The 122,211-nt window shown below is 45.5% G+C and overlaps 3 protein-coding genes across 5 annotated transcripts; 1 reads left to right on the top strand and 2 right to left on the bottom strand.

The window, feature by feature from the left end:
* Positions 1-19,707: 19,707 nt before the first annotated feature.
* Gsr (glutathione-disulfide reductase) lies at positions 19,708-61,539 on the bottom strand. The gene is made up of 13 exons (XM_052162217.1): positions 61,269-61,539; positions 47,886-47,912; positions 47,283-47,371; positions 45,288-45,357; positions 41,972-42,119; positions 35,203-35,257; positions 32,420-32,519; positions 30,147-30,233; positions 26,842-27,000; positions 24,833-24,944; positions 24,008-24,139; positions 22,826-22,959; positions 19,708-20,777 (listed from the first exon to the last, which is right to left on the bottom strand). The coding sequence occupies exons 1-13, from the start codon at positions 61,506-61,508 to the stop codon at positions 20,628-20,630; spliced, it is 1,503 nt and encodes a 500-aa protein (XP_052018177.1). The 5' UTR covers positions 61,509-61,539; the 3' UTR covers positions 19,708-20,627.
* Positions 61,540-73,020: 11,481 nt separating this feature from the next.
* Ubxn8 (UBX domain protein 8) lies at positions 73,021-95,162 on the top strand. 2 transcript variants are annotated; one of them, XM_052161952.1, is made up of 8 exons: positions 73,021-73,443; positions 78,656-78,778; positions 82,233-82,303; positions 84,085-84,177; positions 85,788-85,925; positions 87,750-87,791; positions 91,145-91,219; positions 92,787-95,162. In XM_052161952.1, exons 1-8 carry the CDS (start codon positions 73,356-73,358, stop codon positions 92,952-92,954), a joined length of 798 nt encoding a protein of 265 aa, XP_052017912.1. In that variant the 5' UTR covers positions 73,021-73,355; the 3' UTR covers positions 92,955-95,162. The 2 variants fall into 2 exon arrangements, with proteins under 2 accessions (XP_052017912.1, XP_052017910.1); XM_052161950.1 differs by having other exon boundaries at positions 73,038-73,443; positions 84,055-84,177.
* Positions 94,484-113,985, bottom strand: Ppp2cb (protein phosphatase 2 catalytic subunit beta). Of its 2 annotated transcripts, XM_052161954.1 has the most exons (7): positions 113,767-113,985; positions 103,233-103,442; positions 102,260-102,433; positions 99,104-99,193; positions 98,822-98,983; positions 96,792-96,910; positions 94,484-95,162 (listed from the first exon to the last, which is right to left on the bottom strand). In XM_052161954.1, exons 1-7 carry the CDS (start codon positions 113,866-113,868, stop codon positions 95,090-95,092), a joined length of 930 nt encoding a protein of 309 aa, XP_052017914.1. In that variant the 5' UTR covers positions 113,869-113,985; the 3' UTR covers positions 94,484-95,089. The 2 variants fall into 2 exon arrangements, with proteins under 2 accessions (XP_052017914.1, XP_052017913.1); XM_052161953.1 differs by lacking the exon at positions 96,792-96,910 and having other exon boundaries at positions 113,767-113,927.
* Positions 113,986-122,211: the final 8,226 nt, after the last annotated feature.

Below are 122,211 nucleotides of genomic sequence, written 5' to 3'. Positions count from 1 at the left end.
TTGACAAGCCACACAGGAAACCAACCTCCGAAAGAATAGTACAATGAAACAGCAGAGCTTGGAGCAGCAATGCCGTCTGTGTGTCTGTGTGAAGGCACCGTCCTCCAGGCCTGTGCCCTGGTGAGGAAAAGAAGCCCCTACTCGGTCCAACAGCTCACTTGGGCATTGCACAGGTCCACAGTTGACGCCCCTCACAACCCTGTCTACCCAGGGCTCAGTAATCACATTTACAGGAAAAGTGACTCCGTTTCACCCAGTTCCTAACATTTCCTTCGGCTGCTTCTGACTTCGCCACGGTGACCAGCAAAAGCTCTCCTTCACCGCAAGCTCCCATCCGCGGGTGAGACCAACTGCTTGGCCCAGGCAACGAAGCCAGAACGGAAGCAAGCGGCCCCCAAGTTCTTCCTCTCAGCTCTTTTCAGTCCTACGCACTGATATCTTATTCTCTTAAACCATGGGTTTGTTGGTTTGTGGTGTGTGTGTGTTTGTCTCAATTGCTCAGCCATTAGATGAGTTTGCTAGCAAGATTCCTTCATGTCATTGCTTGATCGCTTGAAATATGTTTGTTATCGCCGGGCAGTGGTGGCGCATGCCTGTGATCCCAGCACCTGGGAGGCAGAGGCAGGCGGATTTCTGAGTTCGAGTCCAGCCTGGTCTACAGAGTGAGTTCCAGGACAGCCAGAGCTATACAGAGAAACCCTGTCTCAAAAAACAAAAAAACAAAACAAAAAAAAGAAACAGTGTAAGCCCAGCACTTGAGATAGACAGAGGTAGAAAGATCCCTGAGCCTTTGGAGCATCTGAAAATAGCAGACCTCGAACAAAGTTAACCACATCACACATGCCTCATCCTTCCTTCAAGACAAGGGTAGACTTGGTCCGTACATTTTGATATGTGTTCAGAGACAGGTTCCTTGGTTTGAAAAAGAATGGCCCCCATAGGTTCATGTCTTCTGTCCCAAGGTCATGGCGGTTCTTCACAGGAAAAGAACAGTAACTAAGACAGAGTGTCTGTCCAGACTGACCTCAAACTATTTATTCTCCTGCTTTAACCCCTCCTCCCATAGGTGTATGCCACCATGTGTGGCTCTACTCACTTTTATACCCAGCAAACTGTTGCTCTAAATGGCCCTCTGCGACAGGACAGCCTGCCTGTGGGAACACCTAGGAACTTCCCCTCACAACAGCAACGATTTATGTCACCCTTGCCTCTTTATAAATCAAGGCATTGAGATATGATTTCAGGGGCCAAGAATCCATCCCTAAATGAGATCATTCATCTTTGCTGGCATCAGTTGTGCTGCCGAGTGCTTCTTGAACCACCAATGCAGGCCAATATTAGAGGATCAGGGGGCAGTGAATCTCCCAGAAATAGAGATTAGGAGAAACAGACCATTGGACCTCTTGGAGAGACTTTCCAGAAAGCCAAAACCTGTCTAGAGGACACCGGATGCTACTACCCAGCCAGCAACATTTCCTCTCTCTCTTCTGGTAACACTCATTGGACAACTGTTTCTCTACTTCCTGTGTCTCTGACGGAGTCCTGTATAGCACTTCATTTCATAAGTACAAACCAATCCCTGAAAACCAGACACCTCCCATAACTGTGAATGTCACACCAGACACTCAGAAACTTTAGGCAGCCATTGAATCCCAAGACTGAGTCTCTTGGCGAGCCAACCTCTGAGTCCCATAGTGAAAACTTCATATACTATCCTCAGTTCCCATCCCTCTTCAAGTTGATCTCCTCCTCTTCTGAGAGCTGCTCCGGATGAGTTGACTTACCCAAAGTTCACATTGTAAGGGTTCAAGGATCGCAGGAGAAGTATAACCCAGACTCAAATAGGATGCAAAAGCAAAGACCGCATATTCAGCAGAGATTCCTTCATGGGGGGAGGAGGGACTCCTCACTTAGGGATGGAGACACCCAGTGGACTGGAAGGTCCAGCTTTTGTTGTCAGTGGAATTCCAGAGAGGGATGTGTGCCCTTTTACCCTGATCGGTTAGCTCTGCCTCTAGGGGTCTGACTGATTCTGTAGTTGGTCAGGCTCTGGAGACTTTCCAGGGGTTGTTACTCATTCTGGCCACCTATTCTTGCTTCAGGTCAGATGACAAGCTGTCCTCGGATTGGCTGCCCGTGCCTGTGGTTGGCTAATCATAGGTTCCTGGATCCAGGTTCTCATTTCTGGGAAACAGAAACTTAGGCCTCGCCTCCCAAACTGCCAGTTTGTAGCCTGTCATGGAATCAGCCTGACTCTGGCTAATTCAGTTCTCTCAGCGTCTGTGACTTGCCACCAGAGATGCCTAGGTAGGATACTTCTGAGACCTACGTGGAGGACACTGTGTCTAGAACACACATATTGCAGGTCTTCCACTTCCGGCCATGTAATGTCCACCCACATAGTTCTGTCCAGCTTCTTTCCCGACATTGTGGCAAATCCAAAGTCTTAATGGGAAGATGATTTCTCTAACCAGGTACTCTTTAAACAGGAAATTACTGTACAGAGCCATATTGGGGCAGTCTTGCACACTTGGTCAGAGTTTGACTTTGGTCAAGGTTAACTTCTCCCAGAAAGCCAGGATCCTGCTCCACCTAGGGTGGAGTGCTCGAAGTAAAGGTTAAGTTCATTGTTCCTCCAGGTCTAGGAATTCCTGAATTAAGCAGGTGACCCACCCAGCTGCCGGAGCAGTCAAGACGAGGACCTCCAAGAGAAGCTAGACAACTTCCACCGGAACTCAGCCTGGAGTCTGGGGGGAAGGGTTTGCCCAAACTGTTAAAAGGTCTGGCGCCATTAAAGTTTCGGGCTTTGATCAGTGAACATTGTCTTAGCCGCACTTTCTTTTCGCCCCTCTTCCCTATAACCCCAAAATTCTCTCAACAGGTAACCCGGTTTACATGTGGCTGCTGGCAGCTACATAATTGGCGCCTGAACGTGGGGCGACCTGGTACGGGAGAATTTCCTGAGGTAACCCTATCCAGCGAAGCTTCGCAAGAAAGGTGATGATGGTATCCGCACGGTAAGCAACATAGAGGTCAAAACTAGCGCTAGTGAATTCGTGTCTATTGTTGCGAGTGCAGGAAGGATACGGTTTTTCAAGCATACTGTGCGGGCCCGGCACAGTGGCTGCTTGGGTTAAAAAGATAGGGAAATATGGGGAAGGAATTTGGTAGGCATTTGCCCAAAGCTCGTAAGAGCTGATTTCGGCGAAAAGAAAAGGGTTTTTAAAAATAGGCATATGTCCACAGCCTCTAAGAGCTGTTTAAAGAGGAAAATGGATGCAATTGCTTAACAAGCACGCTTAACTTTCTGTGTATCTTTCCGTGTTTGTCCCGGTGCACCGACTGTCTATGTGTATGTTTATGTCCTCTCTGTGTCTTTGTGTGAATGACTGTTTCATGTTAAAAAGAAAAATTGGTAAGGATTTCATCTGCTGGCAACCTCTTGAGCCAGCCACAGTTTGTGTGGAGATTGATTTAAAGCCACGCTGCGACAGCGCAGCTCACTCAAGAGGCAAGCATGGCTGGGGAAAAAGCCGCTCTTAAAAGCCCAGAAACCTCAAGATTTGGGAAGACTTTGGTTTGGCTTGTGAAATTCATGTAGTCGCCATTTTTAAACAACACGTGGCATGGTTAAAGCTGGTAGTTTAGGGTAGTCGCCATTTTTAAACAACACGTGGCATGACGCAATCCAGGAAATACAGGCCTTTAAGACGCTCCTAAATTGGCATGGTGTTTCATGTGAATCTTGGCCTGGAGATTGGACTTATAAAGATTAAGATTTAAAATAATGTCTCTTTAATAAGTTACACTGGCAGACAAACCTTGTGCTGTAAAAATGTGTTTGTCATTGATTTTAAAGAAAATAGATTGCTTAAAATTGGGATTTGCTGTAGCTGCCAGCAGCCACATGTAAACCGGGTTACCTGTTGAGAGAATTTTGGGGTTATAGGGAAGAGGGGCGAAAAGAAGTGCGACTAAGACAATGTTCACTGATCAAAGCCCGAAACTTTAATGGCGCCAGACCTTTTAACAGTTTGGGCAAACCCTTCCCCCCAGACTCCAGGCTGAGTTCCGGTGGAAGTTGTCTAGCTTCTCTTGGAGGTCCTCGTCTTGACTGCTCAGGCAGCTGGGTGGGTCACCTGTTTAATTCAGGAATTCCTAGACCTGGAGGAAAAATGAACTTAACCTTTACTTCGAGCACTCCACCCTAGGTGGAGAAGGATCCTGGCTTTCTGGGAGAAGTTAACCTTGACCAAAGTCAAACTCTGACCAAGTGCAAGACTGCCCCAATATGGCTCTGTACAATTTGCTTCCAAAATTACAATTGTGCTCTAATATTACAAGAAAACATTGAGTTACAATAAAAATCAGTGTGTCATTGGCTGCAGTTTTCAGTTTGCAGGCTCATAATTGTTAACATTTTGTAATTAAGATAATTTTGAGAGTGATACAGCTATGGGTTTTAGAGGCCCATTGCCACTTTTCCACAAGTTTATAGGCTACAATGGTAGAAGCAAAATTTAACCCTCCAAGATTAAAAAGGATATCTCTGTGGAAATGTATTTGATATCAAGTAGGTTCCTTTGACCATGGAATTACAGGTTTCTTTTGTTTAATCCTCAAAACACAGGTTTGGGTCTGGTCTTAGATAAAAGGCTCAGATCTAGTCCTTGCCAAGGACTAAAGGTGGATCCTAGGGCAGATAAAAAAATTTACATTTGAGTTAATGCAAAGCTTAGAGCTGCCTCAGGGGAAGCTAGTGAGGAAGTTTTGAGAAATTGTTTCTGCCTTACAGGCCCCACCTAGGGAGTGTTTGGCTTTAAAAAAAAAAAAAGTTTTTGACTTATCCAGGTGTGGGTTAAAATGCAGTTCAAATCTATGAAAGGTCAAGGAGGCTATAAAGGCATTAACATTTGGCCTGTCTACTCCCTACAAAATTATTGTAAATTTAAAGGGTTGGTTTTTTGCTTTACATTCTGATAATTATAAAAGCATTTGCTTCTAATTTTAAAGAGACAACAAAACAATTTCATTAGAAAGTTTTGCCTCAAGGAATGGCAAACAGCCTTACCTCATGTGAGAAAAAAAAAATGTTTGTCTCTGTTTCAATACAAGAGTTAGGATCTTACATTTTTCAGTGTATAATGTTCATAGAATGTTTGTTACAGGCTCTAACTATGGAATTTTAAATTTTTTTAGGTAAATGGCTTTCAAAGGTTGTTAGGATATATTAATTGGCTTTATCTTATATTTACCTCGTTTTAAGCTTGCCACAGAAGGTCTTAAACCTCTGTTTTCAAGGTAGGAAACGTTTGTTCCTTGCTTCAAGTAGCAATCAAATTTATTATCTATTACATGGCAAGCATTTTTAGGCAAAATTAATAATTGTTATCCAAAAGATAATTTGTACTATCAGATCACATGTTTATTCCTTTAAGTTTCTCCCTGCTTCAACACAGATACCTGAATTGGGTGCTATAGCAGCTATTTTTAAGATGTTAAAAGTCAAGCTTTTAATAATAGTAGATATATACATAGCTCATGGTTTATAATTGCTTAAAATTGGTCCATTTTTAATACTGCTAATTCTTAATTTCTACAGTTTATACAAATGTGATTCAAATTTCTAAGAACAAAGGATATGTTCTCTAAATGACTGTCCTTTAGGTATTTGAAATAATTTTATATTTTGTGCACATCAAATTGTAAAGATTTGTTCTTGATGTCCTCAATTTCTACCTCTACCACGTAATGGGGTTAATCCTAGAGGACTTAGTTATTACAGATAAATGATATTCATATTTCTAAATTAGAAGATTAAAAAATATGTACATGTGACTAATGATTCATTTTTAGGCTGTCTAGTTACAACTGCTCTAACAGAAAAAGCAACTAAAAATGCTATGTTTATTTTATATAATTACATAGTTATTGCCTATGTTATGGGTTATACTTTGTGTTCCAACTTAAATTAATAAAACAATATCTTCTTAGAAGAGAGAAGAGAGGGGAAATTGTGTCCCTGTGCATATAATTTAAATTATGCTTACATGTTTTAAAGAAAATTTTAAAATTTGGATGCCAAGAAACTCCTTGCTAAATGTATATGACATCTTGTAATTAGACATATTGATGTCTAGGTGAAATGAAGGAATTCACTTATTAACATATGCCATGATCCTGATTTAATATTGGGGGAGAAGGCATGTCCTCTGTTTTTTCCACAGAATGCTGCAGAAGATATGCTGACTGTGCTTGCTGAATGCCCAGACCATGGTAACATAAGATCTATATTGGGTATATGTTCTTGACTTACCTCAATTGTCAAATGTCCCAGGTTAGATAAATTGCCTAGCTTCAAGCTTTTAGACTTTGTGGGACAGAACATGGAGACTGTTAAGCTAGCTTAGGAAAAATTAATCTAAAGAAGAGTTAAAATGACTCTTCTCCTTACTGTGTTCAGCTGACTCAACCATAGACTGGTCTAGAAATAATACCAATATTGAAGATTCCAATTTTGAAGATGGCTAACAATCTTCAGCCAGCTGTGTTAATTTAACATATAGTCTCCACTTTTCCTGAGAAGTAACAGCTTATTTCTTGATACACTAGGCTACCTCTCCCACCTCAGAGGCCAAGCTTTGGGTCCTTAAAGTTGTTAATTTACAACTGAATTGGATACTTCTGGGACAAGTTAATCCGAGTCCACCTTTAACTCTTGACCTTGTCTGTTAAGCAGACTGGCTGTCTCCACCCAGGCTCACCTGGATGGAGAGATTACATGTCTGTTAAAGACACTTGCAGACCCCCCTGGCTTCAAAACTTACACAAGTGGATCTCCAAAGAGGGAGCCACATAGAACTCAGATCTATGTGTGTTTGTTTATGAACAAACATGGGTACCAGCGAGACGTGCGAGGCAAAGCACTGCATGGGGAGGTGAATTTCTGCTTCTGAGTCCCCAGGAAGTACACCTAATTGCATAGGGGTTAACGTCGAGAGGCTGTCCTTAAAATAATAAGGGAGCCTATTACCCCTCCTCTGAAAAAGACGTTATACAATATTTAAGAGGAATTACGGTCAATGCTTCCCCTCCTGGTTAAGGCCCGCCTTCTTATGAAGGATATTTATCCACTTGTTTTCTACCTCCTCATTTTCAAATTAATAAAAAAAAGGAGGACATGTACTGAGCCATATTGGGGCAGTCTTGCACTTGGTCAGAGTTTGACTTTGGTCAAGGTTAACTTCTCCCAGAAAGCTAGGATCCTGCTCCACCTAGGGTGGAGTGCTCGAAGTAAAGGTTAAGTTCATTGTTCCTCCAGGTCTAGGAATTCCTGAATTAAACAGGTGACCCACCCAGCTGCCTGAGCAGTCAAGACGAGGACCTCCAAGAGAAGCTAGACAACTTCCACCGGAACTCAGCCTGGAGTCTGGGGGGAAGGGTTTGCCCAAACTGTTAAAAGGTCTGGCGCCATTAAAGTTTCGGGCTTTGATCAGTGAACATTGTCTTAGCCGCACTTTCTTTTCGCCCCTCTTCCCTATAACCCCAAAATTCTCTCAACAGGTAACCCGATTTACATGTGGCTGCTGGCAGCTACAAATTACAAACAAACTGAACAGTATTCTACCAGGACTAATAAAAATAAAACAGTAATCAGGGGCTAGAGAGATGGTTGAGCTTACAACTGCCTGTAATTCCAGCTCCAGGGATGCCCAACGACTCTGAGCACTTTCATTCTCATGCACACACATGTATATGCATAGTTGACAATAATACAAATAAATCCCTTTAATCCCAGCACTTGGGAGGCAGAGGCAGGTGGATTTCTGAGTTCCAGGTCAGCCAGGGCTACACAGAGATAACCTGTCTCGAAAAACCAAACCAACAATAAATAAATAAATAAATCTTTAAAAAGATAGAAATCAAAGAGAAATATTAATTTTTGCCATGCTCCTCCCAAAAACCAACCAAACAAGCAAACAAAAAAGCAACAACAACAACAAAGTAGAACGAAAAACTTTTATATCAAGGGATCTAAATATGACTGGCTAGATGGTGAAAACAGCTGAGAGATTTGTAGGTACCTAAATCTGTATTTCCCCGGGAGTGCACAGGGTTGCCCTTACTGGAACTTTATGGAGCAAAACTAGTGTGTTAAAGCAAAGTCTCTGTGTTCAGGGTACAGCAGCACAGACGATGAGGAAAGAGGTGGCGATCACAGAGGAGAAACTCATCTTTACTCCAACCAATTTCATCCTGATTATTCCCAAGATAAGCTTATGTAAGCAATTCTTCTGAACTTCCACGGTTTTAAAAGCATTTAACCAATAGTAATCGATTACAACGATGAATGGCCTCGCCCTTCAGTGTGTAAGGCAGTGAGGAATTTCTAGTCAGACTCTCGGTCTATCCCCAGCATCCTGACATAGGATACTGAGATACTATTCTCAACCGGGTTGGCATTTCTCCTTTGAGACACTGGATAATTAACCTTTGTCCTAGTCAGGGTTTCTATTCTGGGGTAAAAGGATGTTGCAAGAGGGAGATGTAAAAACACCTTAATCTGGACAGGCACACTTGAATTTTAGTGTTTATTTCTGGGTTACTTCCTTGACGGTAATGCCTTCAGAGTTTATCCATGTGTACCATGCTATCAGAATTTCCTTCCTTTATAAGGCGGAATAGTATTTCACATACTACACTTTATGTATTTATCTGTTGAACTTTGGGCTGTTTCTGTGTTTTGCTTTATTTGTTTATTTAAGACAGTTTCTCAGCCGGGCGGTGGTGGCACACACCTGTAATCCCAGCACTCTGGGAGGCAGAGGCAGGTGGATTTCTGAGTTCGAGGCCAGCCTGGTCTACAGAATGAGTTCCAGGACAGTAAGGGCTACACAGAGAAACCCTGTCTTGAAAAAAAGCAAATCCAAAAAACAAAAAAAAGGAAAAAAAAAGACAGTTTCTCTATGTAGCCTTCGTTGTCCTGGAACTCCCTCTGTAGACCAGGCTACCCCTGAACTAACAAATATCTTCTTCCTCTGTGCTAGGATTAAAGGCTTGAGCCACCACCACTGGGATGTTTCTGTTTTTTTGGTGATGGCAAAATGGTGCAATATATGATGATTGCTGTTCCTTCTGTTCTCTTGGGTAAATGCAAATAAGTACATCAATGGGTCACACAGACTCTCCTCTCTCTCTCTCTCTCTCTCTCTCTCTCTCTCTGTCTCTCTCTCTCTCTTCCTGTTCCTCTTTATCTTTCCCTCCCTCTGTCCCCCATCTCTTTATCTCTGTGTGTGTGTGTGTGTGTGCGCGCGCGCGCGGTGCATGTATGTGTGAATCGAACCTAAGGACTCACGCATTCTAGGCAAGTACTTTACCATAGAGCTGCACCTCCAGCCATCTATATTTAGTTTTCTTAAGGAATCATATCAAAGGTGTTGTGGCAACAACTCTTCAGGAGACACACACACACACACACACACACACACAAATATGTGTAATAAAAATTTTTAAAGAGAATTCTTCTACCATGGTGATGAGAAACTTTTGATAAGTAGTAGTGTTATGATGGCTGTTCTTGGCTGTCAACCTGCCTTTATCTGGATTAACTAAAGCCCAAAATGGAAGCCATGCTTATGAGAGATTTTTGCTTAACTTTAAGTATGAAACTCTACTTGTAATTTGGATCTTTGAAGTAGAAAGACATACCTTTAATCCATACCTTTTGAGCTGGGAAAAGCCACCTCTAATCTGGGCCACGCCTTCTGCTGGAAGCCCATATAATGACAGGAAAGACAGAAGTCTTTGCTCCCCTGCCTGCCTGTTTGCTCTCCCCTCTCTAGCAAGTCCATTCCTTCACTGGCATCAGACCCTACTTCTTCAGGAGTCTGGCATAGACGGAAGACCAGCAGAGATATCGCGCCTCATCCATTGAGCAACTACTGGATTTTTGGACTTTCCATTCATAGGCAGCCACTGTTAGATTAGCTGTACCGCAGCCTGTAAGTTATTCTAGTAAGTCCTCCCGACTCTGTCTCCACATATTTATACACATACACACACACACCACACACACACACATGCACACACACGCACACATGCACACACACACACACATATACATATTTCATTCTTTAACTCCTGCTACTCTTTGAGAACTCTGACCAATTAATTAGCTTTCTAACTGATTCTTAAATACAAAGGCTTTCAAAAACTTATTCAAAAGAATGTATCTCCATTAATCAGCCTGGCACACAGACCATGCTCACTAAGTATTAAACCATGAACAGACATGTGTCCAGAAGTGTTGCCTTAGTAAATAGGGAGAATTTAATGTTTTGGGATTCACCCATGAATCTCCAATGGATATTTTTTACTCTAATCGTAGTCATGAATGGTCCATTATGTCTAAGCATGAGGAATAATAAAGAAAAACCATCAGAATTAAAACGTCACACCAAAAAGGTCTAGAGCAGACAGTAGCCTGAGCCACTGAGCGAGCCCTGGAAGTTCAACGGAAATCCTTTGGAGGAACATCAGAGAGTGTGGGTCAGAGCTCACACTGTGCAGAGAGATCAGGCTCTGAGGACAATCAGGTTGCCAAAGGCAGAGAGGCAAGATCTGGAAAACTGGACTACGAATGCCAGAGGCATTAAGATGCTTTAGGTACACAGTGTTTTGTTGCTAAGTATTTGTAGAGTTGTAGCCTGTTTGCAAATGTCCGTGTGTGTCCATAGGGAGACCAAAAGTAAGTAGTGACGCACGTGTGCCAAGACCGGAAGTTGATGTCAGGGGTCTTCCTGATCCTTCCCACCTTACACTGCGGCAGGGTCTCTCGCTGAACCTTGAGCTTGCTAATTCCCCCTAGTCTAGCTAGCCAGCTTCACCCCAGAGATTCTGTCCCTACTTCCAGAATCACAGACATCTGTCATGTCTGCCTCTGTTTATTTTTATGTTGCTGTGACTCCAATCCATGGCCTTGTGCAGGCCAGGCCTGTGCTCTCCCCGTTAACGGTGACATCCCCACCCCCAGCTCCACTTCTCTGTGGGTTGTGGGGATCTGAACTCTGCTCCTCATCTTGCACGGCAAGTGCTAGATCCACTTAGACACCTCACCAGCCTAATCAATGCACACTTACATTTTAAGATTTATTTATTTTAATGTGTGAGTGTTTTACCTGCACATATGTGTGCCCAGTGCTTTTGGAGACCAGATGAGGTACTAAGTCCCCTGGTACTGGTGTGGTAGAAGGTTGTGAGCCGCCATATGGGTGCTGGGGAATTGAAACTAGGTCCTCTGGAAGAGCAGCCAGTGCTTTTAACCTCTCTTCACCCCACCCCACTAATACACACTGAATGAATGGTTTTAAGTTGCTGTCAGTTCTTGCTTATCATACAATGTCTTCTCAATCACGCTTTTGTTTTTTTTTTTACCCCTACCAATTGAAAATGACATCATAAGTCACCAATAAACCAAGAAGAAAACAGACCCTTGAAATCTGGTGATGACCTGACACGCATAAATCATTTTGTTTTCCTACTGGATACAGAAATCTCATAAAACACTCTGGATCTCGGGATGACAATTATCTGCCAAAGGCAAGTGGGTGTGGCTTCTATAAAGGGAAGTAGTTAATCAGGGTAGCCAGTCCTGTGGTGATGGCTGGTTGGTCAATGTGTTCCTATGAGTGAAATAGACCTTCAACCTATAAATATCATAGTCTATGTGTAAGTGGAAGACTCTAGATTGAATCACATAAACAGGGATTATGTTTACGTAGAGCCTCTGTCAATTCTCTGGTTGACTCAAGCCAGGCGGTGGTGGCGCACGCCTGTAATCCCAGCACTCTGGGAGGCAGAGGCAGGCGGATTTCTGAGTTTGAGGCCAGCCTGGTCTACAGAATGAGCTCCAGGACAGCCAGGGCTATACTGAGAAACCCTGTCTTGAAAAAACCAAATCCAAAAATCAGGTTGACCCAGTTTACAAACCCAGAAACCCTAGGATAACAGCAGGATCGCTTCTTTAGGAAAGTCCCTGTCCCACTGCCCCAAATTTACATTTATACCCACCCCCCACACACACACACATTTTCTTGAGAATTCTCTTGTACTAGGGTGCCCTCTCACTGGGAAAGAGGGAACGACTTCAGAAACACTGGTTCTAAGCAGCCACTATTCCAAGGAACACAAAATCTCACTGTGGAGAGCCAGAGGAGGGAGTTGCTGGAGCCTCTCATGGTCCTCAGGGGTCTCTGAACCCATCCCACAGATCAGAGAAGAGATACCTTTCGCAGCTGGCAGAATTTCCATGCATGACTAAAGGTTGTGATGGGAAAGTCTATCTGTGTCTACTTGGTCAAATTATAAACCAAAAACAGGATTACACAGGTAATCCCCATTCCATCCCCATGCAGAAGACAGAGGGATCCTGGGGAAATGACAGTGGTTTGTCATAGTCCTAACCACATGGTAATGCTACTTGCAACTCTTGTATCAGATATGGGGGAGACGAGCATAGGGAATAGTTTAGAAAGCTGGGTCTCCTCTTGGTTTGGGCTCCACACATCCTTCTTCCAATAATGCAATTGGAAGCCCAAGTTCCTCACCATCCATCTCTGGGCTGGTGGTTTTGGGTTCTATAAGAAAGCAAGGTGAGCAAGCCAGGGGAAGCAAGCCAGTAAGGAACATCCCTCCATGGCCTCTGCATCAGCTCCTGCTTCCTGGCCTACTTGAGTTCCAGTCCTGACTTCCTTTGGTGATGAACAGCAGTGTGAAAATGTAAGCTGAATAAACCCTTTCCTCCCCAACTTGCTTCTTGGTCATGTTTGTGCAGGAATAGAAACCCTGACTAAGACACTATTAAAATTAGATACAATATGGCAAGGGACATGTACAGTAATGGTTATGTAATCTGCCAAGCAAAATAGAGAACCATCCAAGCTGTGTCCCTAATAACAGAACTCTGCTGAATTCCATAGAAGAAATCCCCAAGGAATAATGGTGTCATTCCTTCATTCATGTGATTTGCTGTTAATCTTGACTGTATTCCTAACCTGTACTGTCATTTCAGTTTTAAAAAAACATTATTTAGGGAACTGGAGAGATGGCTCAATGGTTAATAGCACTGACTGCTTTTCCAGAGGACCCAAGTTCCTTTCCTAACACCATCTCCAGGTAGCTCACAACTGTAACTCCAGCCCCAGGGAATCCAACACCTTTGGCCTCTGTGATGGTTTAAATAGGAATGGCTCCCACCAGCTCATATTAAAAAATGGGCCACCAAGCAGACTGTTTTCAGCTGGCCAGAACTCATCTCAGGGATGGACCTCCAGTCTGTCACAATGTGATTCACTGCAAATTGTACTGTTTTTCCCTTCCACGAATACCACACTGGTTCATTACATTGAAGACAAAATGCTGTCAAGTCATATTGGGTGAATTTGTTCTTCGAAGATGTAAACAAATATTTACTTACCCAGACAGGGAATCACAGCAGGTCAAAGCAGCGTTCTCTACCGAAGGCCAGCTTGGCCAACCTGAGTTAGGGTTCCTGACAGGTTCCTGGGTAAAGCACAGAGAGCAGCATCATTGTGAAGCTCACACCAGCACTGGAGACTTCCCCAGGGCTGTATAGATGGAGTCCCTCTCTTAACCTTCCATACCTTAGCTCTTCCTGAGACCACATGATTATCTTCAGCTGGGTCAGACTTCCACTCAGCTGTCAGAGAAATGCAGGCAAGAGTGGCTGAGGTTTCAGGCAAAGGCTCATAACCATCCACTCTTGCCTTCTACAAGGAGATGCAAACGGGTTCTCCATCTTTAATATCTAGAGATAGGTCTTAGCTGCTTTGATGAAGATGGTCTATTAGTCAGGGTTCCCTAGAGTCACAGAACATATGGGTAGTTTCTATATAGTTTTTTTGTTTGGCTTTTTTTTTTTTTCGAGACAGGGTTTTGCTGTATAGCCTTGGCTGTCCAGGAACTCACTCTGTAGATGAGGCTGGCCTCGGTCTCAGAAATCCACCTACCTCTGCCTCCCAAGTCCGGGATTAAAAGCGTGCACCACAATTGCCTGGCTAGACTATATATAGTCCAACTCCCCAACAATGATCATCAGCAGCTGTGAATGGAAGTCCAAGGATCTAGCAGTTGCTCAGTCCCACAAGGCAAGCAGGTGAAGAAGAGTCTTCCTTCTTCCAACATCTTTATGTAGGTCTCCAGCAGAAGGTGTGGCCCAGATTGAAGGTGTGTGCCACCACATCTGGATCTGGGACTTGGTTTGTCCCAGGATGACCTTGAACTCAGAGATCTCCTTGCCTTAGTCTCTTGGGATTCAAAGCTACCTATACCTCAAGATCTCCATGCCAAGATCCCAGGTTAGAAACTTGTATCTCCCAACCTCAAGATCTGGATCACAGGTGAGCCTTCTAATTCTGGATTGTAGTTTGTTCCAGATATAGTCAAGTTGTCAACCAGGCATAGCCATTACAGATGGAATTGTGTTAGGCTCTTCAAGTACTAACAACTACTAGTAAGCCATTTACTAGTCAGGAGTGGAAAAAATAAATCCAACAAAAATCCAGTAGCCTATTAACCTTGGCAAAATGTTAGGGGGTCTACTATTGTGAAATACATGGTGACAATTTTTTTCCGGGTTTTTTGTTTGTTTGTTTTGTTTTGGGTTATTTTTTTATTTTTTTATTTTTTTTGGTTTTGTTTTTTCCAGACAAGGTTTCTCTGTGTTGTCCTGGCTGTCCTAGAACTCACTCAGTTGACCGGATGTCTTCAAACTCATAAAGAACCACCTGCCTCTGCCTCCTAAGCGTGTGTGCCAACCACTGGCTCGGCAGAGATAACCTTTTTAGGTGAGCACTTTAACGGTCTAATGTGGTCCTTCTACAACCAGGGGAGAGGCTCAGCCCCCAGCAGGCTTCAGGCATTAGAGCTTGTCCTCTGGACTCCTGTCCATTTCCCAGATGTGCTGAAAACCTCCTAGTCTTGAGAGGTGTGCAGAATGAGCCGGCTCTGCACAGGTGCAGGGTGCCACGCCATACAGGTCAAAAGATCAGATGGTTCATTAAGGGGCAGGCACAGAAGCTCTCTGGAGCCCCCCCTCACTAATCTGTACTGCAAGCTTCTGGTTTAAGATACATCTTGGGGTAGTTTGTTACCCAGCAACGAAACACTCTGGCCATCTCTCCAGCTCTAACCTTCTTTCCCAAAGTCACAGGAATGTCTGTCTAATAATGTGTAATTAGAATGGCAATGTCCCATTTGGTGGACAACCTAGGGCTGTTGTCTCAATTATTAGCTGTGCCTCTTTTATTCTTCAAGGTGTCCCCTTTAATCAACAAACCACATAGTGGCCCTGTGCTTCCTGCCCTGCTATCCGTTTAGAAATATTTTCTCTCCTGCAGGGTATGATGATGAATCCTTATAGTCACAACCTTTGGTAGACTGAGGCAGGAAGATCACAAGTGTGGGCTATCTTAGGCTACACGGCATGACTATCCTGCAAAAATAAAAATTAAAAAAAAAATTGCCAGACTAGAAGGTTACTCAGAAGTGAATGCCCAGTCTTTAATGAATATTAGTAAAATCTAGTGAGCACCTACACTGGGCTATGTACTGTACACAGCACGGTTATTTGTTCCTATTAATATGTGGGTTATGAAGGGCTCTGAAGCCACAGCTCTTCAAGGGCTAGGCTAGTCTGAGGGTGGATGAGAACATAGTCTGTTGGTTTACTGTGGATCCAGTACAGGACCACAAGGACACCAATGGGCTGAGGGATAGGGCTCAGGGTGTGATTCAGTAGCAGAGCCTGTATTCTGCAAACCTAAGGCTCTGGGCCCCATCCCCAGTACTAAAGTACAAGGTAAACATAGCACATACTGTGTTAGAATAGCACTGGCTGGGCTGGAGAGATGGCTCAGTGCTTAAGAGCACTGACTGCTTATAGTGGCTATTCCTGGTTGTCAACTTGACTATATCTGGAATGGAATCTAGAATTGGAAGGTTCACCTATGATCCTAATCTGGAGGCTCAGAGATATAAGTTTCTGACCTGGATATTGGCATGGAGATCTTGAAGCATAGTGGCTATGAATTCAGAAGATTAAGACAAGGAGATCTCTGAGTTCAAGATCATCTGGGATTAAAGGCATGGAGGCACACGCCTTTAATCTGGGCCACACCCTCTGCTGGAGACCCACACGCCAGTAATCTGGGCTATACCCTATGTTGGAGACCTACAGCCTTTAATCTGGGCTACACCCTCTGCTGGAGATCTATATAAGGACATTGGAAGAAGGAAGCCGTCTTTCTTGCCTGCTTGCCTCATGGGACTGAGCAACTGCTAGATCCTTGGACTTCCATCCACGGCTGCTACTGCCACCCATTTTGGGGGAATTGGACTATAGACTGTAAGTCATCGACAAATTCCCTAACTGCCCATACATTCTGTGACTCTAGAGAACCCAAACTAATACACCATGCTACTGAGTTTTTTCATTAAGCTTTTCCTGGGTGACTTTCTGAGTGGCCACAGCTAGTTTTAGCACTGACTTCTGGGTAGCCCCCCATCCTGATTAAGTTAAAGCAAGCACATTAATAACTATATTATATATTTGTGATGGGAATAAAATAGGATCCCCCAAAATTGTGGATTTTTGACTAATACAGGTCAGTATACTCTCAGTAACCTGAAAAATTGTGTGCCAAGGTTCTGGGCTCCACTGGAACTCCAGTCTTACTCCCAAAGTTGAGGTACCCCTCTGCTGAGAGGGGAGGCTCCAAGAGCAAGTGCTATTTTTTTTTTAAGATTTATTTATTTTAAGTATATGAGTATGAGTACACTGTAGCTGTCTTCAGACACACCAGAAGAGGGCATCCCCATTACAGATGGTTGTGAGCTACCATGTGGTTGTTGGGATTTGAACTCAGGACCTCTGAATGAGCAGTGTATTAGTCTACAGATCCGGATCCAGATAGGATCAGAGGTGAGCCTTCCAATTCTAGATTGTAGTTCATTCCAGATATAGTCAAGTTGACAACCAGGAATAGCCACTATACATGGTATTGCTCATGAAACCCAAAGACAAGGAGGAATCTGTTTACCCAGCTGATAAAGACAATAGAAATAGGGTTATAACACTCTGTACTGGCTGGTTTTGTGTGTCAACTTGACACAGGCTAGAGTTATCACAGAGAAAGGAGTTTCAGTTGAGAAAATGCTTCCATGAGATCCAGTGGTGGGGCATTTTCTCAATTAGTGATCGAGGGGGGAGGGCCCCTTGTAGGTGGTACCATCCCTGGGCTGGTAGTCCTGGGTTCTATAAGAAAGCAAGCTGAGTAAGCCAGGGGAAGCAAGCTAGTAAGGAACATCCCTCCATAGCCTCTGCATCAGCTCCTGCTTCCTGACTTGCTTGAGTTCCAGTCCTGACTTCCTTTAGTGATAAACAGCAATGTAGAAGTGTAAGCTGAATAAACCCTTTCCTCCCTAACTTGCTTCATGGTCGTGATGTTTGCGCAGGAATAGAAACCCTGACTAAGACAAATTGGTACCAGCGTAGTGGGGTATTCCTGTGACAACCTAACCATGTTTTGGGGAGGACTGTGGAAAGGCTTTGGAACTTTGGGCTAGACAATTCATTCGGCGTTAAGAGCTCTGTGGAATGTTTATAGGAGCTTGGAAGATAATGTTGAGAACAGTGCAGAAGATGGAGGCCTGGCTTGTGAAATTACAGAAGGAAGATTAAAGACTCTTATCAGGGCCATTGTTATTTGGTTGTGAAGATTCTGTGGTTTTAGTTAGCTGGGGTGAAAGAATCAGTTGTGATTAATAAGATACCAGAACTACTAAAACCAAAACTTTGCATTACTGGGACTATTGATGCTGGTTTGCTGGAGCTAAGAAATTAGTGGTGATTAAGAAGAGACCCGGCCGGCGGTGGCGCATGCCTGTAATCCCAGCACTCTGGGAGGCAGAGGCAGGCGGATTTCTGAGTTTGAGGCCAGCCTGGTCTCCAGAGTGAGTTCCAGGACAGCCAGAACTACACGGAGAAACCCTGTCTCGAAAAATATCAAAAAACCACACACACACACACACACACAGAGAGAGACTGGCATCACTGAGGTGAAATCTTCTGAGAAGTGTTTTCTGATAGTGTTCCCGAGATAGCCAAGGTTGTAACTTGTGGTATGGCTAGACTTGGTAATGTGTAAGAATCACCCAGATGGTACTGGTTTTGAAGGCATGAAGGGGTCATGAAGAGCAGCTGAGGCTCTGCACTGTGAGAGGCTATGGAAGGCCATTGGTGAGGATGCAACCTCAGTTGCAATTGATGAGCCAAGACTGAAGGGGTCATGCGTAGTAATTGAGGCTTGACACCATGAAGAGAGCCTATTGGTGAAGCTAGTTACAGTGGAAGACAGCAGCGTTTTGAAGATGCCAGTACCATGAGAAGATCACCAAGAACAGCAGCAGCAGTGGAGGACAGGCAGCTGGAGCCTAGAACAAGCTGTGTAGGGCAGAGCTGGAGAAGTGACCCAAACTCTTGAAGGAGCCCTGAAGATACAGAGCGGATTCCAGAGATTGGATGGTTGGAGCTTGATTTTGCTTTTGATTGTGACTGCCCTGATATTTTTTCCTCTTGAAGTAAGAAGGTATTTTAGTAGGGCCCACAGTTAAGAGACTTTGAATTTTTAAAAAGACCTTGAATTTTAAAAGATATTGGATATTTTTAAAATATTCAAACTTTAATATGCAAGACTGTGGGGCTTTTAAAGTTATTTAGATCTTGGGAATGAATAAGAAAATAAGGGTTGAGGCTTAATAGTGATGTGTTTGTGTGTCAAGTTGACAAGGGGTCAATTGTACTGGCTAGTTTTGTGTGTCCAACTTGACCCAGGGTGGAATTATCAGAGAAAAGAGTTTCAGTTGGGGAAGTGCCCCCATGTGATCCATCTGTGGGGCATTTTATCAATTAATGATCAAGGAGGGAGGGCCCCTTGTGGGTGGTGCCATCCCTGGGCTGGTAGTCTTGGGTTCTGTAAGAGAGCAGGCTGAGCAAGTCAGGGGAAGCAAGCCAGTAAGAAACATCCCTCCATGGCCTCTATATCAGCTCCTGCTTCCTGACCTGCTTGAGTTCCAATCCTGACTTCCTTTGGTGATAAACAGTAATGTGGACGTGTAAGCTGAATAAACCTTCCCTCCCCAACATGCTTCTTGGTCATGTTTGTCAGGAATAGAAACCCTGACTAAGTCACATACACACACCTCCACCCCCTTTTTTTTTTTTAAATCAGGATCTCCTGTAGCCTAGGCTGTCCTTTACGCACGGCTGCTACCTCTCCAGTGCTGTTGTGCAGCACCGTATCTCAGGCTACCCCTCCACATCCATCTATTCATTGAGACTGTCTTTCATATCCCTGGTACTTCACAGCTTTTCTTTTTTAAAAAGAATTTCATTTGTTTAATGTGCTAGAAGTGTTTTTGCCAGTGTGTTTGTACACCACATGTGGCGTGCCCACAAAGGCCTGATGAGGGAGTCAGGAACTGAACTCAGTCCTTTACAAGAACAAGAATCCCTGAACAGTTCCTTCCCTCCAGTCCCTCTGGCCCTTGTTTTAAAGAGACTTCTTCACCAACAGATGTTGATGTCTGTTCTCCCGGTGTGAAGAATCTTAGAAAATACACTGATAGCAGTACAGTTCATAACAAATTTTATAAGACAATGCAGTGAATTTCCAATTTTTGGAATTGTTTTTCATAAAAAAGTAACAAAAACACAAGAGATATTGAAATGACCGAGTGAACCAGGAATACTCAGAAGGGCAGGCTCCGGGAGCCGCAGCCTCCCCTCACGCATGCGCAGTGGCTCTGGGAGCCTCAGCCTCCCCTCCGCATGCGCAGTGGCTTCTCCAGGATAGCTCTCATTTACCTAGCCAGCCTCAAATCTGACTTCAATGCACTTCATTTCATGAAAATAACACAAGCCATTTTTAAATCACTTAAAACAGAGCAAAGAAGAAAACAAGAACAGAGAGGTAACATCCTCGGGGCAGCTTTCCAATACAGAACAGAAATACCGCACGTATCTTCTGTAGACTAGCATATTTATAGATGGAGACTCACCATCCTACAACACTCACAAGCTAGGCCAGGAGAGGCCATGCATGCCTAGAATCCCAGCACTCATGAGGCTAGAGCTGGAGGAGTCCGAGTTGTTTGAGGCCACCCCAGGATGCATAGAAAAAGAATGAAAAGAAAAGAAAAGGTCAGGCAGCCATTTTCATCTGTCAGGTGCACTAACTTCAGTCTATGTCACATACATTTAAACTTGGAATGGGGCCAAAGCAAGAAATCACAACACAAGGCTGTTAATTAAAAAAAAAATCAAAATATTAATTATTGTAAATATTATCAAATGAAAACCGACCCCAGATTAACAAAACAACCTTATGATTAGATACATAAGTTCTTTTTTTGTTAAACTGGAAATTTACACCACCAGAAGTTCCTGATCAAAATACAGAAATCTATCAAGCTGGAGCAGGACGTAAACTTGATTGGTTCCTCCCAGAGGCCCGCTGGTCGGACCGCTAGCCACACGGGTGCCCGGGGTCTCAGCGCAGGGTGACCAGCTCTTCTGAAGAGGTTGGATGAATGGCGACGGTGTTGTCGAAGTCAGCCTTGGTGGCCCCCATCTTCACTGCGACAGCGAAGCCCTGCAGCATCTCGTCACACCCGATCCCCTGCATGTGGATGCCAACCACCTGTGAGACAACGGAGATGACAGATGTCAGGTCTTTATATCCAACGTCACTGTTAGTAAGCCTGGGCTACAGTGTCCTCTGCAGCCCTGCGACAGTGGTTCCTTCCAGTGCACGCCGCGCCTTTCTTACGCTTGCTTTCTTCCTGTCCCTGGCATTTCTCTTCAAACACGATGTCTCTGGGTCTTGCTGTATAAGTCTAGGCTGGCCTCAAACTTCTGATCCTCCTGCCTCAGCCTCCTCAGTGCTGAGATCATGAGCTACACCACCATGCCTGGCTTTCTTCTTTCCTAAGAGCTAAGCCAGATAGCTACAGACTCATGTCTTCCCGGCCCAGCTGATTCTGTCCCCTGTTCGCTGAACGTCAGTCGTTCTGCTAAGTCACAATGTTATTTATATTTTTGAGACTACACAAGGATAATAATTCAACCTCTGCTATCTGTGGCAAGAACAAGAACTCCTGAATTTTAGTTATAAAAGACCCTGGGAGCCCACACTGACAAAGTGAGACCGTGGCAGAATGTGAAGAGAAGGGCAGGGCCCTGCTCATTCTGGTGTGGCAACTGCAGGCCATGGAGGATGGATCCGGTCAGCAGGCTGCGTTTTATTGCTGAACTAAAAACCATAGACTATGTCTTGGGGCATGAAGCTCATCAAATCAGATATGAAACTTGTAATTATTAAGAACTGAAATTAAAAACGATTACTATAGCTACATTTTCAAAATATATTTTTTTAAAGATTTATTTTATGTATTTGAACCACACTGTTGCTGTCTTTTTTTTTTTTTTTTTTTAAGATTTATTTATTTTATGTATATGAGTACACTTGTAGTTGTTTTCAGACACACCAGAAGAGGGCATTGGATGCCATTACAGATGGTTGGGAGCCACCATGTGGCTGCTGGGAATTGAACTCAGGACCTCTGGAAGAGCAGTCAGTGCTCTTAACCGCTGAACCATGTTCATTTATTTCACTGTGTGTGCTGGGGGGGAGGGGGTAGAGACAGCACGAACAGGTTCAGGGGAGGGAGTCGTCAGGCAGGCCGGCTATTTTCTATATCAGTAAAGGTCAAGGAAAAACTGGGAGTCAGTTCTCGCTGCCAACCTATGAAATCAGCTCAGCGTTAGGTCATCAGGTCTTCAAGCACCTCTACCGTTGGATCATCTCACAAGACAATGTCACAGCTAGGTATTGTCGGCATGTGGTATGGACCTTACAACCGGGGAGACTGAGGCACAAAGATTGAGATAGACCAGGCTATGTGGTAAGAGCTGATTTCAAAAATCCAAACAAAAGGAAATACTTCACATAAGCCATATCGCCATATCTTTTACACAACCAACATTCCTCCTTAAGATTTAATTCAACTAGAAGAAATTGCTTAATTAGCTCGAGAATCCAAACTAAACCTAATTTTTAAGTTATACAATAAAACCCATTCAAATACTGCTCAAAACTCTAAGAGATCACATGACACCCACTGACATGGCTACATTGAAAAAGACACTGGGGAAGATGTGGGGGAAAGTAGCTGGGGAGACAGAAAATCCTTCCAAACACCAAAACCTGTTTGGCAGAACCTCAGAAAGTTAAACCAAGAGTCAGTAACTTTCAAAAAAAAAAAAAGATTGACTACATTTTTACTTATTGTTTAATTACTTTAAGCTTTGTCTTATATTTGAAACACATTTCCCATTACGTTTTTAAAGGATTTATTTTGCCACTTATTTATGCGTTTGTCTGCGTCTCTGTAACTCTGTGTATGTGTGCAGGTGGCCCTAAAAGGCCAGAAGGTTCCAGATCCCCTTAGAACTACAGTGGCAGGTGGCTGGGAACCACCTGTCTGAGGTGGGTGCTTGCCACAGGGTCACCTTCCCAGGTTTCCTTTTCCGGTATTTCCGAGCTCCAGTCTCTTTTGGACCCGTGGACAGTCAGTCCTCATTATCTTTAAAATAGTAACTACGTCTGCAATGCCGAGACTGAAACCTCACTTTTAAAAAGGGACAGAATCTCTTTTCAAACATGAAGAGACCCCATTTCCCCGGTACCTTTTCCTCTTTGTTGGCACAAACCATCTTCATGACGCATTTCGTCTTCCTCGTGGTCACGGCGTGATACATCGGGGTAAAGGCGGTCGAGTAGATTTTCACATTGTCTTTCCCATACTTGTGAACGGCTTCGTCTATAATGCGTGTGAAAAGAGATATCCATCAAGAGCTATCTCAGAGCGCTACGAGAGGGTAATAGCCAGAAACAGACCTGAATCAAACCAACAGGAAGCATCCAACCACATTGAAGTAAAGGACATTCTACAAAATAAGCGTCCGTGTCATGACAGACACAGAGGAATGGTGTCTCTGACGAAGTGAGACCAAGCTGCCTGTAGTAAATTATGCTAGACTGAATTCTGGACTCTGTGTGTGTGTGTGTGTGTGTATATGTACAAATGAATATTTGAAATGGCTGGCAAAAACTACCCAAAATCAAAAGTTTAAACAATACTTTATTAACTGACATTTTTCTCATCTTAAAACAATTACGTAAGTGAAGACCTGTGTTCTTGAAAAAAAAAAAAAAAAAGATGTGGCGAGAGATGGCTCAGCGGTAAGGAGCACTGACTGCTCTTCCAGAGGTCGCGAGTTCAAATCCCAGCAACTACATGGTGGCTGACGGATCTGATGCCGTCTTCTGGTGTGTCTAAAGACAGCTACATTATAGTCATATATACATAATATACAAATATTTGTATATATGTATATATGTATTTTTGCTTTTTGAGACACGTTTCTCTGTATAGCCCTGGCTGTCCTGGAACTCACTCTGTAGACCAGGCTGACCTCGAACTCAGAAATCCACCTGCCTCTGCCTCCCATGTACTGGGATTAAAAGTGTGTGCCACCACTGCCCGGCAAAAAATAATTTTTTTTTTTTTAAAATACAAGATGTATAGTGTATGTATAGGCTAAAAAAATGATGTGGAAAAAATAATGACACAGGGGAGTCCTTTGTATTCTTTTGGCAACTTCTAAAGTTATTCAAGTATAAAGCGGGGCAGGGGTAGAGGGCCACAGAGCCACACGGGCCGTAGAAATCTTCGCTCCTAGTACTCCTGGCTTAAGAACTAAGATTGCAGACTAAACAAAGGGTCCGTGTAACTCGGGAGACAGTTATTTGGGCAGATATAGTTTAGAGAGGAGACCACAAATTAACCTTCATTTTCAAATACCTACCTTCAGTGAGCCCCACGGTCCCGATAGGGGGGTGGCTGAACACCACGGTAGGGATGTTGTCGTAGTCTAACTTGGAATCTTGTTTGCATTCGAAAAGTCTGTGGGCAAGTTTCCGGCCAGCAGCGATTGCGACTGCAATGACATAAAAGCCGGTGTGTGTTTTATTGTTTGTTTTAACATAGCAGCGCTGTCCCAACAGCCCTTTACTGGTCTGGCGCACCTCTGACTGAACTCTACATCAATGTCATTGTCATGTCTACTTTAACATAATGAAGATCTAGTGTTACCATCATGAGCAATTTAAAAGTACTGGCTTAACAAATGCTGTATTCTCTTATGAGGAAAAGGAGCATAGCCTTAGATTCCTAATCACCTCGAAGGTAATCTGTTGAATGAGGACATTAGCTTCCCGGCCAGATATTTATAGAACAAACCAGTTTGGCACATTTTTTTTTTAAAGCTAAAAAGCTTGCTTATGTGTTGGGGGAAATATTAAAAAAAGTCAACCTGGCTCAATCCCGTGTTTGTGTCTCTGCCCCAGTGGCCTGGCTGGCCATGCGCTGGCCGATCTGTTTTTATTCTGACTCTGAACTCCGCAGTCTCTCCACCCCAGAGCCAAGATAAACCCCTTCCTTCCTTCCTTCCTTCCTTCCTTCCTTCCTTCCTTCCTTCCTTCCTTCCTTCCTTAAGCTGCCCTTTTCAGTGTCTTGTGACAGCAATGAGAAGCAGCAGCAAAGACAGTTCTGACGTGACTGTGACTGTGAAAAGCTGGGTGGCTTTAGCTAACGCACAGGCCTCTCTTCCCGAGGAAGGAAGCAGCATTACCTGGGGTGAGAAGCGCTTTCCCACAGACGTCGCCTACAGCATAGACGCCTTTGACGTTGGTATTCTGGAATTCGTCGACTAGGATGTGGCCTCTTTCATCAGTCTGAATGCCCTGAAACCACAGAGGGACATTATTATGAGCTGGGGAGCAGAATGCTTGTCCGGCATGCTGCAGCCTTAGGGTGCATCCCCAACATCAGTGCATGCCTGCAACCCCAGAACGTGGGAAGTAGAGGCAGGAGGATAACAAATTGAAAGGTGAAGCCAGGTCTGTAGGTGAAGAGCTCGCTAGGCAAGCAAGAAGACCCGAGTTCAATCCCCGCCGTACCTGGACGAGCCAGGCGTAGCAGTAATGAGAGCTGGGGAGGCGGGGACAAGGCGGTCATCCCTGAGCCTGCTGACCACGGCAAGCTCGACAATTCAGAAAGAGACACTTTCTCTCAGACAGTGAGGCACAGAGCAACCGAGGAAGACACCGATGTCAGCCTCTGGCCGCTACATACATATATACACATGAACACACACACAGATTCAACACATAAGGACAAAAACTGGGAGAGGCGGGTAAGGTGGGTCTCGTAAATTAGAACACAGCAAATCACACATATGTATAAAATGCTACAAGGAAACCATTGTTAGTTTTCCAAAAATTATTCTTCAAACTCAGCAAATAAAAGAGCGGGAGGGAGGAAGGGAGGAAGAGAGGGAGGGGGGAGGAAGGGAGGGAGAGACAGACAGACAGACATACTCTTCACATGGGGCCAACAGGGTGGCTCAGTGGTAAAGGGCTTGCTGACAAGCCCAATGACCTGAGTTCAATACCCAGGACCCACATGGTGGAAAGAAGGACCAGAGTTCTGCGAGCTGTTATCCGACCTGCACACAGGCACACAGCAGATATACACACACTCTCACAAATAAACAAACACAATTAAAAAAAAATCCAAGCCAGGCAGTGGTGGTGCACGCCTGTAATCCCAGCACCCTGGGAGGCAGAGGCAGGCAGATTTCTGAGTTCGAGGCCAGCCTGGTCTACAGAGTGAGTTCCAGGACAGCCAGGGCTACACAGAGAAACCCTGTCTCGAAAAAAACAAAAAGCCAAAAAGCCAAAAAGCCAAAAAAAAAAAAAAAAAAAAAAAAAAAAACACACAAAAAAAACCAAATATACTTAAACAGTGAACACTTACAAACATCCCATCTGCACATCCAAGTTTTAATTAAATGTCATTAAAGACTAAAAACAACGCAAGTCCCTTCCTAGATATTTTTTTCATTAAAATGGTGAAGGCTCCGGGCCTGGTGGCTCATGACTAGAATCCCAGCACTTGGGCAGTGGAAGCAGGAAGTCCGGAAGTTCAAGGCCGTCCTCAGGTCTTACCAAGAATGAGGCTAGCCTGGACCATGAAAGATCCTCCTGTCTCAAAAGACAAATTCAGGCTGGGACTGATGGTGCAAACCTGTAACCCTGGCCACTAGGGAGTGAAGCAGGAAAACGGCAGGGCTAGTCCAAGCTATAGACCTGAGTTAAAGCTAGCCTAAGCTATAGACTTGAGTTAAGGCTAGCCTAAACTATAGACCTGAGTTAAGGCTAGCCTAAGCTATACACTTGAGTTAAGGCTAGCCTAAGCTATAGTCTTGAGTTAAGGCTAGCTTAAGCTATAGACCTGAGTTAAGGCTAGCCTAAGCTATAGACTTGAGCTAAGGCTAGCCTGGGCACCTGAGTTGGACTTGGAGGGCTAAGAGCACACTCCGTGGCAGAGTACCTGGTTAGCGTATGGGAAAGGGCTGTACATCTGGATCAGACCCCTCCCATCTAACAAGACACCTGGCCTGGGGTGAGGACACTGGAAGGGACAAGTGTTCAAAGCAAGAGCTTCATGACAAAGCACCTGGATAAGTGTACAAAAGGTCACAGCGCAATCAGGAGACCGAAGACCACCCAGGACGGACGAGTCTCACTAATCAATCAACCAATATTAATCAACCAACCAATCAATCCATAAGCTTACCAGTTTATTTAGATTCAGGCCCTTAGAATTTGGGTCCCGCCCAATGGCCCAGAGCAGGCAGTCAACATCTGTTATCGTGGTCGTGGTGGGTTTCCTACCAGGAACGGCAGTAACCACTTGGAGGTCCAAGCCCGACGATGTCTTTTTTACCTCCTTAACCTGTTTGAAAAAAGATGTGTTGAGTATGTGTGGGAGGAGAGGGGAGAAGGTAGTATCAAAGCGAATGGGGAAGAAACTGGATTGCCCCCCCCCCCCCGCCCCCCCGTACTGGAGACGGAACCCAGGACTCCGTGCCTGCTAGACAAGCATCCAACCACCGAGCTACTTTTTACTTATTTATTTACTTACTTTATTTTACCCACTCTCTTTTTACTTATTTTGGGATGGGCTCTCACTAACGGCATAGGCAGGCCTTAAACTTAGTCCATAGTTCAGATGTGCCTTGGACTCATGACCTGCTGTCTCAGCTTACAGAATAGCTGGGAGTTTAGACCTAAGCCACTGGGCATATAGTATAACCAGATTTCTTGTGTTTTCTGTTTCATTTTAAGACAGAATCTCAACCTACATTCCCAGACTGACCTTAAATCCATTATCCATTTTTCTGCCCCAGACTTCTAGGATTGCAAGGTTGGTCCACTATATCTAGTTAGGATTTTTAACATTTACTTACAGCTGAAACAGGTATTTAATTTTGGCCAAAGGCCACAGACACAAAACTCCCCAAAGCCAGGCCTGTCTCCTTGATGGTCTCAGGACTGCCGGCTTACATTGTCTTATGGGAGGGCTGGAACGAGTGGCCCGACAGAGGGCTGACCTTGGTCTGCGCCTGAACCCACAGGAGTAAGGATCCTGAGGGCAAGATGCTGAGGCAGAGGATAGGTTGAAAAACAACCCAACACTTGGATAAGGACGTCTGTGCGCTAATGGTCCATTACAGCTAGCTTACTAAGAATTGTAATATTATGTGTTCTATTTGCAGGGAGAATATGGGACAGTATCAGCCAAAAATCATCACACAAGGGGACAAGGTCAGGAGAAAGCTAATTGGGTCACAGATGGAGCACACAGCGGCCTTGGGTCTGACCAATGCCCTCTGTAAGGGTGAAGAGTTGGATTCCCAGAGTCTGAAGCCACAGCTACCCTAAGGGCCTGGCTTCCTGGCCCTACCAAGCATATTCTGGGTGTTAGACAAGAATAATCTTCCGTTCCCATACACCAGGGCCTCAGGAAAAGCCTCGGGTGGGCCTGGCTCCCAACATGATCCCTGGCTGGTGGAACTGTTTCAGAAAGGATCAGGAGTGTGGCCTTGTTGGAAGGGGTGTGGCCCTGGGAATGGACTTTGATATTTCAAAAGCCCAAGCCTGGCCCATCAAGTAGGTCTATCTGTCTGTCTGTCTGTCTGTCTGTCTCTCTCTCTGCCTGTTGCTTGTGGATAAGATGTAATCTCATAACTACTGCTCCAGGACATCCCTGCCTACCTGCTGCCGTGATCCCATAATGGTGGTCAGGGACTCACCCTCAGTCACCCTCAAACTGTAAGCAAGGCCCCTCTAATGAAATGCTTTCTCTTATAAGTTGGTCATGGTGTGTCTTCACAGCAGCAGAAGAGTAACTACGCCAGCACAGAAATGCTACAGCTTTAAATATATATATATATTTATATATATATAAATTTAAATTATATATATATATATATATATATATATATATATATATATATATATATATATTATTATATATATATAAATTTATCTCACACACACACACACACACACACACACACACACACACGACCTGAGTTTGGTTCTAAGCATACTGGAAAGCTCATAACTGCCTGTAAGTTCACCCCTAGAGAAATCCAAACACCTCTGGATATCTGTGCTCCAAGGATACCTGTACTCGTGTGTGCATTATGTGTGTTTTTTGATTTCATGTATGCCTTGTACACCACCTGTGTGCCATGCCCAGAGGCCAGAAGAGGGCATCCTATCCTTTGGAACTGAAGTCACAGACAGCTGTGAGCTACCATCCTCATATAACCAGAGTGTATTCTGAATACTTCGAACCAACCTCAGGTTGCTTACATGCCAAGCACATGAAAATGTCATGTTATAGTTGTTTGCTAGACTGTATTATAGAGAGGAATGAACAACAACAAGAGCAACAACAACAACAACAACAACACCCTGTACACGTCAGTAGAGACGCCCTTTTATTTCAAATCTTTACAGTCCAGTTGTGGATGAATATGCAGTTATGTGGACCATCCACACAGGTCCCCAGCTCGTCACTTAACGAAGGTCCCCAAAGTGGCACTGATGGAGCCCCCTTCATTTCTGCATCCCCAAAGCACCCCATCATTCATTACCCTACCCAGCACAGGCTATGCTGAAAGGGTGGCGCAGTCGCACGAACCAGGCGAATTCTCTAGAAAAACTCTACTGAAATGAGGTAATTTCCTGGGGAAGAAACTACACTGGCAATGCTTTGGTTAAATTACATAAAACAGGTAAAATACTTTTTAAAAGCCATACGCTCGGAAATTTGATTTCTTGTTCTGTCTTGAAAAATCGGAAAAATAAGGATGTGCAGAAAAGCGCACAAGAAGAAGAAACATTAACAAGTTCCAGTTCGAGACTCAGCTGCCAGCTTTCTTGTCTCTGAATGTGAAATACAGCTCTTTGAGACAGAAAACATTTGGCAGTGGCTGGGTGTGGCAGAGCACGTCTGTAACGCCAGCACGCTGAAGCAGGAGGCTCGTGAGTTCAAGTCTAGCCTGGGCTGCAAAACATGATCCTGTTGAGTGACCATTAAAACAACAATAACAACAAAACCAACCATTCACCACAAAACACAAACATATACAAACACAAACATATACATGGAGGTGGGTGTGTGGGATGGGTGAAGGTAGGGGTGTGGGCATGGGTGTAGGTGTGTGGTGTGGGTGTAGGTGTAGGTGTGAGGTGTGGGGTATGGGGCGCATTGCTAGAGACCACTCAGAGGTTAAGAGCACTGGCTGCTCATGGAGGACCCAAAGTCAATTCTCAGCACCCCCATGGCCGCTCACAACTGTCCGTAACTCCAGTACCACTGGGTCTGACCCTCTTCTGATCTTGCAAGTCATCAGACCAACACACAGCGCGCAGACATCCATGGAGGCAAAACATCCACACACATTAGAGAGAGAGAGGAAGTCACTGCCACAGGAACCAGAAGCAGGAGAAGCTGCAGTAGAGGAAGCACAGGCTGGCAGGGCTAACCTGCGGCTGCCTGAGGGGCAGCTCGGTGGCCACACGTACCTGTGAGAACTTCAACACCTCCACGCCGGCGTTCTCCAGCTCCTCGGTGCAGTTGGAACTGATGAGCGAATCAAAGCTTCTAAGCACCTGCATTTGCCATGGACGCACAGGGACGGACGGTGGGAAAGAAAAAAAACCCGATTAGAGGCGAGAAGCATGGCGTGGGCGTGCGGCTCCAGCGTGCGCTATCCTTCCTTCCTATCGCCTCCTTCACGCGCCCACACCGGCACAGCTCAGCAGACCTCCACTAGCCTGCGTCTCCAGCGTCTACCATATCTGATTTCATGCACATCTATTTTAGAGTTCTGGAACATCAACAGTCAAACTTCAGACCTCACTTCAGACCCCACCTAGCTTCCTGTTTCTCTCCTTGCGGAAGTTCCTATTTCTTTCTTTGTCCGGAACCCAAGGAAATTCTCATGCAATGGGGCTGGCTTCCCCTCTGAGAAAGCTCTCTCAATTATCCTGTGAGAAGCAGTAGCTAGATCCAGCAGTTTAAACTGGTACAAGTGAATGAATATGGGGTGAGGGGCACAAAATTCAGGCAACAGAAAAAAATTTTTTTTTCTAAACACATTATGACCCAAATTGAATTAAGAACCAAATGGTTAGAGACTTCATGGTACCGTGCATCTGAACACACCACAGGTGTGCCCTGTATTTTACGTGCCCCTTAGTGCCAATGACACCCACTGAAGGCTTCAGGTCAGATTTACAACTACTCTGTGTTAGGGACCTGCGGTGTTTTTACTGCGCCTACAAAGCTCATGGCTCTTACAGAAACATACGGTTCCATTTCATATTCCCACCATTTCTTATCACTACCATCACTTCTGTACTGGCTGGTTTGGGGTGTCAACTTGACACAGGCTGGAGTTATCACAGAGAAGGGAGCTTTAGTTGGGGAAGTGCCTCCATGAGATCCAGCTGTGGGGCATTTTCTCAATTAGTGATCAAGTGGGGAGGGCCCCTTGTGGGTGGTGCCACCCCTGGGCTGGTAGTCTTGGGTTCTATAAGAGAGCAGACTGAGTAAGCCAGGGGAAGCAAGCCAGTAAGAAACATCCCTCCATGGCCTCTGCATCAGCTCCTGCTTCCAGTCCTGACCTCCTTTGGTGATGAACAGCAGTGTGGAAATGTAAGCTGAATAAACCCTTTCCTCCCCAACTTGCTTCTTGGTCGTGATGTTTGTGCAGGAATAGAAACCCTAAGACAACTTCTTAGCATGTAAGGGTCAAGTCAGTATCTCTTTGGATGGTACTGTATTACAATGTTTCATTTTAGAGATGGCTGCTCTATGAGAGCTGGCCACACTGCCTGGAGTGGTTTGAATGAGCATCCCACACAGGCTCAGCTACTCCAGTACTTGGTCTCCTGTTAGCTCTGATGTTTGGGCGATGAGGGAGGGGGGAGTTTAAGAGGTGCCGCCTCGCTGGAGGAGCAAGGAGCAGCTGTGAGGATGTAAGGCCTCAGGACACTTCCAGGTCACCCTTACGGCTGTTTGCGGCTAAACTCTCAGCCTTGGCCATCAGGCCTGCTATTTGAGGCCATGATTTCCCGCCATAATGGAGTCTCTCTCCTCTGGAACCACAGGCCACAATCAACCCTTTCCACACGGGGCTTTTGGTCCTGGTGGTGGGTCACGGCCACTGAGAGAGGCTAATGTACTGTCTGTTCCTATCGAAGAGCCAAATCTCAAAGTGAACCTGATTCTGTTCATAAGGAAAGAGATTCTGGGTACAAAGGGAAGTGGTTTAAGGGGCATGGGCTGGGACTGACTCTGCACACCGTGGAAGATAAAAATGTGAAATTTACAGGTAAAAGTATAAGTTTGCCTAGAACCCATGGTGGAAAGAGGAACTGCTCCCTAAAGCTGTGCTCTGACCTCCACCCAGGCAGCAGGGCGTACACCCGTCGACACCCACACATGGGTATCAGATGTACATAATAAGCAAATTACATTAAAATTTAAAAACTAGGGCCGGAGAGATGGCTCAGCAGTTAAGAGCACTGACTGCTCTTCCGAAGGTCCTGAGTTCAAATCCTGACAGCCACATGGTGGCTCACAACCATCCGAAATGGGATCGGATGCCCTCGTCTGGTGTGTCTGAAGACAGCTACAGTACACACAATACATAAATAAATCTTCAGAAAAAAATAAAAAATTAGGTGATATCTAGGTTATTTTTGTTTCCGTTTTTAGAGAGGGGGGGGGGGAAATTCTCCTCTAGAAAAAAAAAAAAGAAAGGGGACAGGAGGAGACAGACAGGGTTTACCTTATCATGCCTGATCATAAGAGACGTCCTGGAGCCCAGGGCAGAGAGGATGCCCGCAATCTCCACAGCAATGTAACCAGCACCCACGATGACGCTGCGGCTGAGAGGAAAGCAAAGGCGACTGTTCTTAAACTGACTTGGAAATGCTTTAGGCGAACAGACTAACAGGCTTCCCTCAGGCTCTTGGCTGGGGCTCCCTGACAGCTGGCAGTTTACAAGCAACAATGTGACTTCGTGATGCACCTGCGGTTCCAGCCTCTGGAAGCAGGGGCAGCCTGCTGTGAGTTCTCAGCCATCCAGAGCTACTCAGCAAGACCCTCGTCACATAGCCAAGCGGTGGTGGCGCACGCCTGTAATCCCAGCACTCTGGGAGGCAGAGGCAGGCGGATTTCTGAGTTCGAGGCCAGCCTGGTCTACAGAGTGAGTTCCAGGACAGCCAGGGCTACACAGAGAAACCCTGTCTCGAGAAAACCAAATCAAAAAAAAAAAAAAAAAAAAAAAAAAAAAAAAAAAAAAAGACCCCAGTCACAAACAGAACACAGAATTTTCCCTCACAGAGGAAAGATGTTTTTCATTTGACATTTCAGTTCCCTGTGCCCTGTTTTCACTCATTTATTCATCTAGAGAGTCTCTGTATCCCAGTCGGCTGGCTAATGCATAGCTGAGACGGGTCCTGAACGCGTCTCAATTTCCATACATAAATCTCACAGAACCATTCTCTTCAGGGCTGGGGACTTCTCCTCAGTCATTATTCAGTTCTATTAATCCTTAGAGCAAGATCAAAGGCCATCTTAAGACAGCGGCTTTAAATCAGGCACGGCGGCTCCAGGTGGTAATCCCGGCATTTGGGTGGCCCAGGCGGCAGCTGAATTCAACTTCCTGAATTCATTTTGATTTAACAAAAGAGCTTAAGCCTCTGCTAAATGCTTGAATAAATGTCTGATACGTGTCTGGGTTGGAGAAATGCTGTTGCTTAGGGCGTACTTCCAGGCTGAGGCAGAAAGATTTTTCAGGTTATAGATTTTCCAAAGCTCCCAACGTGCCCCGCCCACTACTGCAACACGCAGGAAAAGTATTTAGAGGCAGAGCAAATGAACCATCAAATGAACCATCTTCCAGTACATTCCATAGAAGCCTCAGCCTAGAGAGGCTTCCCGGCCTAGCTGAAGGGTAAGAACCCAAATGGTCGCAAACGCCCAGCGAAGACCCTCTCCCCCTAAAATCTGTGTACAACACAAAGCTCCCATCCTAAGACCTATGAACTAGTCCCCGGTGCACCCCGTCCCTCGTTCCTGTCTCTTCCTTTCCGTGTCTCCCCCACTTTTGCTTTTCTCACTCCCTCTCTCCACCTTCTCTTTCTGTTTTGGACACCGAAGTCCTACACTGTACTCGCTACTGCACTAGACAGGATGGGGAATGGTTTCAGCTCTCAAAGGACCTTTTTGTCCGATGCTGAGAGGGTGTGACCCAGGGCCCTTTCCCAACCAGACACACCTCTGCCGCTGAGCTTTACCTCCAGCCCACGTGTTTAAAGACTGGCCTTGCCAGGTGGCCAAGGCTGGCTCTAAGTCTGTTCAACAGGGGAGCTTGAATTTGCAATCCTACAGCTGCAGCCTCCACAGTAGCTGGGCTTATAAATCCACACACAGTAAGGCCTGGCCCATGAAGAATTTCTAAAGAAGGAAATGCACCCTGAAGTTCGTCAGAGGAATACTTGAGGGTAGAGAGCTTAAAAACAACGGGGGAATGCCTGAAAGATGGGTATTTTTGCAGGGGTTGGGGACCAAGGGACAGGCTGCTACCGCACGGCTTTCTCTGAGCGCTGCAAGCAGCCCAGGGTTTCCTCTTGGCCTTCATCTCACCGCCTGTCACTATGGTGTACACTGAGAATGACTCTTCACACTTCCACATCCCCAAAGCAACCCCTTCTTACCTCAGAATGCCTTGACACCCACTACCACAAGCAGCCTTCCACAGGGTTCAAGCTACCCTACCCCATAAGCCCTCAAGGCAAATAGGGAACCATGCGGGGCACAGCATAGGTTCCTCACATACAGGATTCGTTCAGGACTAGAGTTTATGATGAAAAAAAAAAAAACAAGAGAAAAAAAGAAATGGAAAAAAAAATTCAATCCCTAGGAAATAGCTGTGGAGAAAGGCAAGATCTTTCTAGGTAGCCCAGGTTGGGCTTGAACTTACCATATAGCAAAGCTATCCTCCTGTCTCAGCCTCCCAAGTAAACCAGGAGCAGTGCCACAACTGGAGACAAGGGTTGTTGCAGGTTACCCGGCCTAGCCTGGGATGTCTATGTTCCCGCCATTTTCCACAATGGCTTCCTAGGCATCTGGGAGCACAGGCAAAGGCACGAGGCCCACCTCAGGTATTAATTCCCTTCTGCTCCCAAAGGCTTTTTTTTAATGACCTGAATTACTTCATTCATTAAGCTTGTATTCACATCAATAAAAGTGTGTTAAGTAGTTCTAAACCACGTAACGGGCAAAGCCTCTGCAATCAAGCTGGCTCGAGCGTGGGTGTGAATGAACACATACATCATCCAAACACAACTGAGTCACGACTCTTTTGGCCGGGCGCCCACTTGCGTGGTATCACCTGTGAAGCTGGAACAACACTTAGGGGAGATCACGCTGGGGCAGGTGAGTGAACTGAGACTTGGAGTTCAACACAGCGCCGGCAACTCAGAAAGGGAGGCGGGGCGGGGTGGGGCAGCGCGGACCGGGTTCCCAGCAGAGAGTGAGCAGCATCCCTGCCTCAGATCAGCTCACCTGGGCAGGTCTTCCAGCTGAAAGAAGCCATCGCTGGTTATCCCCAGGCTGGCACCTGTGTAGACAAAGACCAGAGTGATGAGCCTAACACTCAACCTTAGTTTCCAGGGATGAGATAAGGGCTGCTCATTGTAATCTAGACTGACCTGAGACTTACTATGTAGCCCAGGCTAGCCTCAAACTCATGGCAACCCTGCCTTAGCCTCCTGACACCGGAGATTTGGGGGTATGAGCAGCCAGCCATGCCTGGCCCGAACACAATTTATTCAAGGACCAAACAACTCTCAGAAAATGCACTGTTTTGACAGCTTTGTTAGACCCCTACTGCAGACATGTCTTCCTGAAGTCCACATTTTACATTTATTTCAAGAAATAGGAGCGGGGATGGATAAGTAGATTAAGGTTTTCCTGAAGGACCAAGATCCCGTCCTGTCAGCATCATGAACAGACTGCCACTTCTGCTCCGCCTCCAACCCCAGGCCAAGGCCGGAAGCCAGCGGCTGGGTCTTGGCTGCCTTTGCCCCCTTCCTCTTCTTTTTTTTGTGAGATAATAAGGCCTCACTACACAGCCCTGGCTGTCCTGGAACTCACTTTGTAAACCAGACTGACCTCAAACTCACAGGAGAGCTGCCTGCTTCTCCCTGCCAAGTGCTGGGCTTAAAGACATGCAACCCCACCCCCTCCCCCAGCAAGCGCCGGGCTTGAAGGTTTGCACCGCCACCCCAACCCCCCAGCTTCAACCTTTTTTTCTTCACAACCACACATAGAATCGTGGAGTTCATTTCCTCCTCAAATATCCCAGCTCCAAATATCTACATCTGTCCTGCCCCATAATTTTTTTCCCTGTATTTGGCCCTTTTCCGCAACACCCGAGGCCAGAATTTCAAACTTCAGGATCTTTTCAGAATTGGGAGTATGTCTATGGGAGCAATTTTTGTATTACTGTGAACAGTGGGCCTGGGCTGTGTGGGAGCAGGACAAGCCACGGGAAGCGAGCCGGGCAGCAGTGTTCTTCCGAGGCCTCTGCTTCAGCTCGAGAAGGCCTCCAGGTTCCCACTGTGGAGTCCCTTCCCCGACATCCCTCCCTCCGTGATGAACTGCCTGTGAGGCGAAATAAGCCTTTTCTTTTCCTCCCCCAGTTGCTTTAGGTCACAGCGTTTTATCGCAGCAATAGAAACGCTAGACAAGACAGGTGACTCAGGAATGCAGCCAGGATTTGGCTGTACATAACAAACTAATAAACGGGGTGCAATGGCCCAGGTCTGTACTCCCAGCACTGGGGACACTGAGGCAGGAGGATGAGGAATTCAAAGTAGAGAGTTGGACTAGAGGCCAGTCTGGGCTTCAAGTCCTGTATGGGGGTGGGGGAGCAAGTAACACAAAAGTACTTACACAACATTTTAAATTATATATACATGAAATAAAAGTTTCCTGGGCAGAATTTTCTGACTGTGGTATGTCAACACACACACACACACACACACACACACACACACACACATACACACACACACAGAGCTAGATTTTGGACGATTTCACATTGTCAACTTTCAGAATACAGACATTAGCCTGTTCAATTAGAATTAAATCTCAAGCCTCTCCCCATTTAGTGACAGGAACTGAGTGCCTTCCCCTAATCATCCAGACATGACCTAGAGCTGCTGGTCTGTGACTAGCACCAGACTGTGATGGTTTGTATATGCTTGGCCCAGGGAGTGGTACTATTTGGAGGTGTGGCCTTGGTGGAGTAGGTGTGTCACTGTGGGTGTGGCCTTTAAGACCTAGCTGCCTGGAAGTCAGTCTTCCACTAGCAGCCTTCAGACAAAGATATAGGACTCTCATCTCCTCCAGCACCGTGTCTGCCTGGATGCTGCCACACTCCCACCTTGATGATAATGGACTGAACCTCTGAACCTGTAAGTCAGCCCCAATGAAATGTTGTCCTTATAAGACTTGCCCTGGCCATGGTGTCTGTCCACAGCAGTGAAACCCTAAGACACGGCTATACTGCATCTTACCAAATCTAAGTGCCAGGAGTACGTGGCGCACCCTGGCTGGTTTCAGTGAAGAGTATGGTTTGAAGCGCATCTTTAAATCAGTAACATACAGCACCTGACTTTCTGTGGGCTCTCTTCAGCCTGTTCCCCCTAATCCAAGCAGAAGGCTCAACAATTGTCTTCAGACCGGAGGGGGTTGGGGGGTAGACCGAGAGCTCTAGCAGTCAACCACCTCCCAACAGTCTCTAGCCTCGAGAGTCTCTCTGAATACACTCACAGTTTAGTCTCTGGACATCACAGATCCTGTCACTGACTCTAAGCCAATAATGATTTGCTGCAGTGACAGAAGTCACCTCTCTTTGGCTGGATGAGTCTCCATTATTTTCCTGTAACTTAATTCTAGGCACAACTCAAACACTTGGCTTCAAGACGTTCAGGGCTTGTCAAACTGACTGACTTGGCTGAAAATCCTTCAAAGATGTCTCCGTTACAGATTCTTCTGGATGTTCTATCTCTAGGCACAAAATTTTGACTGAAGAGTCCCTTTCTTAGGAGTCTCCCTGGTTCTTGCCCGTCTCTACAGATCCTCCCTTCTGTCTGAACATAAACCAAGCACGGTGTCACTCCTCTTAACCCTCAGAATGAACTGTCTGATGCTCTGAATAAAGCTGGCTATTGCAGGAGACTTCAGTCTGCCTCGTTTGTGAGGCCCTGCTGCAGCCCTTGCTCAAACCACCAATTAAAGTGGCAAACACCTCCCTCAAGACCCTCTATGCCTTCACCATCTGGTGCCTTAGAAAGCAACTTTAGAGGCTGCACTTGTTTTTATTATCTCAATTAATGAAGGAATATTTTAAATCATTTAAAAAGGGAGGCTGTGCCTCAAGAGGCAATGTCTGTAGTTGGCATGTGTGAGATTCTGAGTTCAATCCCCTGCACCCTCGAGGGCAGAGTGAGATCAGGACTTTTCCCCATCCCAGGCCTCTAACTCCTCTCTCTATAGACAGACTCCATCGTTAGGTTTCTATCGAAATTGTTTTGCTTTATGCTAAAAAAAAAATTTATTTTATGGGTAGAAGTGTTTTACCTACATGTCTGTCTGTGTACATTGCGTATGCAGTGCCTGCAGAGGCTAGAAAAGTGCTGGATCCCTGAGAACTGAAGTTAAAGTTGGTTGTGAGCCTGTGTGTGGGTGCTGGGAATTGAACCCCAGTCCCCTGCAAAAGCAGCAAGCGCTCTTAACCGCAGAGCCATCTTTTTAGCCCTACCATTAGATTATTTTAAAAGATCACATATACATACTTACTTTATATATAGTATCATATAAGTTTATGGATGTGTTTTCCCTGCATGTATATATGTGCCCCATGTGCATGCAGTGCCCAGGGAGGTCAGAAGGGGGCACTGGAGACCCTGGAACTGGAGGTTGTAAGCTACTTCATGGGTGCTAGAACAGAGCTCAGTTCCTCTGGGAGAGCACCAAGTGCTCTTTAACAGTCGGGCCATCTCCCCAGGTCCTCACCCCATTAGGTACCTAAGGGTTTATTTTTTGCAGTGTGAGAAACTGAACCAGGGCCTCAGCCTGCTAAGCAAGCCCTCTACATCGGAACCGCCGGCGCTCTGCCTGTTCCCTTTGGGATACTGTTTCATTTTGAGACAGAATCTCACTCTGTGTTCCAGGCTGGCCTCAAGCTTAAGGTAATGCTCCTGCCTTAGTCTTCTGTAATGGTTAATCTCTACCATCAGCTCGCTGGATCTGGAACAACTAAAAGAAGTACCTCTGGCAGGTCTGTGGGGTATTTCCAGGAGTGACGGCCATAGGTAAACTGTCATTTGCTGTTTGTACTGTAGGGAAGTGGACTCTGGGAGTGAGAAGACCTCCCTTGTCCCAGACACAAGTGCTTACTTATGTCAAGGGTCTCCCAAGACTCCTCGTCCTAGGTGAGGCTGAATCACTGCCTCTCTGACAAGAAAGGAGAACAGCTAAGGGTATTTACAACTCTGTGCACTGAAAACGGCTAGACGACAAGCCATTTCCAAGAGGCTACCGCTTACTGTTTATTCCACAGCACAAGAAATCCCTGCAGCAGGAAGAAGCCATTCTGCAGTGTCTTAGTCAGGGTTTCTACTCCTGCACAAACATCATGACCAAGAAGCAAGTTGGGGAGGGAAGGGTTTATTTAGCTTACATTTCCGCATTGCTATTCATCACCAAAGGAGGTCAGGACTGGAACTCAAGCAGGTCAGGAAGCAGGAGCTGATGCAGAGGCCATGGAGGGATGTTACTTACTGGCTTGCTTCCCCTGACTTTCTCAGCTTGCTCTCTTATAGAACCCAAGACTACCAGCCCAGGGATGCACCACCCACAAGGGGCCCTCCCCACTTGATTACTAATTGAGAGAAAATGCCCCACAGCTGGATCTCTTGGAGGCACTTCCCCAGCTGAAGCTCCTTTCTCTGTGATAACTCCAGCCTGTGTCAAGCTGACACACAAAACCAGCCAGTACATGCAAGATGTTGAGGCGCCTGAGGCGACAATGCCGCTTCTGCTTGCTCCCAGTCACACTTTTCTTAGGGGTTCCCGCCAGGTGCTGCAGGCATCTGATCTGATGACGGTTTGCTCTCGGCTGCTCCTAGTTATCTGCTCCATGCTATTTGTTATCCTGCTTTTGCTTGCTGCGTACTTAACAGATTCACTGTCTGGAAACTGGAGCTACAGGTACCAGGATGGAGGGGAGAGAACACCTTCTAGTGGTGGAGGCGTGGCTTTTGCCCTCCCCTCCCCTCCTTGCTGGTGAATGCATCTACTCTGTTCTGCTGCTGCCACCGCACGCTTCACTGACATGGGAACACTGCCCCTTCAGTCCTCCAGCATGGGCAGAAGCCAGAGGCTCTCTAGGAATCCCCTGGGGCCTGCAGTACCAGAATGGAGCTGCTAAGACATCCGGCCTTGTGGACTGAGCAGCTACTGGGCGCTCAGCCTCTCTCCAGTGTACAGACAACCTTGTGAGTGCCTGGTGCCAGGGGTTGGATCCACAGGCACTGAAGTTGCAGATGGTTCTGAGCCACCTTGGTGGCCGTGGAAACTGAACTTGTGTCCTTTGCAAGAGCAGCTCTTAACCACTGAGTTAACTCTTCAGACTTTACCTTTTCTTTCTTTTTTTTTTCTTTTCTTCTTCTTTTTTTTTTTTTTTGGTTTTTTATATTTGTTTTTTTCGAGACAGGGTTTCTCTGTGTAGCCCTGGCTGTCCTGGAACTCACTCTGTAGACCAGGCTGGCCTCGAAGTCAGAAATCCGCCTGCCTCTGCCTCCCACAGTGCTGGGATTACAGGCATGCACCATCACCGCCCATCGACTTAACCTTTTCTTTTCTGCCCCATTAAACAATGAATAGAGTCTGCTTCCATCAGGGTTATGCCCACCCAGTATTCCCAAGTAAATATTATGTTACTTGAAAATGGTATCTTTGTAATTTTTTTCCCTGCTTAGAATCCAGAGAGAGGGAAAAAAAAAGAAAACAACAATAAACAAAAGAAAAAATAATAAGCCTGCATGGTGGCGAATGCCTATAATCCCAGTAGAGACAGAAGAATTAAGATTTAAAGTTATCGCCAGGTGGTGGTGGCACGCACCTGTAATCCCAGCACTTGGGAGGCAGAGGCAGGCAGATTTCTGAGTTTGAGGCCAGCCTGGTCTACAGAGTGAGTTCCAGGACAGCCAGGGCTACACAGAGAAACCCTGTCTCGAAACCCCCCCCAACCCCCCCCCAAAAAAAGAAAAGATTTAAAGTTATCGTTGATTACACAGTAAGGTCAAAGCTAGCCTGAGTTACTGGAGACTACCTCAAAAACAAAACAATAGGACAAGATCTGTCTAAAGGCATAAATGCACACACCCAAAGTGCAAAATTATTGAAGCCAGACCATGAGAATTGAAAAGATGTATAAAGTATGCCCACTGTTAGGACTTTTGCTAGTTGTCAATACGAAAGAATGCAGAATAATCTGGGAGATGGGGCCTCTGGGCCCGTCCATGAGGGCATCTGCCCACTGTGGGTGGCGCCATTCCCTAGCCAGGGGTGAAAGGAGCAAGGCAGGGTAACGGCAGGCATGGTTCGCTGCTGTCTCAGGTCTGTGACCGGCTCTCTCCAGCTCCTACCGCTCTGACTTCCCTGCACGGTGGACGCCTCAACTATGGCGAGGAGGAACAAGCCCTTTCTCCCTGGAGTCGCTTTTGTCGAGAGGATTTTAGCACAGCAATAAAAACAATGAAGAATCTCACTACCCAAGATGTATAATAGTATGTGGGAGAAAGAATGACTCACGCCTCTGAAGTGTGAATACAGCAGTCTGTTCGTGAGTCACCACTGACTCTTAGCCCAACATACAGACACATGGCTCACAGGACCACCTCTGAGATTCCTGGCTGGTTTAATCTTTTACATCTTGCTATATAAGAAACAAAAACATGGATTGGGAAAGAGTGATTTCTTTACAGGATTTCTCTCTCTTAAATTGTTTCTGTCTATGGGGTCTTAGAAATAATAACTTCCTGACAGCCTCAGGTTGGCTACACTCTGTGCCACGCCAGGAGTGAAAGGTAAATGCTCTCCGTCACTTCTCTTGCTGAGTCCTGGCCCACTGTGAATTACCACTTAGCTAAATGTAGTCTCCAGGGGTCATCTTTCCTTTTTTCAAGACAGAACCAGTGTAGGCAGGTCCCACGGTGTGGCTTGTGAACTCCCTGACCGTACTGGCTTTTGGAAGACTCACCTGGGATCTGGCTCTCATGAGGAACTGTGGGCACGCCACCCGTGGCGATCAGGATGTGCGGAGCAGTAAACTTCTTCCCGTTGACTTCCACCGTGGGCTGAGGGCCATCTGTGAAGGTGGCATAGCCGCGGATGATTTCTATGTGGGACTGCAGGAGGAACACTCACGTCAGCATATCTGTGAGACTTCAAAAGCCAACGAGCGAAAAATACCAAGTCGGGAGCAGCGGTAGCTTCCTAAAACCCAGCACTTGAGAGGAGGAGGCAGGATCAGGTACTTAGGGGCACCCTTGGCTGTACCACCAGTCCACTGGCAGCCTGAGCTAGAGGAAACCCCCGTTTCCAAAGATATTTATTCTGCTCAATACACCAGCTCCTAATTTCTTCACCAAAAAAAGGCCAAGGCTCCCCTTCAACCCAATCATGGATGTCCTCAAATTCCTGACCCTTCTGCCTGTTTTCTTCAAGCGTTAGGATTACAAAGTTTAGCACTTCCCCCTGGCGTATGCGGCCCATACTTAAGTGGCAATCCTCCTGCCTCAGCCTTTCACAGCTGGGAATATAGGTAGGTGCCACTGCACAGCGCTCCACTGAAGATTTTGATTTGGGGTCTGTAAATAACAAGATGGATCCCATTGCCCATTCTTAGACCGCCTGACTGGAAAGGCTCTTCGGGAGAACTCACTGCCAGTCGGTTGGAAGAAATATCGGTGCTATCTTGGGTTCAAGCCAAGTAAACAAAACCATGCTAGTTACTCCAAGGAAAAAAGACGCTGTTTTTGACTCCAAGGGTTGAAGGCGAAAGCCCTACTCACTAAAGACTAAACATTGATATTCCAGAGGAGAAGGGAGAAGAATGAGGACAAGAGAGAAATAGAGGTGAAGGAACAGACACCAGAGAAATACTCTGGTTAAGAGAGGAAATGCAATCTTTTCCTGGAGAGATGGCTCAGTGGTTAAGAGCACTGACTACTGCAGGGTGGTGGTGGCGCACGCCTGTAAACCCAGGCAGAGGCAGGCGGAGTTCTGAGTTCAAGGCCAGCCTGGTCTATAGACTGAGTTCCAGGACAGCCAGGACTAAACAGAGAAACCCTGTCTCCAAAAAAAAAAAAAAAAAAAAAGGCACTGACTGCTCTCCCAGAGGTCCTGAGTTCAATTCCCAGCAACCACAGGGTGGCTCACAACCATCTGTAATGGTATCTGATGCCCTCTTCTGGTGTGTCTGAAGACAATGGCGGTATTCATACACATAAAAATAAATAATTCTTTGGTGGGAAGAAAGTTACTAAACAAAAACAAACAGAAAAAAAGCAAAGCTAAAAACTACACAGCGATGCTCTACCGTGGAAACGAACAGTAACGCTTGGCCTGCTCTCAGTGGAATCCTGTCCAAGGGGTCGATCTGACGGCTGCCAGCCAGCTTCAGCCAGCTGTGACCTATGTCCTGGCACACAGAGGTGGACCATGAAAAGCTAAAGGAGCCACCACGCAAGTATATTCTCACAAAGGAATAAGTCAGCATCTGCAGCAAGGCTGGGGCTGAATTCTTTGCTCCCTCCCAGTCTCCCCTCCAGGCCATTCCGTTCCGGCAGGCGCCGGGCTTAATTAACAGAGTCTCAGTTAAAGCCAAACCCACAAGCACCCTGCTCTAGCAGCCCTTCTTAGGGGGCAGGGAGTTCGTCCTGGGAGAAAAAGGACCGAGTGCCAAGAGCAAAGGTGACTATTTGGAGTAAGGCCTGTACTGCCTGGGACACAGCACCCAAGTTTTCTTTCGCTGTGAAACCTCTACCAGGGTAACACTATCACCCCAAGTTCAGTGCATGCTCTACACTGCCAAGACTATGTTTTGTAAGATGCTCGTTTCTTGATAACCTCCTAACCTCCAACAACTTTCCTGTCTTTTTTGTTTTGTTTTGGGTTTTTTTTTGGTTTTTCTTTTGAGACAGGGTTTCTCTGTATAGCCCTGGCTGTCCTAGAGCTCACTCTGTAGACCAGGCTGGCCTCGAACTCAGAAATCCGTCTGCCTCTGCCTCCCAGAGTGCTGGGATTACAGGTGTGCGCCACCACTGCCCGGCTTTTCCTGTCTTTTTAAAAAAAGATTTACTTACTTTTATTTTATTATGTGTATGGGTGTGTTGCTGTGTGCATGCACGCATGTGCACCACACATGCGCGGTGCCTGCAGCGGTCAGAGAAAACAGAGGATCCGGAGACAAGAACTATAATTGTCAGTCCCTGTGCAGGTGCTGGGAATCGAACCCGTGTCCTCTGGAAAAGCAGGCAGTGCTCTTAACTGTGAGCCATCTCTTATGTCCTTCTTTTTCTTAAAATTTAATTAACCCAGCCTAAAAAAATTCTAATAGGAGCTGGACATGGTGGCACATGCCTTTACTCTCAGCACTTAAGAGACATAAGTAGGCAGATTTTTTTTGAGTTCAAGGCCAGCCAGGGCTATCTATGTTCTAAGACCCTATGAAGGGGAAGAGTGCTGGAGAGATGGCTTAGTGGTTAATAGGGCTTACTGTTCTTTCAGAGGAACTAAATTTGGATTTTAGCACCTGTGTCAGATGACTCACAGTTGCCTATAGCTGCAGCTTCAGGGTGTCTGCACACACACACACACACACACACACACACAATACACACACACATACACACGCACACACACATGCTCATGCATGCACGCACACATACACATGCACAATACACATACACATGCTCATGCATGCACACACACATGCACACACACATACACGCGTGCGCGCACACACATGCTCATGCATGCACACACACACACACACGCACGCACACATATATGCATTACACTCACATGTACATAAGAATAAGCCTCTCATTTTAAAAAGGCATCAGGAGAGGGAGGGAGAGAGAACCAATATTTGCTGTAGGCAAATTCACCTCTGTCTAACTTTCTTGATGGGAATTTACTTACAAAGTTAACTTTCTGAGTCACTATGTGGGCTGTAAGGAGCTGCTCTGATCAACGCTGGCTCTTCCAGCACAGTGCTCTGTCAATCTGTCTCTCCTGGTTTGGGTTTCTGATCTAACTAGAGGGACAGGCCTACTCAAGATGCACATGTGAGTGAGATCTGGTCTACGGACCCAGCATACACTCACTATTTGTAGACAAAGAGGCTGGCCTACTGGGTCAAAGGCCTACTCGGTCAGAGCAGTCAGCGTCCACATTATTTATAGAAATACTAAGACATATCCCGAGGCTGCGCTTTCCTCTGGTCAGATCTGGCAGCTCCTCCGATGTCAAATGACTCTCCCCGGGTTCAGAGGCCAGCGCACACGCACCTTGGTTAAATTGTTTTCATAGATGGTATTCAGACGGCTCACATACGCGTCCCGCTTCTCCTTGATGACACTGTAAAGAGACCGAAGTCAGTTCCCAGAAATGGTGTTTTCCTTCTTCACCCAGAAGCCCGGGCACCAGCCTTCAGCACTACTGTCAACTCAGAATGAAGTTTGCAATTGTCTGAAGACAGTGTCCTCCACCGTCCCGTGTCACCTGTTAACCAGGTGTGGAGGAGGTCCTATTCCATCGGGAGCATGCTCAAATGGCATCTGCAATCTCTGCCTCTTTCAGTGCAGAAATTAGGAAGTGGGCCGGAAGACGGCTCAGGAGGTACAGACACACACTGGCACCAGGTGTGGTGCCCGCCTTTAATCCCAGCATTCAGGAGGCAGAGGCAGGTGGGTCGATGTGAGGTGGAGGCCATCCTGGTCTACACAGTGAGTTCCAGGACATCCAGGGCTACACAGAGAAACCCTGTCTTGAAAAAACAAAAATAGAATTGTACTGGTTGGTTTTGTGTGTCAACTTGACACAGGCTGGAGTTATCACAGAGAAAGGAGCTTCAGTTGGGGAAATGCCTCCATGAGATCCAGTTGTGGGGTATTTTCTCAGTTGGTGATCAAGGGGGAAGGGCCCCTTGTGGGTGGTGCCATCTCTGGGCTGGTAGTCTTGGGTTCTATAAGAGAGCAGGCTGAGCAAGCCAGGGGAAGCAAGCCAGTAAGGAACATCCCTCCATGGCCTCTGCATCAGCTCCTGCTTTCTGACCTGCTTGAGTTCCAGTCCTGACTTCCTTTAGTGATCCAGCAGTGTGGAAGTGTAAGCTGAATAAACCCTTCCCTCCCCAACTTGCTTCTTGGTCATGATGTTTGTGCAGGAATAGATACCCTAAGACAAGAAGTTAGGAACTGGCAACCCGACTACCTCAGTTCAATGCCCATGACCCACAAGATGGAAGGACAGAACCAATTCTACAAGTTGTTTTCTGACTTCTGTATATGTGCTGCGGCATGCATGCGTGGGTCAAATGCATGCAACATAAATAACACAAAAGAACAAAACAGGAGAGCTGTTATGACCCAGGACATGACGGACTTTAAATGAACAGATGTGTTAAAATTCTTTGGGAAACTGATGGCTCCATTAGTTAGTGCCAATTAGAGAGTTACACACGGGATTGTCACAGATCTGGAAGACCTGAGAACACGGTCTCCAACTCATGACCCGCACACCAGCATTCATGGCGGCGTGATTCATGAAAACCCAAGGTGACTGCACGGGTGACGGGTACATTGTACAAAGGACTACTATTCAGTAGTAAAGACTGTAAGCTACGGAGGCCAACTACAGCCAGTTAAACCTCTAAAAAGTGACACACTAGCCAGGCAGTGGTGGCACATGCCTTTAATCCCAGCACTCGGGAGGCAGAGGCCAGCCTGTTCTACGGAGTAGGAGTGAGTTTTAGGACAGCCAGAGCTACACAGAGAGACCCTGTCTCGGAAAAAAAAAAAAAACCAAAGCAACCAAACCAAAATCAATGTAAATCAGTCATAAAAGGAGATTATATGATTCTACTAAGTATTCTAGCACAGGTCAGGTCAGCGTCACAGACAACAGAACGGGTTTTGTGGCCTGGTCAGGAAGTAGGGAATGAAGAGTTATTGTTTAATATTGTTCAGGGTTGTGGGAATGTTCTAGAAATGGGAAAGTGGTACTGTCTGCACAATGATGCATATATGCTAAAAGCCAACCCGTGTATCTGCAATAATTAAAGTGGTCAATTTTACATTGTTCATAAATTCACATATAAAACAACACGTATGGGTGGTAGGGACTGAACCCGGGCCCTTACACAATCTAGGCAAGAACTCTTAAGACCTAGCTATAGCCTCAGCCCTGTATGCATTCAGACAAAGCAATCCCCCACCTCTCAAAGCATGGCTAGGTGTCAAAAATACCTATACTGTCAATGGAACCTTCTAAGTTCAAATACTTACTGCCAATTGAATTTACCCTCACAGCTTTGAAAGCCATAATCCACGTGATCATGCATGAATTCAGAGTGCACGGCTGTGTTCCACATTACCTACAAAAAAAAAAATATCAAAGTGATCATTCTTGAGTGCTGAAGAAAGACAGAAACCCCAAGTGAAATATAACAGATTAAAAAAAAAAAAACCAAAACCCTAAATACATTAAGAAGATTCAGGATCCGACTAGATGGAATTTATAGTAGATTCTGAAATATCGGGGAATGGACACCCATCATTAAATTACTCAGCCTATAAATAGGATAAAAAGTGAAATATTAACCAGCCACACAGTGGTTCCTTTAAAGTACTTTATTATTGCTTATACTTTCTGTTTACTATTGCTTATGTTCCTGTTTTAAATTTTATATTTTTATAAGCTTTTCATTCAAGTCCATTTTCATTCAGCTGTGGGAACTGTGAGCTATACTCTAAAATAAACCCTTTTTTCCTCTTCAAGCTTCAGACACAGAAGGCAAGCAGGGACAGCTCCTAACTGGTACCTTATGCTGATCATGATTTAGTAAATACGAACAAGGAGTACTGAGGGAAGGAGAAATTAAACATTACCTTTTTGGGCACGCACCCAACATTCACCTAGAAAAAAAAAATTAAAAAGACAAAGGTTAAGAACTCTCCCTTCAAGCCCTCCCAACACCTGCAAGAATGAGCGCCAACCACCAGTCATGCCTGGGACCAGACACTAGTGACAGTCCCTGAGCTGGGCCTCAGGGCCACCTTCTCCTACCACAGTGAGAAAACTGCACTGTTCCTCACGTGACAGGACATTTTTATCCATTTTTCTCAATAGAGGGGGCGGGCAGTGAGAAGAGGCCGGGCCGTTTAAACAGGTCGCTCAGGGAATCTCTGTGAACTCCCTGAAGCGCACAAGTGCCTGACAGCCCCCTAACAAAGGGCTAGTGGGAACCTAGCTCGTTCTCCCAGTGACAGTCACCTTACCTACGGATGAAGGACACAGCTCGGTCATTTCCTAGCACAAATGAACACACAGTTTTTAAGATTGCAATAGAAAGGAAGGAAGGGAGGAAGGGAGGGAGGGAGGGAGGGAGGGAGGGAGGGAGGGAGGGAGGGAGGGGGAGGGAGGGAGGGAGGGGGAGGGAAGGAGGGAGGGAGGGAAGGACAGAGAGAGATTGTAAAGCCCCGGACAGTAGGGTATCTGAACCTCGCCAGGCTCACCAGCACACCCTGGAACCCCAGGTCTTGGGAGGTGGAAGGAAGAGGACCTGAAATTCAAAGATCCTTAGACACAGAGAAGTTTGTGTCTAGCCTGGGCTACATGAGACCTTGACTCAAAAAATAAAAAACACAAACCAAACCTGACCCTCGCTGACCGGTCTGTGTACCCCAGCAGGAGAGCGAGCTGCTTGCAGAGGGAAAACCTGAACTGAGCTCAGCTCTTAAAGGGCCAATTAGAGGTCCCCCGGCTGTCTAGACTTGCCACCTGACGCACATTCCAGATAATTCTTCAGCTGGCTAACTACCGAGGAGGAAGCAGTGATGTTATCTTGGCTGCTGTAAGAAGATCTAAGACTTAAAAGAAGATGTCGATAGTGCATCCCTAAAACCAGTTCTGGAAGGACCAGTGAGATGGCGTAGTAGGTAAAGACGCTTGCAGCCAAGTTTGACTGCCCGAGTTCGATACTCAGGACCTACCGACATGCTAGCAGCAACCAGCAAGAGATGTCCTCTAACCTCCACACAGGTACCATCGCACCTGGGTTCATGCACACATGTACACACACAAGCAAATGCAGAATTCTTTAAAATCAGTGTGTTCACAATTCCAATTGTGAACTTCTGGTGCCACACATTTACAAAATGGTTAACAGTCACCAAAAAGCACAAAATTGGAAGGTATGTGCTATGAAACTTAGGATGTTGGGCCACCATTGCTAAATGCGAGAAGAAAACCTAAGCAGATCCCATAAACTGAATTGGAGGGTTAGGTGCAGTGGTACAAGGTTCTAATCTCAGCTTTGGGACGCTAAGGCAGGAGGATTGGGGGTTCAAGGTCAGCAGGGTTACATACAGAGTTCAAAGCTAGCCTGGGCAATACATGAGATCTTGTCTCAAAAAACAACAGGACTTAGGGCTACTTTTGTTGTTGATGATGACACAGGTCTCGCTATGTAGCTGAGACTAACCTGGAACTTAATGTATAGACCAGACTGGCCTGGCACTGAGAGATCTACCTGCCTCTCCCTCCAGTTAAGGTTACTTTTTAACATTTAGCCCCAAAACATAATTTAGGCCCAGCATGGTGCTACAGACCTATAGCCAGCCTCGGAATGTGGAAGCAGGATCATGCGTTCAAAGCCATCCTTGGCTACCCAAACTTTGAGGTCAGCCTTCGCTACATAAGACTCAGTCCTAAACCACAACAAAAATAAGTAACCTAAAACGCAGAAAATCTAAATGCCCAGAAATCACTGTGCTTCCTATAAGCACAGAGTTATAAACATTTCCATCACAATGTCAGTACATAGGAAAATACATGATGAAAAAAACAACTCAACAGAAAAGAACATGTTTTGAAAGTAGAGATAAAAGGTAACAGAGGGCTGGAGAGACAGCTCAGTCAATAGAGCACTTGTCCTGAAGATCAAGGGAACCTGAGTTCAACTCCAGAACCCACATCAAAAAGCCAGGGGTGCATGCTTGAAATACCAGAGCTGGAGGGGTGGGGACAGTCAGGTCCCTGTGTTTGCTGCCCGCCCAGCCCTTCCTAATTGGGAAGTCACAGGTACCAGACAAAGGCCTGTTAAAAAAGCACATTGACAGCACCCAAGGAACACCCGAGGTTGACCCTCAGGCTTCCACACACATGTACTAAAGCACACACACACACACACACACACACACACACACAGAGAGAGAGAGAGAGAGAGAGAGAGAGAGAGAGAGAGAGGCCACCTACTGAAATCCCTCCCATATATCAGATTGCTAAGAAACTTTCAAGACTTATTAAATCAACATTATCAAGCACATCCCGTTTGGTCCATCTATGCTACACAGACATGTATACAGTACACACACGCACACACTGCAGACATGCATAAAGAAAGGAGGGTCCCTGCAGCCTAGGCCTAATGGATAACAGGAAATATGTTCACAATCCCTCAATGGCACAGTAACCTATCACTGGATACTGAGTCTATCCAATACTTTTCAGCCATTTAAAACAACAAAGCAAATTCCTACATGCTGTTACAGAGTGCATTCTAACGCCCAGTAGCTCCTCCCTTTCTGAGGGAGGAAATATTCCAAGTCACCCGGAATATTCAAACCGTGGACAGGGCGCACCCTCTACAATGCTTTTCCCTACACATTCTCCACTGTGATAGAGTTCAATTCATAAAGAGTCCGGTATTAACAGCAATAACTGATAATAAAATGGAACAATAAAACGATAACATTGTGTTAAAAGTTATGTGAACTAACTGGTCTTTCAAACTTCCCTCCTCGCTGACCACAAGTGAGCCGCCTTTTGCAGAAAGCAGAGCAGTGGACGAGAGGGATGCTGGGTAAAAAAATAACACCGTGAGACAAACAGAGAGCTGTGTCACAACTGTTACTCCACGGCCTGATTTGAAATGGCACAGATGTGTGTGCAGATGTGGTCACCTACCGCACCGAGTCTGTCTGACGGTGAACTACACATGCCATGGTGGTCCCCTAAGACACTTCCGGGTGATGCTGGAGCCCCACATTCCTCAGCGGCTCCAAGTCTGCAGGGTGGACACACTCGAGGCGTGCCACACCGTGCTCTGGAAAGGGCGAAAGCAGCCTTAGCTTGCTCTCTGTGCTTTTCTAATCACCCAGTTTCCTTTGTGTATTTTATTTAGTTTTGTATTTTGCTATTGCTTGAGACAGGACTATGTGTATCCTACACTGGCCCTGAACTGCCTATCCTCCTGCCTCAGCTTTCCAAATGCTGAAATTACAGGTGAACACCAACATACCCTATTAGAATACAGTTGTTGTTTTCTCTTTTCTTTTTTATTTTAATAGAGATTTTCTTTTCTTTATTGAGAAACTTAAGTAAGTCTTGGATACATCAAAACCAATTTCTGGGATGGGAGAGGAAAAAAAAAAAAAAAACAGAACCCACAATAGAAAAAAAAAGTTTATCATCTGGGCCACAACAGAACCCAGAGAATATATTCTTTTCTTTTTTTTTTTTTTTTTGGTTTTCCGAGACAGGGTTTCTCTGTGTAGCCCTGGCTGTCCTGGAACTCACTCTGTAGACCAGGCTGGCCTTGAACTCAGAAATCTGCCTGCCTCTGTCTCCCAAGTGCTGGGATTAAAGTCTCGTGCCACCACCACCTGGCGAATATATTCTTAAAATTCTAGGTGCTTCATAATTGACCTTTTGATACAAAAATGACCTATTGAATTTGCAACTTGGTTCTTGGTGTAGATGGAGGTTCACAGACAAACTAGGCTGCCTTCAGACCTTAGCTGGATGCCACGAGGGGCGATTTGACTCTTTTCTCCTGTCTAAGAGGTGGCGGCAGCAACAGTGCCCACCTTCTGGGCAGCTCCTTCCTGCAGGACAGCCACAGCTTCATCCACCGTGGAACGGAGGGACCCAACGCGCCTGGTTTGTTGCGTGCGTGCATGTGTGTGTGTGTGTGTGTGTACACGTGTACTGCGGTGCTCACAGAGGCCTGAAGAAGGTGTCTGGTGTTCTCCATCACCACCCCTCCATTCCTGAGGCAGTTTTCTCACGGAACCCAAGGTTCACATTTTCTTAGGTTAGAAGCTAACATGCCCCAGTGACCCTCCCGTCTCTGCACAGGTTACCCAGCTTAATACCTCATAGCTGGGGACCTGAAGTCTGGTCCCCGTCAAGAACCCTAACACTATCTGTCCAGGCCCCAGCTTGTGTGTGTGTGTGTGTGTTTTCGAGCACACGGGCATGCGCACATGCGGGCATTAAGCATGTAGCACATGACACTTTCTAAACATAGTTGTATCAGGATTTATAGCTCTGCTGGTCACAGCTATAATGCATCTAGTTGGTTCCCCACACATTATGAGAAAACAGGGCTACTTCTTAGGATTCTTTCTCTGCATTTTTGTGGAGCCCGGAGGGCTTTTGCTGTGACACTCTGGATTCAAAGCCTGCCCAAGTTTTGTTATCCTCTCCAGTGTGTGAAAGAGGCTGTCTTTTTGAAAAGTATTTTTCAGCTGGTAGGTAGCGGGGGGGGGGGGGGGGGGGGGGGGGGGGGCCCGCCGGTGGCGACCCACGCCTTTAATCCCAGCACTTGGGAGGCAGAGGCAGGCAGATTTTCTGAGTTCGAGGCCAGCGTGGTCTACAGAGTGAGTTCTAGGACAGCCAGGGTTACACTGAGAAACCCTGTCTCGAAAAACCAAAAGAAAAGTAATTTTCTATTCCTCTCATTTTCCAGATTCTACCTGCTAAAAGTTTACCTAGTAAGGTTTCATTATAATTGTACCGCTCACTGTGATCCTTTACCCAGGGAGAAGAAAGGAATGAATGACACATCTTTACACTCCCAAGTTACCAGGTTTTTGTTTGTCTATTTTCCTCTAGAAAGAGATGGGTCACTACATGTCTATTTTTGATCTCAGACTGTTTTTTTTTTTTAATTTGGTATGTAATCTGATGCAACTCCTTATGGAATTCCCACACACACATCAGTACACTTGGCTTTCATTCCGGCCCCTCCCCCACCCGCACTGTTCCCTCCCATCCCCACGCCCTCCTCTTGCTGACTGTACTTAAAACATTTTAAAAATGTGATTATTTTTTTAAATGATTCTAGATGGGTAGTGTGGTGCACGCCTTTAATCCTAACACTTGGGAGACAGGGGTAGGTGAATCTGAGTTTGAGGCCAGACTGGTCTACACAGTGAGTTCCAGGACAGCCAGGGCTGCAGAGAAACCCTGTCTCGAAAAACCATAGACAGACAGACAGACAGACAGACAGATAGATAGATAGATAGATAGATAGACAGACAGACAGACAGACAGACAGACAGACAGATAGATAGATAGATAGATAGATAGAGACACAAGCGAACAACAATATGAACCAACCAGTATTCCCAGAGCTCCCAGGGACTAAACCACCAACCAGAGTACACATGGAGGGACCCATGGCTCCACTCCTAAAGAAGGAAGGTGACTGAGGCTTTTCAGATGCCAAGAGCAGGGGAAACGGGGAACAACATCCTCTGGGAAGGAGAAGACCAAGTCCAGCTCCGCGGTGGGGTGCCTCCACGGGCTCACTGAGAGGGCAAAGTGGGTCTGGGTGCCAGTGAGTCACACCTTGCTCTCTGTGGTTTGCAGCGTGAGTCACTAACGGTTCCATGCAGAACACACTCTCCTCGAAGCTCCGAAGGGTGAAGATGATTTCAGGATGATAAGGACACATTCTCCAGTCCCTCCTCCTCTTCCAGCTCCCCAGTAATCCCCCCGAAAGCCACTTAGGCACTAGAAAGCTCTGAACCACTGGGACTCATTATGACTGTGCACCAGTAAGCCTGAAGCAACCTGGAGCATATTTTAGGTGGTTTAAAAGAAGGGTGTGGGCGGGGTGCTCATGCGTGCCTCTAACTCCAGCACCTACCCAACAGAAGCAGGAGGAGTAGGATTTCCAGGCTAGCCTGGGCTACATGAGAGCCTAAATCTTACAAGAGAAGTCTGGAATATGTTTCTGTTAAGAGTCAAGATGGCCAGACCTATATTAATGATTACTTTTAAGTTTCTAGATTAAACATACAAACCAGCAAACCCTTAGACCTATTCATTCATTCCCAGGAACCCACTAAGCAAGGAAATGGCCTATTCGGATCTAATCCCAGATGGTGTGGCTTCTCCCAAGCGCTATGCTAATCGAAGAGGCTCACACAACAGACCACAAGACTACATGGAGAGAGCGTCTCCATCTGCAGCCATCTTGGGCCAGAGACTCTGCACGGCAGTGTCCCTGTGTACTCTTCAGAGCCTGGGGACAGAAAGGACCCCAATCCTGAAGTTGCACCTGACCTGTTTTGGCAGCTACAGAGAACAGACTTCCAGACATAGCCGCTAGACTTGGAAATCAAGCCCCACTCCCCTCAGTGGGACGTCAGATACCTCACTGACTTAGAAAAAAGAGAAGGTATAGCCAAGAACCATCGAAGCCAGAGACCCCAGGGCTAAGGAGCCCTGCGCAGCCGGCCTCGCTCAGTCTTCTCTCTTTTCTCGCTGGCCTGTACGTTAGGTCTGGCAGCACAGGCCTTGAGCCCACCAGACATACGGGCACCTGGCCCACCTGTAATACTAGCAAATGGGAGGTGGTAGGAAGATCACGGGACAAAGACCAGCATCCACTACATAGTGAATTTAGGGCCAGCCTGGGCTACATGTGATTCTGTCCCAGAAAAGAAAAATTTTAATGTAAAGATATGCTGAAGAGATGGTTCACAGCCACCAGGTTCCTGGGATACCTGACATCTGTGACCAAAGGAAGTTGCTTCTTTTCTTCTGAACAAATTGCTTGTTTTCCCTTCGAAAACATTGTTTTATCTTCACTTTTTTCAAGATAGGGTTTCTCTGCATAGCCCTGGCTGTCCTGGAACTCACTCTGTACATCAGGATAGCCTCCAACTCACAGTGATCCTCCTGCCTCTGCCTTTCCGAGTGCTGGAATTAAAGGTGTATGCCGCCATTACCCAACTAAAAGCATTCTTTTTAAAAACAAAAATACAGTAGGACCACTTTATAAAAAAAAAAAAAAGCCAATCAACAAGTCAAATGGCCGGAGTTAAATAATATTTATTATCCAACAAGCCTCTCTTGTTACAACCATTTATTTAGTGAACACTTAGGAGAACAGGCTGGTCTCATTTTAAGACGTCCCAAATTCACAAAGCAAATGGGGGCCAGTGTTCTCGTTCTCTCTCTGGATTTTTGGACACAGGGTTTCTCTGTGTAGCCCTGGCTGTCCTGGAGCTCACTCTGTAAACCAGCCTGGCCTCGAACTCAGAACCGCCCGGCCTAGTGTTCTCTCTTTTAAGAAGAACCCATCAGAACTAAAGGAAGCTCACTTCCTTTAAGCTGGGCTGTTGGAAAGCTGCATTGGGAAATTAAAGGGCAGGCTGTCGACAATCAGCTCAGGGTGATCTGCATGTTGCTAAGTCATTGTTTGCTCACAGGGTGAGCCACAGCCTTTCCCAGGACTGCCCAGGGGGTTTCCGGGCAGCAGTGTACAGCCCAGTTCACGCTAAGTTAGAAATAAAGAACACTTCACCAGTCACAGTCCATTCTTACCACACAGGGCTTGCTGGCAAGCTGCACAGAGTCCCACAACAACTGGGCTCCTCCTAAGCAAGCACAGGGGCTGGGGGCCTACAGGGCAAGACAGCAGAAGTCGAGGGTACCCCCCTCCCCTCCTCCAAGGTCTGTGAGGAGGAAGAAGTAACAGCTCCCAGAGGCTCTAATTCAGCCTGCCTTAGGATGAGCTTCACATTGGTTTGTACTTTTGAGAGTCTCTGAAAACTTGATTCAAATATCATACCCAATTCTGCCCTTGGGAATAACCCATTGCAATGGGCAGTAACAGTTATCTTTAGTTCTAGGGAAAAGAGGGAATTTAACTTTGCCTCCCTCCGGCAGCTATGTTTTATCTAATACAATACAAAACAATACCAACTACCAGTGTTTTTTGTTTATTTGGTTTTTGCCTGGTTCAGAACACTGAGGAAGAACTCACTGTTGGGTCTGTGACTGCCTTTCTCTGAGGCTCAGTCAATTTAACTGCGGTTCTTGATGCTAAGAGTTTTTGGACCAGTGTAGGGCACGATCATCTCCTACCTGGCTTCTTACCTCCTTTCTCACCACTGAAGTCTTAAAAGAACAGATTCTGTGTTTTTTAAAAAAAAAAATGAAAAGTGAGGCTGAAGAGATGGCTCCGCAGTTAACTGCGGAGATGACTGCTCTTCCAAAGGTCCTGAGTTCAAATCCCATGGTGAGCAACCACACGGTGGCCTCACAACCATCTGTAATGAGATTTGATGCCCTCTTCCTGTGTGTCTGAGGACAGCGACAGTGTACTTAGATATAACAATAAATAAATCTTGGGCTGGAGAGATAGCTTGGTGGGTAAGAGCACTGACTGCTCTTCTGAAGGTCCTGAGTTCAAATCCCAGCAACCACATGGTGGCTCACATCCATCTGTAATGAAATCTGATGCCCTTTTCTGGGCTGCTGAAGACAGCTACAGTGTACTTACATATAATAAATAAATAAATCAAAAAAAATAAATGAATAAAAATAAATCTTAAAAAAAAAAAGAAAAGAAAAGAAAATAGGAGCCTGAAGGATGGAAAATGAGTCATTCCAGTACTGGAGAGGCTACGGCAGGAGGATGACAAAATTGAAGCCAGCCTAGACCATAGAGTAAGAAAGACACTGTCTCAAAAAACAGAAGGAGAAAATGGTCCAAGGTTATTCCCAGCTACTACGTAGAGTTCATGATCAACTCGAAACATGTGAGGCACGCACGGACAGAAACTTTTCTTTAATCTTTAAAAATCAGTAAGAAGGAAAACTGAGCTCCTGGACACATACCAATCATATTAGTTCAAGCAGCCGTAACAGAACACCAGAGCGGAGAATTTACTTGACCCATGTTTCTCACAGTCTGGAGGCTGGGAAATCTGACGTCAAAGTGCTGGGGGGGGCGGGGGGAGGGGGGGGGACGGGGGGGGGGGGGGACGGGGGCGGGCAGGGGAACAAAAAACCTGGTCTTGGGCTGGGAAGATGTCTCAGCGGTTAAGAGCACTGACTGTTCTTCCAAAGGACCTGGGTTCAATTCCCAGCAACCACATGGCAGCTCACAATTGTCTGTAACTCCAATTCTAAGGGCTCCTCAGGCACAAAGTCAGATAGATAGGCAGGCAAAATACCAATGCACATAAAAATTAACAAATAAAATTTAAAAACAAAACAAAACAAAAAACCCTGGTCTCCCTCATCGAAAAAGATGTTTGCAAGCTCACTCTCATGTCTTGGTCTAACCTCATCACTTCCAAATATCAGCACATTGGGGAGAGGGTCCCAATATCAATGGTACCAACTCACTCATTTTGGCAATACGCACCTCTGAGGAAAGGGTCTATCTACCCTAGCATTGGAGTAAAGCCTTGGGGAAAAAAAAAAAAAAGAAAAAGCAAGTGGTCGTCACGAGGCAGACATCCTCAGGAGATGTACTGGGCTGTTTTCTTCAGAAGCTCGCCAACATGAAACTGGAAGGCTCTTAAGAAACAGAGGTCAGAGCTCCCTGCCGCCTCAGTGCAATCGTCAGGGGTTCGCTGGAGTCCTTCTCAAGCTTCCCTGGTCCTTATTCCGACAAAGCCTGGCACTGTCTCTGACTCACCCACAGAAACGTGGGTGCAGCTTTTGAAAATTACATCCAGCTGGGCGGTGGTGGTGCACGCCTGTAATCCCAGCACTCTGGGAGGCAGAGGCAGGCGGATTTCTGAGTTCGAGGCCAGCCTGGTCTACAGAGTGAGTTCCAGGACAACCAGGGCTACACAGAGAAACCCTGTCTCAAAAAAAACCTAATCCGGGCTGGAGAGATGGCTCAGCAGTTAAGAGCACTGCCTGCTCTGAGTTCAAATCCCAGCAACCACATGGTGGCTCACAACCATCTGTAACAAGATCTGATGCCCTCTTCTGGACTGTCTGAAGACAGCTACAGTGTACTTATATATAATAAATAAATCTTAAAAAAAAAACCAAAAACAACAACAAAAAAAAAAAACCAAAAACAAAAACAAAAAAAAAGAAAAGAAAAGAAAGGAAAATTACATCCATAAGGGTTTACTCCAGAAATCCTAAATCAGGTGCTATGGGGTGAAGACTCGTGTGGGACAGCCCTAATTAAGAGTGCTATGGCAGGGCTGGAGAGATGGCTCAGCGGTTAAGAGCACACTGACTGCTCTTCCAGGTCGTGAGTTCAAGTCCCAGCAAGCACGTGGTGACTTACAACCATCTGTAATGGGATCCAATGCCCTCTTCTGGTGTGTGTCTGAAGACAGCTACAGTGTACTCATATACATCGAAATGCGGTCTGTTCTTAAGGCTCAAGGTATGGCTCAGAGCAGAGCACAGGCTTAGCGCATACACGGCATGGGTTCAAGTCCCTGCAATAACAAGCAGAATACAATATAGTCCGGGGCGGGCTGCCAATGTGGCTCACTGACTAAAGACACTTGCCACCAAGCCTGACAGCTTGAGTCCAATCCTCAGGACCCACATGGCGGAAGAGAGAACCGAGTCCCAGAAGATGTCCTCTGACTTCCCTCCACACGCATGCCCTGACCTGCACAGCCCCTACCACCAAATAAATAAATGTAATAAATCCAAAGTCTCCATGAAACTGCGAGTGGTCTTTACAAATTTGAGAAAGATTTTTATTTATTTATATAAGTGTGTGTGTTGTGCCTACAAATATATATGTGTACCATGAGTGTGCCCAGTGCCTGAGGAGGTTAAAAGAAGCCACTGGATCCCTGGACTTGAAATTAAAGTCAGTTATGAGCTACCATGTGGTTGCTGGGAACTGAACCCCAGTCACCTGTAAGAGTAGTCAAGTGCCATCTCCCCAGTCTCCAGAACAAATCTTTATACAAAGCACCTGAAACATAGATTTCCGAGGCCAGCCTGGTCTACAAAGTGAGTTCAGGACAGCCAGGGCTACACAGAGAAACCCTGTCTCAAAAAAACCAAATATAATCCTACCATGCGGAAATAACACTGTCCGCGGAAGTTCTTTTAGCTATAGGGACAGAGCTCTGATTACAGCTCAGGCTGGCCTTGAACTCAGCAATCAGCCCCCCCTGAGGACGAGAGTGAGAATCGACACTAATCTGACCTACTTCACCTTGACCTACTTCACCTTGACCTACTTTACCTTCATTCATTACCTGCAAGAATGAAGACAGGTCCTGGGCTGCTCAGTGGTTAGAGCACCGGCCACAGTTCCTGGCACCCGCATGGCAGCTAACAACTGTCTCTAACTCCAGCTCCAGGGCCTCCCAGGCCACTCTCTTCTGACCTCTGTAGGCACCAGGTATGCATGTGATACAGACATCATTCATGCAAGTACTCATACAAATAAACAACAACAACAACAACAAAGACAGACAGACTAACCACACTTTCTGGCTGACTGTATCTGGTCTCCCCATTACACTGCAAGTTCCTTGAAGGAACCTCTGTAGAAAAAGATTTCTATCTTTATCCCCTTCTACCACGTCAGGTTCATCTACAAACCCAATACACGAACAGATAAAAGGATCAGCCTCGGGTTTTCCGCACCTGTTTGGAAATCACTTCCTGTAATAAGTTCACTAGTTCAACTCTGGGCAGGCCACATTACTGCAATCCTTAGGCAAATCTATCCCCGCTTATACCTTTTGGTTGCATTCCCCCCCCCCATACTGGCTGCAGCCCCCTACCCTGCTTTGTAATTCAAAGGCCAAAGCTACTTTGTGGAGGTCCCCAAAGTTATGCCACTAAAACAGCAAAGGACATCTCTCAAAGACTTGGATGCTTAGGTGGAAATGGCCACCGCTTAATGATGAACTGGGCACACAGTCAGGTGGGCCACCGGTAGCAAATGTCACTCTGTGTGGTCCTTTGCTAGCTTGGGAGAAGTTTGTCTTCACCGTTTTTTTTTAAACACCCACCCCACCACCACCCCACCCCCGAGACAGGATTTCTCTGTGTAGCCTTGGATATCCTAGAACTTGCTCTATAGACATGGCTGGCCTCCAACTCAGATATCAAACCCTGGCCAGCCCCTTCTTGATTAATGCCAGTAGAACCAACAATGACAGTATATGTCTCAAATCCGTGGAGTTGAGGACTGACAAACGGCCACCATCTGTGGCTCTGAGCAACACACCCTTCAGTCTGCCTTCTGCAGAGATTTCTAGTCTTTCTAGACTTGTGTCAAAGTGCAAGCCAATCATTAACGGTGACTTTTCCTCTCTCTCTCTCTCCACACACACCGTTCATTTTCAACCGTGGCTTGAGCGCGCTCACAATGACTTCACTCATTTCACAAATAGCTGTTGAGCAAGGTCTTTTAAGGTAACAAGCAGTACACAAATAGAGGAACCCACCCATGCCCCTAAGGGGTTCCCAATTTAGTATAATTTAAACGCATTCAAAAGCCTTTGAAGAACCTATCCCCAGTCCCAGGTGACTTGAGGTTCTGCGTTTTCAATCACCCAACAAGAACTCTGCCTAGATCTTGTGATAGGAAAAGGCCACACTAATGTGGGTATCAGACTATCTTAACAGTATCTTAAGCTTTACCATCTTTTTTTTTTTTTTTTTTTTGTAATTTGAAAACCTGTCCCTAAACAACCCACAACAAACGGTATCCTAAAGCTCTGAGAAACCCCTTAAGGTTTCTCTTTGGAGGTAGTTTGTAGTTCTCAGCATTGAGTGCAGTTGGGATCAACTGCGTGTTTCTGAGCGGTAGGGAGCCTCGGACGCGCGGGAACAGTAGAACTTCAACTCTCCAGGGGGTTCCATTGCGCAGCCGAAGTTGAGAACTACTGTTACCTATCACTTGCCCTTGAAAGAGAAGACCAGACCCGCCCTCCTCCCACACTCCTCCGGGCCAGAGCCCTCCACTACGCCCCTGGCCCACGCCACTAGCAGTCTCCCAGGGGCAGTTTCGTGCTTCCCCAGCGCCGGCGCCGGCTGCGACACGACCCCGCGTGGAGTTGCACGCTGGGCAGCTGGGCTAGGCTGGAGTTTTGGGCTTTGGCATTGCACCTGTGCTGAGTGGCGGGCTCGGTCGCGTTACCCTCCTTCCCGCCATCTCCTGGGATCCCCGGCCTGGGAGTGGGGAAGCACCCCGGGGGCAGCCGGCGTGGCTCCAGGGCCCCGGTACTCACGCAAGTGCCACCCAGCTTGTGACTCTCCACCACCGCGGCCCTGGCGCCGAGCTCCGCCGCCCGCCGCGCGCTCGCCAGCCCGCCCGAGCCGCCGCCGATCACCAGGTAGTCGAAGGAAGCCGCAGCGGCGGCCGGGGGCTGCGGCTCGCCGGGACTCGCCATGGCGCAGGTGAGCGCGCGCGCCGCCCGCCGCAGGCTCGGGGCCGCGCCCACGCCCAGCGCCCGGGGCAGCAGCGCCATGCGCGGAAGTGCACGCGGGGAGCGGGGTGCAGCGTCGCCGTGACTAAGCACCGCGCCCGAGGGCCCCTGTCCCCGCCCCCCACCGGCACCCGCCCCGCAGCGCGTGGACAGAGGGCGAGAGCACGCAGGTTTTGTTTCCCGGCCCCCTGCGTCTCCGATTCCTGCAAGCCTTCACCCATTTTCCCCTTTCAGGGCGCTTGTACTCTTAAAAAAAAAAATGGCTGGAATAATGAGTTGAGCGGCCGAAATGATTTTTGTGATCCGTAGATGAGGCTTAGAGACAAAGGCCTTGCCTCGCCGAGCTGTGGAACGGACTGGGATGGAGCTGCCGACTAAACCGGCTAAGATCAGTGTATAGTTCACATAAGCACAAGGCACAGAAATGAGGAACACAGGACCGCTAGGCCCCACGCTCCAAGCAGGACGTCCAGAATCAGAATGCTATACAGTGTATTAAGGCTTTTTTGTTTTGTTTTGTTTTCTGTTTAAAAAGTAATATGACTTGGGGCACAGCGGTAGAAGGAACCTGGGTTCAAGATCATCAAGGAAGAAGGCAGATTTTTTTTCCTTTCTGGTAAAGTACCCTGTAATAAATGTAGACAGAATAACAACTTGAAAACATTTGCAAGGTCACAGTGACAGCAACTTTCTTAGGAAGCGTTAGTGATTGTTGTTGAGATCGCTGGGTTAAAGTCTGATGGGGGTAAAGTTACACAGATAGGGAGAGTTATGTAAAAATGGATACATATAAACACACACCCCACACACAAATTCCTTCTTGATCACAAAAGGGAAAAAGCAACTTTTCTGCTGGCATCACCTCGTCCTAAAGATCAAGATTAAATACTGCTAAGTAATGAGAAACGTGCTGTTGTGAGGCAATAGCGAGGATTCAATTTCACTTACACAACTGTCCTGCTTTTTTAAAAAATTCAGGGGCAGAAGAGGTGGCTCAGCAATTTAAGAGCCCTGACTGCTCTTCCCAAGGAGCAGAGTTCGTCCCCACCCCCACTTCCGTCTCACAACCTCTGTGGTTCCAGTTGTCTAGGGGACCCGTGTTACCTGTACTTATTACATGATCTCAGCATCCAATCTTGAGGCTCAGAATAAAAACTGAAGAGAATAGACAACAATTAAAACTTAAATGCGAAGTTAGCATAAAGCACGCTGTACTATAAGAAACTCTCCAGCCGGGCGGTGGTGGTGCACACCTGTAATCCCAGCACTCTGGGAGGCAGGCAGATTTCTGACTTCGAGGCCAGCCTGGTCTACAGAGTGAGTTCCAGGACAGCCAAAAAACCAAATCCAAAAAACCAAAAAAAGAAAAAAAGAAAAAAGAAACTCTCCGAGACAGTTTGCGAATCTGTTCTGTTGAGAAACTGGATTTACAATTGGCTGTTCCCTCAATTCCTGCTCTTGGAAGGCAAACAGATCTGAGTGCCAGGTTAGCCTGGTCTGGTTGTCCTCTTCTTCCAGGACAGCCAGAGCTACATAATAGAGAGACCCTGGATGCCTGGATGGATGATTGATAGATAGATAGATAGATAGATAGATAGATAGATAGATGATAGATAGATAGATAGATAGATGGAAGACAGAAAGAGAGGGCTTAGACCCTAGGCAATGAATCCAGAGGAAATTACCTCTGTACTTAACTCCTTTCATCTGTCTGATGTCTAATTCAGTGCGTTTTGTATTTCATTTTCCTTTAATGTGATTGGGTGTTTTGCCTGCATGCACGTCTATGTACCACATGCATGCAGTGTTCTCAGAGACCTCACCCCCTAGAACTGAAATTACAGATGGCTGCTATGTGGATGATAAGAATTGAAGCCAGTGTTCTTAACCCGTCAACCATTTCTCCAGTCCTGAATTCAGTGCATCTTGGAAGGCACAGATGGAAGTTTTAGCAATGACTGCCATCTCTATTCTGAATCTAAATATGTGGTATTATTTTTGTAACCATTTTGGGTTGTTTTTAAGTGCTTGTAATGTGAATGCGCACACATGCATGTGTGTGGGTGGCTCCGTGTTTGTATGCACGGCGCCACAGGGGTGTCAGGTCTCTTCCTCAGTCATTTGCCACCTTGTTTCCAGACAGGCTCTTCCTCAGAACCTGGATCTCAGCTTGGCTAGACAGGCTGAACAATGGCTGCAGGGGTCTGCCCTTCTCCCTCAGTCAGGCGGAGTCCCCGAGCTGCTACAAACGTTAAGAGAGACCCTGGGGAGCTGAACTCAGGTCCCCTCGCTTGCACAGAAGACCCTTTGTCTCCTCAGGCTTCTTTTTTAAAAAGTACATCGCGACTTTTAAGATAAAAAGAAAGCCATCCAGTGCCGGAGGCTTAGGAGGATTAAGAGTTCAAGGTCACCCTTGGCTACAAAGAGAGTTTAAGACCAGACCTGGTCTCAAAAATAATTAAGAGAGAAAAGAAGAATAAAGAGACAGGCACAGTGGCAAACTCTTGTAATACCAGCTCTCTGGAGGCAGAGGCGAAAAGGCCTCAAGTCTGAGGCTATACAGCGAGACCCTGTTTGGAAGTCTGATGGAATGGAATGAAATGCTTTTTAATCTCAAAGAATGATGGAATAAGAACACTCCTCTGGGGGCTGGAGCTGGAGGGATGGCCCAGTGGTCAGAACACCGACTGTTCTTCCAGAGGTCCCAAGTTCAATTCTCAGCAACCACATGGGGCCTCACAGCCATCTGTAATGAGATCTGACGCCCTCTTTTTTTTTTTTTTTTTTTTTTTTTTTTTTGGATTTGGTTTTTTCGGGACAGGGTTTCTCTGTATAGCCCTGGCTCTCCTGGAACTCACTCCGAAGACCAGGCTGGCCTCGAACTCAGATATCTGCCTGCCTCTGCCTCCCAGAGTGCTGGGATTACAGGTGGTTTTTTTGTTTTTTTGTTTTGTTTTGTTTTCTGACGCCCTCTTCTTGCATGTAGACAAGAAGATTGATTACATCATAAATAAATCTTTAAAAAAGAAAAGAAATGGAGCACCTTAAAAAAATTCCACTGGGCGATGGTGACATGGGCCTTTAATCCCAGCACTTGGGAGGCAGAGGCAGGCGGATTTCTGAGTTCGAGGCCAGCCTGGTCTACAGAGTTAGTTCCAGGAGAGCCAGGGCTACACAGAGAAACCCTGTCTCAAAAACAAAAACATCTCCTTAGCTCAAAAATAAAGAAGTGGGCAGGCATGTAGCACATGCCTCACGAAGACAGAGGCAGGAGGATCTCTGTGAGTTGGAGGGGAGCGTAGTCCACATGAGACCCTGTCTCCACAGAAGAAAAAGCACTGGAGAGATGGCTTACAAGTTAATAGCATGGGCTGCTCTTGCAGAGGCTCCGAGTCTGCTTCCCAGAACCCACATGATGAAAGGATAAAAAATAATATAGCCTAATTTTAATGACCCCAAGAAATCAGAAGTTTAAAATGCTATCTCGCTTTGTTAGAAACTAGGTAAAAGGTCACATTCCAGAGCCCGCCCTTTGTTTAGACCTAGCAGAAAGGCCTTGAATAGGTGATCCTGGCCCCATAGGGTAACTGGAAATGGGCTAAGCTTATCTTGCTTCTGTAAACTTACGCCATTACCCCTAAGCAGGAGTTCATGCTGCTGTAGACACTATAGGAAACTAATTGGTTCACTGAGCGCAGGATCCAATAATTTAAACTGATTGGTCTACAAACTATGGAGTGGTACAAATCAATTGGCTCGCATTTTGCAGGCTCTCCATGCTAAGAAATGATTGGTTTGTGATTCGCGGGCTCTGTCGTAAACTTATAAAAGCTGTCTCAATTTGGCACTCGTGGTCCATAGTCATCTGACCCTGCATGGTGTACGGGTGTGGAACCCAGAATTCTGGAAATAAAGAAATCCTCATGCTATTGCATCGAGACCATTTCTCGCGAGTGATTTGGGTGTCGCCTTCCGGGATGTGGGTTGTTGGGGCACCCCCGGTTTTGGGGGTCTTACAATGACAGCTCACAGCTGTCTGTGACTCTAGTTCCAGGGGATCTGATGTCCGCTCTTGCCTCTGTGAGCAGTGTATACACCACACACACACACAGGAAAATGTAATAAAGACACTTATGGCGTTTTGTTGTTGCATGTGGGATGGGGACTAGGGTTATAATTAATCTTGGTTGTCAACTTGACTGGATTTGGTATCAATGAAGAGAGGCATCTATGAGGTTGTCTCCAGGAAGGATTAACTGCACAAAGACTGAGTGGGTAGCACCTTCGGGTGGGATTTGGATTTGAAGGGCTCCGGGGAAAAGCACTGCTGCTTGCCTGTGTGCCTTTGCTTGTAGCCGGTGTGTGTCTACCTGCTATTGTTGGGCTGCGCAGCCTGTACTGTGTAAACAGAATTAAATCCACCCACGTCTATCAGTTCTGCTCCTCCTCTAGGGCACTGTGACTAACGAAGAAGCTCCGCTCTTTTGTAACAGTGCTAATCCCTTTTTATGTGGGCAGAGCACTCTTAGCTTAACTAATGCTAAAAGCCTATCTCTAACAACTGTCATATTGGATTAGGCTTCTGCAGAGGACCTCTGAAGGGACACGAACCCTCAACCCATCACCATGACTGAATGTGGATTACTAAAAACATATAAAAATCGTAGAGAAAGAAGAGTACAACCTAGAAGAAAAATGGCCCTGAAGCTTGTTGTAGTTTTTGTTTTTGTTTTTTTTCGAGACAGGGTTTTTCTGTGTGATCCTGGCTGTCCTGGAACTCACTCTTGTAGACCAGGCTGGCCTTGAACTCAGAGATACACCTGCCTCTGCCTCCCAAGTGCTGGGATTACAGGTGTGTGCCATCACGCCCAGCTGGCCCTGAAGCTTTTTAAAGTTTTTTTTCCCTAACCTTTGCTCTTATCCATGTATTTAGGTATTTTCCAGTCTTGTGTGCACAGGTGTGCAGTGCCTTCAGAAGTTTGAAGGAGGTAGAAGAGGGCACCAGAGCCCTGCAACTAACTCCCCTGGGATTAGAGATTGTGAGCTGTCATGGGTGCTGAGAATTGAACTGGCATCCTCTGGAGGAGCAGCCAGTGCTCTTAAACATAGTCATCCTTCTAATCCCACATCTTTTTAAAGTATTAAGGTTCGAAGAATTAAAACAGACAAACAAAATAACAACAACAAAAAAACCCAACAACAACAAAAACAACCCTATCAGGTTTCTCTTAGTGATGACTACTAAGTGTAATTAAATGTAATATCCCTGAAGTTAAAATGGAGGCCACAGACAGACATGGTAGCACACACCTGCAATCACAAGTTCAGTGTCATCTTGAACTGCATAGTTTCACCTTCTCCAAGAACAGATAAATATAAATAAAAGTAGGCTGTATCTTCTATTACTGTATTGTGAGGTCCCACCCAAACCATGTAGTATGGAGGTTTGAGTATTCCCCCTCCCCCAAATCCATCTTTGAGTCCATAGCGTTAAGAGGTATCATCAGGCTCAGTTCTCACGAGTGGCATTAATGTTGGTTCTTAAAAAAAAGACTGAGCCTTTAGGTTTGATTCCTTGCTCTCTCCCACTCTTTATCTTTGTACCTTCATAATATACATGCATACATTCACTCAACAAATATCCATTACATACCCTTACATACCCACTCAGAACTAGTGATTCAGCCAGGTGTGGCGAATGCCTTTAACCCAGCACTTGGGAGGCCGAGGCAGAGGCAGAGGCAGGAGGATCTCTGAGACTGAGGCCAGCAGAGTCAGTGCACAGAGTTCTGATACAGCCAGGGGTAGACAGAGAAACCCTGTCTTGAAGGGAAAAACAAAAAAACAAAACAAAAAGCTGGAAGTAGAGATTCTTTGATGCCTTGGAAATACAGAGGTAACTAAACAGAGATAGTTCTGCCTATGTAACAGCAGGGCAGTGTGTAGTTACTGCATGATCGTTGCTTGTTACTGTGGGAAGAACTGTAAAGGAGAAGCACTAGAAGCAGAGATGGCAAAAAGTCATACTCATCAAGCTTTAACTGCACTTGCAGCCTTTAGCTTTTGATTTACTCTTATTTTCAATGTGCGCATGCACACCCAAGTGTGACCGCGTGGGAGTGGAACACTTTGGGCGTTGGTTTCTCCTTCCTCCTTGCGGGCTGGGGGTCACACTCAGGTCATCAGGCTTGGCAGCAAGCTTTTCCTGGCTGAGCTGCAAAGGCTGGGCCATCCCATCCACCCTGGTCAGTTAGGAGAGCTCTGTTTCTGCTTTTCCAAACAAGAGATCTCAGCTCTTTTCCTGTGGGTCAAGAAGAGCAAACTTTCAGAGTGGGAGGTTTGTGGGTTTTCCTGCATCTTAAATGAACTTTCGTCTGGTTCTCCCTTCCAGCTCCCCTTAAGCTATCCTCACAGTTCCTTGGTATTTTGAGGGTTTTGCATGGGCATCATCTAGTGAGCAAAACTTACCCACCCTTTGACATTCCCATCTGCTTCCAACTTGACTAAATTTTTGTGGGTTTTTCTTTTTTCCTAGACAAGGTCTCACTATGTGGCAGCCTGGGAATTCACTATGTGGTCCATGCTGGCCTCACATTCACAGAGATCTGTCTGCTTCTGCCTTCCCAGTGCTGGGATTAATGTTATGTGCTACTATTTCTGGTGTGTGCATGTATTTTGATATAGAGACTTACTATAACTCAGGCTGTCTTGAGACAGACTACATATCCCAAGAGGCTTTGTACCTATGGCATTCCTCCTTAGTCTCGTAAAAGCTGGGATTATAAACATATGTTACTATGTTCAAAATTTTTAGGGTCTTTTTTCTCTCCAGTACTACGGATTGAATAGGCTTAATACACTCTGAGCAAGTACTCTACCACTGAATTGAGTCTTAAAGTATTAAAAAAATGTAAAAGCTGGGCTGGTGAGGTGGCTGAGTGGATAGAGGGGACTGTTGTCAACTCTCAACAACCTGAGTTTAATTCCTGGGCCCCATTTGATGGAAAAGAAAACCAACTCTTACAAATTGTCTTCTGACTTCCATAAAGAAGATTGCGTGTGTGTGTGTGTGTGTGTGTGTGTGTGGGGGGGGGGTTATATTATTTAAAAATTGAAAACATTTCCAACATGGTCTCATGTAGCAGAATGGCCTAGAATTCACTATGTGCATCAGGACAATTTTGAACTCCTGGTCCTCCTCCTTCTAACTCCCAAGTGTGATTATAGGCTATATTTTTTTTGGAGACAGGGTCTAGATTTGGATTTTCTCTGTAGCCCATGCAGGTCTTGAACCTGGAATCCTTCTGCCTCAACCTTGAGAGTAGCTGGAATTGAAAGTCTGCATAACCAGGCCTGACTTAATATGTAATTTATGTAAATTTAAAATGTCTTGCCTGGTGCTGGTGGCACACCCCTTTAATCCCAGAACTCTGGAGGCAGGCGAATCTCCGGGTGCCAAGTCAGGCTGGTCTACAGAGTGAGGTTCAGGATGGCCGGGACTACACAGAGAAACCCTGTCTTGAAAAACAAACAAACAAACAAACAAACAAAGGTGCCTTTAATCCAACATATCAAGTTGAAATGCCTGAGTAGCATGCACGAGGTCCTGGATTTATTTCCCAGCACTAGGGGAAAAAAGGAACCTGTTTGCATATACTAAACTGGGATGTTTCATAAGATTTATTATAGCTGTAGCCCATAACTTATCACTGTCAAGATTAAAGATCTCTACATTAATCACTGTAGCTTTTGTATTTGTTCCAGGAAATTTTTACCTACCAGACTGTAAATCAGTACAGCTCTTCATAGTGAACTTAGGAACTTCCTGAAAATCCATTTATCTGAAGGGTTGGTTGCTCACAAAGAATCGCTTCCTTCTCCAACTGTGAGAAGTCTGACCTCACCAGGCCAACCCCTAACTCCCTGTTCTTATCAAAAATCAACAGAGCTGGGAATACAGTTCAGGCCTGGTTCAACCCCCAACAACCCAAAAGGGAGTGGAAAATCTGATTGCCACTTCTTTACCTCAAACTATTATATCAACTTTTAATAACCAGAACTCCATCTTGAAAAGGTCACTTTAAACCACTCTATCTTACAGTACAGGACTCTTTTTTTTTTTTTCCCTTTCCGAGACAGGGTTTCTCTGTGTAGCCCTGGCTGTCCTGGAACTCACTCTGTAGACCAGGTTGGCCTCGAACTCAGAAATCCGCCTTCCTCTGCCTCCCAGAGTGCTGGGATTACAGGCGTGCACCAGCACCGCCCGGCAAGTGCAGAACTCTTTAAAAAAAAAAATCACCGTTTTTTTTTCTCTTGGAGGTGCTGATAAGATCGTGTTAGAGCACTATTAAACTTGCCTATATTAAGAAACCTGACTTACAGCCGGACAGTGGTGGGGCACGCCTGTAATCCCAGCACTCTGGGAGGCAGAGGCAGGCGGATTTCTGAGTTCGAGGCCAGCCTGGTCTACAGAATGAGTTCCAGGACAGCCAGAGCTATACAGAGAAACCCTGTCTCGATAAAACCAAATCCAAAAAAAAAACAAAAACAAAAAACAAAGAAAACCTGACTTAGTGAAAACATCATTGTGGTCTTTTATTATGTGATAGTAAGGATGTGGTAACCTTAGTGATGAGAGTTTACAGCCAATGCATGTAGTAAATGCTGGTTGTCTATGCTGGAAGCTTAAAACTCAAGTGTGTGTGTGAGTGTGTGTGTGTGTGTGTGTGTGTAGGTCAGAGAACAACTTTGGGAGCTAGTTCTCTCCTTCCACTGTGGGTTCTGGAATGAACTCAGGTGTTACCCACTGAGATATCTTGCTAGGCTGGAATCTGTAATTCAGAGTAAAATCAGACACACTGGGGTCACCAACAGACTAAGCAGGTAACCCAGGAAGAAGGAAACAAACAAAAGGAATGCACAGCAAAACGAAGCTGGTGAGAACTGAAGGAATTCCCTTTCTGTTTCCACGAAGAATCAACACAGGCCGCAGTGGGAGCGTCTGTATGAGCCAACCTAGCCGTGTAATCGTTTATCCTGCTATAATTCAAGTGGCCTCCTTTTCATTACTGACTTGAGACTGCGCCTCCTAGTTTGAACTTTTCTCCTCCAGGCACCGTTTTACGTCATGAGCTTGTCACCCCCTCATTGGTTCACCCGTCCCATGATGAGAAAGGCCCCAGCCACCCACAATGAAGTTGTTAATAGGGACGTGGGTCAGTTTTATGAAGAAGCCAACGAATCTGATAGCAAATTCTATCGCTGTGGCCACACCAATCCTCTGGAATTCTTTTCTGTCAGGTTTGGTGCATCTTTTAACCAGTGGAATTGAGTCTTTTACAAACTGCCAACTTGTTTGTGGGATGGTGGTTTGTGAGTACAGTTTGAACTTTTTTGAGTTTGCTCTTTATTTTGATGAGGATCTCACTATGGCCTGAACCAGTCACAATCCTCTTGCCTCTGTCTCCTGAGTACTGGGATTATAGTCACAAACTACCATACTTAGCAATAAGATTCATTGCCTATTTACAAAGCAATCTCCAATGGCCCTAGGTTCAATTTGCCATTGCACTCTTAATTTTTTTCCTTTTATTGAAAGTACATTTTGGTGGTGGTGGAGGGGGGGTTGGAAAGATGGTTCAGTGGTTAAAGGCACTGGCTGCTCTTCCAGAGGTCCTAGGTTTGATTCCCAGCAACCACATGGTGGCTCACAACCATCTGTACTCCAGTTCCAGGGGATCTGATGCCCTCTTCTGGCATCCACAGGCATAGCACTATATACATAAAATAAAGCCTTCCCCTTACAAACTATATCCTGATTACAGTTTCTCCTCCTTCTAGTCCTCCCCACCTCTCATCCCATCTAAATCCACTCCTTTTCTGTCTCAATATGAAACAGGCTTCTAAGGGATAATTAAAATAAAACTAATACATCAAAATAGGACAAAACAGACAGAAGGGAAAGAGCCCAAAGGAAAGGGTAAGAATCAAAGGCCCATGTTGGCACACGTGGGAATTACATAAAAACACTAAACTGGAAGTCATAGAATATACACAAAGGGGGCTGGAGAGATGGCTCAGTAGTTAAGAGCACTGACTGCTCTTCCGAAGGTCCTGAGTTCAAACTCCAGCAACCACATGGTGGCTCACAATCATCTGTAATGAGATCTAACGACGTTTTCTGGTGTATCTGAAGACACCTACAATGTACTTACATATAAGTAAATAAATCTTTAAAAAAATAAAATAAAGGTAAGGAAAGGTTTTAAGCAGCAACCTCCTTCCACCACCCACAAATATATATATATATATATATATATATATATATATATATATATATATATATATATATATATATATTTACACACACACACACACACAAAGGAACTTTAGGGGGAAAGGAGGTTAAAAAAAAAATAAAAAAAAGGAAAGACTCTGACATGACATCAAGACCAGGAACTGCTAAAGATGCAGTTGAGTTCATTTCCTGTTGGCCATCCGCTCTGGGCATTCAGTGTATTCTGACAAGTGATTTCCAAGTGAGACTCCCTTGGAGAACAAATTCTCATTTGCAAGTGGTTATCAATTGGAGATAGCGTCTGGATTAGGGATGGGGACAGGTGTCCACTTCTCTGGGCTCTAGGATCTTATCTGGTGGAGATCCATGCAGGCCCCATGTGTGAGGCCTCAGTTTCCTGAGTTCACATGTTTATCACCTTTTTTTTTTTTTTTTGCTTTGGAGGCCTTGTTTTCTTGGTGTCCGTCATCCCTTTTGGCTCTTTCTCTGTCTCTGCTCCTTTAGGGTCCCCTGAGGGGAGGAATTTGATAGACATCCATTTTTAGGGCTCACTGTTCCAAAGTCTCTCACTCTCCTCTGTATACTCTTTCTCTTGGTTTTTCTGAGACAGGGTTTCTCTGTGTAGCCCTGGCTGTGCTGGAACTCACTCTGTAGACCAGGCTGGCCTTGAACCCCACATGCCTCTGTCTCCTGAGTGCTGAGATTGAAGGTGTACACAGTCCAAACTCCTAACCTTCGCACCTTAGTCATTATTTCCTCAGGAAATACAGTGGTTCTGTAGCGCTATATACATACATTCCTATCATGGCACCAGACATCATACAGACTCTGTACAGGACATGTATGCCAGAGCTGAGTTTGTTTAGGACGAATTCAATAACATACACATACTTGAAGCCAGCCAAGTGGTGGGACACAGTACATGGAACTTAGGCTAAACTGAAGAGCGACTGTGGGCACTGACAGCTGAGGATATGCAGAGGTGGGAATCTTGTCAGTGGGGAGGCCCTCCATACCTGAACTCTTTACGTTACCAGAGCTGACAGTGAAGTCACTGTGAGGGCTTAAGTCACAACAGTAACACGTGTGGGCAAACCGACAGGGAGAACCGTAGGGGGAGCAGGTCTGGGGCTCTCCACGCGGGGGTGGGGCAGGGACAGGCACTCGCAGCAGGCCCACTGCTAAGCTTCCCGCAGGAGGAGAGGAGATGCTTAGTAACTAGTAAGCTAGGCACCAAACCCGGTTACCCCCAAGTGCCCCAAGGCCCCGGGGCCTCGCAGCATCAGCTGCCCCTTGGAAGCCATTTCTGGCTTCTGAGCACCATCTTTTAGATCAGCACAGTCGGACAGTCACCGCGACCATCATCAGATCCACATCACAGGGGCCCCTCTGGACCTCCCCAGCCGAAGGAGCTGACCCAGGCCGTCTGAGCAAGGACGATGGGCTTATCTCCTTCGGGCCCGCGCCCCAGCTTCTAGGCCTAACATCGTTCCTCCATTGCTCCATTGCTCACAGCGTGAGGCCTCCGGGGAGAGCTCGCGGAAGGTACGGCCGGAAGGGGCGGGCGCTGCGGCCGGCGAGTCCTCCGCGCCATGGCTTCTCGCGGCGTCGTTGGCCTTTTCTTGCTCTCTGCTCTCCCTCTCTTGTGTCTGGAGCTCCGGCGCGGGATCCCGAGTCTCGGTAAGTGTTGCCTTTCCACTCTCGGTGCTCACAAGCTGGGGTGTGCTCACCTGAGTGGTGCGTACCCCCCCCCCACCGCGCGGTTTTGACTACAATCCCCAGAATCCATCGCGCCTGCCCCGCTTCCGGAGCCGCCTCCCTTTCGCGGGAAAAGTTCCCTTGACTTTTGGCCAGGGTCCGCTTGGAAAGGGACCCGAGTGAGAAGCGCGGGCACAGATAGGAACTGTTCCGCCAGCCCGGTGGTGGTGGCGCTCGCCTGTAATCCCAGCACTTGGGAGGCAGAGGCAGGCAGATTTCTGTGTTGGAGGCCAGCCTGGTCTACAGAGTGAGTTCCAGGACAGCCAGGGCTACACAGAGAAACCCTGTCTCGAAAAAACAAACAAACAAACAAACAAAAAACCAAAACAAACAAACAACAACAACAACAAAAACTGTACTGCCTCAGAGAGTGGTGAGATCCGGAAATAAATACGCTGATAGCATGACGGCCTTCAGGGCATTAAGACTGAGTCTTAAAATCAAGGAGCCCTCGCCTGGAAAAGGGGAATGTTTCTGAAGAAGGCCTTTGTGTCAACATCAAGGAATGGATGAAAGGGAGTCAGTCCCCAAATAACATTTATGAAATCCTTTTCCTAAGTCAGACCCTGTTTGCAATCTCAGTCTCCACTACTGCCATACGGACTTGTAGGCACTGTTAGCGTAAAAAGCAGCTCTCTACCCCAAAGCGGGTTAAAACTTTATTTTGGAATCAAATCTAAATGTCCGTGGTCTGGGAATACAGATTTAGGTTACTTCAAAGTCACTGTTCCACGGTTCCATAAAGATTTTATAATACGGCCAGAAGTGTTATAAAACACTTCAAATATATGTGATTGGTCCATCAGGGAGGTGAGTTACAGCAACTGTAGGAAAACCTCACCCAGAGGGCTCAGATGCTCTCAAGGATGAGTGGAAGGTTGTGGGCTGTGTTAATACATTGCCCGGGTTCCATGTGATAGGCATAGTTAGGTCAGGCGTAGAGGGGAGCGGTGAGTGCTATTAAGGGACTAATTAAAGATAGCCCATAATAATCCATGGTTAAGCTCTGAACCTGCAGCATTTGAACTACGCCATAGTCTAAAAGTTCCGTTAATCACCTTCTGTAGAATGCACAATGCGGAGAGAGGCTTCTTTGGGGATACTTGAGTTTACAGTACTGTTAAAATCTTTACATTTGAGAGCACTGTGATCCATTGAGAACGATCAGTGATTAATTGGAGGTGGTTTTGATCTTTTCTCCCTTTTTCCTTTTCTTTTGCTAGAGTTGTTCTGTGTACCAGCCCTGGCTGCCCTGTAACTCACTTTATAGACCAGGCAGGCCCTGAGCTCATAGAGGGCCTTCTGCCCCTGCCTCCCCAGTGCTGGGATTCACGGTGGGGGGGGTCCCCACCACCCTGCATGGTTTTTCTTTTTATGTGTGTCTTCTGAGTCTTCAACTGGCTTAGGTTAGCCTGCATCTTGAAGCAAACCTCCTGCCTCATTTGTTTTTTTTTGTTTTTTGGTTTTTTTTTTTTTTTTTTTTTTTTTTTTTTTTTTTTTTTTTTTTTTTTTTTTTATTGGCTTTTTCGAGACAGGGTTTCCCTGGCTGTCCTGGAACTCACTCTGTAGACCAGGCTGGCCTCGAACTCAGAAATCCACCTGCCTCTGCCTCCCAGAGTGCTGGGATTACAGGCATGCGCCACCATCACCCGGCACTCCTGCCTCATTTGTTAACCTACCTCTTTAGTTTCTGCTTGTGGATGGGTAGTGTCTATGTGTGCCTTCCTCCTTAAGCTTTGTGTGTGTGTGTGTTGTTGTTGTTGTTGTTTTTGTTGTTTTTTGAGACAGTGTTTCTCTGTGTACCCATGGCTGACCTGGAACTCACTCTGTAGACCAGGCTGGCCTGGAGCTCTTCCTGCCTCTGCCTCGTGAGTGCTGGGATCAAAGGAATGTGTCATCACTGCCCAGACCCTAAAGTTAGTGGACAAGCTAAAGTTCTTTTTCCTCCAGCCTTTCTTCTTCTCAACAAGGAGTCAGATGCCCTCAAACATGCCCGAGACAAGTGATAATAAAATGCTTCTTGAAAAGCTAGATTAGGGGCTGGAGGGCTGGCTCCCTGGTTAGGAGCACTGGCTATTCTCCAGTGGACCCTCATTCAATTCCCAGAACCCACACGGCAACTCAAACCTGCCTGTTACTCCATTTCCGGGGGAACCAACACCCTCACATAGACCAACATTGCAGGCAAAACCAATACACATTAAATACAAATAAATAATTTAAAAAAACTAGATTGGAGTATATAAAGACTTTTTAAGCTTAGGCTAATATATACATATCAGCCTAAGCATATATATATGCTTATATATATATATATATATATATATATATATATATATATATATATATATATAGAGTGTTGACGTGTCTGTGTAGGTGCCACTATAGGTGCATGGAGATCAGAGGACAACTTTTGGAAGTCAGATTTCCCTTCAACCTTTACGTGGGTTCTGAGAAATAAACTAACTCAGATTGTCAGGCTGGTGAACCCTTTTATCCAAAGTCCTCTTGCTGGCCCAACACAACTTTTATTTCAACAACAGCAGTAAGTCACACTCATATATGATTGCAAAACTCACCCTCTCCCTTGTCTTTGCACTGCTCCTGGAGAACCTTCTACTTTTCACTAATATTTGAGTCACTAGTCATCAAGAAGGCCGCCGCTCAGGGTTGTGGGAGATCTGCTTCCATTCAGCACTGACCTCAGGAAGAGTTGAGGGCAGAGGCCATGTCAGACTTGGGATTTTGTCCCTAGACTTTAGCACAGTGGTTAAGCTGAGAGTTGGAGAAAGTGTCGCTGCCTTTTGGCAGCTGCTCTGACATGCGAAAACTTCTCTCAACTCTGCCATCTTTCCCTGTGAGGTGGGGTTGCTTACTTCTTCTTATCTTCCCTCCCTTGGGTTCCTGACAATCTGTTAGCTATATTTAAGTCTGTTTTAGAAATTATACTTCCTGGGCAGCAGCCACAATGCTAACACTGGTGGAGCAGGCTTAATGGATGCTTATTGTTCTAAAATTATGTACTTTCTTTTTAAAATGATCTTTAAAGGCCCACTTAACTTGGATCTAGACCTTGCCAAATGGACGAGGTGGTTCTTCTGTATCTGCCAAGTTTTTTTTTTTTTAAATTGTAAACTGAATGCTTTAATTCTGTTTTTTTTTAAATATTTTTTTATTCAATATAGTTTTTATTTACATTTCAAATGATTTCCCCTTTTCTGGCTCCCCACTCCCCAAAAGTCCCATAAGCCCTCTTCCTTCCCCCTGTTCTCCCATCTACCCCTTCCTACTTCCCTGTTCTGGTACTGCTACACTGAGTCTTTCCAGAACCAGGCCACTCCAAGTTTGTTTTTGTTTTTTGTTTTTGTTTTTTTTTGGTTTTTTGGATTTGTTTTTTTCGAGACAGGGTTTCTCTGTGTAGTCCTGGCTGTCCTGGAACTCACTCTGTAGATCAGGCTGGCCTCAAACTCAGAAATGCACCTGCCTCTGCCTCCCAGAGTGCTGGGATTACAGGCGTGCGCCACCACCGCCCGGCTCAAGTTTTATTTTATTTATTTATTTATTTTTAAAAACATTCTGGCATCAGGGCTGTGGTGGTTTGAATACATTTGGCCCATGGGTAGTACACTATTAGGAGGTGTGGTCTTGTTGGAGGAGGTGTGGTCTTGTTGGAGGAGGTGTGGTCTTGTTGGAGGAGGTGTGGTCTTGTTGGAGGAAGTGTGTCACTGTGGGGGTGGGCTTTCACGTCCTATGTTCAAGATCTGCCCAGTGCAGGAGAGCCTCCTCCTGGCTACCTTCAGATCAAGATGTAGAACTTTTAGTGCCCACAGCACCATGTCTGCCTGAGTGATGACATGCTTCCCACCATGATGATAATGGACTGAACCTCTGAAACTGTGAGCCAGCTCCAATTAAATGTGTGCCTTTATAAGAGTTGCCTTGGTCATGGTGTCTCTTTACAACATTAAAACCCAAACTCAGACAGGGCTAAATAAAACAAAAGAACAACCACAAACCCCTAGAAACTTGAAGAGGATATATTTTAATCTGTCTGTGCATCTCTTCCCTCTGGATTTAGCACTGTGTTATACAGATTGGTGCTCTTGCTTTACTGCTTTATTTTAGGGTTTTTTAAGACCGGGTTTCTCTGTATAGCCCTGGCTGTCCTGGAACTCACTCTGTAGACCAGGCTGGCCTTGAACTCAGAAATCCCCCTGCCTCTGCCTCCCAGAGTGCTGGGTTTACAGGCGTGCGCCACCACCACCTGGTTTGATCTTAACATTTTTGATTTTGACTCTTCACCTGAACTCTCAGAACTGTATAAGTATTGATAAACATATAAGTAGTAATTTTTTGTGTAAATGACTGAATAAATGCTGGAAACTAGAGAAATGCACAATGGTGCAATTCAGTCTCGAGGAAGAATTTGGCGATTCAGGGTCTAGGTGGAAGTCTATAGCTTGGTAGAAAGACGTATTCTTAGAAGGCTGGTGGCTGAGCCCCAGTGACAAATAAGTAAATACACAAATGACATTTGGGGCCGGAAGGAAGGCGGCACTAGTAATGGTGCTTACTGCCAGGCTTAATGGCTGGAGCTGGATTCCTGGAACCCACGTGGTGGGGGGAGAGAGAGAGAGAGAGAGAGAGGAGAGGAGGGAGAGAGGAATTGGCTTTTGATAATTGTCCTCTGACCTCTTGCACAATGAAGGATGTACTGCGTTTTACCCTGAGTGCCCCAAATAAATACTTTAAAATATTTTAATGTTATTTTGAAGAGAATGACTATTTAAAATAGAACCAGAATTTTACAAGATATTACTCTTAATCTTATTTTGAAGGAAAACCAAGTTTTGTGCATTATTAATGCTCATAATATTTATTTATGACTCAGCTGAACAATGTGTGTTCCTGAAATAGGATATTACTTCTAGAGTTGTTTTCTGACAGTTTTTTGTGGCTGTGACCACCATGTTGGACTTTAGCACCCTGAAAGACTAGGAAATCAACCAGGAGGCTTGTGTCACTTAGAATCTAACTCCGCTTTCTAGTGTAATCAATCATTTATTATTAGTATCAAGGAAAGTGAAACTTTCTTTCAAAGATACATGTTTAACTATTTTTTTTTCTTTTTAAGGAATTAGAGATCTCTTTTTGCTGAGTGGCCGGATATTCCTACTGCTGGCCCTGCTTACATTGGTCATTTCTGTGACCACCTCCTGGTTTAATTCACTTAAACCTTCCCAAGTTCATCTGAAAGGTAAGTTTAGTACTTGTACTACTTTAAAACATTTTTTTTTCTGGGCAGTGGTGGTGCATGCCTTTAATCCCAGCACTTGGGAGGCAGAGGCAGGCGGATTTCTGAGTTCGAAGCCAGCCTGGTCTACAGAGTTCCAGGACAGCCAGGGCTACACAGAGAAACCCTGTCTTGAAAAACCAAAAAAAAAAAAAAAAAAAAAAAAAGTTTTACCCAATAAAATAAAAAGTAACCTTATTTCTGGGCAGTGGTGGTGCATGCCTTTAATCCCAGCACCTTGGGAGGCAGTGGCAGGTGGATTTCTGAGTTCGAGGCCAGCCTGGTCTACAGAGTGAGTTCCAGGACAGCCTGGGCTACACAGAGAAACCCTGTCTCGAAAAAACCAAAAAAAATAAAATAAAAGTGAAAAGTAACCTTTTCTGCCCAAATTTTTTCTTTTGTTTATTTTACAGTAAAAACTTTTCTTATTAATACATTGTGTAATAATTTCAAGTGGAAGCCTGTTCTCTCCTTCCACCATATGGGTTCCAGGGATGACTGAGCTCATAGGTTTGGCAGTGTCTTTACCCACTGAGCTATCTCACCAGCCTTTAAAAGCCCCAGATAGAGAGGAGGCGGTGGTACCGAGAAGGCTGCTGTCCCAGAGGCCCTGAGCTCCAGTCCCTCCATCCACAAGAATTTCACAACTGTAACATTAGATCCTGGGGTTCGATGCCCTCTTCTGGCCTCCATGAGCACTGCATGCATGTGGTACATTAGACATACATGCAGACAGAACACTCACACACATAACATTTAACACTTGATCTTAGCCAAAAGACTGAGAAGCGATACACATGACATTTAAAACAAGACAAAATGGGCTGGAGAGATGGCTCAGCAGTTAAGAGCACTGACTGCTCTTCTGCAGGTTCTGAGTTCAAATCCCAGCAACCACATGGTGGCTCACAGGCATCCTAATGAGATCATTCCTAGATTCTGATCTAGGAATAAGATGCTTCTTACGTGAACTTCCTAATTCATACCTGATTGATTTTTTTATCTTCTTCTGCCAAATGCTTAGATAATTGTTCTTTGTAATTGCTTCACTGAATATATTTTTTCAGATTTGTAATGCCAATTTTGTATGTATAAAAATCCCTGCTTGAGAGCTGCAAAATACATTCAGATTTCAACTGCTTCAGTGTTTGTTTCTGTTTGTCCCTCGCCACTTGCCAACCCGTACCTCTCCTGATATCCAAAGTCCCTCCTCGGTGAATCCCCCCCACCCACTGGGTGGGTCTGTGGCAGCTGGTGCCCTAACAGGGACGGACACGCTACTTTTTAAAACTAGCATCTATTTTTTAAATGTTATTAGCAAAAAGCTCCCCAGTAATGAATTTGTGGTTTTTAAAAATAATATATTCATTTTTATCATTTTATTTTCTTATGTGCATTGGTGTTTTGCCTGCCTGTGTCTTCATGAGGGTGTCAGATGCTCTAGAACTGGACTCACCGGACACTTGTGAGCCACCGTGTGGGTGTTGGGAATTGAACCCAGATCCTCTGGAAGAGCAGCCAGTGTTCTTAACCTCTGAGCCAATCTCTCCAGCCCGTTTTTGTTTTTTAAGATACGCTCTGCAATAACCCAGGGTGGCTTGTTACTTACTCTCTGGATGACGATGACTCTGAACTTCTGACCCTCCTGCCTCTACCTCCTTCCTGCCCGCTGAGATTACAAACAGCTGGCAGTGTGGTGCTGGGGACCCCACCCAAGACCTTGTGTGTCAGGCCAGCATTCTGCTAACCAAGGTTCACCCTTCACCGCTGTGGTCTATGGTCTTTAAAATACAAGTAAATACAACGAATAGTGCAGACAGCTCTTTCACATTAGCCATGCGGAAAAACATAATTGCAAAAAATTATTCAACCCAATAACACATGATGAAGTGGGTACTTTGGGGATTCCCAGTCATAGATTTTTGGACTTCCTCTGCTTCGGTCTCTCATACTTCAATGCACTCAGTTTGGAGATTCAACAGAACCATTGTGATTTTCCATCAGGAATTTTGTATGGTTGTTTCCAGTGCTTGCTGTGAACCTCAGTTGTAGAAGTATGAGTAGCACAGGTGCCCTGCTTTCAGTCCTTAGCACTCAGAAAAAAAAAATCTAATAAACACTAACAATATATTGCTATCAAGAAGATGGTTTGCTGTGCTGCGGACATTGCATTGGAAGTCCCTGTGATTTGCTGTTTATATGGAAGTGTGCCCTTGATCGTTCTTGCCTTTGTAAATTGTTCCTTTGCATTATTTGGGTGTGAGTCATGTGGCTCATTTATGGGTTGGTGCGTCCTGCCTGCCTCCGCTGGGGGGCCTGGAGTGTCCCAGGCAAGCCATTCAGGGGAGGCAAAAGGGAGGTCTTCGGTTTGGGTTTCCCAAGGGTGAGAAACAAAGGAGTCTGGGATGGTTGCCCTGGTTCCCAGTCTCCTGTGTACCCAGGCACAGCTGGGGTAGCTCTGGGGGTGGGGAATGGGGTGGGTGAGGTGAGGTGGGGTGGAGGGGGGTATGGTTCCAGTTGGTACTTCCCCTCAGAGTGCCAGGCAGGGAGGGGAAGACAGAGCCCTAGAAGTGGGGCTGAACAGGTTTGGTTCTGAGAGAAGGCCTTCTCCGGATTTAGGAGATTTAGGAGATGTAGGTGTAGCTATTTACGGCATTGAGCCCCTCCCACCCCTAGCCTTGATGAAAAGATGGTCTGTGCTTGTTGAAGCTGCTTTATTTGATGGTGAAGGAGAATGCGTCTCCTTTACCCAGGATACAGCAGGGATTGCACACCTTTTGCAAGACGGAATGGCCAGGAAGGGATGTGCATTGTCTGAATGCTGGTTGGGGCCTATCCGGATTCTTCATTAGCAGGGTTTGATGCCACCTCACTGGCCTGTCCATGGCTGGTTCCATAGCAGGTAGAGGGAGGTAGAGGCAGGCCGGGAGTGGCCCATTCCTGCTGTTCTCTAGTCTGAGATTTCTGGGGTTTGGACACACTCAACCTTACCAGTTCTTCTGTCTGGTGGCAGGGTCTGGTCCTCTTGTCCCGCAGTTTTTGTCATAATCCTCACTGAAGGCTGATGCTATGCAGCATGTAACATTAAAGTTGTGTTTAGGCTAGGAATATGGCACATGCTATAATCACAGCATCTGGGAAACTGAGACAGGAGGATTCCCAGTGTGAGGCCCGCCAGGGCTACATAGGGAGACCCTGTCTCCAGAAAAAGAAGTTTGTTATATATACAATAATATTATAATAATATACAATGTTAGTGAATTGTTTCAGAACAGCTTTTATTATAGATTTCATATACACATGTTTTGATTATTTGGAAAGTATGTAGTGTTCATATCTAAAGACTTATTCTCAGAGAAAATGCATTTGATTCGTTGAAACTTCAGAATTACAAAGTGCTTCTTTGTTTTGGATTCAGAAGGAGAAAAAGAGAATGAGAGAAGACAGAGACTCGTGAGGGAAAGGCAGCAGGAAGTCCAGGGGGAGAAGGTAAGGCCCTTCGCGTGGGGGCTCCGTGGGGGCTGCCTCACTAGTTGCGTGTGAGCGACCGCTGACATCTGACTCACAGGGCGGAAAGTTGCGCCCGCCCTCCTTTTTTGAGACGAGGTCTCTTGTTAATGTACGATGACCTTGAATTTACAACGTCATTGAGGGTAACCTTGAGTGCCAGTCTTCCTGCTTCCACTTCCTAAGGGCTGGGATCACCATATTCAATGTTGACCCTTTAAAATTAAAATCTTATTTATTACATTTTATTTCTTCTTCACTCATGTGTCTGTGTGGGAAAGAGTTGGTTCTCTCCTTGTCCCAGGGTTTGAACTCGGGTGGGCAGGCCTGGTGGCAGGTGACCTAATCCACTTGGACAGCTGTCCTTGTCCTGGCCACCGTGGTAGCCGGTGCTAGCCACCGTGGTAGCCGGTGCTAGCCACAATCTCAGGATCTTCCTGTCTCAGTCCAGAGTGATGAGATTGAAGGCGTGTGCCGCCATTCCCAGGACATCCTGGTCTTACATGTGCAATAGTTTTAATTATTTCTGAGTGGTCGTCACTGTCCTGTTGCTACAAAGAGACCCCACGACCCAAGACAACTCTTGTAAAAGAAAGCATTTAATTAAGTCCACGATCATCGATCATCGTGGCAGGGAACAAGTGCGATCCTGTAGACGTAGCTGAGAGTTTTGTTTCCTAGTCCTCAGGTGGCAGGCAGAGTGAAAGGCGTTGGGGCTGCCGTGGACTTTTTTTGTTTGTTTGTTTGTTTTTTTTTTTTTTATTTGGTTTTTTTGAGACAGGGTTTCTCTGTGTAGCCTTGGCTGTCCTGGAACTCACTCTGTAGACCAGGCTGGCCTCGAACTCAGAAATCCGCCTGCCTCTGCCTCTGCTGCGATTACAGGCGTGCGCCACCGTCAGGCTTGGCGTGGACTTTTTTTTTTAATTAATTAATTAATTAATTATGTATATGTGTACACTGTAGCTGTACTGATGGTTGTGAGCCATCATGTGGCTGCTGGGAATTTGAATTCAGGACCTCTGCTCTCTCTGGTCTGCCCCGCTTGCTCTGGCTTAAACATTTATTTATTGTTATATCTAAGTACACTTTAGCTGTCTTCAGACAGCACCAGAAGAGGGCATCAGATCTCATTACGGATGGTTGTGAGCCACCATGTGGTTGCTGGGATTTGAACTCAGGACCTTCGTAAGAACAGTCAGTGCTCTTAACCGCTGAGCCATCTCTCCAGCCCTGGCGTGGACTTTTGAAACCACAGAGCCCACCCCCCAGTGACACACCACCTCCAACAAGTGTCTTAGGGCCGCCATTGCTGTGATGAAATACCTTGACCACAGCAACTCTTATAAAGGGAAGCATTATAGTCTCAGAGGTTTAGTCCATTGTTATCATTTTGGGACACATGGCAGCCGGCTGGCAGACATGGTGCTGGGGAAGAGTTCTACATCCTGATTGGCCTGCAGCAGGGAGAGAAAGACACTGGGCCTGGCTTGAGAGTCTGAAAAATTCAAAGCTCCCCTCCCCCACTACACATAACAAGGCTTCCTTGCTGAAGGATTGTACTTCCTGGTCATGCCAGTCCCTAACGACCTGGCATTCAAATGGGTGAGCGAGCACATGGGGGCATTCCTCTTCAAACCACTTCAAGCTTCAGACCTTGTTCTTGATCTATAACTTAGACAACGTGTAGTGTAGAAGCACTAATGAGTAGTAATCACACGTTCTCGCACGACCAGGCCAGCAGATACAAACAGAATGTTTTAAAGCCTCAGCAGGAAATGAAGTTGAGAAAACTGGAAGAGCGGTTTTACCAGATGACAGGGGAGACCTGGAAGCTGACCACCGGCCACAGACTCGAGGTCAGGAAACTCTGCTTTTGGATTTTGTATCCTATTGTTAGTTTCCTATTGGGGTATGTGTGTGGTGTGTGTGTGTGTGTCCGTGAACACGCAGGTGTGCACTTGCTTTATGCCCAGTATGTACGGGTGTACTTGTCCATGTAGGCACATGCTGGGGTTCAGGGTCAGGCGTCTTCCTGTGTTCTACTCTGGAGATGTGCTCTCCCTCTGAACCTAGAGCTCACGGTTTCAGCTAGGCTGGCTGGCTGGCCTGGTCTGGGTCCTGACCCTCCCCTGTCACCTCTGGCACTGGGATTAGAGTTGCTTTCACCACTCTTAGTTTTTTTGTTTTGTTTTGTTTTTTGTTTTTTGGATTTGGTTTTCTCTAGACAGGGTTTCTCTGTGTAGCCCTGGCTGTCCTGGAACTCACTCTGTAGACCAGGCTGGCCTCGAACTCAGAAATCCACCTGCCTCTGCCTCCTAGAGTGCTGGGATCACAGGCGTGTGCCACCCCCCCTCCATCCCCGGCACACCACTCTTGTTTAATGTATGGGTCTGGGGATTTTCTAAACTCAAGTCCTCATGAGCCGCAAGTGCTTCCTCGCTGAGACATCTCCCCAGCTCCTGTGTTTCCTTTATATGTAGTTATTTGCATGTGTGTGTTTGGTGGGTTTTGAGTCCAGGGCTCTCTGTGGCACTCAGGTCAGCCTTGAACTCATTTTGTGGCCATGGCTGACCTCCTGGATGCAGTGACTCTCCTGCCTCTGCCCCTTTAGTGCCAGCATTGCAGGCATGCACCACAATGCTTGACTCCACATCAGTTTTATTCCGCGCATTTGTGTGTGCAGTGGTGAAGGGACTGTTTATATCTGTGGTAGATAATGTGCTCTTTGAGAAAACTGCTGAGTAACACTCTTCTGAGGAACTTCTGATCTTTGCTTAAGTAAAATATTCAGATACCCAGAGTATGAAGCTCACATGAAGAAATAGATGTGTTTTATTTTTATTTTGTGTGTGTGAGTATTTTGCTTGCATATATTCATGTGTACTCAGAAGAGGGTGTCAGAGTCTCTGAAACTGGAGTCACATGACTGTTAGCCTTCATGTGTGTGCTGGGAACCGAACAACATGACAACATAACAGCGAGTGTTCTTCATTGCTGAGTCATCTTCTCAGCCCTAAACTCGAATTGGATGGACCACACTTGGTTGTGTTTTCCCTGCATGTCTTCCTCGGTTCTGTCTTTGGGGAGACTCAGTGTTAGTCACACGGATGCTTGTGAGGCAGAGCAGGAGATGCTGAGCGTTCAGCGCCAGGCTGGACTCCATATGAGTTCCTGGCCTGCAGGGCTGCCCAGTCAGACCCTGTGCCAAAGCACAGAACATCACGTTCAGCCGCAGAGGGAGCCGAGCGGGGCCCTGTCCGCTCTTCCTAGTCGGGAGGACCTTAGAACCTGGTAAAGGTAGGTTCCGGAACGCATCCAGCCTCAGGTTTTCCTGCCCAAAGAAATATACTTCAGTTTTCTGATCTAAAAATGACTATCAGAGCTAAAAAAAAAAAAGTAACCATTATGAATAGACCCTAGTTGAGAGAACATGGCTCTCAAGAATTCTTTGGTTGTTTATGACCAGGGGAATGAAGATTCGGAGTTTGAAAATTCAAGTCAGGCGTCTTTTGAAACAACAAATGGAGAAGCAGCAAGAAGACAGAGCTTGCCTACGTTTTCAACTGATATTTCACCACCTGCTCAGGCGCCCTCGAGGAACAAGGTTCAGTTGATGGCTGATGGCAGGAGTGTGTTCTTTGAGGAGGCTCTAGTGGGAGGGGAGGGGAGGATGCTTTTAACCCGACGGTGTCTTCCCACAGCCTTGTAAAGGGGTCAGCTCCAGCTCTGTGGACCGTTGGTCCTACTTAAAAATCAAAAACCAGAGCCAGGTTGGAGGAAAGCTATGAGATAAGTGGTATTGAAATAATCTGATAGTGTAGGGATGAAAGGGCGGTGTCGATGAAGGGAAGGCTTCCTAGTGGGTGTCAGGAGGCATCGCTGCTGTTCCTGTGAGTGCCTTCTGCAGGCGGACGACCCTCATTTGAAATGCCTGGGGTCAGAAGTATTCCAGACTTAAGGATAGTGTCATGGGTAAATTGAAATATTGGGATAGTGCTCAAGTGTACACATTCATTTCCGGTGTCCCTTGTTTACATAAACTGATGCCGGTTTTATTCAGTGTCTCTAGATAATTCTGTGTGTAATGCCTCTACCTCCCAGGTCGCGACTACAGCCGGCACGACAGCCCAAGGCTTTCCCTGGGCTTTTTTCTTTTCTTTTTCTTTTTTTCTATTTTTTTAAATTATGCATTTTTACACTATCCTAGAGCATCTTTAAAAAAAAATTAGGGAAAGCATGCTGGCCTGGTATGTGCTACGTACGTAAGCACTGCTGGCTGCCTCCCCAGCCCACACTTACTTCTTTCTTCTTCTTTAGTTAAGAGACATTAAAAAATTACATTCGCTTACTTCACGCCTATGTGTGTATGTACGTGTGTGTGTGTGTGTGTGTGTGTGTGTGTGTGTATGTGTGTGAGAAGATCCGAGAACTCCCGGGGGATCTGCCTCTCTGGGGATTGACCCCAGCTTGTCACCCTGTGCCCTAGTCAGTGTTCTATTGATATGAAGGGACACCAGGACTGTGGCAACTTTTATAAAGTAAAGCATTTCATTGGGGCTGATATTGTCATGGTGGGAGCATGGCGGGCATGCAGGCAGATGCTCTGGAGAGATAGCGGACAGCTTTTTCTGGATCCGAAAGCAGCAGGAAGAGAAATTGGGCTCAAAGCCCACCCCCAGTGACGTACTTCCTCCAATAAGGCGGCACCTCCTGATAGTGCCACGCCCTATGAGTCTTTGAGGACCATTTTCATTCAAACCACATCTGGTAAGCCATCTAGCTTACCAAATAGATTTTAATATAAACTTCATGTGATATTTTTGAGATAATGTCTTACTATGTAGCTTTGGCTGTCCTTGCTATGCAGACCAGGCTAGCCTTGGACTCAGAGATCTGCCTGCCTCTTTTATAGATCTTAAGCACTCGGGTTAAGAGAGGAAAAGGCAGGACGCAAGTTAGACACACCTGAGAACAATTGCCTTGAATTTTCATTTTAATTGTAAACTAACTTTTTGCCTTCCTTCCTTCATTTCTGTTTTCTGAGACAGGGTTTCTCTGTGTATCCTTGGCTGTCGTAGAACTCACTCTATAGACCAGGCTGGCCTCAAACTCACAGAGATCCACCTGCTTCTGCCTCCTGAGTCCCGGGACTCAAGGCTCTATTGATACTTTGTGTGTGTGTGTGGTGCATGTGCAGGGGCAGAGGATAACTATGCTGGAATTGGTTTTCTCCTTCATGTGGGTCCCAGGCATCAAAACCCAGGTCAGGCTAGACAGCAAGCACTGTTAATTTAGCCTCCAGGCCCGGCTCACTGTAAAGGTCTGACAGATGTATATATTAGGAAGCCTTTTAAATCCTAGATGCATATAGCCTATTGAACAGGGTTCTTCCTGAGAGTTCTCTTATTTCCAGTTTATATTTCTTTAGGTTCCTGATTTACCTGAAGAACCATCAGAAACAGCAGAAGAGGTACGTTTCTCTGATTCTTCCTTTGCTTTGTTGGACCTCAGGTGAGTCCTACCCCCCCACCCCCCACCCCACATGGGCTTAGGGAGAAGAGCTGGTCCTTGCAGCTGCTTTGGAGTCAGGTCTTTTCTGGGTGTGGCATCAGATGCTTAGCTGAGTGCTGCTGAGTGGGAGGGGGGCACAGATGGTTTCCTGCTGCCAGCAGCACTGACACCGGCTTCCCTGCAGTTCTCCACTTAGGTGGAGCCTGTGCTGCTTGTGCAGTTGAAGTATGGTGTGCTGGGCTGGGCTGGGCTGGGCTGGGCAGGGCAGAGCTGGGCTGGGCTGGGCTGGGCTGGGCTGGGCAGAGCTGGGCTGGGCTGGGCAGAGCTGGGCTGGGCAGGGCAGGGCTGGGCTGGCATGCTTTTTGCGCCTGCCTGTCACTGTTGGTCCTGCTTTCGGCTACTGGCTGACTTAGTTACAGGCCTGATGCAGGGGACCACATGTCTTTACAACCATGAAGTTATTAGTCAGCATGCCTAGAAAGAGAACTGTCTATAGCTATATTCCATTTTGTAAAGTTCTGCATCCATTAGACGCCTCAGAAAACAGTTTTTGAAGCAGCCATGCACAGTTAAGAGAGACTTAATCTTGTCGACACATTTCTAATGTTTAAGATCGCTACTTTGGGTATCTTAGGAAAATGTGAAAATGATTTACAGGTAAAGATTATTGAAAGCAATCCAGATACTGAATACCCAGGAGAGAGATGTTTCTTTTTTTGCGTGTATGTGTATGTGCCTGTAAGAGTTTGTGTCCCGGATGAGTGCGGATGCCCACGGAGCCAGGGAAGGTCATCAGACCCCTGGGATGGGGCTGCAGGAGATTGTGAGTCAGCTCATGTGAACCCAGGTCCTCTGCAAAGGCAGGAGCTTCTCTCTAGCCCTTCACAATAATGGTTCTCTTTTAGATTTTTCTGTGGGGCTTTGCCGGGTCCCAGCTTGTCTGCTGGGGCAGCCCTTCAGCCCATCTGACTTGACTGACTTCCCCACTATCACGGCTCTCCATGTGACTGACTCACATTGCTGCGCCTCTCTGCTCTTCAAATGCTTCTGTCTCTCTGCCGTTCTGTCAGGTGGCTCTGCCCCTGACAACCAGCTCTTTAAAAAAAAAAAGATTTATTTATTTATTTATTATATGTAAGTACACTGTAGCTGTCTTCAGACACAGCTACAGTGGGAGAGGGAGTCAGATCTCTTTACGGATGGTTGTGAGCCACCATGTGGGTGCTGGGATTTGAACTCATGACTGCTCTTTGGAAGAGCAGTCGGTGCTCTTACCCACTGAGCCATCTCTCCAGCCCCCAACCAGCTCTTTATTATGCAAAAAGTCACACTGATTCATTAGGTCTGAAGCATCCAGCAGCAGGACAATGCCTGGTCCATCTCTGTGGTGCCTTTTGGCGTGAAGGGCTCTGTGACCTCCCCCACAGCTGCCTTTTTGGACAGCTGTCTTAGTCAGGGTTTCTATTCCTGCACAAACATCATGACCAAGAAGCAAGTTGGGGAGGAAAGGGTTTATTGAGCTCACACTTCCACGTTGTAGTTCATCATAAAAGGAAGTCAGGACTGGAACTCAAGCAGGTCAGGAAGCAGGAGCTGATGCAGAGGCCATGGAGGGATGTTTCTTACTGGCTTGCTTCCCCTGACTTGCTCAGCCTGCTCTCTTATAGAACCCAAGACTACCAGTCCAGGGGTGGAACCACCCACAAGGGGCCCTCCCCACTTGATCACTAATTGAGAAAATGCCCCACAGCTGGATCTCATGGAGGCACTTCCCCAACTGAAGCTCCTTTCTCTGTGATAACTCCAGCCTGGGTCAAGTTGACACATGAAACTAGCCAGTACAGCAGGTGTGGAAGTGAACAAACAGATTTGTTATCCTAGCACAGAAATTAAAAATGGAGAATACAGTGACATGCTTTCTTAGTCAGTTGATAAAATAACCCCAAATCATTTGATATGTATGAGTGTTTTGCCTGCATGTATGTCTGTCCACCACATGCATGTCCATTATCTTAGAGTTTTATTGTTGTGAAGAGACACCATGACCTTGGCACCTCTTTTCTTTTTTTTTTTTTTTTGTTTTTGTTTTTGTGTTTTGGATTTGGTTTTTTCGAAACAGGGTTTCTCTGTATAGCTCTGGCTGTCCTGGAACTCAGTCTGTAGACCAGGCTGGCCTCGAACTCAGAAATTGGCCTGCCTCTGAGTCCCAGAATGCTGGGATTACAGGTGTGCGCCACCACCGCCCAGCAGACCTTGGCAACTCTTACAAAGAAAAACATTTCATTGGAGCTGGCTTACAGGTTCACAGGTTCAGTCCATTATCATCATGGCCGGAAGCACGGCAGCATGCAGGCCTGGTGCTGGAAACGGAGCTGAGAGACCTACACCTTGATCCATAGAAAGCAGAAGACTGTGTCACTTAGCGTAGTTGAGCTTTAAGACCTCAAAGCCCACCCCCACAGTGACACTTCCTCTAATAAGGCCACGCCCGCTACCAGTACCAGCCTTATGGCCAAGCATTCAGACCCATGAGTCTATGGAGGCTTAACCAGTCAAGCCACCACACCCGTGGATGTCCAAAGAGTGCGTCATAACCCGAGGAACAGAGTTAGTTTGTCAGCTGCTATGTCTTCTGGGAGAGCAGCCAGTGTGCTTAACCATCGCTCCCACCTGCTTACGTGTATTCTGAGGTAGTTTCTTTCAGTCAAGGACGTCCTGACTCACTGTGTGGTTGATCATCTTAAGCGTCTCATCCGCTTGGCTCCACCTGTGCCGCTAGGAACTGCTTGTATCTCCACGTGTGTAGTCAGGTCCTGGTTCTTCCTCCTGGACACATGCTCTCAGAAATAAGACTCAGACTCAAAATAACCCAATTATTTTAACCTACATTCTTCACACGGCTGGATACCTGTGCTTGGTACCAGGTGTCCTCACATCTTCCCAGATAGATCTGCCTGGCTCTATCACACAATCTTTTGTTTCCCAGATGTCCCACCTTCCATTTCCTGCCCAAGCTATAGGCCCTAGGCTTTTACATTGACCAGTGGTGTGTATCCATACAATACACAAGCTATTCTCCACAGTGTGGTGCATGGGTGGTGGGTAGTGAGCCCGGGGCGGTCTGCCGCCAGGCACTCTTGCACCAGCTCAGCCTCATCCACAGGCTAGACCAGAATTCCTGTCTGGACTTCCGTCTTGTTCTTGAGATGAGGTCTTGCTTTGTCACTTAGGCTGGCCTCAAATTTGCAATCTTCCTACTTGGGCATCCTGTGTGGATTGTAGGGCTGGGTGAATATCATTTGTAATCTACAGGTAGTTACTGTTGCCCTTCGATGCCCAAGTGGACGTCTTTTGAAGAGAAGATTTTTCAAGTCGTGGAATTCACAGGTGAGGACATCAATGTTTTCAGAAATATTATCTTATTAAATTTGTCAACAGTGTGTTCAAATGCAGTGCGAGACAGGACCACACAATTTGAGGGTTCTGCATTGCAGATGGTTTGAGAATTTCTTTGAGTTGTGATCTCTACATTAACATTTTGTTCTTCCCTTTAATTTCCTATTTTTCTTTTTTTTCATATTAGGAAAGAATCTAAGTCTTCAGGCAGGCCTTCTCTGAGCTATATTTCCTTGTTTACTTCATTTAAGTTGGTAGGTAAGATACTAGGATCCACTTACCCTGTAGTCATGGCTGGCCTGGAACCTGGTGTCTGTGGTAGCCTCGCAGATGACTGGACTCCAGGCACGAGTTGCCACACCTGGCAGCATATTTAAAAATGTTTTTAATTGTGGCTGCAGTGTAGAATGAGAGTATAATGCTTCCATTGCAGCGGCTGTGACACCTGGCAGGGTTGTGAGTTCAGAGTCAGGTAGGGAGGCTGTCTCAAAGCCACTGTCAGCGTACTATGAACTAAGTGTCTGAGTGGGCGCTGAGCTCATGTACAAAACCAGGGTTCCATTCCTGACACTTCCAGAACCGTCTTAATTAAAGTGATGACATACAGATGTATTCTATAGATCAGCTGCATGCAGGGGTGCATGATTTGATACTTAGCTTTCCTGGGAACATTTTGTCTGTCATTTATCTGCCATTTGTCTTTTGTTGTTGAGATACAAGATCTTGCTGTTGCATGGGTTGGTCTCAAACCCAGTAACTTTTGGTTCCAGTAATCCTCCAGTTGTAGCTTTGGGACTACAGCTATAGTGGAAGCAACCACACCCAGCTTATTGTTTCTGAAGTAAAACATGCTTTGTTTAAAATGTCATGTTCTGAGGCAGATGTGTTTTCAGCTGGATTATGTATGAAATTTTGATCATGACCGCACGTTTCTTTCTTGTTCTTTTCGGTGGCGCTGGGCTCTGAACCCAGTGAGTATGTGGCATCATTAAGGACGGTTACAGGAATGGCCACTAGCCAACTGCACTTGGTCTCAGTTGCCAAACAGGTTTACTTTGACAAAGCTTTCTAGTGATTTTGATCCAATTTTTTTTTCCAAATATTTTTTGTTTTCAACTTTTTTATTGTTTTTTCAAGGTAGTTTCTCTGTATAGCCCTGGCTGTCCTGGAACTCTCTGTAGACCAGGCTGGCCTCAAACTCAGATATCCACCTGCCTCTGCCTTCCCAAATGCTGGGATTACAGGTGTGCGCCACCACCACCCGGCTTGAATTTTTATTAAGTATATTTTATCTCATTTATGGATTAGGTTTTGTTACTACTATGACAGTAGGCCTACACTTTCTCTGGAACAAAGACATTTAAGGTTCTCATATCTCCAAATTCATGACATATTGTTCTCCCTTAAAGTCTAAAAAAAATTCTTTGAAAGATATGGAAATTACTTTTTATTCCTAGGGACTGGATTTCAAAATGACAGAGCTATCTATACAGTGCCAGTGATAAAGAGTCAGGAGGAACATGTGTACCGTCTGATACTTTTTGGTTTTGCCTCTTAGGTCTTACTTGACTGGATGATGAAAATTGGGTACCACAAATCCCTATACAGCCTTTCCACTTCCTTTCCCAGAAGGCCTCTGGAAGTGGAAGGTGGCTTGTCCCTGGAGGACATAGGAATAACTGTGGATACTGTACTTAACGTGGAGGAGAAGGAGCAGAGCCAGTAAAGAGATTGCAAGTTTGTGTTGTCCTTCAACAAGACGGTACGCACCTTCCAGCCTTGCTGTACCTTGAGTTCCTCTTGTCCACGGCGTGCCTACACCCACACATCATGGATGAGGACAGTTTTGCATGTGATGGTCTGTGGCCTCTGTCATCGTGTAATGTGAACAAAAGCACATACGGTAAGACAGACAGACAGACATCTGATGCGAGGCCTCAGCCAGGCGTTGGTGAGACAGGCCTCAACTCCCAGAATTTCTGAGTTAATTAGACCGTCTCCAAACCCTAGCTCACAGAAGAACTAATTTCTGCTTGCGTCTACCTTACCATATAGTATTTCACAAGTCAGTCAAAATCTAAGGAGATTCTGTTGTAAATGTAGATTCAAAAAATTTAACTTTCAGAGCCAAACTGATCCTATATAATTTTGACTTATGTCTGGGGATGAAGGAAAGAAACCAAGGCCATTGTTACGTGCACTTGGACCGTGAGCTGTCATTTGTGTATGAACTGATGCCCCTAGAGCAAGGGGCCGAGGGGCTCAAACAACCCTTCCCAGGGTGCACCAAGACCATCCGCAAGAGAGGTTTGCACTGATTCATAATAGTAGCAAAATTATAAAGTAGCAACAAAGTAACTTTATGGTTGGGGTTACCACAATATGAGGAACTGTGTTAAAGGGTTACAGTATCACAGAGGTTGAGGACCACTGCCTTAGTCTACCTTAAGGTATCTTTCTTAATCTTAATTTTTTAGAGGGTTTCATGTAGCCCAGGTAGCCTTGCACTCTCCTGATCCTCCTGCCCCTCCCAAGTCCTCGGACTCCAGCCTGAGCTTGGCTCCTTCACGAAGTGGTGGGTTGACCCTTGTGCTCCATTACGCTCGGCAGATACTCTATACCAGCAGAGCTACCTCCCAGCCCCATTCTGACTGTCAATTTCCAAACTACTCAAGGGTCTACTTTTGGGGTATATCTTAAAAATCTTATGACCTTGGAATAGTATCGTTACCATTACTATTAAATAAACAGGTCAGTTCCTGTTTCCAGGTCAAAGGAGACAACCTAGCTCAGTTTTAAAGTTTCTTCTGTTGTATTTAGTCTATAGTTGTTAAAGCAGACAATCCACATTTTGCACTTAAAATTTATGAATAAATTACTACAAACCACCTAATGAACTGCTTAGATGTGTGAAAAATGCCTTTTCAATGGTCTAAAAGTTATCAGCAAGTATTTTGACTTTGTTCTGCTTTTGAGTGTAAACTATGAATAAACACGGTTTCTATAGTATTTGTACACATAACATGGAACCGAATAGAAGGCCTGGGGTGATTGTATCAGTACAGCCCTTTATGTTATTACACAGTAGATATCTGTGACCTGTAATCCTATCCCTCCAAAGGAGAGCCAGGACAGTCAAGGAGGGTCAAGGTCTAAAAAGCCTAAAGTGAGCAAAAAACCAACAAGCCACAGTTTTAAATCTGTATCAAGTTTCAAAATGGCGATGCTTCCATTTAATGCACCTCACAGTTAAAATGTTTTTCTCTAAATTGGAAATTTTATTTGTTCAGTACACCAAATAGAATGCAAGCACTGTCATGACAAATATACAGAAATATGCAGATCAACATCCAACAGTAATTTAGTTCAGGAAACTTTAAAGGAAATCTCTTTAATGTTATGACAACATACTCCCAAGAATCTCTTCTTCAGTTAGTCATACATTTCAATAAAATAAAGGGTTATGAATTTAAGTGGAAGTCAGCTTGTGAATTCTTAAAAATAAAACTCCAACTCTATAATCCATGCCAGGTAAACGTGTAACTAAATTTCCAAGTAAGCACAAGGGAGATGAAGCAGTCAGTGGCCCTTTCTGCTTAACCAGTCAGGAGAAATGGCTGCTAGAGGGCAGCAGGCCGGCTGCTGGGCCGACTCTACACCAGCGTGCTCAAGGTCAGCCCGTGCTAACCGCGCATCACTAGTATGGCACGTTTTGGTCCATGATGTGTTTTAATGTCAAGACATATCACAATTTGTTACAGAAACACACAGATAACTGTTGTCTTTAAATATATATGTATATATATATATTTTATAAAGCCAGGTATACTTCCACATACAAAGACAGGTCCTGGGGATGATTTATAGGAAGTAGTCTGGGGTGCGCCGGGTCACATGAGGCTCTCCACGACGAGGAGCTGGGTCAAACTGAAGACTAAAATGACAAAGAAAATGATCAGCAAGCAAGCCAGGGAGACATGGAATATGTCTATTCCTCCTTCCTGGAGCTTTCTGCTACACTGCCTCCCACCCCACGTGGCTGGGATGACCCCACACTCATCACTAGCAATCAAGCTATCATCACTTCACAGCTATGGTGAAAAGCTACACTTCTGTTAGTGCCTGGCAGAAAAGAACACTGAATTTTATCAAGTGCCTTTTCTGTCAAAATAGCTGTTTTTGTTTTTGTAAATACTGATGTTATTACATTGACTTTTTCCTATTTTGAACCAACTCTGGTCTTGGGATAAATCCCACTTGTGTTTTCCTTCTTCAAGCAGTCCTGAGAGGATGCAACCTTAGGCATACGCAGCACTCACAGCAACCAGGAATAAGGATGTATTCCCAATTTCTTGTTGCTGTGGTTGAGACATGGCTTTATACAGCCTACAGTGGCCCCAAACTTGCAGTGAGGCTGTGAAATCCTCACCTCCCTGGTTCTACCTTGTAAGTCCTGGGATCATAGGCCTGCAAGTGACACCATGTATAGCAAATGTTTTATTTTACAAATGTTTTGAAACCCCAGGCTGGCCTTGAACTCAAACTGACCTGCTTCCATCTCCCAAGTACTGGGATGGTAGGCTTGCATCACCATGGCCAGTTTACGCAATGCTGGGCTGGAACCCAGGGCTTCGTGAATGGGTAAACAGAGTGCCAATAAGGCAAAATCCCCCTGTAGTATAGATTTTATTAAACCTAAAATAAGTCACTTTTAGTTATGTGTATGTGGATACCTGCATGAGTGCCAGTGGTCAAAGGTGTCAGATCCTCTGGAATTGAAATTATAGACGGTGGGCTGGGAACTAAACTGGCATCCTGTGGAAGGTCTGCCTGTGCTCTTAACCACCGACCTTTCCAGCCCCTGATGGTTATAATGGAATAGTTCCTCCTTTTTGTCTGAGTTCATTTGTTTGTTTTTCCTCTGTATGTAGTCCTTGCTGTCCTGGGATTCATGTACAACTTAAACCAGACTGCTCTCAAACTCATCTCTGCCTCTGCTTCTTATGTGCAGGATTAAGGACTTGTACCACCATACCTGGCTTATGGATCTTTTAAATGTTTTTCTATTAGCTGTAAGCTCTTGGGAAAATTTCAATTCAATAAAGTGTAGGCAGAGACAGGTAGATCTCTGTGAATTTGGGGCCAGCCTGGTCTATAGAGTGAGTTCCAGGACAGCCAGAGCTACAAAGAGAAACCCTGTCTTGAAAAAAAAAACCCAAAACGAAAACCACTTTTCTGGGCTGGATGTGTAGCGGCGGCACAGCCATGACCTAGAAGGCACCAGGGCACGCTTTAACCAGCATGTTCTCAAGCTCACGGTCAGGGAAGAGGGTCTGCACACTCCTCATACCCTGTCGTAAGCAGAGCTCTCTCATGTCTCTTTATAAAGATTATGTTGACTCATGCATGTGTGTATGCACGTGTGCGGGTGTCTGTGGCAGTCAGACAAGTCTGTAGCAAGGGCTCTGAGCTGCTCAGCCACCTCTCCAGCCCCCAAGTCTACTGTCAGTACTTACTTTTTCCTCTAAAAGTCATTATATACAACTAAAATGTAGTTACTTACAAAGAATATTTTAAAGTGTCATCTAATTCCATGATAGCAGCCTGGTTCCCACAACGGTAGCAGTAATTGGGTGCACTAAAAATGGTAACCACATTCCGATCGTGGCACCAATTATATCCCTGCAACATTAAAAAAGTTCGTTTCATTATAAAATCCAGTCTTGACACAGATCTCAAATCGCAAATACTTCGGTGGCTATGTTACCTTCTATAATCGAATAGTTTATGCAACTGCTCAGAACGTTAAACAATGATTAGGTATGAGATTCTATTATATACCTCAGAGCAGTGCTCAGAATAGTAACAATTATTAGGTACGAGGTTCTATCGTAGACTCCAGTAACCATACAGCTTTCCTTAACCTGCACTTAAGATCTTAACTTAGGGTACACACTGAATTTCTCAGAAAGTCCCCATTTTCCTTCAGAAACTGTGTTAAGTATTTTATTTTTGTTTTCTTGAGAAAGAATTTTGCTATTTAGGCTGTTCTCAGACTTACAACTGCCCCAGCTTCCCAGGCGCTGAGACATACAGAAACGAGCTTGGCCTCAGGCAGACACCAGCTTAGAATACGCCAGCGCTCCCCAGCAGCCGTGGCAGTCTCTACTGGTCCGGGGTCCGAGCCTCTGACTCCCATCCCTGCGATGTTAGGCAGTATTTACTTGATCCATAACACACTTCTCCTATCCTTTAATTTGTTATGTTAAACATTTCAGTTTTGTCTTGAATAGATGAAATTTGATTGTTTTCCAATTCTGGAGTCTCAGGGCTTTTTTAGGAATGTTAAAGCTTAGTCATTCCAGTTTTTTTTTTCACCAAAAAAAAAAAAAGTCATCGTCGACACTTGTGCTTGCCAGTGTACTGAAGTTTAATGTCACTACATGTACATGCTTCTACCCAACTCCTTGACTGTTCTAGGTGGTGAAGTTCTGCCTTTTTTTTTTTTTTTTTTCTGAGACAGGGTTTCTCTGTGTAGCCCTGGCTGTCCTGGAACTCACTCTGTAGACCAGGCTGGCCTCGAACTCAGAAATCCGCCTGCCTCTGCCTTCCAAGTGCTGGGATTAAAGGTGTGCGCCACCACTGTTCGGCTAAGTTCTGCCTTCTTAAAGCTTAAAGTTGGTGGTTAGAGGGACTCCTGTTCTTGTTTATTCCTTTAGTAGTGACAACACTAACACAACAGGAGAAATCCAGCAATGGCCACTTCAACTGAGTGGCCTCTGAATATGACCAAGAGTGGACAAACAGCTTTCAGACCTCCATGGTAAAACGTCACAAGGACACAGTACAGCACAGTCCTCAGTGTGCACCCCCAAAGCCACATGCTAGTAATTATCTCTATTAGGATCCTTTGCCAGAGCAACGTGCTCTCAACTGCTGGCCCATCTTAGCAGTCACTTCCTCACAGGTTCCAGAAAGCACGAAGCTCGTGACCTCCTGCCTTCGTCTCCCAGATACTGGGATTATAAGTACCCACCATACCCAGATTTCTTATATAAAAATATAAAGATATTTCTTATATAAAGCTTTCATCATTTCAGAATGTCAAGATATGTATATATTATATACAAGATCTGAAAAATGATTTCCACAAGTAACTTGGATTAAGCTATACATACTGTAAAACTTAAAGCAGTGTTATAATCATACGACTCAAGGGTTTGAGTGGCAGTATACTGACAGAAATGTCCTGACTGAAACACTGGTCACAACAGACAGTGGCTCCATGGGATACACATGGAGACTTGGATTTGGAAATGGGATCTGATTCCTACACCCCCCACCCCCCTTTTTTTTGATTTTGTTTTTTTCGAGACAGGGTATCTCTGTGTAGCCCTAGCTGTCCTGGAACTCACTCTGTAGACCAGGCTGGCCTCGAACTCAGAAATCCGCCTGCCTCTGCCTCCCAGAGTGCTGGGATTACAGGTGTGCGCCACCACCGCCCGGCTTGATGCCTACACTCTTAAGTCGTGAAGCCTTATGACAGATGAATACCCCGAGAAATCAAGGTAATTCTGCAGGAAGGGTACATACTTCCATTACAAGCTGGTGAGCACGAGACACCAGTGTGAGGCCGTTGGCATGGTTAAATGTTTCAGAAATATCTTGTCCAAATGTGTAGCCAGCACCACGTGGAGAGATGCCCCAGCCACCACGGTCATCTGGATCTGACCACAGGAGATCACACATTGGGCCCTGGACAAGCACAGAGAACATATGCACTGTGAGTTACGATGTTCATTGTTACCCTTCCCACATGGGATTACACTTTTTTCCCCTTAAAATCAGAATAAGTGAAGTAACTGCCAAACTCGCCTCATGTGGAACTTCCTGTAAGCGGTCCAGGGCTCTTATGTGATCCAGTGTGTCTATGGACGGAGAGAGGCCACCGTGGAGGCAGAATATCTGTTGTTAAATTGAGAAAACATTTTTGTTTTTATAATTGCTAAATTAGTGAACAGTAAGTAACGGTTGCAAATGTTGGCCTTGAGTGCTTTTCCTTTTCCAAATGGTGTTATTAACTAAAGATTTGTGAGCTATGGAATCGCCAGCGATAACCTCCACAGCAGTTCGTGTCGGGGCTCCTCTTTTTCCCCGTTTTATGGTACTGGGGATCTGAGGGCCTGCTTCATGCTCTCTTGCTGCTGCACAAGATGCCCCCCATCACGCGTCACTGTGTCTGCGGTCACACTCCTGACACATAAAACTGCTTCTTTCATAACATTAACATCTTACTGATTCCTGTTACTGATTATATTTTTTTTTTGGTTTTTCCTCAGATTTACTGAGCACATTACCACATTTACATATACTTTTTCTTTTTTTTTGGTTTTTCTAGACAGGGCTTCTCTGTGTAGCCCTGGCTGTCCTGGAACTCACTCTGTACACCAGCTGACCTTGAACTCAGAAATTCATCTGCCTCTGCTTCCCAAGTGCTGGGATTACAGGCCCACTCTCCTGCACACTGGCTAACTATATGTGGTTTGCATATATATGCAGGACATGTTAGTGGGTGCACATCATCTATGTGCATGCCTAAGGCTGGTATTGGATGGCTTTGACTTGCCAGGGCAGGGTCTCTTCCTTGAAGCCAAAGCTTGCTGCTGTGGCTAGACAGCACTGGGAATCCCATCCCTCCACAGCTGCTAGGCATCTAAGTCTTCATGCTTGCTAAACGCGTATTTTATGTGTTTACAAATTAGGAAGACAATGTTGGACACCCCTGACCACAGTTGCCTTCAGCCCCCTTTGCTGTAGAGTGTACTACAGAGCTTATGACATAAAGTGGGGTAATATAAGCATTTTAAATGTGTTTCTTCAGGACTATCCTCTGATTATTCAAGGACCAGACTATAAATCAAAGAAAATAGTGCATATTTTTAGTGAATTGTCCTTTACTTGTTCATTGAGAGGGTCAATGTATCAGCTATGTATATTGCCCAGGCTAGCTTAGGATTCAACAATTCTGCCCAAAGCTCCTAAATGGATCTGAATTACATCAGCCTTTTCTCCTGACTTTCATGAGGTTTCTAATGTTTCCCTAATAAAGTAGATAGTTAATGGATTTTCTTAAAAAAATTAACACTATATGATTCTTAATTGAATTTTAAATCACAGATATAGAACCCCCTCCCCCCCAAAAAATTGGCTTCCTTTAATCTTTCTGTGCTTGCTGTATTTGGTTGGCTATTGAATTTTATTTTATTTTCTGGTGTTGGAGACAGAAGGTCTGTAACCCTGAGTGCTGGGATTACAGGCGTGCACATCTTGTCTATCTGTGAGGATTGTGAGATTTTCCACTTTTTCTCTTAAGCTCCATGCCGAGAAAGCACGGACGCTCAGTGGGGACACGGCTCAGACCAGGCCAGCCACCTCCAGGTTCAGTGAGAAACCCTGTCTCAAAAAGCACCGTGTACATCAACAGAGTTACCACAGCAACCCCCAGCCCCATGCCGTCTACACACATAGGCACATGCACTATTTACATAGGTGTGCTAGGTACTAATGCACCCAACACCATGGACACCTAAGCGGCTCACTTCCTTCCAGAACAAACTCTGTACCATTTGTTTAAGCACAGAGTTTATTCAGGAGGGGAGCTAAGGGGGGAGTAGACAGAGAGGCAGAGAGAAGGGGAAGAGTAGAGAAGCAGAGGCCGGCCATGACCATGTGGTGGGAGAGGGGGCAAGAGAGAGACAAGAGAGTAAGACCACTTGTTTTATCTACTTGATTTCTGAGGTGTTTGTGTCTTCTAGTAATAACATTTCATAAATAATAACCTGCCACAATGGTGTGTGTAAGCTTACTGTTTTGTTTCTTATAAATATTTTAAAAACAGTAAAGACTGATGAGTTTGGGGAATGCTGGTTATATAAGAAATATTTAAGAGTTCTACCAATGTATGTACCAAGTTTTAAAATCAGACATACTGCCAATACTATTAATATGATCTTTCTAAATTAATTTGGTTTTTACTTTAAGGTTAATAAAGACTACTACTTGATATTTTTTAATTAAAATTTAACAACTTATAAATGCACTTTTTCATTCAAGTTAGCAAGTATAGGCAAAGTATTGTCATCTTGATTATTGCAGCAGCCAAACTCGTGGCTGGGAAAACACAGACTGTTATAATTAAGTTATATTCAGACTAGCAAGCCAAAGAGTATCTGTTACACCTTCACGAACAGGGTACAGCCATGTCAGTCCTGGAACTCACTCATAGACCAGGGTGTTCTTGAACTCAGAGGTCCACCCTCTGTTGCCTTAGTGCTGACACTGAGGCTTTACTCTGTGTTTTTATATATGAATTTGAATCAGCTCACTGTGAAGCTTCTAAATACTGACACATGAAGCCTGTATGTCTTATGTATGCCTCAAAACTTACTATGCTGGAAACAGAACTTTTTGATAAAAAAAAAAAAAGATGTAATATACAATATGATATCTGTTACCATGAAAATAGATAGGAATAAAAAGTTACTAATAACCAGGAAACATAGTAATATGGGCACAATTTCCAGTAACATCTTGTGTTACTAATAATATATAAACCCACAGACTTATTTAGTATGTTTTCTAAATTTAAAAAGCACACATGAGGGCACATATCTTCTCTTGGTGACGGAAGCCTGATCCCCGGCTACGTGGAAACACAAGGCAGCAGAATGACAGCGTCAAGCTGTGCTGGGGACAGTTAAGTCTGAGCTTGAGCAAGTTGGTGAGGCTCTCCCCCAAACAGAAATACACAAACCCCAGACCCAACCACTGCCGCCAAACCAACCGAATCACGGGCTGCACTTGCTCAGCTCCTGACACCGAGCCTAGGTTCAACTCCCGAGCCCTGGATTAAACAAACAAAAGAAGCCAGAGAGACCTTTACAGAACCTGTAGATCAGATCCTGAGTTCCTAATAGAATGTTTCCCCACATGTAACCTCCTCCTGCAAGACACCATCACACACATGCGCACCTGTCCATCTACTAAAGCTGTGAGTGGAAGATAATCAAAGAGATCTGTGAAGTATTTCCACACATTGGCATTTCCATACTTTCGTAGGCACTCATCATAAAAGCCATAAACTTGTGTGATTTGCCGGCTTTCATGATTTCCTCGCAATATTGTGATGCGCTCTGGATATCGCACCTGAAAGACAAGGAAAAGAAATCATGGCACAATCGTGTGTCTCTCCAGTACTGTGTTAGCTTTAATCTCAAATCTATCTCTTTAAATGGTTCTTTTGCCCATTTTTAAATTAAAGAACAGGTTTGTATGATATATAAGAAAAAAGTGGATTTTATGCTTAAACGTGGGTGCCCTACTATAAACATCTCATTGTGAACACGCAACTTTCTGAAATCTGAAAGTCCTAAGCATTTGTTGAACCTGAGCAGTAGTAGTAAGTCAGAAGGAAGCAGCTGGAGTAATCTTGTGGGGAAACCAGAGAAAGAAATAAGACAAAGTCTAGAGCACGAATAAAAATATTCTTTGAGGGGAGACACTTTTGCTGTGACTTACAGGAGAGCTACAGCCTTAATGGTTTGACTCTCACGGCTGACTGCATGGAATCAGAGAGGACTCTGGGAACAGGGAAGTGGCAGACAGAACAGATAGGAGCTGAGATTCATCGGGCGGCCTACGCAGGGGAAGGAGCAGATGTTGAAGGCAGAGGTGGGGAGTGCAGAGTGCAGGGCAGTGAGACAGGACGGTGGACAGCAGTGGGCTGCAGGCCACCAAGCAGACAGACTTGTGGAATGACTCCACAGGAAGGGTGGTGAGTAATTAAATCAAATCTAATTCAGAGCCCAGTTATGGACGACTTTCTGTAAAAGATTAAAGCCAGCTATTAAGGCCAAACCATGAGCTTGAAGACACATGCACCTGACATTCTTTTGCCTCTGGCCTCCTCTGAGGTTCACTCCCACACTATATTCCTCATTCATACCTTTAATGCTACAAGAAGAGTCACAGTCTCCACAGAGTAATATCCTCTGTCTACATAGTCGCCCATGAATAGATAGTTTGTATCTGGTGATTTCCCACCAATTCTGAAGAGTTCCATAAGGTCGTGGAATTGGCCGTGCACATCTCCGCAGACAGTAACAGGACAGCGGACCTCTTGTACATTTGATTCTTTTGTTAAAATTTCCTTAGCCTGTTAGAAAAGAAAAATTTAAGAGCACTTCTTACCTGTGTGTGTGTGGGGGGGGCAGTCTGGGGGAAAACCACCTGGAAGTATAAAATAAACCAATACCCTACAAAGAGACAGGCTGATTTATACAATAGCCAAGACTGGAACGGACAAATGACATAGCTACAAAGATGCAGAGAACTTGGAACCCTTATGTGCTGCTGGTAGGAATCAAATGAAATTTATTTCAACCCTCCATGGTCCCATTGTTCTTTGGCTTACAGGCTTTATTTTACTCTGTGTTTGTGTCTTCGTGCCCATGTGCCCAGCTGCCAGAAGCAGAAGAGGGCATCTGAGCCCTGGAGCTGCAGGTGCAGGGGGTCGTGAGGTGCCTGATGTGAGCACTGGGAACCGAATGCAGGTCCCTGGAGGTGCAGCAGGTGCTCATAGAAAAGTACAAATTACCCAAATGCCCATTAAGCCATGAGCTGATGTAACAACACAACTGAAAAGGCAACTTCTCGTCTAGGTTCTTATGAAAATAAGCACAGTCTGTCCAGAGAACAGAATACTACATCTTTAATGGCACCACTCAAGTGTGCTTGATGTAGGAGGGAAAATGCCACTCACAACACACATGACCTGTTTAACTAAAAAACAAACAAACCTTCAAACAGTAACATCACTGAGTGTGCTGCAGGAGGCACACTGGTCAGTAACCACTGTCTATACTATATTGCTGTGGCATGTTTGTCACCAGACTGCGGCCGTCCATCAGAACAAAGCATGGGAGGCAGGAGAGAGGTCTGACAGCCCAGCACAGTGCGGTCAGAACAGGAAACAATCAGCAGAGGCCTACAGAGAGCCACCACACTCCTGCAGCACAGCTGTCACCCAGCATGGACTCCAAGTGGTCAGTAAACCCGCTAGCAGGCGTCCTCGCACAGTAGTGGGGATGACCTTAAAGTCCTCCTGGTCCCCCGCCTCCACTTCCAGAGGGCTCACTCACTAGATCACAGGCATGAACTGGATCACAGGCATGAACAACTGTTTGCTGCATGGCTCCATTTTCCGAAAGGCAGGTATGTCTATTAACTCCAAACTAGTTTTCTAGCGCCTGAATGTTCTTTAGTAACAAGGTACTGATGTAGGATATTGACTAAATAGGCTAAAACTCTGGCGCTACAGAGATGGCTCAGGACTGAGGCACTTGCCTCCAATCCTGATGAGCTGATGTGATTGATGCCCAGGGTCAGTGGGACCGAATGGACACAAAGTTGTCCTCCGCCCTCCACAGTCAAATACAAACACAGACATTTAGCAATTACAAAAGCACTGTAAAATAACCAAGTTCCTCTACCAACAGCAGTGTTCTAAATTGTTAAGCCGATTTTGACAAGAGCTTTAACCTCTTATTTCTGCAAATTTCACAAGCATAGGGCCCCAACTTTCCATTCAAAAGCTGCCTAGGCCGCCCAGTGACTCCCCAAGAGCTGTGGACAGCGGAGCATGCACTTTTTCTGCTGGCTGGCCTAGGATTAGTTAGGAGGAAAGGAAGCAAAGACTGCATGGTGTTAATGTAGCCATGTAACCTAAGGTCTTTATATCCTTATTTAGACTAGCTGTCTAGAACCTGCATCTCGAGAGGGTGAAGTCATTATCGTTCCGGTGTCTAAAGTAATAACAGCTGTTTTTTTAATCCCTCCTAAACTGAATTTCTCTGCGGGTTGTTGTGTGACAAACTATGTTCTCATTACCACATTACTGAAATTACCTGTATGTGTGTGCGCACGTGCACTGCAATGTTAACTGAAGGCTTATTTTAATTAACAAGGCAGGGAGGCAGTTCTAGACTGATAGTTACTCGATATAGTTACTCGATATAGTAAAAACACCTGATAATTATGTACAGACTTGTAACATATGAACAAAAGGAATCAGAAGTAGTTCTAAGAATGTAATTATCCTGTTTTTCCTATGACTTAGGGACAGAACTTTGATAATTTCCAGGACACAGACCAGATTTAAAGCTGTAGTGTGGACTGTGGCTTAAGACCACAGTTGACAGCTGGCCGTGGTGGCACATCCTGTAATCCCAGCACTGAGGAGGCAGAGGCAGGTGGATCTCTGAATTTGAGGCCAGCCTGGTCTACAGAATGAGTTCCAGGGCAGCCAGGGCTACACAGAGAAAACCTGGCTCAAAAAATAAAACTAAAACCAAAACAAAAAACTCCATAGGTGGTAGAGATATAAGTTGGTAGCCAGAACTACTACTGAGAAAGACACTGACGGCCGCCAGCCGGGTCTAAGTGGGTACCTAACTGTCACTCCCCGTGCGGCTGCCGGGGTCCACTGCTGTTAACACATCCAAGGTTACGATCCTTGCCTTTGCACACAGTCTTTCCCGTCTACACAGGAATGAACTGCTACAGCTACAGCTCTTATCTCTAACACTCTAGGCAAATCCACAGAAAGCAAAAAACACAATCTCTGAAACAAATCGTCTTACATAAAGTTTTATAAGTCTACAGGGGGCTAAAGAGATGGCTAAGTGGTTAAGAGGACTTGGGTTCAGTTTCTGTCTACATGGTGGTTCACAACTGCCTGCAACTCCAGTTCCACGGGTTCCGAAGATTTCTAGGGATTAGGCACACACATGACACATACATACATACATACCACTCACACACATTAGAAGACTGTCAAGGATGGTAGTACACAGTTGCGACACCCCAGCCCTCGGCCCAGCTCTGGCCCAGCCATAGCCACACAGGAGGCCCAGCTCAACCAAACGTCAGACTTAATATAAGCTCTCTTCCACCATTAGTAGGCCTTGCCAAAAATGACTTATTGATTTTTCTTTTTTGGGTTTGGTCTAATTAAGACAGGCTAGCTTCCAACTCATCATACAGTTGAGAATAACCTCCTGCCTCAACATGAGGTGTTGGAGAGACTGAGCCCAGGCCAGGCTTGCAGGGTAAGCACCCTACCAACTGAGCTGCAGCTCCAGCCAACTCCCCCTCCTCCTTCAAACACGGAAAGTAACCCCGAATTTAACAATAGCAAGTGTCTAATTGTGTGCACTGCCCGAGATAAATGCGAAATGTACAGGTTTTAGGATGTGAGGCCTGGGACGTTTTAATGTAAACAGCACCACAACCGCCCATCATTCCACACAAGGGCTTCAAGTATCACACACAGATGGGCTTACAGCAAGGCGTGGCTGCGCATGCCCACACTCCCGGCTCTCAGGAGACCAGCCTTGCTTGTGTATGAGTTACAGGCCCGCCTTGGCTACCTTGTGAAATCTTAACTCACAAACAAAGCAAACAACAGACAAATAAACGAAGTTAATGGTTGTTAGGGGAAACCATGTCCAAAATAAAATGTATGTTATCGTACTCATATATTTCTGTTATTTTCTTAGACATTTATGTATACGAGTGCTCTCATGCACATGTGCCCCTGCATGCCAGGAGAGGGCATCAGACCCCAGTACAGATGTAAGCAACCGTGTGGTTGCTGGGAATTGAACCCAGAACCTCTGGAAGAGCAGCCAGTGCTCTTCACTGCTGAGCCACCTGTCCAGCCCCATCTTTGCTGTTTCTAATAAAATCCCAGTCGTTCTATTTTACCAGTGAAGGCTCAGGAGGCAGATGCTGGGGTGAGAGCCTGCTAGCTCAGGGGCAGAGAGAGCTCCCAGCTGAACTTCCTCCTCAGGAAAAAGCAGCTCTCTTTCTCCATGGACTCCTAAAACGGTACGTCCCTCCCTTCTATTTCCTGTGAGTCTCTGTCCTCCCGACTTCCTTACTGTTTTTTCCTATGTTTCTTCCCCATCAAGTGGTTGCTTGCTCTGCCTCTTGACTCGAAGTTGACACTATTTAATCCTGTTTACAATGAACAGAAAGCTCTTGGATTAAAGGTGTGTGCTAAGGCTGAGTCACATCCCAGCCAGAAACAGGTTTTTCCAGTAAATAACACAATCTTGGGGTTCACAGTGTGATCAAGTATCTTGCAACACATTTCCCAAGCTTGTATATAAAATAAAAGGGAGAAGGAATAACTTCAATAGCTCCCTGTCATGTACAGAGTTGTTTTGTCTGTGTGTTCCTGATGCCGGAGGAAGACAGAAGCACAGGATCCCTGGAACAGGAGCTACAGAGAGTGAGCTTCTAGGTAGGGGCTGAAAGTGAATCTAGGTCTTCTAGAAGAACAGCAACTGCTCTTAATTGCTAAGCCACCTCTCCAGCCCAGGGCCGACATTTTAAAAAGCAAGTTATGGACTGGTGTCTTCTATCTGAAAGCAGTCTTCCTGGTTTCTGTTGAGTTTCACCGTATTCCCAGACTGACTTTAAACCGGCAGTCCTCCTGTACCAGTCTCCTGAGTGCAAAGGTATAGGTATGTATTACAATGTGTGCTGAAAAAATGTAACATTTCGAAAGCATTTAAAACAGATTTCAAAAAGTAATAACCCTGTAAGCAGCCCCCTCCCTCAATAGCCACAACGCATTTTTATCCTGCCGTAAAAATGAGAGGCATCCTGACACGTGCCACAAAGATAAACCTGGAGACAACTGCTCAAAGGACTCCGGTAACATCGGGGCCCTGGCTGGCCAGGCAAGCCCCAGGGTTCTGTCTCCAGCTCCCCTTCTGGCTGTTCACACGGTGCTGGGAGTCCTAACTCAGGTCCTCAGGACAAGTACTTTGCCCAAACCCCCATCAGTATTTTGTGAGCAATTCAAGTAATATTTTTACTTACTGCTAGTCTGTAAATTATGGGAACACCAGCGTTCATCATGATTAGCGACAGATGACACCACTTCTTTTAAAGTCCGTAAATGGTCAATGCATAACTGTTATCAAATCAAGTTCAACCTTGAGCTCTCTCTTCTTAGGAAAGGAACAATCTACACTATACAGACCTGCTTCCTAAGGTTAATATGACCATTAAAAAAAAAAATCAGACTTGAGAAGTAATGTTTAGGAAAAGGTAACTTTTAAATACTAATAATTGTATGAGGGGAAAAAAGGTGTTTTTATATAAGTTACTCCGGAAGTTTTTTTTAGACGTATTATGTTTACAAGTGTTTTGCCTGCATGTATGTCTGTGTACCACATGTGTGCCCAGTGCTTGAGAAGGTCACAAGAAGGTACTGGACTTCCCGGAACCAGAGTTACAGTTGTGAGCTGTCATGTGAGTTTTGGGAATAAACTCAGGTCTCCTGTGCAAGAGCAGCAAGTGCTCTCACCTGCCCAGCTATGTCTCCGGCCTTGTGTGAGTCACTTTTAACACCCTACACTAGGTTTACATTTCATTACATCTACTTAAGACTGGAAAAAAAAAATCAAAACAACTAAAAATTCCTCCCTAACACAGATGAGAATTTCTTGTGATTCTAATACATTCTCTTTCTGGTGCTTTGGCTGCATTTACCAAGTCTGTCAGAGCGGCTCAGTGATGGCTGTTTGACCTCTGGCACTACAAAGCCAAGCACTACCCCCCCCCCCAAAAGAAAAAAAAAAGGGAAAATTTACTGGAAGATGTTCAAATTAGAATAAAGGTTATATACTGCATATAAAACCATTCAATGAAAACAGAATTTACAGGTAAACATCTTTTTTTGTTTGTTTTTGTTTTTTTCCGAGACAGGGTTTCTCTGTATAGCTCTGGCTGTCCTGGAACTCACTCTGTAGACCAGGCTAGCCTGGAACTCAGAAATCCGCCTGCCTCTGCCTCCCAGAGTGCTGGGATTACAGGCGTGCGCCACCACTGCCCGGCAAAATGGCTAACATATTCTGACACATGGATATATTCTATCAGCAGCTTGTTTTTTTCCTCTTTATCTACCTATATAAGTGTAGATTTTTCCTACATATGATATATTTTACATATCATAAAGTCAAGCAATTACCCGATGTAACAATCTCCACTTTCTACTCACTAGTTTGATATTCTGTTGTTATTTTTTCACCTGTAAGTTTAAGGACAGAGTAGCTCCTCTGGACTGAAAACCAACGACTGTTCAATCAGGAGACTGGGTCTTAACTTCAAATTCCACTATGACCACACCATTCATTGGTACACTCAGAATCACTTTCTACATCTCTCTATCAATGGACCACCAAGGCTGGCATTAACCCTTTTCAAATAAAAGTTTAAGATAAGTTACCACCTGGACCCAGTTCGCACACCTGAAGCCTCAGTGCTGAGGCAGGCAGGGGCAGGGTCTTCAGGAGTTTGAGATGGATCTGTCAACCATGGCCAGGCCAGCCAGGACTTCACAGTGAGACCCTGACCCAAATAAAACCTGTAACGAAATGAACATACCACTTAGGGCTCTTTGGCTTGTCTTCTGTCTTTGTTTCTTGAGACAGGGCTTCACTGTGTAGCTCTGGCTGTCCTGCACTTGCTATGTAGCCAGTTAGGATGTTTAGCAGTCAAAACTACCTTTTCTTGTCTTTTTCTTTTTGGAGACAAGGTCTTTTCCATGTAGCCTGGGCTACCTTGGAACCCACTAAGTAGACCAAGTTGATCTCTACTCAGAGATCCACCTGCCTCCGCCCCTAGAGTGCTGGGATAAAGGAAGGGGCACCATGACCAGCTAAAACCACTTTTATTTATTTTTTAAGTTGCATCTATCACAAAGAATAACTTACTATCTCAAGTCACAAGTTCTATTTCTACAATCTGATCTTCAGCAACATAATTTTCCTTCAGAAGTCAAGAATATGCTTTCTTCTTATTTTTTTTAAGATTTATTATTTATATGTAAGCACACTGTAGCTGTCTTCAGATACACCAGAAGAGGGCATCAGAGCTCATTACGGATGGTTGTGACCCACCATGTGGTTGCTGGGATTTGAACTCAGGACCTCCGGAAGAGCGGTCAGTGCTCTTAACTGCTGAGCCATCTCTCCAGCCCCCAAGAATATGCTTTTTCACATTATTAAGTAAAACCTTAAATGTCTGCTTATGCCAAAGCTTTGAAGCCAGAGCCATGAAGCATGCCCCTCAGGTCAACAGAGATTATACCTTTCTTTCGGTGTTTATTGTGAGCCTAGCCTTTAATGGCTGAGCCATCTTTCTCCAGCCCTAGAATTTGCACAGATTTTTACAAAAACCCCAGATTTTCTGATTAAATACTAACAGGTCAATTTTTTTTTTAAAGTTTTCCCAAGACGAGAGATAAATATAGTTGTAGTCACAGAATGTTCTGGACAGAGTAGACAGGCGGCGCGGCACACCATCTTTAAAAGCCGCTGTGCACACTACCATTACAGGAAGCAGTCCCAGAAGCAAAGGAGCCAGATCACAATTAGCTTTGAATCTGGATGCTAAGAGAGGTGAGTGTATCGCGCCTGTGGTCTCAGAAGGCAGGCCTCACGGTTCTAGGCCAACAATTCTACAGTGACATAAATTCCCTTCTTTAGAAGCTGACATGTCTTTTGTGCAGGAACTCTGGTAGTCCCTCACTCTGATCCTGTGATGACGTTTCTGGCCATGACCCCAGGACAGGGCCTTTACCATAACCACTCTCATCTTGGTTCCAGCTGCCTCAGTGGCCAAGCTAAATCAGAATAGGAATTTAATGTCTGAGGGAAAACAACCTCCTTACGATGTCGCTTTCTATACAGTGGTATGGCAAATAAAATCTAAAAGCCACATTATTAAAAAAACTGGGTGGTAGTCGGGCAGTGGTGGTGCTCGCCTGTAATCCCAGCATTCTGGGAGGTAGAGGCAGGTGGCTGAGTTTGAGGCCAGCCTGGTCTACAGAGTGAGTTCCAGGACAGCCAGGGCTATACAGAGAAACCCTGTCTTGAAAAAAACAAATCAAAAACAAAAAAGAAAAAGAAAAAAAGAAAAGAAAAAACCCTGGGTGGGCTAAGTGTGGTGGAACATGCCTTTAATCCCATCACCCAGGAAGCAGAGACAGGCGGAGTTTGAGGTCAACCTGATCTACAAAATTCCAGGAAGCTAGAACTACACCGGGAGTCAGTCAGTCTCTCTCTCTCTCTCTCTCTCTCTCTCTCAAAAGGTAAATAATAACTCTCTTTTAGTTCAAGAAATGGCTCAGCAGCTAAAGATGCTCGATGCTCAGACTTGAAAACTAAAATGTGACCCTCAGAGCGCACATAAAAGTGGCATTCTCCACAAGCTGTTTTTTTACTTCCCATGTGCACTCACAAACACATCATACAAACTGCATGCACACACGCATATGTGGGCACACACATACACATACATTAAAAACAAAACCTTTAAGAAACTGGCTAAAAGGAATGAACAGTGGATGGCTTGTGTAACGCTCGTCTCTCTGTTAACCTTCCTACGAGGCTTGCTAGCTCAGGAAGGAGATATTCCCATGCCAAGTGGGAAGGAAGGTGGTCCACTTTACAGCACTGCTGTAACCCCGGTAACGGGTGTGCGGAAGAGAACAGGAAATGCACGGCCGACGGACATACACTTCACTGAACTACAATCACCAGAAGTCTCACCGAGGCAAGAGTGACAACAGAACAAGACCAGAACACGTCCTTCTCGGTTAACATTCTCCGAGCCTGCTTCCTGCCGGGATCGTCTGCGAGCAGCTCTTGATACACTGTTAGTGCATCCCTGCCTCACAGATAAGCAAGCATCAGGTGTGCAGAGACTGGTGGCTAGCTCGCTGTGGAATGGAGATAGCCCCATAGTTGAGAACCTGTACTACTCTTACAAGAGCCCAGACCCAACATCAGGTGGCTCACCGCCACTTATACAGACAGCTCTGGGGAATCTGACACCTCTGGCTTCTTCAGGTTTCAACACTGAGCACACAGACACACAATTAAAAGTGAATAAATCTTTAAACCAATTATGAAATGGGACTAGACCACCAGGTGGAGGAAAGCCCAGGAACACAGTGTACACACAGGCACATACCCACAAGGGCATACCAGAGTCATGAACAGGCCAACTATTTTTCCCACTGGCGACTCCGTCCTATGGGCTAGAGGACAAAGCGGTGTGTGATCCTCTGGACTGGGGAAGCTACAAAGAAAGGCCACTCACAGCCTAGGAGGTAAGCTCAAATACACTGTTATGTTGCTACTAACTGGTAATCCAGTTTATTTGGAAGCTGAGTTTAAAAAAAAAAATCTTTAAAAGACTCATAAGTCTTCCTAAGATTTTAAAAACTCCAGTGTCATGGTAAAACCTTCGGTAGAAGCGTAACCTAAAATTATTAAGAAGTCAAATGGAAACACTAATTGGATTCAGCCACTTCTTGGTTTATACCTTCAGGTTTGGATGTCACCATTACAGTAAGGTTAACTGACTCAGTTTCCAAACTGGACAGCAGAGTGGCACTCCAGCTTGAGAGAGATCATCTAAAGGGTTACCTTTAAGACCTAACGAAATTACAGGTTATCACACAAAATAAAAGTTAACTGAGACGATACACAAACAGTTTCTCTGGGGGAAACATCATTTTCTTCACAGTTCTATTTGAAGAAAGAAACTCTCCTGTGTTAAGTAGTTATTCACACAAGACCTTCCTTGGTCCACTTGAAAATCCCATCAAGGGCTATCACTGCCCAGCCCCAAGTAAGGATCGCCTGTAAATCAGATGGATCCAAACTTCTGGGGGAAAAAGAAGTAGACTCAAACTTTAATACTTAACTCCTTTACTCTTTCGCAGGACTCTTTAACCTGATGATACAGGGAAGCGACTTAGTCCATAATATAAAAGAAGATTAAAAAAAAAAACTTTAAATAAGGTGATATAAACTTTAAAAATACCAGTGGTTAATAAACCAATAGATACACATCTCTCAAAGCTGAGAAGACACGACCAAAACGGATTTACCCACCCTATCACCTGCAAGCTATAGCGGGGCGGGAGGTGGGGTGGGAGGGGGGTACACGGGGTAAAAATGGAAGTAACTTTCTGTAACGTGGTCGCTTATAAATAGCACCTATCCCAGTTAGTGTTGCCAGTAAACACTGTTTCCAAACTCAGCACCTGCTGCCTTCTTCCTGAAAAAGAAATCCCTCTCCAGAGCCACCCGGCCGCCGAGAGCAGCCTTCACCTGCCTCCCCCAAACTCAGCCGGGAGAAAGCTCTGCCTGCCATCACGCCCACTGGTCTGCAAACAAAAGCTCCATGCACTCCGCGGTTCACCTGCGAGCGCCGGACCCCACGCTCACCAGGTCTCGGGGCTAACGACTCTCGGGGCAGTTGCCCACGGACCCCGGGGACTGCAGCAACCCGGTTTTCGGGCGTGGGGTGGGGTCCCGCACCCCGTCCCACACTCCAGGCGGGGTCAGGGCCCGTTTCCCCCGCGCGCGCCCCCGCGGCGAGCCGCCTACCTTCTCGCACAGCGTCCGCACTTGGTTCTCGTTCAGCTGCTTACACTCGTTCAGCTGCTCCACCCACTGGTCCAGCTCCTTGGTGAACGCCTTGTCGTCCATGGCGGCGAGCCGCGCGTCCCCGCCGCCTCCCCCGCCGCCGGCCCCCGGCGGGACCACCGAGCCGCGGAGCGCGCAGCCCGCGCCCCGCCCAAGCCCAGCGGGCAGCCGCGGGCCCCGGCCTCAGGGAGCGCCCGGCCCGCCCGGCCACGCGCCCGGAGCGCGGCGAAGGGCTCACGGCTCGGAGCGCAGCGCGGCGCGGCTCCGGGGAGGCTCCGGCCCGACGGCGCCCGCCCGCTGCCGCCGTCGCCCGCAGGCCTCTCCGCGCTCTGGCTGCGGTTCTCTCGCTCTTTCTCTTCCCTCCCTCCGGGTTTCCGTCATCGCCCCGGCATTTCCGCCGGGAAAAGGCGAGTGGGCGGTGCCGCCGGGCTCGGTGCGCGAGGAGGGGAGCAGCGCCCTCGCGCGGCTCGGCGGAGAAACGGTCCCCTAGCATCCTCTGCCGGGTCCTCCTGCCCGCTCTGCCCTTCGGGAATCCGGTTCTCACCTTGGACTTCTCTGCACAAGGAATTGGGACGGTTGGGCTTTTCCCTTAACCTTTCACTTCCCTAGAACGTGCACTAAATATTTACTGAGTAAATTTCTACTCTTAGCAGTAATGAGTTGCGAGGCCCTAAATCTCGGACCCTTTTTTGTCTTCCTCAGAAAGATAACTTTTAACAAAAGATGTATTTAGTTTATGTCATGTGCATATAGGTGCCTTGGGAGGACAGAAGAGAGCGTTGGAGAGTGTATGGTGCTAGGAACCCAACTGAGGGCATCTCCTGTCTCCACCTCCCAAAGCCTGGGATTACAGGCTTACCTTTCTCAGCGAAGAAACGGGAAAAGCGACTGCTCGGTAGTACAGCAACACTTTCCTTTCCTTATTCCTTTTAGAGGAAATCAGAATGTGTCAAAAGGACAGTCATCTGAACTGAATAAACTTTCTCCCCTTTGAAGTTGCCTGGAAAGGGGAAAGAAGGAGAAGGGGGAGGGGAGAGACGGGGGGGGGGGGAGAGGAGGGAGAAGGAGGTGGGGAGAGTGGGAGAGCTATAATAATGACTACCATCTCTGAGGAGGTTAGACCACACAGGGTGACGAAGGATCGCCTAATCCAAAAATCTCAGAATAAACTAAGAATTGTTTCCTTGAGATCAGAAAAATATGGCCTGAGAAATGGAAAACTCTGATGGAAGTTAGGGAAGGAGGCATTTGAAAACAAGACAAGGCACTCTGGGAGACAGAGGCAGGCGGATTTCTGAGTTCGAGGCCAGCTTGGTCTACGGAATGAGTTCCAGGACAGCCAGGGCTACACAGAGAAACCCTGTCTTGAAAAAACCAAATCCAAAAAACCAAAAAAAAAAAAAAAAAGAAAAAAAAAAAAGAAAAGAAAGAAAGAAAAGAAACCAAGACAAGGGTTTGCAGCTGACTTTATAAGCCGTGAGTTGGCAGTAAGTAGGAGAGACTGAAATGGTTTACTAAGTGGTGCTATAGAGGAAGTAGGAATTCCGTGTCCCACCCTTGCCACCCAAGGCAGTTGTCACTGGGCACCCACCACAAGCTGTACTGGAGCCTACAATGTCCCCCCCCCCCTCAGCTTTGTGAGTGTTGAGATTACCAGCAAGGCCTCCACACCCTGATGCCTGCCGTGTGAAGTGCGGCTATTGCTAGGGAACTCAGAGTTCCTGTTAGTGGCTTCATTGTCTTATAATGAAAGATTTTGTAAGCAGAAGGAAGCTCAAGGACATGCTTGTCAGAGTTTGAGAGAACAACAGGCAGGAGGTGAGCTGCAGATCTTGGCAGTTTTGGCCAAGAGGGAGATGGAGAGGAGGAAGAGAGGAAATCCTGCCTTTTGAGGTAAGGCCTAAGAAGGCAGGCGTGTGCTATAGTGGAGCTGCAAGGTGTTAGGAGTAGAGAGGAAAAGAATGCTCAGAGGGCAGGGAAGAAGATATGGTCAGTTAAGAAAGGGAAAGAATTCCCAAGAACTGATTATCAGTGGGTTCTGGGGAAATACTACCTCCTTCTGACAGATGAGGAAAGGCGCAGGTGTACAAGCGTGGGATGTGGGATGGTGTTGTAAGGGTCCATGATTCACCAAAGACTGACACCCTGGCCTCAAATAGTGTGTAAATGTAAAGAGTGTTTTATGTTACAGAAGTCCAGCATACTGGGGTCTCCCATTACTGAGATAGAAGGACACCGAAGCTAGGCATTACTGGGGCATGTCTGGAAACTGCTGCTGACCCATTGTCCTGGCCTCAGGCCAGGTGGTGGGGCAGCTTCTGAGGCCTGGACTTTCCTGGACTTGCCCAGTCCTTAACCGTCAATTGGAACCCCGTCATGGAGTTAGTCTAGCCTTCTTAGTGTGGGGCTAATATTAGGATCATTGTGTTTGATCCTCAAGACCACACATGTACCCCACATTCATGTATCTGACAAAGGATTGATAAGTACAATATAATAAATTAAGCAAAGTTAACATTTCCATAAAAATGGGCAAATGGTACATATATGACATTAGTCAAGTTAATGAACAGACAGTAATTACAATGAGTACAAAAGGCCAACAAATTATAACAACACAATGGTTTTCACTTCCTTAGACTTACAGACTGCTTTATATTTCTAGTGTTTTATATTGTGTTATTTTTTCTTATTATTTAAAAACTTTATTATAAAGAACTTGTACATACAGAAATTATGCCTTTAATCCCAGCTCTTGGGAGGCAGAGGCAGGTGGTTTTCTGAATTCAAGACCCCAGCCTGGTCTACAGAGAGAGTTCCAGGACAGCCAGGGCTACACAGAGAATCCCTGTCTTGAAAAAACAAAACAAAACAAAAACATAATGGGCAAATAATATTAAAAGGGTCAGCTCAGGAACTTTGGAAAGGTCAGGAACACTTGCCCCTCCCAGAAGGGAGAGGCTAAATTTCATTCCTTAGACCACAAGGAGGTCCCTGCAGCTAGGAGAGGCCCAGAGTTATTCTGAGACGTTGGCCACCTACCTCATTCCCTAACAATCAGTTTAAAGGTAACACTGTTCTGCCAGTCACATTGTATGTAATGGCAGCTGTCCTGAGGACTGTATAAAGGCCTGATAGATGGGCTGTGTGGTCTCTCCCCATGTGCAGGGCGACCCCAGCGTGCTGTATTAAATAAAATCCTTTTGCTTTTTGCATCGATTCCGGACTCCGAGTTGTACACTCAAATGGTCTCCAGTAAGTTAAGGCTCCTCAAGTCTTACAATATAAAAGACATCATTCAAATTAATGAATAGACAGTAATTAAAATGAGTGCAAATAACCAACAAATTATAACACCTTACATTATTTTTCATTTCCCTAGCTTTACAGAGGATTTTTTTTTTAGTATTTTACACACTGTATTATTTTATATTTATATCTTTATTGTTAAGACCTTGCAAATATGAAAAACATGTGAGATTATCCAAACAAAGTTTATACATCTCAATGAACCTCCACACAGTTAAAATAGCCATCAGGCATGGTGATGCATGCCTTTAGTGCCAGCATGCAGGAAGCAGAGGCAGTGGGATCTCTGAGACTTTGAGTCCAACCTGGTCTACAAACTGAATTCAAAGACAGCCAGGGCTATTACAAAGAGAAACCCTGTCTCAAAAACAAAACAAACAAAAACCCAAACCAAACCAAACCCAGCTCTTCTGAAGCTGTGTGTTTTTTTACACTTTTACTAGCAATTATATTTTTATGTACACCATGTTATCTATGTACCAGATTTTTATTATACATTACCTGTTGGACAATTAGGTTGGTTCCATTTCCTTGCTGTAGAGCAGCAATGAATATGAGTGTGCACATATTTGTACGGTCGGGTATGGAGTTCCCTGTGTAAGTGCCCAGGATTGGCTCAGATGCATCATATGGTAGTTGTAATTCTTTTAAGGAACCTCTCAACTGGCTTCCATAATTTCTGTATCAGTTTGTGCATCCCCCAGACAGTGAATAGAGGCTCCTCTTTCTCCACATCTCCAACATTTGTCAGATTTCCTTAAGAAAATACTTTAATTACAGGATCTGTGCGTATGTGGGTATGTGCATGGAAATGCAGCTAATAGAAGCCAGAATGTGCTGGATCTCCTGGAGCTGGAGCAACAGCTGGAAAGTTCAAGGTTGGGGGCAGGGTATACCAGGTAGGCACTGAGGGATCCTGGGAGAACCTGCAGGCCAGGTCTGCTTTGGTATGTAAAATATGCCTCTCAGTCCCTTCTCCCTGGGTAAAAAACCAAACAAGTAGCATTCTTTAGTGTCAGAGTGACAATGCCTAAAAAAAATGGACGAACTTGATTTTACCTTATGAGCAACCTGGAGGCTACCTACAAAATGGCTACAGTTAAGTCAGACCGTATCAAGTTTGCCTGCTACTGGTTGTATGTTCAGAGTCTTCCCTACCCTACTGTCTCCTCCTCGATGCTCTAACAAACTTTTTTTTTTTAAAGATTTATTTATTTATTATATGTAAGTACGCTGTAGCTGTCTTCAGACACCAGAAGAGGGCACAGATCTCTTTATCGGATGGTTGTGAGCCACCATGTGGGTGCTGGGATTTGAACTCATGACCTTTGGAAGAGCAGTCGGTGCTCTTAGCCTCTAAGCCATCTCTCCAGCCCCCATCTAACAAACCTTTAACACTGACAAGAGAGTTCTCAAGCCACTGTTGGAATAATCCAACCCTACACATGTTACATTATTCTCAATTATTATTGGGTGTAAACCTACTGCTGATCCCTTCAGAAGGAGTAAACTGTGAACCTCTCTCCCTACACTAACAGCTTTTTTGGATGAGAAAGGAATGTGACTTTTGATAAAGGGCTGGCAGCTGGAGCTGGGTGAACAGCTGGCAGACAGCCAGACCCAGGGGGACAGATTGGAGTAGGGAGTTAGAGCAGTAAAAGCTTTGTGGGTTTAAGTTGTGTTGAGTTAGAAGCTAGCTGAGAGACTACCCCAGCAAGATGGCACACAACCTTAAACTGTATAGATGTCTCTACGCCCGTATGATTAAACCACAAGCGGAACCCTGAAAGCCCCACAAAATAGAAAGGGAAGGGATACTACCAAACTGGGTCTATGAAGCAAGTATTACTCTGTTGCCAAAATCAGAAAAAGACACAACAAAAACTACTGACCAATTTCCCTCATGAACATAGAGGGTCTGGGAGGAGTTGGGGAAGGGAAAAAGCATGATCAGAATAGTTTGTATGAAAAAAATTTTCAATTAAAAAATTCTCAACAAAATACTTGCAAATCAACTTCAAGAATATATTAAGATCTTGCAACCAGGAGGGTTTCATCCTAGGGACACAAGGTTGGTTCATCACACTCACATCAACAGTGTAATAAGCCATGTAAATGAACTTAAGGATAGAAACCCAGGATGATTTCTATAGCTGCAGAAAAGGCATTCTGATAAAGTTCACCATGTCTCTGCTGGCTAGTTTTATTTCAACGTGACACAAGGTAGAGTCATTTGAGAAGAGGAAACTTGAGTTGAGATTTCTATAGCTGCAGAAAACGCATTCTGATAAAGAATGAGGAAACTTCAGTTGAGAAAATGCCTCCATCAGATTGGCCTGCGATTCGTTGTTCTCTTGATGGATGATTGATGTGTGCGGGGGTGGGGGGGTGGGGGGGTGGGAGGCGTGGGGATGGTTCACTGTGTGGTATGTGTGACACGTAGGGCTGGTGGTCCTGGGAACCGTCAGACAGTAAGCTGCATAAGTGATAAGGAGCCAGGCAGTAAGCAGCACTCCTCCATAGAGTCTGCATCAGTTCCTAAACTCAGGTTCTTGCCCTGATTTCCTAGATAATGGACTACAATTTGTGAAATGAAACAAGCCCTTCACTTCCCAAGTTGATTTTGATCATGGTTTTTTTATCACAGCAATAGAGACCCTAACTAACAAAATCCTTTCATGATAAAAGATCTGGAAAAATTAGGAATAGCTAGACTACACCTCAGAACAATAAAAGCTATAACAAAATTATTGTTAACATTATACTTAATGAGGGAAAGTGAGAGTATTTCCTCCTAAATCCAGAACATGACAAGGGTAACCTACTTATCTCTACTCATTAAATATACTCAAAGTCTTTGCCACAGTAGTAAGACAGGAAAAGATAAAAAAAAAATACATAAAGAAAAGAAGTCCAATTATCTCCATTTACAGATGGCAAGATTTTTACTTAAAAAGATTCTATAGACTCTCTACTAGAAAGTTCTTTGATTTAGTAAACATTTTCAGTAAAATTTTAGGATACAAAATCAACATACCAAAAAAAGTAGTCTTCATATAGACCAATAAACTTTCTGAGAAAAAATAGAAATAAAATACTATTCATATAAGAAGAATAAAGAAGGGAGAACCTTAACCAAGCAAATGAAACTCCACAAAGTAAACTTTAACACACCACACAAAGAGAAGTGTATATTAGTTTGGATTTTACTGCTATGAACAGATACCATGATTAAGATGACTTTTATAAAGGACAACATTTAACTGGGGTTGGCTTACAGGTTCAGAATGTCAGCCCATTATCATCATGGTGGGAAGCAGCAACGTCCAGGCAGACATGGTTCTAAAGGAGCTGAGAGTTCTACATCTTCATCCTAAGGAAGCTAGGAACAAACAGTCCTCAGGTAGTGCACTGGTTGGTTTTGTGTGTCAACTTGACACAGGCTGGAGTTATCACAGACAGAGGAGCTTCAGTTGAGAAAATGCCTCCATGAGTTCCAGTTGTAAGGCATTTTCTCAATTAGTGATCATGCGGGGAGGGCTCACTGTGGGTGGTACCATCCCTGGGCTGGTAGTCTTAGGTTCTGTATGAAAGCAAGCTGAGCAAGCCAGGGGAAGCAAGCCAGTAAGAAACATCTCTCCATGGCCTCTGCATCAGCTCCTATTTCCTGACCTGCTTTGGTGATGAACAGCAATGTGGAAGTGTAAGCTGAATAAACCCTTACCTTCTCAACTTGCTTCATGGTCATGATGTTTGTGTAGGAATAGAAACCCTGACTACGACAGGCACCTAGGAGGAGGTTCTCAAAGCTAACTGGGACAGTGATAGACTTTCTCCAACAAGGCCACATCTCCTCCAACAAAGCCACAACTCTTAATGGTGCCACTCTCTGGGCAAAGCATGTTCAGACCATCACATTTCACTCCTTGGCCCCCATAGATTTGCTCAAACACAGTCTACGGGGGGCCATACCAAGGCATAGCATAATGCAAAATACATTTACTTCAACTCAAAAGTCCCATAGTCTATAACAGTCTCAAAATGTTAAAAGTCTAAAGCTCAAAGTCTCTTCTAAGATTTGTGCAATCTGTAAACTGTATCCCTAAAGAAATCAAAATAAAAAAAGCAGGTCACATACATCCAACATTATGCAGGATATATATTACCATTCCAAAATGTCTTGTTAAGGAAATAACTGGACCTAATAATGTCACTCCCTGGGCTAAGCATGTTCAGACCACCACAGGATACCAGACAATGATTTTCCATGCTGTGGGATTGATACAATTCATATAGATCCAAGACAATACCCATCAAAATTATGAAATTCTTTATAATACTAAAATACTGCTGGAAATATCATAGTACTTGACTTCAAAGTATATTACAGATCTGTACTAACAATGACAACATAGTACTGGCACAGAAACAGATGTGTAGAACAATGAACTAGAATAGGAGACACGGAAATGAACCCACCCAGGTGTAGAGGATTGTTTTGTTTATTCACTGATGTACAGGGCTCACTGAATATGGCAGGTGGTCCTAGGTTGTAAAAAGAAAGCTAGTGGAGCATGGGTTTGTGAGTGAGCCAGCAAGCAGTTCTACTTATGGTGCTTGCTGCAAGGTCTTGCTTGAGTTCTTTCCCTGACTTCCTTCAATGGTATACCATGGAAGTGTGAGCCAAATCTTGTCCCAAGTTGCTTTTGGTCAGAGTGCTTTTATCTCTGCAATGAAATGAAACTGCAACAGCTGTCCACCATAACTGTAGAAAAGACCCTATTGGAGAAGGTACCACTCACTTTGGACACAGGACATAGAGAAATCAGAACAGAAAACAATCCAGGTTAGTAGTGCTGGAAGGCACAATGTAAGCTAGTGGAGGAAGAAAAGACGTCAATGGTCTTATCCATCACTGGACTCTGTATTCTAAAGTAATTTTTTTTTAAATTTTTTTTTTTTTGGCAAGGTGCACCCAGCAGTGCAATAGTGGTGTGACAGTTAAAGAGGTAAACAGCTCCCTTCTGATTTGGTATGAGCCTGTGGTGGTAACTGTAAATCTTGTAAAAAGCTGATGGCTGGGTAGATCATACACCT

This window comes from Apodemus sylvaticus, chromosome 18 (genome assembly GCF_947179515.1).
Source record: "Apodemus sylvaticus chromosome 18, mApoSyl1.1, whole genome shotgun sequence".
In the NCBI taxonomy this organism is placed as follows: Eukaryota; Metazoa; Chordata; class Mammalia; order Rodentia; family Muridae; genus Apodemus; species Apodemus sylvaticus.
The sequence above is the reverse complement of the archived record's forward strand: the minus strand, read 5'-3'. Positions and strand labels throughout refer to the sequence as shown.

Bases quoted from the DNA above. Each gene is read 5' to 3' on its own strand.
- Gsr (XM_052162217.1), bottom strand. From the start codon at position 61,508: ATGGCGCTGCTGCCCCGGGCGCTGGGCGTGGGCGCGGCCCCGAGCCTG. The intron at 45,358-47,282 runs GTAAGTATTTGA...GTCTCTTTACAG, and splicing joins GAGGGTAAATTCAATTGGCA to TGTCATCAAGGAGAAGCGGG. The intron at 32,520-35,202 runs GTGAGCTGATCT...CTTTCCTCTCAG, and splicing joins CAGCTGGAAGACCTGCCCAG to CCGCAGCGTCATCGTGGGTG.
- Ubxn8 (XM_052161950.1), top strand. From the start codon at position 73,356: ATGGCTTCTCGCGGCGTCGTTGGCCTTTTCTTGCTCTCTGCTCTCCCT. The intron at 78,779-82,232 runs GTAAGTTTAGTA...TTTTGGATTCAG, and splicing joins TTCCCAAGTTCATCTGAAAG to AAGGAGAAAAAGAGAATGAG. The intron at 82,304-84,054 runs GTAAGGCCCTTC...TCGCACGACCAG, and splicing joins AGGAAGTCCAGGGGGAGAAG to GCCAGCAGATACAAACAGAA.
- Ppp2cb (XM_052161954.1), bottom strand. From the start codon at position 113,868: ATGGACGACAAGGCGTTCACCAAGGAGCTGGACCAGTGGGTGGAGCAG. The intron at 103,443-113,766 runs GTAGGCGGCTCG...CTTTTCTAACAG, and splicing joins TGCGGACGCTGTGCGAGAAG to GCTAAGGAAATTTTAACAAA. The intron at 99,194-102,259 runs GTGCGCATGTGT...ATTTAACAACAG, and splicing joins CAGCTTTAGTAGATGGACAG to ATATTCTGCCTCCACGGTGG.